Source organism: Equus caballus, chromosome 20, assembly GCF_041296265.1.
Source record: "Equus caballus isolate H_3958 breed thoroughbred chromosome 20, TB-T2T, whole genome shotgun sequence".
NCBI classification, from domain to species: domain Eukaryota; kingdom Metazoa; phylum Chordata; class Mammalia; order Perissodactyla; family Equidae; genus Equus; species Equus caballus.
In genome coordinates, this window is record NC_091703.1 from 85,318 (window position 1) to 207,213 (window position 121,896).

At 45.1% G+C, this 121,896-nt stretch overlaps 1 protein-coding gene and 1 long non-coding RNA gene across 46 annotated transcripts; one reads left to right on the forward strand and one right to left on the reverse strand.

Annotated features, from left to right (window-relative positions):
• The first annotated feature begins 28,170 nt into the window (after positions 1-28,170).
• On the forward strand, positions 28,171-121,406 carry LOC111772189 (ral guanine nucleotide dissociation stimulator-like). Of its 45 annotated transcripts, XM_070243997.1 has the most exons (15): positions 112,118-112,385; positions 112,787-112,897; positions 113,760-113,953; positions 114,555-114,662; positions 115,327-115,517; positions 115,664-115,947; positions 116,730-116,945; positions 117,291-117,394; positions 117,923-117,992; positions 118,771-118,839; positions 119,283-119,357; positions 119,944-119,976; positions 120,350-120,471; positions 120,677-120,768; positions 121,103-121,406. In XM_070243997.1, exons 1-15 carry the CDS (start codon positions 112,248-112,250, stop codon positions 121,162-121,164), a joined length of 1,869 nt encoding a protein of 622 aa, XP_070100098.1. In that variant the 5' UTR covers positions 112,118-112,247; the 3' UTR covers positions 121,165-121,406. The 45 variants fall into 45 exon arrangements, 1 of the variants encoding a protein (XP_070100098.1); XR_011429380.1 differs by lacking the exons at positions 112,118-112,385; positions 112,787-112,897; positions 113,760-113,953; ... (10 more) ...; positions 120,677-120,768; positions 121,103-121,406 and adding exons at positions 28,174-28,305; positions 29,393-29,564; positions 29,712-29,916; ... (8 more) ...; positions 92,312-92,361; positions 107,567-108,485; XR_011429389.1 differs by lacking the exons at positions 112,118-112,385; positions 112,787-112,897; positions 113,760-113,953; ... (10 more) ...; positions 120,677-120,768; positions 121,103-121,406 and adding exons at positions 28,171-28,305; positions 29,777-29,916; positions 30,470-30,525; ... (7 more) ...; positions 92,312-92,361; positions 107,567-108,485.
• On the reverse strand, positions 78,786-85,080 carry LOC138919307 (uncharacterized). The gene is made up of 4 exons (XR_011429415.1): positions 84,850-85,080; positions 84,058-84,103; positions 83,412-83,472; positions 78,786-83,133 (listed from the first exon to the last, which is right to left on the reverse strand). It is a non-coding gene; the product is annotated as an uncharacterized lncRNA (long non-coding RNA).
• Positions 121,407-121,896: the final 490 nt, after the last annotated feature.

Genomic DNA, 121,896 nt, shown 5'->3' on the forward strand with positions numbered 1-121,896 from the left:
AAAAAAAGAGAATAACCTATAAAGGAACCCCTATCAGACTGTCAGTGGATTTCTCTACAGAAAACCTACAAGCTAGGAGAGAATGGAGTGACATATTCAAAGCTTTAAAGGATAAAAATCTTCAGCCAAGAATACTCTATCCAGCAAGAATTTCCTTCAGATATGAGGGAGAAATTAAATCTTTTCCAGACAAACAAAAGTTAAGGGAATTTGTAAGTAAAAGCCCTCCATTACAAGAAATCCTCAAGAAGGCTCTCATACCTGAAAAAAGAAAAAAGGGAGAAAGGGGACACAATCCACAGACTAGGGAGACCGATGGATAGAACCAGAACAAGATAGCAAATATTCAATTATAACATTAGGGTAAAGGTAAGGAAACTACCAAAGCAGAGATGATCTTAGCACTCGAACTACAAATTAGTAAGACGAGTTGGAATAAAAAATGAAAATAATTATTTAGGAGGGGAAGAGCAAAGGGTCTAAATCAGTATTGGTCAAGTAGGTAAGAGACCACCAGAGAATAGACTATATTATACACGAGATTCTAAATACAAACTTCAAGGTAGACACTAAAATAAAGTACAGAACAGAGTCACAAATCATACATAAGGAAAAATGTAAGAAACCCAGCATAAGAAATTGCAGTATTAAATGGGTAGTCTAAAGCAAACAGGAAAAGAAACACAGGAAAACAAGATAATGAGTGACAGATTAACAGCATTAAGTCCACATGCATCAGTAATCACTCTCAATGTGAACGGATTGAACTCTCCAATAAAAAGACACAGAGTGGCAAAATGGATTAAAGAACATGATCCAACAATCTGTTGCCTCCAGGAAACACACTTCAGCCCCAAGCACAAACACAGACTCAGGGTGAAGGGGTGGAGGACAATACTTCAAGCAAATAGCAAGGAAAAAAAGGCAGGTGTTGCAATTCTCGTATCAGACCAAGTGGATTTCAAAATAAGACAGGTAAAGAGAGACACAGAGGGACAATATATAATGATCAAAGGGACACTTCATCAAGAAGAAATAACGCTTATAAATATCTTTGCGCCCAACACAGGAGCACCAAGATTCATAAAGCAACTATTAACAGACCTAAAGGAAGATGTTAAAAACAACACAATAATAGTAGGAGACCTCAACACCCCACTCACATCAATGGACAGATCATCCAGACAGAAAATCAACAGGGAAATAGTGGAGCTGAATGAAAAACTAAAACAATTGGACTTAATAGACATATATAGATCACTCCACCCTGAAAGAGCTGAATACACATTCTTCTCAAGTGCACATGGAACGTTCTCTAGGATAGACCATATGTTGGGAAACAAGGCAAGCCTCTACAAATTTAAAAAAATTGAAATAATAACAAGCATCTTCTCAGATCATAGTGCTGTAAGGCTAGAAATTAATTACAAGAAAAAAGCTGAGAAAGGCACAAAGATGTGGAGACTAAACAACACACTACTGAACAAGCAATGCATCATTGAAGAAATTAAAGAAGAAATAAAAAAATACCTGGAAACAAATGAAAATGATAGCATGCCATACCAACTCATATGGGATACAGCAAAAGCTGTGTTAAGAGGAAAATTCATTGCAATACAGGCACATCTTAACAAACAAGAAAAATCCCAAATAAGCAACCTTAAAGCACACCTAACTGAACTAGAGAAAAAAGAACAAATGAAGCCCAAAGTCAGCAAAAGGAGAGAAATAATAAAAATCAGAGCAGAAATAAATACTACTGAAACGAAAAAGGCAGTAGAAAGGATCAATGAGACAAAGAGCTGGTCTTTTGAGAAGATAAATAAAATTGACAAACCACTAGCCAGACTTACAAAGAAAAAAAGGGAGAAAGCTCAAATAAACAAATTCAGAAATGAGCGAGGAGAAATAACAACAGACTCTGCAGAAATACAACAGATTATAAGAGAATGCTACAAAAAAACTATATGCCAACAGAATGGATAACCTAGAGGAAATGGATAAATTCTTGGACTCCTACAATCTCCCAAAGCTCACTCAAGAAGAGGCAGACAATTTGAACAGATCAATCACAAGGAAAGAGATTGAAACAGCAATCAAAAACATCCCAAAGAATAAAACCCCAGGACCAGATGGCTTTCCTGGAGAATTCGACCAAACTTTCAGAGAGGATTTAATACCTATCCTTTTCAAGCTATTCCAAAAAATTAGGGAAGATGGAACACTTCCTAACACATTCGATGAGGCCAACATCACGCTGATACCAAAACCTGACAAGGTCACCACGAAAAAAGAGAACTACAGGCCAAATATCACTGATGAACATAGATGCAAAAATTCTAAACAAAATTTTGGCAACCAGCATTCAGCAATTCATCAAAAGAATCATACGTCATGATCAGGTGGGATTCATACCAGGGACACAGGGATGGTTCAACATCCGCAAATCAATCAATGTGATATACCACGTCAACAAACTGAGGAATAAAAACCACATGATCATCTCAATAGATGTAGAGAAGGCATTTGACAAGATCCAACAGCCATTTATGATAAAAACTGAACAAAATGGGCATAGAAGGAAATTACCTCAACATAATAAAGGCCATATATGACAAACCCACAGCCAACATCATACTCAATGGGCAAAAACTGAACCCCATCCCCCTGACAAGAGGAACGAGACAAGGATGCCCTCTATCACCACTCTTATTCGATATAGTACTAGAGGTCCTGGCCAGAGCAATCAGGCAAGAAAAAGGAATAAAAGGAATCCAAATAGGGAGGGAAGAAGTGAAACTCTCACTATTTGCAGACGACATGATTTTATATATAGAAAACCCCAAAGAATCCACTGGAAAACTGTTAGAAGTAATCAACAACTACAGCAAAGTTGCAGGGTATAAAATCAATTTGCATAAATCAAGCCTGACTTCTAAACAGTGATAGGAATGTCCAGGGGTCCTGTGGTCTTCACGCATCCCTCCATCCCCAGATCCCGAGGCACGGTGTTGGTGTGTGAGGAAGGACGCCATCATCTATCCTATCATAGGGCACCATCATTTTTATATCCTAATCCTTCTGGTCTCTAAGTTCATTCATTATGTATGCAAAAATGGTAATATGCTGGTACTTTAATGCTCTTAAGCATAAATATTATTAAAGCAAGTGCCGTTTTTTCATCCGTAATTGAATGGTTTGCTTTATTATTGCTTTATAGTAGTGACTTTCCATTTCCATTTTCTATAGAGTGCCTGATTTTACCAGGAGGGCACCCAGAATCAGGAGGGCTGGCTGTACTAATTGCCTTCAATATAAGAGCAGCTAGCATTCAGGCGCCAGAGCGATAATGTTCCTGGGACCAGATTGAAAACACACAAGGAGGGAGGTGGATCCCTCTGGTTCCTGGGGATCCAGTATGCCATTTCTTATCAAAACAGATCCTGGATCTGCAAAATCTTTTCCTCAGTGGTGACAGTTTGAACATTAACATGGATCGAGGGTTATTTATATCAGTTTGTACATTTAATCAGGTTTTTTTTTTGCAGTTTTCAGTGAGATGTGAACTCTATCTCTGTCCAAGGCGTTTGGTTCAAATCAGCTGAGACAGAGAATAATCAAGATTTATGAATCTCATTCTGACTCCCATCACACAGTCACTGCAATTGCTACTTGCCAGCTGCACCCTCCCCCCGCCATTCCCAGTCTGACTGACACCCACTTCACTTTCTCTCCAGGAAGTGATTTAATGTCCATCTTGAAAACTGTCAAAACACTTCTGGTGCTCCAGATAACAGCTGTGTGGTTTCTGTGGTCCCCCGACACCCCGCCTCCAATTACACCCAGCTCCCACCAATCTTCCCTTCCAAAGGCTATGGACATCTGAAGCCAGGGCATGGGGGCTTCTGAGAGGGGGTGTCAAGCCCAGAGCACACGGTGGCAGTCACCTTTGACAGGTGGTAGTGGAAACAAACAGGTGACTTGAGTCAAACCAGGATAACTTCCTCTCGCTTGATCTTGGCCTGAGTGGAGGGTAAATGTGCAAAACAGAGACATTCTAAGGCCACAGCCCCTGCTTCTATTTAAAGAAGTGCTGCTCTTCATGAGGCGTCAGGAATTATAGATACTAAGAGCTATTGGCACTCTCTGCTGTGTCTGCGCTACCCAGGCGAGAGTCAAGGTCCTAAGAGAGGGAGATCTGACACGGGTTACTTCCACAGGCAAGCTGGGCTCATCTGAAAGGGTGGGGCTGTGGGAGCCCTGTGACTGAGGCTTTGCATTTCTAAGCACTCCAGCTTGCATCAGAACCATCTGGAGGGCGTGGCAAACAGATTGCTGGGCCCCACCCCAAAACTTCAGGTCTGGGGTGGGACCTGATGAATTGCATTTCTAAGGGGCTCCCAGGGAGCAGAATCTGCCCTTAACTAGATCTTCAAATGATCCATGTCCACATTAAAGGGGGAGAGTTTCCGCTAAGAACACAAAGTCTGGACCCACGTTGCCTGGGTTCACACCCTATCTCTACACTTATGGGTTTTGTTATCTTTGGTGAATTACTTAACCTGTCTATGCATCAGTTTCCATGTCTGTACAATGGTGTTGGTGAAGATGGCCCTTGCCTCATAAAGGAATAGATGTGTTCACATATGTAAAGCTCTTACAACAGTGCCCAGCATGTGACAAGCACTCATTAAACGTAGTTGTTAATATTTATCTGAGTGTCTGGAGCTTTAATACTTTGAAGTAGACCTTGCGTAAGGACGTGAATATCCATCAGGTATTCAAATCTATGTCTGTCAGGTATACGTCTGAGACCGTTGCAAACTCACACATTTGTGAATTTAATTTTAGCAGACTTGGACAACTTTTCAGCCTACGGACCAAACTGGTCTGGCAAATTTCTATTGTTCCATGTGGTGATTTAAAAAAATAGTTGCCAACTTTTGAATATGGGGAGATTTTATGTCGCCTAATATCTGGATTTTCAGCTTCCTTAGAAACATTAAAAGATCTGGCCACTCTGGCTCTTCATTCCCACCGAGCAGTGACCAGCCGGGGGTGGGCAGCAGCCTCCGTCATTAGACGGATGGGATGGGCATTTTTTCCCATTCGCCTCTGTGTCTGTCACTGCCTGTTGTCTTACAAGCAGCCCACTTTCCTCATTTGCATGATGTGTCTAGCTCCTATAGACTTTTGAGTTAGCAGTGCCTGCACTTTATTATATGAGTTTCACTGACAGTGATATAAAGTGGCCATTCCTGAGTCTGCAGCAGAAACCCACAGAGCTGCAAGGCAGTGCTCGAGGCCTCTGAACACAACCCATGGAGGTTCTCATCTCAGTAAAACTGGGAATACACACCTGACGGGTGAATCTCGGCTGGATTCAAGAAAGCCAAATCTAAATGTGTTAGTGGGAGGTGATTTCTAACGGTACTGATTTCTACTCTTTATCTACTGTTCCCACAGGACTAATACTGAGCAATGGGCAAGGGGACATGTTTATAATTGCAGCCCTCTAAGTCTGGGGTCAGCACACGTTTTCTGGAAAGCACAGATAGTAAATATTTTTAGGCTTTAGGGGCTAAGAGGCCTCATGCTCTAAACTTTGTAGCATGAAGGCAGTGACAGAGTATACGTAAAGGAAGGCGCGTGGCTGCATTCACACGCTCTACGAAACAGGCAGCACGTCAGACCTGGCCTGTGGATCTCAGTTTGTTCATCCGCTCTAAGTCGATAAGAAGGCCCTGTTTGCAGAGTCCTTTCTAGTCTATGAAAATGCTTTCTAAATCACTGTGGTCATTTCAGTGCACATACCTCTTGGTATTTTTTCTTTTTCGTTATCTCACTTTATTTCTCAAGCATTTTCCTATGTTTTTAAAACATCTTAATGATTTTCATGGTTTATGGCTACAGATTATATCATATTGATGTAAGATTTGTGCCACGTGCTTCCCTATAAAGACAATGTATATCCATGGGTCATATGTATGCGGACCAGATATATATATGTGGGTTTTTCTCCTGCCTCAAACATTGGCACAGCTGTTTTGATAAGAGGAAAGGTATTTAAATGAACAGAAGGACAGAATTTTAAAAAACAATTTTTTTTAAGATTTTATTTTTTTTCCTTTTTCTCCCCAAAGCCCTACAGTACATAGTTGTATATTCTTCGTTGTGGGTCCTTCTAGTTGTGTCATGTGGGACGCTGCCTCAGCCTGGTTTGATGAGCAGTGGCATGTCCGTGCCCAGGATTCAAGCCAACGAAACACTGGGCTGCCTGCAGCGGAGTGCGTGAACTTAACCACTCGGCCACGGTTCCAGCCCCTAAAAAACAATTGTGATTGCATTTTAAGTCTAATATGCGTAACGAAGGAGCCATCGGACTTCCTAGTTGATATGGCTCAATAGAGCAGAATGAACATGAGGTTTGCAGCCGGACATGTAAAAGTCTGCACCCTGGCTTTGTCACTTACAAGTCGTGTGATCTCAGCCAGTTGTTCAACCTGAGTCTCCATGTCTTCATCTGAAAATGCTTTTCCTGCAAGGTCATTCTTGGTATTAGAGGCAGTGTATCGAAAACACTTGGCTCAGTGCATGGTATCCAGAAGGTGTCTATAAATGAGATCTCTGAGTATTATCATAGGTCACTCAGTGTTATATCATGACCCAATTTAATGGTCCATCTTCCCTTTAGAACTATGACACAGTCACATGTAAGAAGAGCGCCCTAGAAGTATTTTGTCTGTTTTTGTTTTTTTAAAACAAGTCTTGTTTCACATAGCGCTTCATGGTTTATAAAACACTCTCAATACCTCTTTAATTGATCTTCGTATAATCCTAGCCTTAGCCAATTGACAGAATATAATCTAGCACAGGCCGCAAGTCAAGTGCAGCATTCCCATTTTTGTGGGTAAACCAAAGGCCAGATTATCTTAGTGACCTGCTTAGAGTTGTGTGGCCAGCTAGGAGCTTATCTGTAGGATATGACTTATCTTGATTTTATGGACCCCTCCTTTCCCCTTCCATTAGTAGTAAAGTTGCTAATGGGTAAGATTCTAATTTTATTTTTTTACTTAATTCCATCCTATCCATTCCAGACCGTGGGGTTCATGTTGCTCTTTTATAGATTTGCAGAGAATAAAAGTGACACTCCTAAGCCACCTCTGATATAAGAAGCTACGTATAGTGTTGCTTTTTAACAAAAAGGTCAAATTTTTCCAACAGGAAAGTACTACCCTATCACCTGGTGTTCAGATCGACCCCACTTGTGGGTGTGGTTGGTCACCAGGTTTCTCTGATTGTCTCACTACCTGTTACTATTTCATTCTCACCCCGAGTTCCACATCTAATATCCAAAATGCTCCCCAGGACTCAAAGTGGTCTTTGGTCACCTGGCGATGTGCCATTGGGTCTTCAACTGTTAGCTAGCAAAGAGAGGGTGGTGAAGTCAACTCTTTAGCAAGAGTTTAAGGCTAGGATTGACTACTACTGCCTCTGTAGTATGGTTGGATGTCACATGCAGGATGGGCAATCACAGGGAATCAAGTTTCCTAAGTAATGAAAGGCTTAGAAACAACAGTTTTTGTTGATAAACTTCCTTATCTCTCCTTACGTTTACAGCCAGGACCAATTCTTTGATTTCAAAAGCCGCTATATTAGAGCTTCATCAGAAAGCGTGCTTTTAGCCACACGTAACAAAGAGCTTTGATTCTTTCAGGTTACACGATAAGAACAGTTCGTTACTGCACATAAGGAGAAGTTGGAAGGTAGGGTGGCACCAAGGTTGGATAATTCAGCAGCTCAATGATGTCACGGGTGATCTGGTTATTCTTGGCTTTCTCCTCTCCTGTTGTGATAGGTCAGTTTTCTGTACAAGCTAGCTTTTCTTCATGGTCGTGAAGTAGATTCAGCAATATTAGGCATCACACCCAGAATCAACACCATCCAAAAGAACAAGAACGTGAAAAACAAGATATGACACCACATTTCTGGTGCCTTTTTTTTTTTTTTTTTTTGTCAGAGAGGAAACCTTTCTCGGAAGCCACCCAGCTGATTTCTGCTCAAGTCTGTTCTCCAGAATTGAGTCACATAGCTCCCCTGCATGAATCACTGGCAATAGAAATGGGATCATCATAATTGTTTTGGATTAATCAGATGTGTCCTCTAAGGCAGATGGGGAAATGGACACTGGTGCTCAAGCCATCAAAGAAGGAGCCACGAGAACCTGCTGCCACAGGGCAAAGGGGGGAGTAGATGTCGTTATGGGTCACTTAAATGATAAATGACAAACCTTTTTATGTGCATACATCTGTGGGCTAAGCATTTAGAAAATATCCTGCGATACATGATAGAATCCTTACTCCTAAGTCATTGTCTACCCTCCTCATTCAAAGGGCCCCTGTTTATAAATTTCTACTGCCTGAGTCCCAACTATAGACCTTTGGAATATGAAAAAACACCCTTTTTAATTTCAGAAGTAAAATCTGTTTTACCTTTTCAAAAGTGAAAGTCAAACTCTGAGCTGGAGAATATTTGCATGCAGCCATGCTGTCGGGGAACTATAGAGAGGTCCATTCTTAAGAGGTAGTGTGGCTTTCATTGGCCGGTAATTGAAACACTACCTACTGAGTGCTTACTGTTCAGTCTAACAGCCCAGCTTAATATTTCCTCTTCCAAGAAGACTTCCTTAGTCCACCCAGTCTGAGATCCTGTTTCCAGTTCTCTGTGAACATTGTCTTCTCTGTAGTCTAGTTATTTAGGTCCACGTTTACCTCCTCCTTGCTGACTAGTCTGTGAGCTCCTCTGGATCTGGGCCTCAATCTCATTCTGTTTCTGCAAACTGTGGTGCAGAGCTGGACATAGGAAGTATGCAGCAATATTTCTATATGTTGATAAATGAATGAATACATGACTGAACCAGCAGAGGAGTTAGCTGAGAACAACTTAATAACACTACTGCCAATCACGCCACTACTAATTGTTAACACCCATGAAGCACGTTACCAATATGCTGGGCGCTTAAGAGTCGCAACCTCATGAACTGGGCATTCCTTTATTACATGATGAAGAAACTGAGGCTTAGGAGAAGTTTGATACTTGCTCGAGTTCACACATCTGGTAACATGAGGGGCTAGGCCTAAACTCAGTTATGGCCGACTCAACGGTCTTAAGCACTTTGCACATCTAAGGATGTGGTTGGATTATGTTCCATCACATGGGAAAGAAACGACCTGGATAACAGAGTCTTCTTAATTTTGGTCTAAATGGACTAAATAGGGTCAAAGAGTGAGTGGGTGTGAACTTGGGGTTCTGTTTTTAAACCCCCTTAAAAATTGTGATAATTGAATAGAAAACTCTGATGCCTTGAATGGATGTGTTTGGTTATCAAGGAGAGAAGCTTCTCGATCTGCTTGTTGAGTGCAGCGTGGAGGCCTGGTCCCTGGGATAGCCCAGGGATGAGGTGGCCTCGGCAGCAACAACAGTTTGTTAAGAAGTTCAGGCTACCCGGCGTCTCCACTTGGGTTTCCTCTCTAGGCTTTGGGAAGATGTTCATGGCACTGGATGGTTGTTGACATGTGTTGATTCCATCTCTCGGCACAGCCTAACTGGTCCAGGCCCTTTTTACAATCCAGGCACAAAACCGTCTGAAGTCGGGATTAGACACAGAAGCCCTGAGCTGTGGGCAGGAGGCACAGTAGCAGACTGTGTAAGAACATGGGCTTTGGCGTCAGAGGATCTCAGCTTTGAGCCCCGGGACTCCACAAATGTTATGCATTAGTTGTCATTTCATTATTATTCTGATCTTGACATGGTTACTAATTCCGAGAACTTGATCAAGTCATTCTTGGCCTTACAGATTTAATTTCGTCAGCTGGAACTTGGGCGTGACAATACTCAGTTCCCAGAATTGTCATGAAGAAAAAATGAGATAAGGGAGGTGACGTTGTAGCTCAGGGAGACCAGGGGCAGGCCTGGCTTTGTGGGCATGTGGCCTGTGCAGTTGCACAGGGCCCTGTGCTTAGGAGAGCTCCACACTTGGTTTAATGATCTACTGTCGCCATCTTGAAATTCTTAATAATTTCTGAACAGGGGTCCTCACGTTTTCATTTTGCACTGGGCTGCTCTGCCTGGAGATCCCCTGGACATGTTACAGCATCAGTCCCAGGAGGAGAAAGATGCTTCCCAGAAGGAGCTGGCCAGGGAGGGGCTCTTCCTGGTTGGGAGAGCACCGTTTCCACATCTGGTGTCAAAAGGATTGAGTGATCATCTGGCCCATTTTTTGGGGAACCAGGATGTGCTCTTCCTTACCCCTGGACCTTTGCACACCCTTTCCTCTTGCCAGTAACACTTTTCCCCTGCATGCCCATCAAGACTGAACTCTTAGTCCTCCACATCTTTTGCTCTTTATGAGAAAAGACCTTTCAAACTTGCGAGCAAGTGGCATGATAGTATAGCCCTGGGGACGTTTGGGAATCTAGGCTTCCTTTAATGCAAGATCAATTTGTATCTCATCTTTGAGGAGTGAGTAGACATAGTGGGGAGGAATTGGACCCGGCACCAGCCAGCCTGGGTTCACATCCCAGCTCTGCCCCTTCCTAGCTCCATGACTTTGGGGGAGTTTCATAAACACTCAATCCTTCAGTCTCCTCATCTATAAGAAGGAAATAATACTAAAATTACCTACATTCATAGGTCAGCTAGGAGGAGCAGATGAACCCATGCAGACACAGCAGCTGGAGCCATGCCTTTGCAGAGTGGGTACTCTTGTCCATAAGCTAGAATTTTGATGCTTTTCCACGCTCTGTGACCTGATTAACTGAAAGACCTTTAGAATTAGTAAGAACCAGTTTGCAACTGCCCCTAGGAACTTGCTAGCTGTGCAAACCCAGGCACAAGCTGTTGTATCTTGATCTTACCCCTTCAATCATAGGAATTCTGGGAGTAAGACCTGCGATCAGCTGCAAGAGGTAGGATGTAAGGGAAGGAGCATAGGTTCGGGTCTTAGAAGCCAGCGCTTACATTTCATCTCTTCTCTTTATCAGCTGTGTGAAATTCCAAGTTATGAAAACTCCCAAAACCTTATTTTTCTCTTTTAAAATGGGGGTAGCAGTATCATTTAGAGAGGTGCTCCTCCACAAAAGAACATGAGTTCCACAAGGAGAGGGGTTTGCTTGCTTTGTTCTTTGCTGCATCCCTCGGACAGTGCCTAGCACTCAGGAAATGCAAAATAAATATTTGAAGGAAGGGATTGTTGAGAGAATTAAATAGCATGATTTATGTAAAGTACCTAGCATGGAGACAGGCCGCTACATAGCAGACGCTCAGGAAAGCAATGGCTGTGGATATTTTCAAGTCAGGTGGGTGGGAACACTGTGGGTCTAGCCAAGGGCTCCATTTGGAGCAGGACTGCCTGTCCCTGCTCCTGCCCAGGTGTGCTGCTGGGATTGAGAAGAGGGATCTGCCAAAGCAAGGATGAGCAGAGTTGCTGAAGTGAAAACCAGGTGCATGGACCTCTCCAGCAGAACGAGGGGAAGGAGATGGCTGTAGGTCACGTGGCAGTTTCCACTTACGCAGCAGCAGGAAGAATGCCCCCCGACTCCCTCAGGCAGAGATGAGGCTCTCATCTCACTCTTTTCTATCAGAGTAAGCTTACAGTCGTGGTAGAGCTTAGCTTACCTGAGGAAGGTGTTTGTATTCCAGCCAGGGAGGGGCTGGGGAAGGCTGGCACCCACTGCAACACGCTGCACAAAAGCAAGCTCTGATTATCACTCCATTTGTTTTGACTAGGCAAGTGTTAGATCCTAATCAAGCAGAGAGGAGCAAATTGGTTCCAAATTTAAAAAATGAAAGAGAAGAATGATCATTTAGAAAGCGTGTCAACAAGGGGCGCTGGCCTGATTCACCGGCAGCATGGCCCAGCGGAGAGTAAGGTGTGGTTTGAGTTCTGATTTCGACTCTAAGCCAGAATATCCTCATAATACATTAGGAGAAAGTGGCTCTAGCTCAGGTGTTCTCTTTACACTCACTGGAGAGTGTGTATGAGGTGAGACCCCCTCATCAAGACCTTGAAGAGAGGCTGTGAAGTTGAGTGGAATGAACACAGGCTGTGGAATTGGGCTGGTCTCGATTTGATGCATGCTCCACTGCTTGCAGGCTGGACAATCTCAGCCTCTCTGAGCCTCAGTTCCCTAAGCAAAAGTAATAAGAACGCCAGTGTGCAGTGAGAATTAAGTGGACATTACATATAGTCTTGCTTAATAACTGTTCCCTGGGTCCATACCCCCGCAATCCAGAATCCCAGGTTCCACAAACAGATTTCAGCTCTGGCTGATTCTAGGAAAGCCAATGAGAGCTGCAATAAATGATTGAGAGAGTCTCACCCCTGATCGCCTCTTCTCTAGGACCTTCCTGGAGTCTCTGGTGTCTGACTGAATTCCACAGGTTCTTGGGAGGAGGGTAGGGTGAGGGAGGGACGGCGGGAGGCAGGCCCATGGATATCTTGCTATCAGGGGCAAGACTCTGCTGGGTTCTAAGTGCAGATGACCAACCACCGAGGCAGTACTTAAGGGTAATATATGCCAGGATGTCTGAATGACATCTTCAGCATCCTCAGCCAGGCCTCATCACTGCTCCGTATATTCATCATCTGCAGAGTTATTAACACACATTTATTGAAGCCCGCTTTGTAACAGGCCTGTCCTGGCCCAAGAACACAAGAGGTGTAAGTCATGGATCCTGCCCTTACTCTTGGGACCACATGGAATAAGTCAGATAATATCCCCAACTTACCTTGCTCCCCATCCTGCATGGCTTCCAGCCTGCTCTCTGTGCCGGACCCTTGTCCACAGGACATAAACTAGTTCATCCATTCCTGTCCTAATGCGTAATCTCCCAAACTGGAGATGCTTCATGAAGTACGGAATAGGAGGTCTGGACGCATAGAGTACAGGGTTTCAGATTCCAGATGCCTGGTGTCTTCATTTCAAGAACAAATAAAAGACAAAATAGAATTAGCCTCATCGTCTGCCCAGATCTCTTTTGCCATCTCTATGCAAGGCATTGCTAGGATTCTGCCATGAAAAATATTTAACAAAGTCAAAATACCATCTGCAGAAATTAGCACGGGGGGGAATATTGGGTTTAAGTAGGAACAAGTCATGGGCGCGTGCATTTTGAGAGGTAGAAAAACCAAGAGCATAAATGTAAGATGGAAAGAGAGAGTTGTCGGAGGGAACACAGAGGGGACAGTTATGAGGTTGGTCTCTGGCTCGCTCTTCTCCCCTCACTGATGTAATGCACGTCTTTGGCTTTCTACGTGGACTGGCAAGTTAATATCTCCAACTCAGATACATCCTCAGTGTTCCATATTTGTATATCCAATTGCCTCCTAACACTTTCTCTTAGGTGTTTCAAAATACTCCAAATTGAAGCCATGCTCTTCATGACTCCCTTCCTCGAGTCTGCTTCTCTTTCTGACTTCCCTCTATCGGTGAAGTCACCGTGATGCATTCACTTGCATAAAGCGCAAACTTAGGAATCATTTGTGACATCTCTTTCTCCCTCCATCCCCCATATCCAATTCATCACCAGCCTGTTGACTTTAATTCCTAAAAGTCACTTGAGTTGATCTACTTCTCTTCCACCTCCTGCCAATATGCTAGTCCAAACTGCCATTTCTTTCCTCAAAACTCCCCACAGTCTTCCATCTGGTCTTCTTGCATGCAGTTTCTTCCTCACCCTGCACCCAGAGGGATTCTACCCAGATGCATCTCTGATCACATCATCCTGCCATTGACTCTGTCCTCATAGGGACATACTAAAACTCTTCAGTGGCGGCTCCTTGCTCATATGATAAAGATAGGCTCTAGAGCTGCAGACAAAGTGAGCTCCCCCGAGCTGAGCAAGGAAGTGGGAGTGGAGGAAGGGTCCTTTATCAAGGCCAGATACGAAGCTGTTACACAAGGGGAAGTGGATGCTGGTCATGGAGAGACAGCAGACATCCACCCCAAGGGCAGTCTCTCAAGGGAGAGTTTTCTCAAGGAAGAACTTTGCAAGGGATTAACAGGATTTCAAGACCCTGTACAGGTGGGCTTAGATAATGGTTTCAGCAAGAGACTAAGAGACCTTATAGGCTTAGGGAAAAGCTGACTGAGTGGAATCAGGGCACGTATATCAAGTTTAGGGCAGTGTTAGTAAGACCACACTAGTGGTGAGGCCAAGGCACCTAATATGCATCTGACTGCTGAAGACTTCCAGTTCATGGAGCTATACAGGAGCAGGCTGGGGCTGACAGGACTCTGGCATGACTTGGTCATACTGAACCTCCGTTGGCTTCTCCCTGCTCAGAAACCATCTGTTCTATAATGTCTTCTAGAATTGAACTGGGATTTGATGTTGTACTGCCCGATTTCTAATTCCTGGGAGTCGGCCTTGAATCTTTGTTCTTGCCTGAAAATGAGCTCAATTGCTCATCGCCAGTCTCCCGGTGTCTCTCTCACCTACCTACCCTGAAGATTTCTTCTTTCCTTCTTGAAGTTGAACTTATATTTCATAATAGGTGCCTCTGTTTAATCCACCGTTTGAAGTGCTGGAGGAGCAAGGAAGGCCAGACAGAGTTTCTTCCCTTTCAGCCCATCTTTTGTGTCTCTCTAGAGAGATTAAAAAAAAAAAAAAGCCAGCTCTCTGTTTAAAAGCCTCCAATTTTCTGCAGACTAAAGTTCAACCACTCTAATGTGGCACATGGAATTCTTTGTAACACAGCCTGCATCTTGTGGGGTTTCTTGGTTACAGGCACAGTAACTATCTCTGAATGGTGCAAGCCTTAGAAAGCTCATGGAATGGAAGGCATAGCTGATCAAAGAAGCCTAAGAAAGGACTGGAACCAGGAGACCTCCAATAATCCAGAGAATAGGACTTAAGCAACAGTCTCTTCAAGACCCTGTGGCTGGTACAAACCAGCTCCAAGACATTTCCCTCAGCCCCTCCGTTCATGATTTAAATTCCTAAGAACCGCCTCCCACCACCATTGTGTGGCTTCTTAGAGGAAATACCAACCAAGGTGTCCCATGTCCCTTGGGTAAGCAGCAGTGACCTAAGCTCAGCCAGCTTGACTGAGGAGGGCAGCGCCATTCTTAAGCCCATGCAGAAAACATCCCTGCACTGAGTCATCCACCCTAGAAGTCTCCACTCTAGTCCTTCTCCCATCACATCTTCCCAGGGGATAAGGAGGCCACAGGCCAAGGGCACTTGCCCACCTCAACCTGCACCCTCCCTTCTGGATCATTCTCTTGGTCACAGAGACCCTGGACTTCCCTGCCCAAGTTGGCTCTTCCCTGGATCTGTCCTCCCGAGGGCACATGGCACATGAAAGCCAGAGGGGATGTAAAGACTGCTGTCCACCCATTTTCACTGTGCAGGTTATGATATACTCACACACGTACAAAAAGCCACTACAGTGATGGGCAGAGCAGGGAGTAGGAAGAGAAGTGGGGAACAGGCTGAGGGTAGGGATCCGGGAGCCATAAGCCAGGAGCCAGCTCTCCCCATGCTGCTATATTCTGGCAAGAAAACCTGAGAAGTCAGAGGATTCCAAATTTGAACTTGGTCTTCCGAGTCATTATGAAGATAGGAGGATAGTACATATTTTAAATGACACTTTAATAGATTGCTTTATAACTTTCAAATCCCTGGGCATGTGGTATATGGCCCTTCATTTGTACTCTTCCTCTGGGTCCTGCAAGGGTATAGGCAGGTCGGTCAAAGAGCATCAGGATGCTGCTACCCGAGGAAGATGCCAGTGATGTCCACGTGCTGTTGAGATTCCGTGTTCCCACCCCTGTATGTAGTGACCCAGCGCCCCGGGACTCAGCTGCCCAGGCCCTGAGCAGACCCTGCAAATGCCGGAGGCTCCCAACTGTCTCCCTGCCTCCACGTTAGACCCCTGGAGTCTTCTCAGTCAAGCATCCAGAGGTATCTTTGAAACATATAATGAATCAAGCCACTTCCCAGTTTAAAAGCCTACGGTGACCGCTCCCCACCCCCACCTACCCCGCCCAGAGGAAAAGTCAAAATCCTTTCCACATTTCACAAAGCTTTGCACGACACCTCCCAGCCTCCATCCACCGTCTCTCTGTCCTCTTGCTGACCCACTCCAGCCATGCTGTCCTTTTGGTGGTCGCTGGGACACGTCAAGCTCAGCCCTGCATGGGGTCCTCTGCACCTGCTGTCCTTGTGGCTGGAACATTCTTCCCTTGGTTGTCCCCATGGCTAGCTCTTTCAGCTCCTTCAGCTCTCTGTTTATGCTACTTCCTAGCACAATCTTCTCTGGTGACCCCAACTAAAGTAGGGGACCCCGTTCCCACCGCAGCGTCTCCCACCTCCTTTCCCTGCATTATTCTCCGCACAGCACTCCCCGTCACACTATGCGTCTTGATTGTTTCTTGCATGTTATCTATCTAGACAGACTAGAAGAGAAGCAACGTGCGGGCAGGGACCTTTGTCTGTCTGTTCCCTGCTGTCTCTCCAGCACCTGAAACACTCCTGAGCTCAGAGGTGACACTCCACAAATGTTTGTTGAGTGAATAATGGGATGAATGAATGAAAGCATACATGCCATGCCCCTGAGCCCCTGCATATGGTCCCCTCTCTTTCTGGGATGCCACCATCATCTTCTCCTTCAAGGCCTAGCTCAGCATTACCCTATCTCTGCGGCACCTCCTCCTCTCCATCCCACCCCAGCAGCATTGTTTTTGGTTCCCCCATCATACTTTACACGTACTTCTCTAATAATACTCACTACATTCAATTATTGTCTGGTGGCTTTTTTTTCTTTTAAAAGATGTACATAAGCAGTACATGAATACATTCACTTTATTAAATATTCAAACAATATAGTAAGTGAAAGATCTCCTCTAGGCTACTCTCAAAATCTACCTTTCCTTTCCAGAAGTAATCTTGTCTGGGAATTTACATACACATACATGGGTAAAAAAGTAAAGTTTTGTTTTGAGTGTGCATGTGTGTGCTTTATTATACCTATGTTCTGGCATTTTCTATGATTTGCATCTTTGACACAGAGTACTTTGTGTGATTGTCCGTTTTGTACCTGTATGCATTTAAATCACTTTAAAAAATACTTTAGCATTGAATTAGATAGAATGGAGGCATGAAGATTTAGTTGGCCATTCCCCATCTTATGGGTATTTAGATGGTTCACATTGCTGCAGCCATGCCACAGTGAAAGTTCCTATACAGGTCTGTTAGAGCATATGTGTTTCTCCAGACTACATACCTAGAAGGGAAATAGAGGATTTGAAAAGTGTGCAGATTTTAACCTGCCAATTCACCCTTTAAAAAGCCTGTAAAAATTATGCTTCTGTGAAGGTGGGATATTTTTAATATTTGCCTATTTGCTGGGAGAAAATGTCTCATTCGAGTTTTGTTTTTCATTTCCCTGATTATTGCTGAAGTTTACATGTTTGTCTATATTTATTAGAATTTAGTTTCTCTTTTGTGACTCGTTTTTCCATCTTCTTGGCCCGTTTTTCTTTTCTCTTGCTGTCACTATCTTACGTGTCTGTTTGTTTTACTTGACTGTGAGCTCCTTCAGGTGGTCATCACATCTTATTTATCAAGGTTTCCCCTTCCAGAGCACACAGACAGTGCTTAATGAATGTATATCCAATTGCATTATTGAAGCCATAGGCATTACCCTCTATCATGGTTATCATCATTATCATCCTCCTCATCACTGCCAGTACCATTTATTTAGTCTCACAGGATGCTAAGCCCTGTCTCGGGAGGTGTGCGTATATTGTCTCTCATCTTCCTAATACCTCACCCAACAAAGTGACTATTGGTAGCTCTGTTTTACAGATAAAGCAGTTGAGACTCACGCAAGTTACACGGGCTGCCCAAGGACACTCAGCTGGATTATGAAGGGAGGGATTATGGAGCAGAGTCTTTTCAGCCTGGTTCCAAAGTATGTGCAGTCTCCCTTAGAGCAATTGGCCTCTTCCTGACCACGCATTAGAATCACCTGAACAGGCTTTTAAATGATAGCTATATCCAGTCCTACCCCAGGCCAATTGATTCAGAAACTCTGGGACTAGGTCTGGGGAAGTGGTGTTATAAAAATCCCTACATGATTTTGATGTGCAGAAATGGTTGAAAACCTTTGGTCTACATTGGGAGTGAACCAGCTTGTTTTGTAAAGTGCCAGATAGTAAATATTTTAGACTTTGCCTGCCATACAGTCTCTGTGGCAACTATCCACCTTTGCTGTTGTAGGGTCAAAACAGCCAAAGACAAAAATGAACGAACATGACTGTGTTCCAATTAAAACCCATTTACAAAAACAAATGGCAGCCAAATTCGGTCCATGGGCTGTAGTTTGTGGACCCCTAGTCTATATCATAATACTTCGAAGATCTTGGAATTTCGGATTGTCCCAGTCAAACCACGACATCTGGTCACATTAATTACCTTGCTAAGTCTCAAGGACAGTGGCATGAGAATCCTTGCCCCACCTCAAGAGATTCTGCTTCAGTAGGTTGGGGCCTGGGCGTCTGCATTTCAACAAGGGATGCAGCTGATTCTGATGTAAGCAGACTTCGTGGGTCCTTACTGCAAGAATTGCTGGGCTACCGAAGCATAATGTTCTTGGCAAGTAGTGAAAGCTTGGCTGGAGAAGCAGAACTGTTTCTTATCCAAAAATTCTTTATGCTCACGGATAGACATTTTGTGCATCCCTGCCTGCCTTATGTTCCAGCATCCTGCCTCCAAGGTTCTGGAACCTTTGGTGCCCCAGCATCAAATCTTCCCAGTCTGCACATTGGCAGAGAAGGAAGCCGTCCTGCCTCTTCAACTCTGAAATTAGTAGAAGACCAAAGTCCTTGTATATTTCAAAATATTGAAGAAGAAAGTGACTGTTTAACCACCTATGTGATAAAACTGATACTGGCATTTATCAGTCTGTGTGTGTGTGTGTGTGTGTGTGTGTGTGTTTTAATAGTTCAGTAGTTAGAAAATGGAGCCTCCATTTTCCCCTCATCCGCTTTGAAGCTATGTAGCAGGTGAATGCCATCATTTCTGTTTCCGACCTCTTTAGCATCCATTATTTCTCTGTTGTCCATATCTAATAGTCTGGATCCTTTTAGTTGTTGATGGCGCAGCGATTACTGGGGCTGCTGCTTTAGGATGACATCCAAATGCCTCTGAACAGTTGAATTTACTTACTGCTTCCCTCCTGAAAGCTTTTTAGCATGATCCAGCTGGGGTGGTTTCATCGGGAAAACCATTGTTTGTGGCTCTCTTTTTTTGAGGGGTAGAAATAAATTTCCCAAAAGATGAAAGTGGACGCTGTTCATTGTGGATCTGCAATCTTACTTTTTCTTCTCTCTCCTTCTTACATTTCATTTGCACAGTTTTTCTCAGGAATGACTTCTTTCTGGGGAAATGGAATGTTCTAACTTGCACGATTGAGTCAAATCAATGTTTAGAGTGGTTTGGACTTTTAAGCCTTTTGCTGGATTTTGGCAGTATCATTTTATACTGTAAAACCCCTTTTTCCCAGGTAACCTATAATATTCATATTGAACATTATTCACAGCTTTCTAACACCCCCTCATTTCACTTACCTATCAGCTAAGCAAATAGTGCTCAAGAGTTAAAAATATGCTATTCTTCCTCTACAGCACATGCACTTTTATGTGAAAGGAGAACCGCTCTGTGTTCCTAATCTCTATATACATATCTATCTGTGCATGTAGTAGCTTTCAACACTGTAATTAGACACAGAAACCACACCGTGCCAACACAGTGCACACATGCAGGTTTATAGAGCAGCTGTGACAAATATATAATATGGTAAAACACCTTTTCACTAGCTGGGACAAATTCTAGAGTATACAAGGAGAGTTTCAAATGAAAATTAGGTAGAAGAATCTGAACTATTTCATGCAGGAGGACTGCACAGATGAAAATATCTAGGACGCCTCTCTGGAAGAGTGTATTTGAGAGGCAGTGTGCAATACTGGAAGGCTGATAGCTCAAGGAGTCCAATCCTCTTGGATTTAAATCCCAGCCAAGGTGCTGTGTGATCTTAGGCAAGTTGCTTTACCTCTCTGAGACTCAAGTACCCTGTTACGTCACAGAGATAATAGCAGCACGTTTACCTCATGGGGCTCGTGTGAGGATTAAGTGAGGTAACAAATGTCAGGCTGCAGACACACTTTCATCATCTGAGGATCGGAACCACAGTGTGGTGATGAAAATGAAAGGAGACATGTCATCATTACAACAGAACTCTGGAATATGCCCCTCCCTGCCACACACACAGCAAATATGAGTCTCTTTTGTGAACTGTCAATGTTAATAGCTTCCACATTTACTCAGCTACCCTCATAAAAAAATTAGGAGCTACACTTAAATGGTTTCTCTCTCCTCCTACCTGTCCCCTTCTTCTCGTGCCTGATCCCCCATGGTCACTTGGTACCAAATTGTGCCATTCAGCCTCCGAAATAACTTTCTAATTCGGTGTCCTCAGCTTCATCCTCCCTGTCACTGCCTCAGTTCAGACCCTTATTGTCTTTTGTCTGGATTAATGCAAGAACCTCTTAACCACTTTCAGTATCTTCGGCTTGGATCCTCCATGATCCATTAGTAGCCCCATTTTACAGATTAGAAAATTGAGACAGAGAGAGGTTCAATCAAGAGCCCCAAATCACATAGCTAGTAAGTGGTGTTATAGGGATTCCAACCTCAGCAGCCTGGCTCTAGGATCTCTGCCCTTTCCTACCTTGGAGCTTGGTGCAGTGCATTATTTGGTTGTGGAAATCGGCAGTACCTCCTACGTCTGGTAATTGCCTCGAGTGAGTCCTGTTTCCCCCTCACCAGATGTTTCCTTAGAGCTGCTCTAACTGATACATCGATCCTGCAGGAGCTCCAAGGAGCAGCCAAGCCACTCTGCAGGAAGAGAGCGGGTGAAGGAGGAACAGGCAGAAATGTACAAATGAGTTCTGGTGGGAGACCATCAGTGCTTCGTGGATGCTGTCCAGAGGCTGACGTGGGCCACGTATAAAAAGAGGAGGCTGAACTAGGGATGGAGAAAGTAGGGATTCAGGTCCATTTCAGCATTTCAGGAGTCTGGTCCAGGGGGTGGGGCCTGGCATGAAGAACTGCCAGGGGGGATGATGCTCGGATTCTGGCAGTAACAGAGGCTGCTGGTTTAGAGCAGGATCGCAGGCAGACGTGATGCTGTGGTACCACAGGGACAGATCATCCATGTTCCCGTGAAGCCACAGCCACTCTGAAGCTGGGCCAGGGCTTTCCCACGCCCTGTGGTCGTAGGCACTAGAGTGGCAGGAAAAGTAAACTGAGAAACTACAAGTTTCTCCTTGTAGAAACCTTACTCATTCTTTAAAGCTCACTTAAAAATTAATATTTATCTAAGGAATACATACTTGTGCCTTTAAAATCAAATAGTACTGAAGGCTTTATAAAGAACCGTGACAGGCCCTCCCCAACCTCACAACCCCAGTCCTTTCATCCCCCCAGTTCCATTCCCCATGGAAACCACTTTAGCCATTTCTATCATAGCTGTTCTTGTGTTTACCTCCATTTATATAACTAGTACGAATACTTGTATTTAAAAGTAATTTTAAAATATTAGATACTAACTTCTTGCCGTGGTAGATAAAATTTGAGTAGGTAAAATTGCAGGTGGATGAAATTTGGTCGACACCCCATTCCCCTCTTCACTCTTCTCAGTCTGTCCTCACTTAAATCTTTATTCATGCAAAGTTCATCTTGGCATGGAAGGTGACCCCTTTCCTGGAACGTGTTCAGAGACTGCTCCTCCCCTGCTCCCACAGAGCTGTGTATCTCTCTTAGTGCACTGTTCCCCTTGCCCTTCCATGTTGGGGTTATCTATAGAACAGGTCACACAACTGTGGTCTTTACTACTGTGTGCCCGATATTGGTAAACCCTGCTCTTCTTCCCTGTCCCTAGCCATCTCTATATCTCTCTGCTTTGCCAGACTCTGGGTGGGGGGAAACCAAAGTGGGTACTTCATGTGTGCCCTGAAAGGCTGGGACGCTGGTCGTTCACTCTACTCTCTCTTCCCCTGAGAGGAGAGCGCTTTCTAGCTGAGGAGTTCCCTCTTAGCACTGAGTAATGCCAGCTTAAAGGACGGGGTGATGCAGGCAAAATGAAGCTGCTGTTCTTTCTCTTTATGTGTGGTTATCCTCACATTTTTTGTTCTGCTATGTTGCTAAAGTTTCTTAAGAGGGCTTTAGAGCTCTCCCAGAACTCTTTTTGATCATGGGTAGGTAGCAGTCTAATTGTTGATCTTTCTGGGAGGACAGAGGCTAAGATCTCCTACTCCCCCATCTTGGTGACATCACTCACTAACACATCGTTAAGGATTTTTCATTTATATTCATGAGGGATAGTGGTCTTGTCTTTGCATGTGATGTCTTCACTTGCCATTGAAATCAAGGTAACTCTGGCCTAATAGAATGATGTGAGACCAGCTCTCTCCTTCGATATTTTCTGAAATAGATGGTGGGAGATTGGGATTATTTGCTCCATTAATAGTCAATGGAATTCACCAGTTGAGTCATCCGAATCTGGGCTTTTCTTCCCTGAAAGGGTTTTAATTACTAATTTAATTTTCTTGTTTGTTACAGATCTATGGAGATTTTCTATTTCTCTTTGAGTCAGTTTTGGAAATTTGGATCTAAGAATTTGCCAATATCTTATAAATTGTCTAATTTGTGGCATAAAGTTGTTCATAATATTCTCTTATAATCCTTTAATTTCTCTGCGGGTGGCCCTTTATAATTTCTGATTTTGGTAAATTCTATCTTCTCTCTTCCTTGGGGATGCTAGCTAAGGGATTGTCAACTTTATCTGGTAAACAGCCAATTTCTGGTTTTATTGATTTTTGTGTTTTGTATTTCACAGACATGTGTTCTAATCTTTTGTATTTCCTTTCTTTTGCTTGTTTTCAGTTTGGTTTATTTTCCTTTCTTTCCTTTCTTAGGGTAGGAACTTAAATTATTGATTTGAGACTTTCCTCTCTTCCACTATAGGTGTTTAATACTATAAATTTCTCTCTAAGTACTGCTTTAGGCACATCCCATAGACTTTGATATTCTATTTTTTAAATTTTCATTCACTTCAAAGTACTTTCAAATTTTGTTCCCAATTTATTCTTTGACTCATGTATTATTCAGATGGATGTCATTTAAGTTCCAAATGTTTGTGGATATCCCAGATATATTCCATTCTTGATAGCTCACATTCCATTGTGGTTGGAGAACATATTTTATATTATTTCATTCTTGCTAAATCTGTTGAATCTATTTTATGGCTGAGTACACGGTCTATCCTGGAGCATGTTCCATGTGCTATTGAAAAGAATGTGTATTTTGTAGTCATTGAGTGCAGTGATCTATACACGTCACTTAATTTAATTTGGTTGATAGTGCTGTTCAAGTCTTTTATAACCTTGCTGATTGTCTTTCCTCTTTTTAATCCATTATGGACAGGAGGCAGTTGAAATTTCCAAGTATTGTTGTTGAATTGTCTCTTTCTCCTTTCATTTCTGTCAAATTTTACTTCACGTATCTTGAAGCTCTGTTGTTACATTTGTAAGCATTGATAATTTTTATATCTTTCTGATGTATTGACATTTTGTCATTTGGATATGTCCCTCTTTGCTTCTAATAATATTTCTTGTTTTAAAATCTACATTGTCCAGTATTAATACAACCCTCTAGCAATCTTTTGGTAACTATTTGTATGATATGTCTTTTCCATCCTTCTAGTTTCAACTTCTGTTTGTCTTTGAATCTAAGATGTGTCTTTTGTAGATCACATATAGTTGGATCTTGCTTTATTATTCATTTTCCCAATCTCTGTCTTCTAATTGTTTTTTTAGACCATTCACATTTAGTGCAGTTATTGATAGGATCAGAGTTACATTTACCATTTTGCTATTTGTTTTCTATGTCTTCAGGCTTTTTTGTTCTCTGTCCTTCCTTTATTAACTTCTTTTGTGCTAAATAAATCTTTCAGTATATCATTTTAATTTCTCTATTGAATATTTTTTACTATTTTTGAGCTATTTTCCTAGTGTCTGTGCTAGGGATTCCAGTATGCATTTTAACTGACTATGGTCTGTTTCAAACGAATATTAACTTAATTCCTATGAAATATAGAATGTTTCCTCCAATGTAACTCTATTACTTTCCCCTCTTGTGCTATTATTTTTATATATATTATATCTATATATGTTACCAAACCAATACTACAGTGTTACAATTATTTCTTTGTACAATCTCATGTCTTTTAAAGAATTTAACAGAAGAAATGAGAAAATATATTTATAGATTCTTTTTTTTAAAACCCAGAAATTTATTACTTCTGACTCTCTTAATTTCTTCCAGCTGATTCGAGGTACTGTCTGATGTCATTTTCTTCCAGCGCAAAGAATTTCCTTTAGTATTTCTCACAATTCAGTTCTGATATCAAGAAATTCTTCCAGTCTTTTTAAATTTAAGAATGTCCTTATTTCACCTTTATAATTAGTGGATAGTCTTGCTGGATAAAAAAATTCTTCGTTACCATTTTTTCTTTCAGTATTTTGAATATGCCATTTCTCTGCCTTCTAGGGTCTATCTTCTCTGATGAGCAGTTAGATATTATTTATGTTGATGCTCTCCTGTACATGTTCAGTTGTTTTTCTCTTTCTTCTTTTAAGATTTTCTCTTTGTGTGTGGCTTCCAACAGTTTGACTATGATGTGTCTAGGTAAAACTATATCTTTGTATTTATCCTTCTTGGAGTTCAGTAAGCTTCTTGGATGTGTAAATTAACATGTTTTCATCAACTTTGGGAAGTTTTGGACATTATTTCTTCAAAAAATTACAATAGCTATTAGATCCACAATTTGTGTAGGTGTATTAGATGAGATTTGGGACATTTACTGGGAAAGTCTAGGAACCTGGAAATTGGAATGATTACATGTATTTGGATTCAGATATAGCTGAACTCATTGGGCACAATGAGTCTCCCTTGATTTCATAAGCAGTTGTCTCTCCCTGTGTGAGGCTGTTCCTTCATTGCTGGTATTCAACTATAGGATGAATCTCAAAATCATTATCCTGAGTGAAAAAAAAAGCCACACAAAAATACACTGTATGATTCCTTTTGCATGAAACCCTAAAAAGATAAAACTAATCTAATATTGACAGGCATAGAGAGAAACAGTTCCCAGATGGAGGTGTCTGAACACTTCGAAAAGTGATCCAATATACTGGGGCTCTTAATAGATTGCCTCAATTACTCACTCAGATAAGGCTTGAATACAAGAATATCTTCAAGAGGGAGATTAAGTTCCTCAATATTTTATAAAATGATCACTACCCATATGAGGGTGAATGCCAGGTAAGTACACCTCCCCCAATTACTGCTAGAATGGACTCAGTGTGAGGTCAAGATTAAGGTGAATAAATTGTATTCCTTCACTTACATGGATTTACCGAGCATCTAGGAAGCCCAAAGTTATTATCAGAGGAGAAGGATATGGTCAAACATATACTACTACTTGATCAGAACAGATATTCTATACTCTGTGCACTTTGCCTGGCAGGTGTACACTTGCCTCTGCACAGCTTTGAGGTTTATTAGACAGTTCAAGTTTGTTGTACCTGCCACACTCTCTGCAATTTTAAGGCCTTTAAGGTATACTAAAAGTCACTGCTTTGAGGAGCTTAGGAAAAGAAGTGAAGAGTAACTGAATTCTGACAGTGTCTCTCTCACTTCTCTCTCTCTCCAAATCCTAAGGGGTGATCCTAGTATAAGTTACCCCTGAAGGAGATACACACTATCCTCAGGCCCTGTCCAAACTTCCTTACTGGCTCCAGGCCCATAATGGGAATAAAAAACCAGCTATGTTCAGAGTAAAATTGCAAGAAATCCAGAAATTAAAAAACCAAAAACACAAAAGGATCTCAAGATCTTGCCCAATAAAGCAGAAACTAGGTAGCACATAAGGGGGTGGATCCTTACCATATTAGATTAGAAAGGATGAATTATGTTTGGATAGGCTCAAATTAATCAATATGAGTATACTCCCTGTGGACTCAGGAGCAGCCCATGTTGCATTTCATACCAATGAAATATGTATTTTCTCTAATGGGATACTGACAAATGTTTTTTAAAACTCTTAGAGTGTTTCTCATGTGCAGCCATCTTTTGTGGTGACATGAAGGGAGTGGTGGTGGTGGCTCTTTGATCATGAAGTTCATTGAAATGAAATAGATGGGTATTCTACTAAGATGCTTCTTGAGATATATATCTATATACATGTGAAATTCTGGATCTTGTGGGCAGAAAACGAACACAAATCACCACAACAGGGATTCAGATTCTCTTTCTAAATCCTTGATATATCCTACTTTATAGACAGGAGGCTTTGACTAAAGGGAAGGCTGGGTCCCTTTGACAAAATTCCTCATAACTTGGTCACAAGAATATACAATTAAACGTTCCCCAAAAGTCCCCAAGGGAGACCTGTGGCCACATACCCATCAACTCTCCTTCAAACTGGGTTTACAGTGTATGGTGGCATCATTGGAAATTATGGCTGCTACAATTACAGTCTCACTTAGGGGTGGTTCTGAAACGTGTGGTGAAAAAAATCTTCTCAGTGGGTAGAGTTTAAGAGGTATATTTAGTTCACTTTGTGAAGAACTGACATGTACTTGAGTTTCGATTTATACTGATTTATGTCCAGTAGCTCAGTGAGTTGACAGGTAGTAGGGGGCTAAACAAGAATAAGACTGGAAAATTGGTGACAAAAAGGTCTAGAAGAGACATATGTGGATTGAATTCTAATACTAGGTATTGAATGGGGTTTATAAATGCTTAACAGAGGATAGGATATCAGAGGGAAGAGAACAAGTGAGGTGTTGGGTATTTATTCCTTTGGCTCTCCGTGCTGAGCCATGTAATGGGCATTCACAATGTTTCTCTTCCTAAGACTACAGCTCTCATAAGGATGGCCTTTTGTGCTAAGTTCTGATAATGTTACCTACTCTCACTACAGCCCTGGGGGTGATAATAACTCTCTACCAACACTAGTTACAGGATGCTTCACTAACCCTACCCACATTTTTAGAGCCCTATTTATTAGACTCTCCTCAAGTGTCCCATGGTTTCTTGACAACGGACACCTGTTTCTTGAGGGGACCCTGACTAATAGGCCCCACAACAACCCTGATCATAAACTCCATGGGGGTAGGGAATTTACTCTCTTTTATTTGATGTTGCTATCCCAGCACCTAGAATGATGTCGATTGTACAGTCAGTTTTCAATAAATGTTTGTTAAATGACGTATGTTGTGACCACTTTCTCTCCTTCGTGATCTTTATGTTAAAGTCTATTATGATTGATTTAATATAGTTTAACCAGCATTCTTGTGCTTTTATCTGTAATTTGCTACAGAATGACAAAGAATTATAAACGTCAGCAAAAAGGAAGCAAACTTGTCATTATGTGCATGGAAATCCAAGATATTTAACACAAAAATTTATGAAACAATAAGAGAATTCAGCAAGAAGCAATGTTAATGTATAAAACCCAACAGATTTCCTATAAACATCCACCCCTGGAGCACCTGTGCAGACCCTCAGTAGAATCTGTACACTGGGCCCCAGGCGTGCCAGGATGGGGCTCAGGGGTTGGTGGGTCCCGCGGCTGTAAAGGAACAGGGTGGAGGTCCCTGTTACAGCTATATAATTTGACTACTTCAGTCATCATGTCTTTTTCTTTTTACAAAGTCAATTTTCCTACATAACTCCAAATTTTTTTCACACCATCTAAGCAATATTTTAATATTTTCCATATCCAATCCGTATTCAGATTTCCCCAATTACCTCCAAATGACTTATGAAAAAAAATGCTATTTTAATCGGGAGCCAATAGCGGATTACCCTTTGCATTTGACAGCAGAGTTCAGGCTTAACCCTTAACCTCTTCGGGCTCGGAGGACCCTGGGCAGGAGAGATTTAAGAACACCGTCCTCCCGCTTTCGCGGAAAGGCCAAGAGTGACTTGAAATGTAGACGCGGAGGCCTATGGGAAATGTAGTTTTAAATAGGTGAGGTTCACCGCCTGGACTCTGGGAAGGGGACGCCACGCTCCTTCTGCGCATGTGCAGCCGTAGCCTCCTCGTTTGTCTTCTCAGGACTCCAGAGAACCGTTGGGGAACTTTGGGGTGTGCTCGGAAAATGCAGGGTGCGCACCTAGGGCGAGGGACTAGCTGGGAAGGGTGTGCGTGTGCTTGGGGATGGGAGCAGGAAGTGTCTGGGACCCCGTCGCCCCCCGCGGCGGTGTATAAACCTGGGCGGGCCGTCAGAGTGGGTAAGGCCGATGGGGGAGACCCCGGCCCTCGGGCTCCTGGGGCGCAGGTGTTCGGGGCGGTCCAGGGTGCCCGAGGATCGTGTGACCAGCCCGCCTGCAGGCCGACCGGAGAGAAGCCCGTGTCGGCGGCGGTGGGTGCGGGAGGGAGGAGTGCGTTTATCAGGCGGACGGTGACCGTGGGTCTGCGGTGGAGCCCGAGCTCTGGAGCACTACAGGCCCGGTCAGTGCCAGCTCTGTCACCTGTAAGCAGGGGCGACAGAAGGAACCTGGGCGAGAGTCAGGGTTCTCATCTATAAATATTAATAATGATTGTTTCACGGCGGCGTTTGGAAACATAGATCACTATTTTAGACAAATTCCAGGTAGGAAGCCTTAAGTAAGTGACAACTGCTGTTATAGTTAGAGGACGCTTTGTTTTTTTTACTGGATAGTTTAATGTACCCTGACAACCACTTCACCAGAAACCGAAGCTCGGGTCGGTGGCCCGATGTGCTCGAGTCAGGAGCTCCCAGCCAGGGAATTTGGATTCTAGGGCAGGTGTGCTTCGCTTCAGTCTCAGGCTTTGTCTGATGTCACACCTGCCCAAGACTGGCATTACAGCCCTCACAGCACTTAGGAACATGGCCTGTCCCTGCGTCCCCAGGGATGTAAAGGAAAGGATGTGGATGGAATCCCACCGTGTGTCACATGTATCCTGGGATTTCTAGTGTCTCTTCAGGTCCCTTGGGTCAGACAGAGGTGCCTGGCCCCCTCTGCATTGTCAGGCTTTCTGTCCTTGAAGTCTAACGTTATAATGAATTCCAAGAGTCAGGCTTTTTGCCCCTAAAATGAATTTATTTCTCAGATCCATGTCCCAGTTGCCTTGAAACAAACCAGCCCTTGTGGGGCAGGAAGCAGGGGGCCTCTGTGAGGGAGTCTTACCTGGAAGAGAGCACCCCTCTGACCTTAGACCTCTCTCCAGAGCTTCAGAGCAGAGACAAGAGCCCAGAAAGGAGCAGATGCTAGATTTGCAAGATCAGAAGCAGGTCTTGATCCCCCTGCCCAGAATGAACCGGACTTGATGATGATGCCACCTTCAGGAGCCACCACATTGTGTGACAGTGGGGCATTTGGGCCGTCCCTGGGAAGTACAGGTGAGCTTGGGTGGCCCAGGGGCAGGCTGCTCAGGAAAGGCTGCTTTGTTGGAGAGCCGTGAGGGCAAGGTCTGGGGGTAAGGGACAACCAGGCAGAGGGAGGAAGTTCTGTCTCCAGTCCCCTTAAATGGCCCCCGCTATTTACAGATGTGCTGCTGTCACACATGTCCACCACCACATGTGACATTAGTGACGTTATCCTGATGTCACAGGATCCAAGAATGATGATCTGTGAAGAGTTTTCCGAGGTCACCTACTTCTAACTCTTTTGAAAGATTTAAAGACTTTGGGCCTGAACATTTCAGTGACTTGTCCAGGGAAACGCAGTTTGTGACAGTTCACTCTCTCACAGGTAAGTTACCAAAAGCATCTATCAAAAGGGCCTTTTGAGAAATACGTCCCAGCTGAAATGAACAATTAAAAATTCCTGCCTTAAATCCTCCCATCTCTTTTACTAGGCTTTCCGTGGATTGTGTATACCAGGGGTTAAATAATATTACTGAGAAAAATAGATAAATGATGCATACTGAGTATTTTTCTGCTAAGTTAACTTTAATGAAGGAATAGTGTCTTGTCGTTTGGCATACTTTAATTCAACTAATCAGTTGTTTTTATTTCTTTCTGTTATTCAGAAGGACGCATGCGTTTTTGTTAAATCAATCAAGTAAAGCTTATGTTCACTCAGTAAAAAACTGCAGATTTCAGCTCCGTGGTCATTTCAGAATCACTCAAAGACAGGTGTTGCTGCCTGTCCATGATCCTTCTTGTGCCTTTTCAAGGCCCAGAGGGCCCTGTGCCTATGGGGAGGATGATTCCCAACTGGGGTGCTGAGATTTGAGGAGGTGAATCTAAGAGCTGTAAGACAGCTAAATCTCAGGACCCCTGTCTTCTTTCTGTCCCCTCAGCTGAACCACAGTCCTCTGTACTCGCCCAGGAGCCACAGAAAGTGCACATCCCTCAGGTGAGCTCTTTATTCATTCCCCACTTTATATTGTAATGGATTTATAAGGTTTAGCAGGATCCATGCATTAAAGGAAAAGGAGAAGTAGAAATAGTAGAAATCAAGTCAGTCTTGAGGAAAAATATACCGTGTTTTACTATTAATTGTGATGTTGGCTGTTAGCTTTGAGTGGGTAACCTTGTCAGGGTAAGTAGTTTCCCACTAAGCTACCTGTTTCAATCTCTTTACTTGTGATTGGCCTATTCAGATTCTCTCTTTCTTCTTGATTCAGTTTTGGGAAGTTGTATGAGTCTTAGAATTTATCTGTTTCTTCTAGATTGTCCAGTTTGTTGCTATATAGTTTTTGATAGTATTCTCTTATAATCCTTTATATTTCTGTGGTATCTGTTGTAATTTCTCCTCTTTCATTTCTAATTTCATTTATTTGAGCCTTCTCTCTCTTTTTCTTAGAGAGTCAGGCTAAGGGTTTGTCAATTTTGCATATCTTCTCAAAGAACCAGTTCTTTGTTTAACTGATCTTTTCTACTATTCTTTTTTCTTTTTTGGTTTCAATTTCATTTATTTCTGCTCTGATTTTTATTATTTCCCTCCTTCGGCTGACTTTGGGCTTTGTTGGTTCTTCATTTTCTAACTGTATTTTAAGATTGCTTATGTGAGATCTTTCTTGTTTTTTAAGCTGGGCCTGTATTGCTATGAATTTCCCTCATAGGACCACTTTTTCTGCATCCCATATGAGTTGGTGTGGTGTATTTTCATTTTCATTTGTCTCCAGATATTTTTTGATTTCTCTTTTAATTTCTTCAGTGATCCATTGGTTGTTCATTAGCATGTTGTGTAGTCTCCACATATTTGTCACTTTCCCAGCTTTTTTCCTGTAGCTGATTTCTAGTCTCATAGCATTTTGGTCAGAAAAGATGCTTGATGTGATTTCAATCTTCTTAAATTTATTGAGGCCTGTCTTGTTTCAAAACATATGGTCTGTCCTTAGAATGCTCCATGTGCACTTGAGAAGAATGTGTATTCTGCTATTTTTGGATAGAATGTTCCATATATATCTAAGTCCATCTCGTCTAGTTTTTCATTTAATTCCACTATTTCCTTGTTAACTTTCTGTCTGGATGATCTATCCATCGATGTAAGTAGAGTGTTGGGGCCCCCTACTATTATTATGTTGTTGTTAATATCTCTTTTTAGGTCTGTTAATAGTTGCTTTATGTACTTTGGTACTCCTTTGTTGGGTACACGTATATTTATAAGTGTTATGTCTTCTTGTTGGAGTGTCCCTTTTATCATTATATACTGCCCCTCTTTGTCTCTCATTGCCGTTTTTATCTTGAGGTCTACTGTGTCTGACGTAAGTATTGCAATAACTGCTTTCTTTTGTTTGCCATTGGCTTAGAGTATCATCTTCTGTCCCTTCACTCTGAGCCTGTGTTTGTCTTTAGAGCTAAGAGTGTTTCCTGGAGGCAGCATATTGATGAGTCTTGTTTTTCAATCCATCCCACCACTCTGTCTTTTGATTGGAGAATTCAATCCATTTACATTTAGAGTGATTATTTATATATAAGGGCTTAATGCTGCCATTTTATCACTTGTTTTCCAGTTCTGTATTTCCCTTGTTTCTCGTCTTGTGTATTTTGGACTGCCAGTTCAGTTTGGTAGTTCTCTATGATGGTTTTCTCAGTTTTCTCTTTTTTGTGTGTGAGGAAGACTGGCCCTGAGCTAACATCTGTAAGCAATCTTCCTCTCTTTTAGCTTGAGGAAGATTGTTGCTGAGCTAACATCTGTGGCAATCTTCCTCTGTTTTTTTGTATGTGGGATGCCAGCACAGCAGGGCTTGATGAGAGATGCATAGGTCTGTGCCTGGGACCTGAAGCTGCAAACCCTGGGTGGCTGAAGCAGAGCATGCGAACTTAACCATTATGCCACTGGGACAGCCCCTCAGTTTTCTTTTTTTTTGTATCATTTGTGTCTCTGTTCTGATTATTTGTTTAGTGGTTACCATCAGGTTTGTATAAAAAATCTCATAGATGAGATATACCATTTTCTGATAGCCTCTTATTTCCTTGGTCTAAGCCAGTTCCATCCCTTTCCTCTTCCTCTGATTTGTTGGTCATAACATATTCTGTTTTGTGTTGTGATTTTGTGGTTAAAATCACAAGATTATAGTTATTTTTGATGTTTTCCTTCCCTTTATCTTTAATGTCATAATTAAGTTTTTGCTAACCTGTTCTGGTAGAGAGCTGCAATTTTCTGACTTTGGCTGCCTATTTATCTCCTTGCTCAAGGCTTTGTAAACTCTTTTTGTTCTTTTTCAGGTATGAAGGTCTTCTTGAGCATTTCCTGTTTGGGGTGTCTTGTGGCGATGAACTACCTCAGCTTTTGTTTATGTGGGAAAGTTTTTATTTCTCCACCGTATATGTAGGATCTTTTTCCCTGGATAGAGTATTCTCGGCTGAAGGTTTTTGTCTTTCAGAATTTTGAATATCTCATTCTACCTTCTCATATCCTGTAAAGATTCTGCTGAGAAATCTCCTGAAAGTCTGATATGGTCTTTGTAAGTTATTTTCTTCTGCCTTGCTGCCTTTAAAAATATTTCTTCTTTGTCACTGACTTTTGCCAGTTTTACTACTCTATGCCTTGGAGTAGGTCTTTTTACATTGATGTAATCAGAAGTTCTGTTAGCGTCTTTTACTTGTAATTCCAGCTCCTTTCCCAGGTTTGAACAGACTTTCTGCTCCTTTCTCCCTCCCTTCTCCCTCTATAATACCCATAGTTTTTATGTTGCATTTCCTAATTGAATCAGATATTTCTCAGAGAATTTCTTCGTTTCTTTTTAGTCTTAATTCTCTCTCCTCCTCCATCTGAAGCCTTTCCATATTTCGGTCCTCCAGATTGCTAATTCCGTCTTCCATAATGTCAGCTCTGTAATTCAGGGTATCCAGATTTTTCTTTATCTCACTGTGTTTTTCATCTCCAACATTCCTGATTGGTTTCTCTTTATAGGATCAATCTCTTTTGTGAAGTATTCCCTCTGTTTATTAATTTTATTCCTGATTTAATTGAACTATCTGAATTTTCTTGTAACTCGTTGAGTTTTTTAATGTTAGCTATTTTGAATTCTCTGTCGTTTACATTGTAAATTTGTGTGCCTTCAGGATTGATTTCTAGGTGCTTTTCATTTTCCTTCTGGTCTGGACTATTAATATATTTCTTCATAGTATTTGATGGGGTTGGTTTGTGCCTTCACATAGATAGTATCTGGTTTCAGATTCCACCTGCCACCACTGGAGGAGGTTCAGGAGCTGTGTATTCTGAGCCTGCTGTGATCCCTGGTGTCTGTGCTTGTCCTTTGGAATCTATGCTGACAGGACCCATCTGCGATTGCCTGCTTGTAGCTGCTGCTTTGCTAATGTACGCACGGGCACTCTAGACGGGGTCCCTTGCTCTGGCTGACTGGCTGAGCTTGTGAGCCCAGCAGGGGGAGGGGCACTTCTTTTGCATCTGCCATCCTGTGAGTGTTCTCTCTTTGCCCTCACTGTCTGTCCTCCTGGCGTGCTGGCTTCATGAAGACAACCCCACAATAGCTTAGCCTCCTTTGTGGAGCTTTCCTATGGGATGTGAGGGAACTTGGAGAGCGAAGGCATTCCCACAGAGTCTCCCCCCAGGCCCCTCTTTTCTCAGAGCTGTGCATGGTCCTGTGCCCTAGGTCATTGCTGGGGAGGGAGAGGAAATCCCCTTACTTCCTCCTTCTTCCTCCTGGGGGGTCCAGCACCTCCACCCTCAGACATATGGCTGCATGGGTCTCTCAGATGTCTTTTGTGTTGTGTGCCTGTCCTCTGTTGGTTTATGAATGTCCTTTTCATTGTTTCTTAGGGAGGAGAGTCTAAGGGAAGGGTCACTCCGCCGTGATGCTGATGTCATGCCTGGTCATTCTATTTTTAAGTTTTTGAGGAATGTCTGTACTGTTTTCCACAGTGGCTGTACCAATTTACATTCCCACCAGCAGTGTATGAGGGCTCCCTTTTCTCCACATCCTCTCCAACACTTCTGTTTTCTTTGTAAAGACTGGCACCTGAGCTAACATCTGTTGTCTATCTTTTTTTCCTTCTTGTTCTCCCAAAACCCTCCCAGTACATAGTTGTATATTCTAGTTGTATGTCCTTCTGTCTGTGCTGTGTGGGATGCCACCTCAGCATGGCTTGATGAGTGGTGCCGTGTCCAGGCCCAGGATCCAAACTGGCAAAACCCTGGGCTGCTGAAGTAGCGCACACGAACTTAACCACTCGGCCATGGCACTGGCCCCTCTCCAACACTTCTTATTTCTTGTCTTTTTAATAATAGCCATTCTGATGGTCATGAGGTGATATCTCATTGTGGTTTTGATTTGTATTTCTCTAATAATTAGTGATGTTGAACATCTTTTCATGTGCCTGTTGGCCATCTGTATATCTTTGGGAAAATGTCTGTTGAAATCCTCTGCCCATTTCTTGACTAAGTTTGTTCTTTTGTTGTTTAGTTCTTCATATATTTTGGATAGCAACCGCTTATTGGATAAATGATTTGCAGATATCTTCTTCCTATTGCTAGGTTGTCTTTTCATTTTATTGATGTTTCCTTTGCCATACAGATGCTTTTTAGTTTGATGTAGTCCCATTAGCTTATTTTTTCTTTTGTTTGCCTTTCCTGAGGAGACATATTCAAAAAGATACTGCTAAGAATGATAGCAAAGAGCTTACTGCCTACGTTTTCTTCTTTGGAGTTTTATGGTTTCAGGTCTTACATTCAAGTCTTTAATCCATTTTGAGTTAATTTTTGTGCATGGTGTAAGATAATGGTCTACTTTCATTCTTTTGTGTGCGGCTGTCCTTTTTCCCAAAAGTGTTTATTGAAGAGACTTTCCCTTCTCCATTGTATGTTCTTAGCTCCTTTGTTGAAAATTGGCTGTTCCTAAATGTATGGGTTTATTTCTTGGCTATCAATTCTGTTCCATTGATCTGTGTCTGCTTTTCTGCCAGTATCGTGCTGTTTTGATTAATACAGCTTTGTAGTATACTTTGAAATTAGGGAATGTGATGCCTCCAGCTTTGCTCTTTTTTCTCTGGAGTGCTGTGGCTCTTTGGGGACTTTTGTTGTTTCCAATAAATTTTAGAATTCTTCTTTCTATTTCTGTGAAAAATGTCATTGGGGTTTTGATAGGGACTGCATTGAATCTGTAGATGGCTTTAGGTAATATGGACTTTTTCACTATGTTAATTCTTCTAATCCATGAGCACAGAATATCCTTCTATTTCTTTATGTCTTCTTTAATTTCTTTCAACAATGTCTTATAGTCTTCAGTGTATAGGTCTTTCACCTCATTGGTTAAATTTATTCCTACCCACTTAATTCTTTTTGTTGTGATTGTAAATAGGATTATATTCTTGATTTTTTATTTCTGCTAGTTTGTTTTTAGTGTTTTGATGGGTTCTTTAGCGTTTTCTATATGTAAAATCTCATCATCCACAAGTAGTGACAGTTTTACTTCTTCCTTTCCAGTTTGAATATGTTTTATTTATTTTTCTTACTTGATTGCTCTGGCTAGGACTAAGAAGGGTGAGCCTGGGCATCCTTGTCTTGTTCCTGCTCTTAGAGGGATAGCTATCAGTTTACACCATTGAGTATAATGTTAGCTGTTGGTTTGTCATATATGGCCTTTATTATGTTGAGGTACTTTCCTTCTATAATTATTTTATTGAGAGTTATTATCATAAATATGTGGTGAATCTTGTCAAATGCTTTCTCTGCGTCTGTTGAGATGATCATGTGATTTTTATTCTTCATTTTGTTAATGTAGTTTATAACATTGATAAAGAATACTGTTGTAATCCTTTGTATTTCTGTTATATTGTTTGTGATTTCTTCTCTTTCTGATTTTATTTATTTGAGGCTTCTCTCTTTTTGTCTTATTCTACCTAAAGGTTTGTCAATTTTGTTTATATTTTCAAAGAAGTAGCTCTTAGTTTCGCTGCTCTTTTCTATTTTCTTTTTACTCTCCATGTCATTTATTTCTGCTCTGATTTCTAGTAGTTCCTTTGTTCTCCTGACTTTGGGCACTTCGTTTTTCTTCTTTTCTGATTCTTTTGGATGTATTGTTAGATTGTTTATTTGAGATTTTTCCTGTTTCTCAAGGTAGGCCTGTGTTGCTAGGAACTTCCCTCTTAGTACTGCTTTTGCTGTATCCAATAGATTTTGGTACACTGTATTTTCCTTTTCATTTGTCTCCAGATATTTTTCCATTTCTCCTTTAATTTTGTTGTTGTTCCAATAGTTAATGAATAGCACGTTGTTTAGGCTCCACATATTTGTGACTTTTCCAGCTTTCTCCTTGTGGTTGATTTCTAGTTTCATACCATTGTGGTTGGAAAAGATGCTTGATATCTTTCCAGTCTCAAGTTTATTGGGAGTTGTTTTGTTTCCCAACAAACAGTGTATCTTTGAGAATGTTTCATGTGTACTTGAGAGAAAATGTATATCCTGCTGCTTTTGGATTGAATATTATATATGTATCTATTCAATTCATCCGGTCTAGTGTTTCATTTAAGGTCAACGTTTCTCTGTTGATTTTTCTCTCTAGAAGACCTGTCCATTGATGTAAGTGGGGTAGTAAGTTCCCTACTCTTATGGTGTTGCTGTCAGTTTCTCCCTTTAGATCTGTTAATAGTTGTTTTATAGACTTTGGTGCTTCTACGTTAGGTGCATATATATTAATAAATGTTATGTCTTCTTGATGGATCATCCCCTTTATCATTATATAATGCCCATCTCTGTCTCTTGTCTTTTTTGGCTTGAAGTCTATTTTGTCTGATAGAATTATGGCTACATTCACTTTCTTTTGGTTGTCGTTTGGTTGGAGTATCATCTTCCACCCCTTCACTCTGAGCCTATGTTTTTCTTTAGAGCTGAGATGGGTCTCCTGGAGGCAGCACATTTTTGGGTCTTTTTCTTTTTTTGTTTTTTTGTGTGTTTGTCTTCATCTTTATTTTTTATTTTATTTTTTTTAAGGGGCCTTCCCCCGTGTTTTTTTTTTATTGAGTTATTGATTTGTTACAATCTGGTGAAATTTCAATTGTACATTAATGTTTGTCAGTCATGTTGTAGGTGCACCACTTCACCCTTTCTGCCCATCCCCCACCCCACCTTTCCCCTGGCATCCACTAAACTGTTCTTGGTCCATAGTTTTAAATTCCTCATATGAGTGGAGTCATACACAGATTATCTTTCTCTCGCTGGCTTATTTCACTTAACATAATTCTCTCAAGGTCCATCCATGTTATTGCAAATGGAATGATTTTGTTCTGTTTTGCAGCTGAGTAGTCTTCCATTGTAAATATGTACCACATCTTCTTTATCCATTCGTCTGTTGATGGGCACTTAGGTTGCTTCCACGTCTTGACTATTGTAAACAGTGCTGCAATAAACATTGGGGTGCACAGGACTTTTGGGATTGCTGACTTCAGGCTCTTTGGATAAATACCCAGTAGTGGGATGGCTGGATCGTATGGTAGTTCTATTTTTACTTTTTGGGGAATCTCCATACTGTTTTCCATAGTGGCTGCACCAGTTTGCATTCTCACCAGCAGTGTATGAGGGTTCCTTTTTCTCCACAACCTCTCCAACATTTGTTGCTATTAGTTTTAGATATTTTTGTCGTTCTAACGGGTGTAAGGTGATATCTTAGTGTAGTTCTGATTTGCATTTCCCTGATGATCAGCGATGATGAGCATCTTTTCATGTGCCTATTGGCCATCCGTATATCTTCTTTGGAGAAATGTCTGTTCATGTCTCCAGCCCATTTTTTGATTGGGTTGTTTGATGTTTTGTGGTTGAGTTGCGAGAGTTCTTTATATATTAGGGATATTAAGCCTTTGTCAGATATATCACTTGCAGATATCTTTTCCCAGTTAGTGGGTTGTTTTTTTGTTTCAATCCTGTTTTCATTTGCCTTGAAGAAGCTCTTTAATCTGATGAAGTCCCATTTGTTTATTCTTTCTATTGTTTCCCTTCTTTGAGAAGGCATGGTGTCCGAAACTATCCTTTTAATACTGATGTCAAAGAGTGTACTGCCTACGTTTTCTTTCAGAAGCCTTATGGTTTCAGGTCTCACCTTTAGGTCTTTAATCCATTTTGAGTTTATTTTGGTGAATGGTGAAAAAGAATGGTCAATTTTCCTTCTTTTACATGTGGCTTTCCAGTTTTCCCAGCACCATTTGTTGAAAAGACTTTCTTTTCTCCATTGTATGTCCTCAGCTCCTTTGTCAAAGATAAGCTGTCCATAGATGTGTGGTTTTATTTCTGGGCTTTCAATTCTGTTCCATTGATCTGTGAACCTGTTTTTGTACCAGTACCATGCTGTTTTGATTACTGTAGCTTTGTAGTATGTTTTGAAGTCAGGGATTGTGATGCCTCCCGTTTTGTTCTTTTTTCTCAGGATTGCTTTAGCAATTCGGGGTCTTTTGTTGCCCCCTATGAATTTTAGGATTCTTTGTTCTAATTCTGTAAAGAATGTCATTGGGATTCTGATTGGGATGGCATTGAATCTGTAGATTGCTTTAGGTAGAATGGACATTTTAACTATGTTTATTCTTCCAATCCGTGTACATGGAATGTCTTTCCATCTCCTTATGTCGTCATCCAATTCTCTCAGAAAGGCCTTGTAATTTTCATTATATAGGTCCTTCACTTCCTTAATTAAGTTTACCCCAAGGTGTTTTATTATTTTTGTTGCGATTGTGAATGGTATTGTATTCTTGAGTTCTTTTTCTGTTGGTTCATTACTGGAGTATAGAAATGCTACTGATTTATGCAAATTGATTTTATACACTGCAACTTTGCTGTAGTTGTTGATTACTTCTAACAGTTTTCCAATGGATTCTTTGGGGTTTTCTATATATAAGATCATGTCGTCTGCAAACAGTGAGAGTTTCACTTCTTCCCTCCCTATTTGGATTCCTTTTATTCCTTTTTCTTGCCTGATTGCTCTGGCCAGGACCTCCAGTACTATGTTAAATAAGAGTGGTGATAGAGGGCATCCTTGTCTCGTTCCTGTTTTCAGGGGGATGGGGTTCTGTTTTTGCCCATTGAGTATGATGTTGGCTATGGGTTTGTTGTATATGGCCTTTATTATGTTGAGGTAGTTTCCTTCTATGCCCATTTTGTTCAGAGTTTTTATCATAAATGGCTGTTGGATCTTATCAAATGCCTTCTCTGCATCTATTGAGATGATCATGTGGTTTTTATTCCTCAGTTTGTTGATGTGGTGTATCACGTTGATTGATTTGCGGATGTTGAACCATCCCTGTGTCCCTGGTATGAATCCCACCTGATCCTGATGTATGATTCTTTTGATGAGTTGCTGAATTCTGGTTGCCAAAATTTTGTTTAGAATTTTTGCATCTATGTTCATCAGTGATATTGGCCTGTAGTTCTCTTTTTTCGTGGTGTCTTGTCAGGTTTTGGTATCAGCGTGATGTTGGCCTCATAGAATGTGTTAGGAAGTGTTCTATCTTCCCTGATTTTTTGGAATAGCTTGAAAAGGATAGGTATTAAATCCTTTCTGAAAGTTTGGTCGAATTCCCCAGGAAAGCCATCTGGTCCTGGGGTTTTATTCTTTGGGATGTTTTTGATTGCTGTTTCAATGTCTTTCCTTGTGATTGGTCTGTTCAAATTGTCTGCCTCTTCTTGAGTGAGCTTTGGGAGATTGTAGGAGTCCAAGAATTTATCCATTTCCTCTAGGTTATCCATTCTGTTGGCATATAGTTTTTTGTAGTATTCTCTTATAATCTGTTGTATTTCTGCAGAGTCTGTTGTTATTTCTCCTCGCTCATTTCTGATTTTGTTTATTTGAGCTTTCTCCCTTTTTTTCTTTGTTAAGTCTGGCTGGTTTTGGGTCTTTTTCTTAACCTGTCCAGCCTCTCTGTCTTTTCATTGGTGCATTCAATCCATTTACATTTAGGATGATTATGGATATATAGGGACTTACTATTGCCATTTTATCTTTTGTTTTATGGTTGCTCTATATTTCCTTTGTTTCTGTTTCCTTGTGTTTCTCACTACAATTTCAGCTTGACGGTTTTTGGTGATGTTTTTTTCAGTTTCCTCTTTTTTTATGTTTCATGACTCTGCCTTAATTTTTGTTTTGTTGTTACCATGAGGTTTGTATAAAAGGTCTCACAGATGAGATAGTTCCTTTTCTGCTGATAGCATTTTTCCTTCATTTGACTAGGCAAGTTCTGTCTTTTTCTTCTTCCCTTGCTATTTTTGTTGTCAAAATTATTTCTTTCTTTATTGTGAATTTGTTACCAAATTGGAATGGTTAATGTTATTTTTAATGCTTTCTTTCCCTTTAACCTTTGCATCACAATTGTTTACTAACATGTTCTGATGCAGAGTTGCAGTTTTCTGATTTTATCTATTTATCAACTTGTTTAAAGCTTTGTATCCTTTGCCTTTTCATTTCAGACAGGAGAGCTCTTTTTGACATTTCTTATAAGGCAGGTCTAGTGGCGATGGACTCCCTCAGTTTTTGTTTCTTCCTCACACTTTATTTCTCAGCTGCAGCAGTGGACCCCCAGCTGTCGCAGCACCCAAGGGCACAGAACTGATTATTACAGTGTTGATTAATACAGTCCCTTATAAGTAGCTCTCAAATACTTGTACTTCCCTGCATCCTTTCTGAAACCACCCTAGTCGAAGTAAGCAACTAAGTAACTGGATGACTTTAATGACCTCATGTCTCTTCTCCTCAATTTCTTGGTTTGTGAAATGAGGCAGTTAGAAGGAACACCAAGTTTCTTCCTTCTCTATGTTCTGTGATTATCAGAATCTACAACTATGGAGAGACTCAGGGAAAAAGCAATTCCAGTGCTTTGGGAAACCATCACAGTTTCTCCATTTAAATTAACTCTTGGGGTGACTGAGATTGTGCCTCATATCCTCTCATAGCACTGCTCTTAAGGACAGTCTCAGAATCTTCAAGACAACTTAAAAGAAGGCCCTTTCTCTTAAATAGGAATCTGCCTTATGCCATGTTTTGAGCTGTAGAAAATATTTTAGAATGAGATTCTAGTGTTGGTAACAAATTTATCTACATTGTTAATTCATCTGAAAGCTCCTATTCTTGAAAATGTCCCATGTGGAGGTAGAGAAGTTCCATGCAAAGGTTTAGTCCATTTTTGTTGACAATCTCTTGAGTGTATGTTAAAAACCTGGATAACAGGATAATGTTAATGGAGATTGGGGGGGAGGGACAGTGATGAATGAGTTTGGTTGATTTTCAGCAGTAATGAGGTCAAAATGAAAGCATTATAAAAGAAGAGTAGAGATTCAGGTCAGGGCTTTCTATGAAAAAAAGTAAAAACCATAAGCAGATGGAAAAAGTTTAAGTGACACAGTATGGCAGATTCCACTGATGAGTTTAATAGGCAGCCATTTTAGTGGCAGAGAGAGTAGACTGAAAAGTGAGGAGAAGTTTGGAAAATTCAAGGGACAAGAACCAGAAAAGCAAGGGGTCCCATCCTGCCCTGAGGATTCTTTTGCTCTGAAGTGTGTTAGCCCAGCTGAGGGAAGACCTGGGGAGGATGTTGTAGATCCTCTAAAAGAGGCATCCATCAGCTGCAGGAAGATGTGCCATCTCTCCCCAAAGCTCATTAGCAGATTGGAAGTGGGATGCTGCATTACTCTGATTAGCATTAATTTTATAATTCTAGGCAGAGAACTTTCCTCCACATGAGTCAGCCTTCACACAAAAACACAGACTCACATGGTGTGGATAAAACACAAGTAAACTTACTGCTGCTTCCCATCTTCCAAGGACCCAGTGGGAAGGAAAATGTGGTTCCCTAGCAAAGAGGGGAGTTAAGGGCTGGAGTTTTCCAGCTCTCCAAGCTGGGTGCAGGTCCCACAAATCGGGGAGAAGTGCAATGCCATCTTTCTGGCAGACCAAGACTTTGGGAAAACTGGGTCCTTCTGATCTGGTTAGGGAAGACACAGTACTTCCAACAGCCACTGCAGCAGGGCAACAGCAGCATTACAAGTGAGATGAGGAACATTACCTCAGAGCCTCCCAGGGAGAGAGCATTTAGGCCCCTACCATTTATTGGGATAACTGGTTCCTGGCCCTTTGGAAAATACCCAGTCATCCCAGGGCTAGACTTCTCAGGAAAAGTAACTTGCCAGTCCCTTTTAAATTTGCAACTAAAACCTATCTACACTTTTATTTGTTACATATATTGTTGGGGCTTCATTTCAAAACGCTATATTACAAAACTGTTTCAGATACCTTTAAATCCATGGCAGTGACTTTCAAATTCTTTTGATGGCAACTCACAAAATAAATCTATAAATTATTTTTTATCATAAATCAGTATATACGCACACACACCAAAAGAATATAAAAATTTTATGAAACTGTTCTTACCTTTTTACGTGTAATACACTCTAATATTATCTATTCCATTTTGTTTCATTGTTTTTTAAGTGCTTGTCACACCCTCTAGAATTATTTCATAATCCACTAATGGGTCAGGACCTGCAGTTTGAAAAACACTATTTTAAAATTATTGCTTCCAGGTACCCTAGCCAGTAGTCTGGTATCCAGATTTTTAAAAGGCTTATTAAAATGCATCATCAAAAAGCAATATTTGCTAAAGGACCCTCAGTCTCTATAAAGAGCACTGTCTTGGGGATTCCAACCATAAGTTACCAGATAAATAACCAGCTTTCCTTTGCAGAACTGAGATGTGAGCTCAACACCAAGTAAAAATGACATAAAATCAGAACAAAGTTGGAAAAGGAGGACCACCTCCAAATGCAATATGTGGTCCTTCTGGGAAACATGCAGCAGCCTAGAGTGAGGTGAGGGGGACAAAACAGAAAAAAAACATTAATGGAGAAAAAATCAAGCTCGTAACTGCTGTCTCCAGGCTTCACAAGGTGCACTTGTACTTCCAAGCCTAAGAGACAGAGTGATGTTCAGCATGACTCCATAATCCTGTGGCCTTGAGAACTTCAGCAGACATCAGTTAAGTCATTTAAGGATAACTGCAAATTAAATTAGTTCATCCTAATTACGCAAAAGTGATAAATTCAAATAAGCAAGGTAATTCAATTCTGAATTAAAAATTTTTTCAATCACTTGACATCTCAAATCAAAGCAAATGGGTAATGTTACCAATTATATCAATTCGACTCTATATTTCAATACATAAACATATGATGAACAATTAAAATTCTTATGTGATATGCATTTAATTTGTTAACATTTATGCTACAGTAGGGAACCACACTCGAGAAACAGGGTCATGTCCTTGAAAACCAAAGAAGGTTATCACAAAAGAGTCTTTGTAAGAATCCAGCAACAGAATGAGTCCCCAAAATCTATTAAGTAAACTATCCCGCAGGAAAAGTGAGGCAGATCACACTAGTAAAGGCAACACTATGGAAGCTTATGAAATAGTTATCAAGGGAAACATTTGATACATAATAAAAATATTTAGTTTTAGGAAGCAGTATGATAGGCTCTGATATGGTTGCACTTATGAGTACAGGACTTTCATAGGAAGGAAAGAAATGGAAATTCACTGAATGTCTGTGTTTTGTCATGCATCACTAAATACCTTCGATTACATTATAGCATTGGAAACTAGGAAGCAGAAATGTTAAATAACTTGTTGTAGGCCACACAGTAATAAATGACAGAACTAGGACTTAAACTCCATCTTCTGATTACACATCCGTTATTCTTGTCACATCAATACCACTTTATCCTGAGCTAGTACTCAAAATATGATAGTGCTTAAACTATTTGCTTAAGCATTTCTTAGGATTTCTGATCAAGGTCAATTCAAATTCCAATTTCAAGGCTAATGAATAAGAAAGTGACCTTTAAAAGGAAAAAAATACGTAAAAAATATACAAGCATTCCGGGTGGCATTATGAATCTTCAGACTTTCGATATTCTCTGTGTCTCGTGTAAGGATGAAAAAAGTTATCTATTGCTGTATAACAAACCACAACAAAGTGGAGTAGCTTGAAACAGTAACTTGTCTCTTATTGTTGTGTGGATTGGCTGGGATTCGCTGGGCAGTTCTTGCTTGGGGTTTCCTAGGAAGTACAGTCAGATGTCATCTTGGGCTGAAATCCTCTTTGCCTCTATTGTGCTGGATGTCAAGATGGTTCATTTCTGTGTTTGCTGAGGATGCTGGCTGTTATCTTATTCGGGGCTGCCAACTGGAGGGCCTGCATGTGGCCTCTTCATGTGACTTGGGCATCTCTCAGAGTGGTGGCTGGGTTCCAAAAGAAAGCATCCCAAGAGGAAATATTCCAAAAGACCAGGCTTCTTACAGCCTAGCCTCAGAAGTCCCAGAAAGTCACCTCCACAGCATCCTATTGGTTGAGCCAGTCACTGAGGCCTAGGGGGAGGGATGTGGACTCCATCTTTTGATATGAGAAGCAGCAGGCAATAAGGGAGGGAGGGAGACTGCCCATGTCACCTTAGTCTTTAGCCTCCCATCTGGCATCTCTACTTTACCCAACTGAGTTAGAAGGGGAAATAGATGATACAACTACAATAACACAAATTATTGTGTGGTGTTTCTCTATCTCTTTGGCACTCTCTCTTTCTCTGGAAACACAGCACTTCTTGAATGAATGGATAAATGAATCTCTCCCTTTTCCTCTCTACTCTTTTTTTGCCTCCTCACCTTTCTTTTCTTCTTTTTAACTGCAGATGAAAGGTTAAAAAAAATGTTTTAAGCAGCAACATACTCTAATTAGTAAATCTTATAGTTAGTTTCTACTCAGATCTCCCATTTGATGTCTACCTGCCTGATTCAGTCATCGTCCTATCAGGGAAGGTGATAAGAATGCAAGCAAAGGAGAGAAGAGAGGGAAAAATGGGAAAGCAAAAGTAGATTATCAAAGGAAGAAGGAAAATATAAATGGGAATGGAAATAAATCAGGAGCACTGAACACCATTAAGCCCAAATGGCTGAAAAGACAAAGGGAAAGAAGCAAATTTTTCCCTTATGATGCTGCATCCATCCTTCCTTCCTTTCCAATCTATGGCCGCCATCACCAGCCTTGTCTAACCTTATTTCTTAATGCCTGAATTTTTGCTATATCATCTTACCTAATCTCCCTGCCTAGTTTTTACACCTTAGAAATCACCAAAAATGGGACCAGCCCGGTGGTGTAGAGGTTAAGTTTGTGTGCTCCTCTTTGGCGGCCTGGGGTTTGTAGGTTCCCATTCTGGCACAGACCTATACACTGCTTATCAGGCCATGCTGTGGCAGGCGAGCCACGGATGAAATGGAGGAAGATGGGCACGGATCTTCCTCCAAGAAAAGAGAAAGAAATAAAATAAAATAGATCATCAAAAACACTCCTTTCCTCCTGGTGCTCTCAATTACAAAAAAAGAAAAGAGAACACTAAATGACTTCTGAAGGATTAAGTCCAATATAAACATTTTAAGAATTTTCATAATCTGACCTAACTTTCCTTGCCACTCTTGTTTCTCAAGTCTCCCATATGTGAAACTCTTTACTCAGCCAGAGCACTCTACTCAATGTATCCAAATACACAGAAAAATGAGACTAGATCTCACTATTACATCATGAAAAATACAAAACCTGAATCAAGGAAAATAACAGACAACAAAAATATTACATTACAGAAAGCAGTGTGGTGACATTATAAGCTTATAATTATAGCGGTTATGGTCCAGCTCACTTCTCACGAATACAGCCTTCTCCTTTTGTCTTCTGTCCTTTGCCCTAAGGATCCTATCACCAGGAGCATTCCCTGCCGCTCTCTGCCTTCCTAAATCCTGTCTCATCAGGACCCACAATATTAACTGACTAATTTGGAAGAAGTGTGATTAACAGAATTATTCTGGACCTGAAGTCCCTTATTAACACTACAGCATCAGATTTGATTCTCGATGGACACCAAGTCACTCAAATTCCATCTCAGTTTTTACTCTGTAGATTTGTTCAGTATACGGTTGATTAAAGGACCATTCACCCCAGTTTGGTAGATAATTCAACCAGCCTCCAATCCAAAGTTTGTATAACTTTGATTTGTAGTAATTACAAACAGTAATTACAGAAACAGTTAAAACATTCATTGCTAATATTGTAACTCTTTGGGAACCTCATATAAATGCAGTTTTAAAAAAACAGGATATTTGAAGATAGTAACATACACCGTGATTAACAAGATTTTGTGGTGAGAGTAGTTTATTGTCAGGTATAATTAAAGCTGTAGATGCTATTCTGAAAGTACAGACTTTAGGGGGCAAGGGAAGAGAGTTTTTGAAGCAAAGTACAAATTAGGAATAATTACAATGATGGTTATGGAATGTCAACATCCATTTCATCATGATGAGCTCAATCTCCTTCAAAATTCACTTGAGTCCGGGAAAGCATTAGTGTAAGACAAAAGGCAGCTTTGGGAAAAATACCTTTGAAGTATTAAGGAGTAGAGTGATTGGCAGTCAGCAAACATAAAAATGGACGAAAGAGTAAATGTCTTGATCACCTACGGAAAGTGTACACTTCAAGTATCTTATTAAAAAACCAGTTTTCTTTTTCATGTCCAATGTTGAATGCACCTGCAATTGTTGTTTTTTAATCTATTTTGATCCCCAAACTGGATATAACTAAATGTTTTATGGGAGTTTATAAAGGTGATGAAATTATAAAGAAAAGTAAGTGAAAGATTATCAGACAGGAGAGTGGAGGCTTCTGGGGTGATATCAACATTGTATGATGTGACATGAGTGGTGGATCTGTGGGTGCTCACTTCATTCTCCTTGCTTATGGTTTATGTGTGTTGCTGTTTACAAAGCAGTTATGTAGAAAATCCGCTGACACTAATACCTTCGACAGTTCATTAGCCCAAGGGTGTCTGTTATGCTTTAACCAGGGCTTTGCTCACGTTCCCTTTTGCCCACATGAAGCCAGTTGTGCATTAAGAGATGACACAAACATCTCTTGAAACAAGAGATTTCTTCTTGTTTTCTAGAAGAAATAGCGAAGCTGGTCTAGCGCTTGGTGATATTTCCAAACAGTCCTTTTGTGAATGGCCGTGAGAAGATGTCCTTCTTCAGCCAAGGATGAAGTCTTATACTTTGTATTATTTAAAGTACCTGATGCCATGCTACACAACTAGTGTGTGTGCATCCGTTCATCTGACAGATATTTATTGACTCACCTACCAGCTGACTCCCTGGGAAGCCAGAGCAGTTTGCCAACTAATATGGTTAATTGGGATTTGATAAGTGCTATAAAGACACCAGAGATTCAGCAGTTTCTCCCAGCTATTGAACTTATTTTGGCTAATGGATATCACTCTCACTCCCATTTCAATCTTACAAAGGGATGCTAGAAGAGGATTGACCAGTCAGAAGGTGGAAACTTAATAAAAATTGAAAGTCAGAGACGGGAGGGAATGAAAGCAGCAGAGGAAGAAGGAGGCAGAGACTGGACAGCCAGCAAGGCCTCAGTGCCCTGCACAGTTTAAGCTGAGCCAGATATTCTTCCTGTTTCCTTGCTTGATCTTTGCTTGATCCTCCCTCTTGCCGACGCCCTCACCTGGAGGAGTCAAGCCCAGCACAGATGCCGCTGAGACAGGTCAAAGCCAGGGAAAGGTCCTGGGATCAAAACTTGGCTAAGTATGATCCAAACTTCCAAGCAGTCAGAAGTAGAAAGAGCCAGAAGATAAACCTAACCCATTTTTGAAGGGGTGCCAAAGGTGAAAAGCAGGAAAACCAAAATTACTCATCAAGTCTAAAGGGGGAGCACAGAGCCAGAAGCTGAGAGGAGAAGAGGAGTCAAGCAAGTCAGTGCCAGGTAAAAACAGAAATAGAGAGTTGAAAAGAAAAAAACAAAGCAATGCGAAATGAAGGGTCCAAGACAATAATTGGGAGCATTCCTTGGGGTTTGATAATGGATTTTATGGGTTAGCTTAAGTTAAAAGCAAAAGATGTGAGCGGGTACCTTCCTTCCTTCTGACATTATCTCCCACCTTATCAACAGTCCATTGTTACCAAGGCATTAACAACACTTACCAAACAAAGTCTAGAAGCCCTTTGGGCAGTCTTGCTAAAAACCATCTTAGTCTAGACTGATTTGGCCTTGAGGATGACCACATCTCCTCAGGACAGTTCTCCCTGGATTCCTTCATTGGCTGTTTTGGGAAATGACGCACTTGGACAAATGGTCTACCTAAATGAATGATTCAGGTCTGAGCAGCATGAGACACTGGCAGATAGGAATGCCTCCCTTAGCAGCAGAAAATTCAGCACTTACCACGTCCCATGTGGCATGCTCTCCCAGAATACTTTTAATATGATATCCCAGTGTATTTAACATTTTAAAATTACTCCATTTGGTTAAAATCAATTAGATTTTTTTGAGGATCTTGGTCTTTCTCCAGCCCAGTTTAAACCATAATTTCCTGAAGACTAGGATTATCTCGCCATGTTCTTTTTCACGTCCCCGTCGTTTCTAGTCAAGCCTCAAAACATGAAGTCTGCACTGTGGGTTCATAGCACCTCAGAGATCATCTCGATTCTCCCCATCCCACAGTGGGAAAGTGACCTCAGTCAACGTGGAGTAGAGTGTTTAGTCTCAGCCTTAAAATAAGTGTTTTCTTTTTTATTGTCTTTTCTTCCTGTCTGCTTTTCAGAGTAGAAGCAACAGTAATTTAAACTTTTCTGCTATGTGACCTACACTCCACAGGTACCTTATAATAGCTGAGCCAGGGCTTAACAAAGGAATTGGGTGTGTGTGGTATTTGTGTGAGCATGTGCTTGGGTGTATGTGGTATTTGTGTGAGCATGTGCTTGTGTGTGTGTGTCACAATCTGATTGCCGATGTGGGATGGGAGATGGGGAAGAATGTTTAGGCACTTGTGTATTTATATCAAAGAGATGGTAGGACCCACAAAAAAGAATTCATTTTTTGTGATGTTAATGTTATATTTTGGGGGAGGTTTTGGGGGAGGAAGATTTGCTTCTAAGGGGTGGACTCATATCTCTGTGTGGGGAGGCTCAGTTATAACGACAACTGAAGTCTCTCCTGGCGTTGGGATATTTCATTCTCATAGGGAGAAATGCAATGCTCATCCCTCCTCCCTCACACCCCCCCACCACTTCCTTGGTGCCCTTCCAAGGTAGGGCCCTTGGTGCTGGCTGCTCAGTCCTCCCCCAGGGGTGGCTTTCCAAGGCCAAGAGGGCCAGAGAGGGCTGCTGCCAGAGATGCTTCTGTTCTGGCTCCTTCTCACTCCCCTTCCTGTCTGCTGGGGCTTTTGGTGGCAGCACCTAGTCCTGATGGGGTTAGAGTACCACCCTGGAGTGGATGGTGTGTGCACCAGCAAGCATCCAGTCAATTCATGAGTTATCCTCTGCGTGAGCTGGGCTGTGATGTGCCGTTATCTTCCTGCTCCCATTGTACACTTCACACACCAGCTTTCTCTCCAGACAGTTGTTTGATCACTAACTACTTCGAATATCATGACCATAGGCTCATTTATTTTTTTCTGTTTTAAAGGATGGTGCTGGTGTGCACAGGGAGCAGCCACGTCAATTCACACATTTGCCAAGGTATCCGATTGTGAGCTGCCTATCAAGGTGCTGACTTTAATAAAAGCTTATTACCGTGAGCATTATTTAGCATTTATGTGGCTCCTCACAATTGTTTACCCATTATTTCTCAGCGCTCCCCTGTCCAGGTGATCAGTGTTAGCAACTCACATTGTAGAGGCAATAAATCCGGGGTCCTGGAGAGGTTTTAGTAATATCCCCAAAAGGACACAAAGTGAATAACCACAGAACAGTGACTTTCCTGGAACCCCTTGAAACTGGCCTGGACCCCTCTCCCTCTAGCATACTTGGCGAGTTCACTCCTTCCATCATCTGGTTTGCAGACCTGCACAGGGTGGGCTCTTCTCGCAGATTGCAGCTCAGATACCCTGAGGCCTTCCCTGGTGACCTTATCTACAACAGCATCCCCTCCCCAAGGCTCTATCACATTCCTGTGTTTATGGACTCCACAGAGCTTAGTGCCACCTGAAGTTATCTGTTTATGTGAAGTTGTGTGTCTTTGTGTTTGTTGTCTGTCTGCACCATTCAGGAAGGTCATCACTATGAAAATAGCAGTCTTGCCTGGGTTGTTCATTGCTGTGTCCATCCTCTTTGTTGAAAGCACCTGTCATTACAGTAGGCACTCAATAATGCTTGTTGAGAGAATGACAAAGACAGACCCTGTAAATACTGTTACTCACACGTCATTTTCTTTGCCTTTTCATCTCTTTCTGGATTTTCTGGCCATAGTCACACATACAGTCAGTTATTCTCAATTACGCTGGAGCTAATGATCCAGGCTGTGGATGGCCCAGGTCCTTGGCTTCCTTCCCTCTCTGGCTTCCTCTCCTCTGGAGATTCCTCCAGATCTTTCGGTCTTTTCTGGCCTTAGTTGAGAGGGGTCGAGAGGAGAGTAGGGCAATGAAAGTCCTCTTAGACAATTTTGCAAGTTCTAATAGCTTTTGACAGGTACAAAGTTGAAATTATTGATCTTAAGATTTATTTTTTACCTTATTTGTGGATTTAAAAAAATGCCTCTGTTTTATATATGCAGTACAGTGAAAAGTGCTTTGAAGAAGTTAAAAGCACTGTATAAATGTAAGAGAGAATTATGTATGCATGTAGTCCCATTAACCTTGGTAATTGAGACTTGGTTGTAGATTTAAAATATAATTAGTTTTGATAGAACAGTAGCTCACACTTTTCTAATGGGTAGAGCCAGACAAGGCTTAGAAAACGTGCCTTTGGTAGATTTTATTTTTGAGCCATCAAATCAAGACAAAGCTTACAATCCCTTCAGAGGCTAAAAGGGTGGCAGTAGTGGTGATTTCTCATCAACAAGTCAGAATAGGCAAATGGTCTTAAATGATTGCATTTTCTTGCTTCAAATTTCAGGACAATGAGAATACAGTTTCCTCCGAAAAAATCTTAGGCTGATCTTGGAAGAAAGACCCCCTGGATCATCTAAAAATAAAGTTTTCTATTAAAGGTTGGTTTTAATGCTCGTTATAGCCCTATGTGCTACCAGAAAATGGTTTGCCTTTTTGTTTTAAACATAAGGAATCAATGTAATGCCTTATACCTGATAACCTGTGCTGTTGTATTTGGTCCTCCCTACAACTCTGTCCATAGATATTATTGTTGCCACTTTATAGATGAAAAGACGGAAGCAAAACCATTAAGTGCCTTCCCCAAGGTCTTAAAAGAAGTCACCAAGAAGGTGGTGTGGCTCAAGTCTCCTGACTCCAGTTTACTATTCCCCACAATAATGTTGGAAAACCACATTGGAACGGGAAGACTCATTCCAAGTACTGCTGTCACACCAGCAAGCTTCAAAGGTCAGGCAGATATTTTACTTTACGGTTAAATTGGCCACGTTTGCTCAGTGTGTACTATATCCCAGGCCCTGTGCTTTGCCCTGGGAGGATTCAGAGAAAGTAAAAGACGGATTAGACTTTCCTGGCTCTTACAAGCTGGTGGGAATGGGAGACACATACATACAAACGTGAAAGGGCAAGGGGGACAGTGCACTAAGAGAGATACACAGCTCTGTGGGAGCAGGGGAGGAGCAGTCTCTGAACACGTTCCAGGAAAGGGGTCACCTTCCATGCCAAGATGAACTTTGCATGAATAAAGATTTAAGTGAGGACAGATTGAGAAGAGTGAAGAGGGGAATGGGGTGTCGACCAAATTTCATCCACCTGCAATTTTACCTACTCAAATTTTATCTACCACGGCAAGAAGTTAGTGTCTAATATTTTAAAATTACTTTTAAATACAAGTATTTGCGTATTAGTTATATAAATGGAGGTAAACACCAGAACAACTATGATGGAAACGGCTCAAGTGGTTTCCATGGGGAATGGAACTGGGGGGATAGGAAGGATTGGGGTTGTGAGGTGGGGGAGGGCCTGCCATGGTTCTTTATAAAGCCTTCAGTACTATTTGGTTTTAAAGGCACAGGTATGGATTCCTTAGATAAATATTAATTTTTAAGTGAGCCTTAAAGAATGAGTAAGGTTTCTCCAAGGAGAGGGAGGAGGTGGGTATTTCTAGCAGAGGACCCAACATTAACAGAGAGAGGCGGCAGGAGAGCAGAGGGAAGAGCAGGTAACCCATTAGGATAACTGTGGAACACACCTCCCTGCGTGGGGACACATGAGCTGGTGCTTGATTGCAGAAGGCCTTGGATAGAAGGGCGCGCACAGACACACACACACACTCATGTGGTTGTCGGCAGGAAAGCTTTACGTACAGCAGTGGTTCTCACCTTGGAGATTACCTTGCTTGTTAAAATTGCTGGGCCCCACATCAAAGTTTCTTCTTGAGTAGGTCCAGAGTGAGGCCCAAGAATCTGCATTTCTAATAAGTTCCCAGGCAATGCTAATGCTGCTGGTCTGGGAACCACAATGTGAGAAGCAATAATAGAGTAATCTAGCAACAAGGAGAAGTCGAGACTAGAGTAGTGGGAGAATGAAGGTCAAGGGACTGTTCCACTAGGACACAGCAGAAGGAATGGGGCCCTGATGGGGAGTGACGGTGAGAAAGTCCAGAACAGCAATCAAGAGAACAGACTGACTGCTTCAGAGGACCACTGGGCCATGTTCTGGGTCACACCAAATCACAAATCACTGTTAAATCTCCAGTGCTTGGGCCAAGTATGCCAAGAAGCACCTGAAATTCATTTTTAAAGCAGCAATCCTGTCTAGAAATTAAGCTGTGAGTTTTACCTTACTTTCCCTTTCTTCCCCATCTCTAACCTCATTCTAGTGCAATTTAGGTTACAAAAGCATCTTCCAGGGAGAGCATTCATATCTGCACGTGGTCAGAAAGTGTATCTGTCTGTATATATAAAATCGTATTAAAGCTGGTTTCCTTATTATTTCATTTTAGAACATCCCTGTAGCTAAATGGTGTTCAAAGTAAACATGGAGAACAGAAAGCATCCATCTCTACCTAGTGGGGCAAAAAATGACTGAATTCCCATACCATATAAATACCCCCTGAAAACACAGAGGAATCCTTGATCCACCCAGCATTCACTGAGTATCTGCCTCGTGGCAAGCACTGCGGATGTGCTTGGATACAAAGGTAAATAAAACGTGGGCCCACTCCCAGCAGTTCAACATCTAGCAGTCTTTGTCCCATGCTCTTAAATCTTGCTAAGGATTGGGTTTTGTTTGTAATAGAAATTCTAAAGCAGGGACAGAAGAAGTTATCTTTCCTAAATTGCCCACCTCTGTTGTCTAACTATTCCACTGAGGAAAACACTTGGTCCTGGTCTTGGTCCTTCGCTGAGCTCAGATATGTTTTGCTGACACACAGAGTCTGGGCAGCATCCAGCCCCCCGTTTACTCCCTGGTCTTTAAGTCTAGTAAGTATTTTATCATTTACACCTTTCGATGTCCAAAGAGAGTGCCGCTCGGGGTTTAAAACATGCAATTTCCTTTACTACCTCCCCAAATAATGGGGTCATTTCAGGACCAGGACAGTTTGGCACTGGGACGTGTTTCCCAGAAGTACTAATAGTTCGAGAGAGGAGCAAGTGTCTTCACATCTGCAGGTCTGGGTGCCGAACTTTCTACTGTCAGTGAGAATCATGTCCCAGTGAAAATGTAGAAGTGAACCAACCCTCAAAGGGATAAGGTGACAGGGAGTGGTGTTTACTTGAGTCAGAGAGTAACTGAAAATGACTTCTGCAGCTGGAATAAAACAAAGGGTTGAAGGTCAACTTCCTCTTTGATTTTGGCTAGTCAGCAGTTCAAGCAGCCTTTTCAAATGTTTCGTGTCTGCTGACTTGTCCAACTCTATAAAAGACCCCACATCTTGCACCAACCTGTACCTCTTGGGCACTGGAGCGAAACAAAAGGAAAAATGTTCCGACTTATTAGAATTAATGAAGTCATGCCACTCACATCCGTCCACGTTACTCCACTTTGGTCACCACCATTGTGGTCCATGCTGATATCATTTCTCTTGTAGATTACTGCAGTGGCCTTCTCACTGGTCTCTCACATCCTGTTTACCCCATCCAAAGCATTCTTCACATTAAATCACTGTAATTCATTAATTCACAGTATTAATTCACAGTAATCTTTTGGAAACTCAAATAATACAACTAAAATCTGAATACCCTACACATATAAATAAATCCTAACTTAAAAATTTCCCCTGGCTCCCCATTGCTCCAAAGACTTAACTAGTTGATTTGGCCCAGAGAACTCCGCTTAATCTGTGCCTCCCACGCTTTTCCCTCTTCTTGTTGCATCACATTCCTCCCTCCTCACTCTCTCTGCTCTCATCACCCAGATTCCTCTGCCTGGAACACTTCTCCCTCCCTGCTTTGCCAAGTTGTCTCCTACTCACCTGTTACCTCTTAAGCCTTATCAGCTCCTGAGGGGTGGGTGAGGAAGACCCTCTTCTCCTTGGTTAGGCCCAATCCCCATGTTTTAAACTCCCTTGGCACCGACAACCAGCTCATGAACCCTTCATAGAATGTAACATGGGACATTTACACAATCTTGTATGATTAATTTCTGCCTGATCTCCCCTCTAGACTGTAAGATCCATGAAGGCAGAGACTCTACCCTTTTGCTTACCATTGTATTCCAGAGCCTGGCATAGTGTCTGGCACATGTTAGGTACTAAATAAATTCATTCTGAAGGAAGGAAGAATGAATGAGTGGTAAATTGATACTTCTAAAATAATGAGGAGGCCTAGCATTTTAAATGAGTGATAATAATGGGTAGCACATATTAAACTTCTAGTGTTGGGTAAACACTGTTCAAAACTCTTTACTCATTCATTCCAGTTCCGAGGACCAACCCTATCAGTACACATCAGTATCTGCGCATAATAGATGAGATATGAGACTCAGGCTACTTGTGCACGGCCAGGCAGCCAGTGTAAGGTGAAGCCTTAACAGTTGTCAATATTGTTACTCTATTTATTACTATTCTCACCTTGGTGGAGTTCCTAAGAGTGCCATCGTCAAAGGGGGTGGTGTTGGGCAGGCAGAGCCCTGCCCCCAGGCCTCTGAGCGCCTTCTAAGGCTGGGCCTGGAGTGAGAGTTTGGGGGGCCAGGGGCTGTGAGGGCCTGCCCACCGTAATGGAAATGGCACATGGAGGAAAGGATCCTTCAGGCTGGGCAGTGGGGAAGGTCACTCAGGCATCCAGAAACCTTCCTCAGAACCTGTCTTTGAATTAAATCTCAACTCATATCTTCCAGAAGCCTGAGGTGAGATGTCTGGCCATGTTGCTCGTGCCGTCGCCCTCAAGAAGCCAAACAGGCTCTCAGAGTCTCTCAGGCCCTGCCCCCAGACGTGGCCCCGCCCCAGAGCATGCTGGGCAGGACCTCCCCATAGATCCCTCCCATTGCCAATGTATTCCTCCAGAGGATTCTGAGCTCTGCTTGGTGTTTCCAGCTGTGATGAGGTAAATGTAGTCTTGGTCCTCTGGAAAAGTAGATAATTAAGGCAGATAGTCCACACATGTGAAAGTGTTGTGACTTGGAAAGGGCGGGCAGATCCCAGGTTGGGAGGATTAAGGAAAGCATTGAGGGAAACCTTTCAGTATGGTGGGAAGGAAGGAGGAAAGAAGAGATGGAGGATCTCATTTTGGTTTTGGTTTTGTTTTGTTTTGAAGTTTTTATGAAGAAAAGTTCCCATCTGATGACTTCTCTGTTTCCCTCTGGTGGTCCAGCACATATGATCAATGAGCGAGGAGTGTGGACAAGGTGTAGGAAAGTGGAATTGTTTTGAGAACTTAGGCAAGCGAGTTGACTGAGAAAACAATCACAGAAGCTCCCCCGAGACAGGGCCTCTGTTTGTTGCCTCCACTGGGTGTCCCAAGTGCTTGGAAGAGCGTCTGGCACATGGTAACACAGGAGGAATGACTGGATTCTGAGGCAGTGGTGGAGCTGAGCAACAAATGTAGAACAGAAGTTTATGGGGCACAAACACACTTGTGTGATTTTATCCAAAAGGAAGCAGGCCCTTATTTGAAGGCAGTTCTAAAACAGGCAGAGTTGGATTTTGCTAGACAGGACGAATGAAAGAAGGGGGTAGGCTGTTTAGAGCAGAGCAGTATATTTAGGTTTAGGATTAAGTGATGCCCCATGAAGTTTTGCTTGGAGAGGGAGGAAATGAAGACAAAGGTTGTCAGGTGAGCAGGGGAAAGTATAGAGTGGCTTGTAGTTCCTGAATAGGTTGAGGAATTAGCATGCTGAGGGCATAAGCTGAGTGGATAAAGGGAGGAATGTCAGACTGTATTTTTTCAGAACACACAAGTGTTGCTGGTGATAAGTTCTAGGATATGGCCGTAACTGAACTGGAATGAAAGTAAAGGACTCTAAGATGAGAAGGAGCAGACAGTGAGAGATCAGATCATTGGATGGTCTATCCGGATGGATGTTGGGGCCTCTGATTGATTCCTTCCACTTTGAGTTCCTTTCCTGTCCTCCACAGAATTGGCATTTCCTCTAACTCTAACCTTCAGTCCATGGCATGACTCTGGACAAGAAGGCAGAAATGGGGTGGTGAGAGAGAGGGCTGAAGTAGACATCCGTTTTGTTTTTGTTTTTATTTTGACACTCAGCATTCACTCACCTTCTAAAAATAGTCCTTCTTTTGCCCTCTGGGGATCTAACCCCATTGTCAGTTTCAGTCCATGTCAAGTGGAGTTGTTTATCACTAACGCTCTTACTTTAAAGGAGGGCATTGAAGTCAGGCTTGGCCAAAAAGATTTGTCCATGCTTTTGGCAACAGCGTTTGGTCAGGGATGGGCATGTGACCCAACTGGAGACAATAAGGCACAGTGGGACTTTTGAAGGGACTAGTGGGAGAAACAACCCATTTTTGGCTGTGCTTTTAGTTTGGAAGATGTAGCTACAAACTTGCCAGACAGACTTACAAGGTAGCCAGTCCAGAATCTAGAGCAGAGAAATGGATAGAAACTGAAACTTGATGACATCAGCTGAGCCCCAATATGAATCCTCCTGCCTGAGGGCAGCCTTACTCCCAGACCTTTTTCAGGTGCCTGAGTCAACAGATCCTGTTTTTAAAGTCAGTTGAATTGTACTTGCCATCATTTACATCCAAAGAATCCCTCACAGCGTAAGGGGGCTCTCCATCCCTGGCTCCCTCTTCTGTGCTAGCACTCTGAATATATATTACCTTCTCTGTCCTTCAGGTCGTGCCCTTCTATAAAAGAGGGTAAAGAAACCTACTTCAAAGCATTGTAAAGTTTAAATGGGATAATATACATAAAAAGCATAAATTTGTTTCACAAGATTGAAGTACAATAAGCAGTACTTAATTTTTCTAAATTAAATTAAATCTGGCTCAAAGACCCCATTTTAAAGGGTAGGAAGATATACAATAGTAGTCATTAATGGGAGCTTTTTGCCTATTTAGTTAAGTATTCACCATCAAATATGTAGGTAAGAGCCTGTGATCTTGAGTCCATCTCGGTTGCCCCTGGGATTTTCATTGCCCAAGCCCTTCAGGCCCATTGAAAGGCCAGTGGCTGCACAGCCTCTGTGCTAAGTGTGAGCAATGCCGTGTCTTGCGACAGCTCTCAAGATGATGGGGCTTGATGATTAGTCATCTCAGCATCATCACTTCATCCCTTAAAACATTGTGCTGTCTCCTAGAGGACTTCCACACAGAACCCGTCCACCTAAGGGACTCGTGTCTACATCCTGATTCTCAGGGTCTTGGAGCCACTGCTACCTTTAGGCAACTCTCCTTCTCTCACCCCAGCACTTGTGTCAACCCCTATCTCCTCTCTCCTTGGAGCAGCCAGCTAAAGTCTCCTCCCACATGAGGGTGTGGACAGGACTGTACAACAGGTGTCTCACTACTTCTCCTTGGGTTCAGGAAACATGAAAGCCATTAATAACTCCTGAACCCAGAAGCCCAGAACTTCCTGTAAGACAAATGAGGAAAGGTAACTTTTATTCCTTCTGGAGTCCCCTCAGGTGGAGGGTAGAAACAGCATTATCCTGCTTCAAATGAAGGTTGCCTCAAGCTGGGCAAGAATCCCTGCAAAGGAAAATTACCTACTCTTGTCAGCCCAACCCCCTCCCACAGTGAAGCATTGCTAAACTTGCATAATACTCAGTTCCTTCTCTACCTCCTGGCCCCCATAGAAGGAAGGAACAGACCCCGAGTCTCCTGGGAGAGATAGGGAGGCAGCCTCCACAAATCTCTGAGCTTCCACTTGGCCTCCCTAAGGAAGACCAAACGTGTCCTTGTGACCCCAGGAAAATAGCCTGATTTAGGCTCTGATCCAGGGCCAGTGGAAGTTCCAGAGGAAAGGCCTCAAGAGGAGCCCCGGGGCCAGCCCCATGGCCAAGTGGTTAAGTTCGCATGCTCCGCATTGGCGGCCCAGGGTTTCACTGGTTCGGATTCTGGGTGTGGACATGGCACTGCTCATCAGGCCACGTTGAGGCGGCATCCCACATGCCACAACTAGAGGGACCCACAACTGAAATATACAACTATGTACTGAGGGGATTTGGGGAGAAAAAAAGAAGAAGAAGATTGGCAACAGTTGTTAGCTCAGGTGCCAATCTTTAAAAAAAAAAGAGAGAGAGAGAGAGAAGAGCCCCTTCTCGTAGCCTTGGCCCCTTCATTGTGGCTGCAGATTAGGGCACAGTTCTGAGTGTTAATCCATGTGAAGGCTGCCTCAAGAAAGCTGATTCCCTTAGGCAGCACCTGGTACCAGAGAAATTCACAGTACCTGAAGCTGGGATCTGGGGTTCCCATACCCAAGCCACATCAAGGTACCAGTCAATTCATGCATTTTATTGGCCCTGACATTAGGTTTGGAGTGTGGGCTTGAGGGTATAAAAATTCAGGTAACCCATTCCCATCACATTCTATGTCACTGAAAATTCTTCAGGCGCCACAGAATATCGTGTAAATGAGACCCCCACCCCCCACGTCCCCCAAGCTGCACAGCACTGATCTCTGGGTATAAGCAGCAAGCCCATGAAATCTGTTTGTAGAGAAATTCATCCTCATCTCTCCAGTCACTGTTCAGCTAATACGTTTTCCTTCTTTTGGTAAGAGTCCTGCTTTCCCATAGGAACTGGAATCTGGGAAAAAGGAAAACAGTACTAGAAGCAGAACAAGAGTGTGGGATCACTCCTGGGTGGTACTGTCACCTCATTTGGACAGTTCACTACCTAGATGTGCTGAGTGTGCAAATTCTGTCTCATTGCCTCATCCAGTGTTTCTCTGAATAGAAGCAAATATCTGGGCACCAGGTATGACTTGTTTTGTGACCCCAGCCAGTAAGTCAGCCCTTATGAGCCACCACCTCTCCCTTGGTTAGAAGCTGTTTGGCAATGGGTTCATGGAAGACATCCCAGAATGGGAGCTACATGCTGAATTCCCTAGTACTGGCTTTGCCATCGATTGTGTGATTCATCCTCTCTGATGTTCAAGCTGTGAGAAGCAAATTTGAAATGATGGATGTGCTATATTAAATATATCAATAAGAGCAGAAGTTAAACCTTGCAAGCTGTAGGGTTTGCTTCCTCTATAAGCCTGGCTATCTCTATGGGAACTGAAGGTTGCTTCTTTAGGCCTGTAGTCGGGGAGCTAGAGCAGAGTGGAGATACGGTGGCGGAGTGAGGATGAGCCGTCTTGCACCTAATTTTTCCTCCCCTCTAAGTCTGAATACTGGCAGTGGCGAGGCAGGTGGTTCTAAGGGCTCCTTTCACTTTACCGTTCATGATGACCCCACACCGCCTTTACCTCCATGCCACCTTTCCCTCCTTCTTTGGATGCTTCAATCTCTTTGATGTTTTTCTTACCAGACGTTACTCCGCTTAGCCATTAAACAGCTTTAACTTTGATGACGTGGATATGGATGAGCACAAGGATCCACTTGGTCCCTTTGGTCACTTTTGCTTCAGTAAACTCAGTGGGATGTCCAAGAAGAAACCCTTGTGTTAGGAAGAGTTCTAAGAAGGTTCCAAAGATCCCTTCTTTTGCTAGTCACACCCTTGTATAAACTGCTCCCCTTGAGTGTAAGCTGGACCTCATGATTTGCTTCTGACTAATAGGATAAGGGAAAGGTGATGGGATATCATTTCCCTCATTAGTTTACAAGATTGTGACTTGTGTCTTGCTAGCAGACTCTCTCCTGGCTTTGATGAAGCAAGCTGCCATGTTGGAGAGGCCTACATGACAAGGAACTGAAGGTTGCCTCCGGCCAACTCCAGCCAACAGCCATCCAGGAATTGAGGCTCTCAGTCCAACAGGCCTTGAGGAACTGCATCCAGCCAGCAGCTATAGAAGTGAGCAAAGAAGTGTGTATTTCCCCAGTCAAGCCTTCAGCTGAGACCCCAGCCCCAGCTGACACCTTAATTGCAGCCTTGTGAGAGACCTTGGAGCAGAGAACCCAGGTAGGCCTTGCCTACATTCCTCACCAACAGAAACTATGAATTAATAAATACTTGGTTTTTTAAGCCACTAACTTTTGGGGTATTTGTTATATAGTAACTAACACACCCCTAAATTACTGTAACCTTGGTGTAAGATGCAGCATGGCTGGGAAGGCAGGCACCAAATGAGAGGACAACCTCCTTGACAACATTCCTGGAGATACTGTCTTCAATCTCGAAGACTATCCCCAATTCTCTTAGCTGCAGTGGTATCATTGTGCTCCCCCCAGCCCTGATTAGTCTCCAGGAGGTGAGGCCTAGGTAAGGTAGTGCTGGGTGGAGTGGATGGCCAGGATGTGGGGTGTTAATCTGTCTGGAAGGGACATTGTGAGCTCGAAGTGACCCTCAGGGATCATGAGGAGTGATGATAAGGTCATTCTTCCCCTCCTCATTTTTTCCTTCCTTTTCCACTCACTCCACCATTCCTTTTTCCCTACTTGTTTTCTCCTTTTGCCCCAAATTCTGGGTGGCTGCCCGACGACCATTCCTACAAATGATAGCCAGGTGATCTCTTGGTCTTGCAATAATTCTACCAAGCTGGGCCTCCTGAGGAAGTTTCCCTCGGGAGCGGCTCCTCCCATTCCTTGAGGTGTCCTCACATGCAGGGAGACCTCATTGTTGAGATCAGAATGTGTCTTCCAGACAGATTAACACCCCACATATAACAGATTCTTCAGCGGGACCCACCCAGTTCCTGGACCCTGCCCTGGCCACTCCAGTGTCCACAATCGCAAAACCCATCCATACACACACCTGCACTGACTGCTCACCTGTGAGATACTCAGGAATCAGCAACTTTTTCTAAATGAAGGTAAGTTACCGTTTTCAGGAAAAGATTCATATCTCTGGTCCTTTTCAGAGCTGCGAGTTCTCTCCTCCCTTCTGCTCCAGGAAGGGTAGAGGAAGGGGAAGGGTGAACTGCTCCCCATTTCCGTTAGGGTCAGCTGAGGCGTGGGGACGTGGCCCACCACCCAGACCTCCTGAGGGAGAGAAAGGCTCTTAGGAGCAGGTGACATTCATTCCTCACCAAGAGATCCAAGAGCAACATTTCCCCCTGCCACTCACCTCAGGGCCTAAACACCCCCACACTTCCAATTCCAAAACTTTCTGAGGCAACAAGGGGAAATTCTGGCTGTATCCTTCCAGAGGAACGCATCCCACCCCGCAGCTGTGTATAGTTCAGGATAGTGAGGGAGCAGATGGAAAGACAAGTTGAGCCAAGTTCTGGACTTGAAGGGTTTTTCTCATTTTGAAAAGGCCCGGAAGTTTTTAGAGTAAACTTTTTGTACTTTTTATGAAAAAGTAAAGTGTTTTAAGTACAGGACATCTGAATAAGGTCAAATACAGGACCCAAGATAAAACTGAGAAAGCCACTGTCAGGCCCCCTACAAGGGACTGGTCATCTTGCAGAAACCGAAAGAGGAAATCAGTCAGAGCTGACTTCCCTCCTTCCTTTCCCTGAGCATAAGCGCTGGGAACCCCAAATCCACTCCCCCAAAGCACCACACAGAGAACACTACTCTCTCCTAGCAGAAACATTTCTTGAGGACGATCAGTATCCTTGGTTGTGCTAACCATGGTTCTCATCAGAGGATGTGTTCTCGTGAAAACTGCAATGCTTTCTCACAAGGACTGAATGATTTCTTTGGGGATATTTTTCCTCCCTGGAAGTGTTGGAGAAGCATTTCCTGTTTGAATAGAAGAGTCAGATCTCTGAACACAGTGCTTTCATTAGAGGTGAGGGTGGCCGGAGGGACGTGGCATACATCATGCATGCAGGTGGGTCTTGGATAGGGCACAGACTCCCTGTAGGGTGAGGAAGGGGGTTGACTCTGGCATAAATGCTGGTCCTTGAAGGCCACAACTTTCCAGGGCTGTCTGATCCTGTCTCTTTTCTGTCTAACCCTTGTACGAAAACTCTTGTCAGGAGGGACAGCATCTTGGCTGCAGGATGTGGTCCTTGCCCATTCCCCTGGCTGTGGGTCAGAGAGCCCCGTAGTTGGAGGGATGCCCCTCGTCAGGCTGTACCTGGGCCTGCAGTTCCCCCTTCTGCTGACTTAACTCTGCATCCTCAGGTTCGTAGCTACATGCCAGTTTCTCCTCTAGGATCTTCCCGATGGCTGCCATGAGCTCATGAGCTTCAGGAGGCCCACAGCTCACGAGAGCTTCACTTTGAGCTGGGTCTCAGAGCGCTGCAAAGGTTGACGTGAACTTGGCTTTTTGCTGGGGACTTTCCTGCCCTGTGATTTTTTTCTTGGAATTAATCCACTGAAAAAACTGCCTCATTATTTTTCTGAAGTAACTTTCAGGAGGAAACTGTTCATTCTGTGACAGATACGGGGAAGTGCCCTCTAATTCTCTGTCCTCAATAGAGTGGCTCTTCTTTCTGGCTTTAGACGTCCCAACTCCTGAATCCTCGCTTCCACATTCTCCTGCTCTGGAGTCCAGAGGTCTCACTGTCTTTGCAGCTGGTGGGAAATTCCTATCCTGGCATTTCCATGAGACATGCTTAGAGGCCCAGGGTTCCCGCTAATCTCCATTGTCCTCCAAGTGGACTTGCAGCACCTGGGAAGCTCCCATGTCCCCACTGGAGATGCTCTGGGACTGAGTCAGTGAGGAGTCGAAGGCAAGCTATCTGAAGTAAGGGATATGTCAGCGGGAGAGCCTTTAGGCTGGCTATGTTCCTTGCTCTTCAATTGAAACTTCAACTCGGTAGGGAGCTGTTTTTTAATGTCTGATGGTTTGGAATCTTGGGGAACTGGTATTTTTGATGAGGGACGTTCACTGGTCAGGGTAGTTTCTACTTTGCTCACATTGATATTTACCATTTGGGAGCTTCCCAACTTGTTGGTTGTCAAGATGTCACAAGATTGTGATGTAAGAACGCACAGCTCCTCAGCCTTGAATATCTCCCTGAAGTTCATGGTGGACGTGGAAAAATGTTTTGAATTCTTCTCCACTATCTTTTGGCCCTGAATCATGTCCTCTCTATCACTGGAACTCACATTCTCATCCCTTGGCACATGTCCAGCCCCAGCTTGCCTTGTGGGCACCTCTCAGCTGCATCTGTTATTGTCTAGTGCAGTCTTACTGTGACTCACTTTGTCTATAAAGCTGTGTGTGAGGATCTCTGAAGTCTGTCTGCCATGCTCGATTGCCTGGATGTCCTTGGCAAGCTCCCGGTCGATATCAGAGTGGGATGGTTTTAGGGCCCCCTGTCCTTCGTTGCCCACAGATGAGGTAGCAGGGAGTGGAAGATCCAGGATGGGGACTGAATTCGTTGTTTTCACCTTATTTCCCTGAAAACTTTTAGAGCTTCCCTCAGGGGGCTTGGAAACCTCAGCTTTGGAATCCACCCCAGAAATATAGGTGGCTGAGGAGAGAAAGTCAAATTGGGGAAGAGGCCATGTTTTGGCTTCTCTCAACTTATAGGATTTTATGGATTCAAGAACTTTGAGGGGTAGGCCCCACCTCTGACTCACACGAAACCTTATAATATGGGCTTCTAGCACTTGTCGGGTGTTGGGATCCAGAAAAGAAAGCTCTGGAGTGGTCATCTGGGGGTGGACCCCACCTACTGTTATGTTTTTCAAATTTCTGTTTTCCATATTGTTCTGGGAACTCCCAGAAGGAGGGGATGGGTTGTCCTCAGCCAGCCATGAATGACACACCCCAAGGGGGCTCCTCCCCGCAGTGATCTGCCAAAACTTCTGGCTTAGATGTAATCTAAGAATGGTTTTCATTTCATTCTGGTCTGTGTCCTTCCTTGAGACATTTAAGAGTTCATTCCCTGAGTAATTCCTTGAGTGACACACACAGCTACTTTTTGTCTCTGAGGCAGCCCTCAGACTCTTCAGTAGGTAGCATTCTGAGACCCTTGGAGGACTATCTTCTGGGCTCTTCTCTAGGATATATCCAAGATTCCTCTTCATGTCCTGCCTTAGTTGAAACTTTGTTGAGATCGTCTCATGGAAGCTTCCTGGGAAACTCAATTCAGTCTCTGCTCGATCCTTGCTACTCTGGCCCTGAAGCTGACGGAGCTGTGAGTGAGCATGTCTGCCTTTTTGCTGAGATGTTTCTGTGCATTTACACAGAGACTCTAGATTCCTACTGGCATGGAGGCAGCAGTGTGAGAATAGCCTCCTTGGAATGTGGAGCTCCATTTTATCCTGGGGTTCACTGGTGATATGAAAATGGCCAGAAAGGACAGAGACTGGCACATAGGCATGTGAGGACTGGCTGACCAAAGGAGGGGTGAGAGCTTGAGGACAAGTGGCTTCTTGAGATTTTTGGAATGCAGGGACTAAACCCCACAGACTTTCTTGTTGCTTCTGCAACATGTGCCATTTCAGGTGTTGATTTTCAGTTGAGATATGAGAGTCTGACTCAATCTGGGATCTATGGAAAGACACTCCATGGTCCCTAATCTGGGATGGAGAAGAAGATGGTAGGATTGAGAGTGGGGATTGAAGGTGGGCATGGGGCTGGACCTGAGTGAAAGGTGGGGGCTGGGATTGGGGGTTGGTCTGAGAGAAGGGTTGCAGATGTACATCGGGGAGGGGAGGAGGGTGAGAATGGGGAAGTGGTGGAGATTCTTGATCTTGACTGCAGAAGCATTACAGATTCCATTGAATAAGACAAAATGAGACCCTAGTGGGGCACTACTACTAGAAACCAGGAGAGTGGCCAGCAGGGACTCACTGTGCAGAGAGGGAAGACCCCAAAAGAGCTGGGTATATTTCTGCTGCAAGTTTTCTCCCAAAGTCTTGACATACAGTAGCTGTTGACAAATGCTCAGCTGCTCTGGTTTGCCTGTGATGTCCCAGCCAGTTTAGGGGGCTGTGGTGTCTTGTACGTCAAGTGGCTGCAGTGAATTCCCTGAAGACATCCGTTGGTTTTCTGAGCACATTTGTTTTGATAATAGTCCTTCCTCCTTTTCTTTCTTCTCTAATATCTGGAAATCCATTCTCTTTTTTATTTGTCTTGCCAAGAATGCCTGGCCGTTAAGGCCAAGGAAAGAATGGCTGCTGGCCTCCATGTGATTGGTAGCAGAGTCTCCCCAGAGACAGGTCTCTGGTAGACGGAGGGAAACTTGCTCTCGTTGAAAATCAGAGTGTGATAATGTGGGGAGGAACATGTTCTTGGCAGGAGCCTGACAACAAGAGAATTCTGAAATTGACAGACTTGAATGGTCAGTGCCTCTGACTGTTGGGACATAAGTGGACAACCCACCAGGGCTATCTGGAGATGAGTTCTCTGGAACAGACTTCAATAAGATGGAAACCGATTTAGATTGAGTCACAGTTAAAGGGTGGTCTGTCGGTGGTGAGACAGACAGGCTTGGTGCTGTGTGATGACAAACCAGTGAATCATTGGGATTGATTATCTGGGACAAATTTGGTAAGGCGTTAATATCTTGGGAAAGGGTGCGGTCAAGAGAGAAGATCGTATTCAGAGACAGAGTGGCCTCTGGTTGGAGAATAGGCCCCGTTGCCTGGGTGTCATGTGGTGGGAGAGGGGGAAGGGCAAGGGGTTGGGGTGGGGAATGGTCTGCTGGGAAGTTGGACTCCAAGGGAGGAAAAGGCTCTGGTGGCATAGAGTGACCCGGTGGTGAGGGTGAAAGAAAGTCAGCTAAGGGTGTCGTTGGGTTAGGTGAGAGGACGGAGGGGTGCGGTGGGGAAGGGTCAGGTGGAGGGGATGGTGTTAGGTCTCCTGGAGGGACTTCTGAGAAGGCAGAGGACAGAGTGAATGATGACTCAGTCCCAGAAGCTGTGGAAGCCAGAGAGGACACAGAGGCAGTATCATCTTCCAGGTCCTCCAGGAACAGCAGCCGATTGACCTCCATGGTTGTGTTATTACACACCTCACAGGATGGGTCTGGACATAGCAGTTGACGAAAGCAGGTGGTATCGTGATACTGGCCCCGGGGACTGAAGGAGACAGGATATACATAGCTGCAGCCAGGACCAGAACAAATATATGGGGCCCTGGTCTGACAGAGTTAGGGGCACCCATTGCATAGTGTCCTTTCACATCCCCCCACTTCCTTGAGCTCACAATCTATGTTGTTTCCTTCTCCCTAAGACTTTCACAATCTGGATTTCAAAATCTGAGGATTTTCCCTCCCTTATCAATCTCACGTTTCACTGAGGCCCTAGAAATTCTTAGACCCTGCTAAGAAGCGGGATACAGGAAAGAAGGATTGTGTTTAGTCACCTTTGCAGCAGAGAAAGCACCTTCCTTGCCTCCTCTGCTTCACTCTGGCAAGCTCTCCAAACTGGGAAACCAGGAAAGCGATGAAGACAGAAGCAAAGAGATCTTTTAGGAGGCAGAGTAGAATGTCCTGTATGGTACCCTTGGTAGATTGGACTTGGAGAGCTCTAAGAATTAGGATTCAAGATCGCACGGTTAATGATAATAATAAAGCTCACATATGTATGTTGCTTTATCATTCACAAAGGGCTTTCATTCATATATGTATGTCATCCCATGTGAGGCTCAAAAACACCATGTGAGGAACATAGGTCACTGGTTACTTCAAGGAAGAATCTGATCATCCAGGAAGTCAAAGTACTTTCACAAGGTCAGGAGACAGAAGTTCTGACTCTTGACATCTCATATGGCCACGTATTGGGCAACGCACATTGCCCAGGACCATCACTGCTTCATGCCCAGATGTGGGCAGAGCAGGAATCTGAGAAATGTTTCAGGTTCTGACTGCTTTCCCATGAGCCTCTCCTCTGAGGGCTCTGTTTTCTGAGAGGGACTGTATCTAGTGATTGACATCCTCAGAGACCATGGACCTGGGACCTCACGGAAAGGACAGGAAGGGTTACCCTTGGAGAGCTCAGGTGGGATAGATAGAACTTTACCACTCGGTGTTCCACCTTTTCTTCTCCTCTTGGCTCTGCCCTGACACTGAGAACAAAAAGAAAAGAATGAGGGGCTGGGACTCATTGGTCTCACTTCTCTGTTTAGGATAGTCAGATATTTGTTATCCAAAAATAATATGACTCTCTATTTTAATTCCTATAATTTTGCGTTCCTTCCTTTTATTAATTTTTAAAGGTGATAAAATACTTTCAGTTTTTCCTTCTTTGAAAACCTCGAAGGAGGATTTTTGGCTAGAGTCCACACTTGATATTCTCAGTCAGAAGTCCTCTGCTCAAGGAGGGCATAGACTCTGAGGCCCACAGTCACATCTGTGCTTCCTCAGATAGGCCCCTGTATCCTGGGACAGAGCTCTTGCTCCAGCATCTGCTCAGAGACTCAGCTCTGTTCTCCTGATCTGCCCAACACGAAGGAAGGCTTGGCAAGTGGCGCCTGACATGGCAAGATGACTCATGATCAAGTGCTGGGAACGGTGTTCTCCTACACAGATCTGAAACGCTAAATAACTGAATCAAGGACTACAGAATCACTGTTTGGGATTTTATTTGGGAACCTACCAGCACACCCAGATAGTCTGTGAGCTTTAAATGGAATCCTTAGTCCTCCCTGAAGCCCTAGTTCTGCCTGTTCTCTTCCCCTAAGAGAACAATGGTCTGTCCTCTCCTCAGACTTCCCATTTTAGGTGTCTCTCTGGCCCAGCCAAAGTCATTTAAAAATGTGAGAAAGGGAACAGGAAAATAAAGAATTATCCTTTGAGGAGTGCCTTTTGGTTCCAGCTCCAACACTTAAAGATCTTGGGAGTCTTTACTACGGTCCTTAGGAGAAGCAAAAGCTGAGCAAACTGAAAATCAATGGCTTTTCTTGAAGTCACCAGAGAATTGAGGTTGCAGGGCAAACTACTACCCAAAATCTTCAGAGAGGGTGAATGCAGAGAATCACAGTTAAGATCAGCTTACCTGGAGCAGAAGCCACTAGAGCCATAAACTGGTAGAAACACGTAAAAGACACTGACAAACTGCTGAGGATGCATGTGGGCTAGCATGAAAGTGAGAAACTCCTGGAGGACCATTTAAGGGGAGGGCCCACCTACTCATGAGTTTTACTTCCAGGAACCCTACTAAGTTCTCACAGTGAAGAACCATGAAGAAACTCTGATGTTTCTGGCACGGGAGGGTGGGGAAGAAAGGTTACCATTTTGAAAGGATTTTGAAATATCCCCTGAGTGTGCTCCATAATAAAAGCCTCCTCAGCAGGGGAAAAGAGTACCAAGCCTTATCCCACGTGGGTGAAGGGCAATTACCCAACTGCAGCCCCCTGTAGCCTTCCGGTCTCATCTAAAGAGTTCAAAGAAAAGAAAAAAAAAGCTCAGAAACACTTGTGAACGTCACAACCCAGGGACACAGGCCCACTAAAAGATTTAATTATATCCCCTCCGTTAACACCTTCCCACCGCATCCCCAGGGCTGCAGTATAGTGATGGGATCATAGCTGAAAGAGTTGCAAGGCATAGGCTCTGTTTAAGGAGGAGATTTAGGGGAACCTAAAGACACAAGAAACACAAAAACAAGGACACTAGAGGAAATTGAGGCCTCTGACATGCACAGCTACGGTAAATATTAAACACAGCCCAACACCTAGCCAGATGAGCATAAAACTTCACACTAAAGGTTTATTTATTTCAGTTCCTATTTCCTAATACAGCATGTCTGGCTTTCAACCAAAAATTACAAGGCATGCTAAAAGGCAAGAAAAAACAGTCTAAACAGACAAAGCAAGCATCAGATCCACATTCACATTGACACAGGTTTTGGAATTATCACACATAGAATCCAAAATAACCATGATTAGTATGTTAAGGGCTCTGATGGAAAAAGTAGATGGCACACAAGAACAGATGAGGAATGTCAACAGACAGAGGGAAATTCTAAGAAAGACTCAAAAGGAATGTTAGAAACCAAATACACTACAAGAAATGGAGAGGGCCTGTGATTGGCTCATCTGTAGACTGCATACGGCCAAGGAAGGAATATGTGAATTTGAATATATGTCAATAGAAACTTTGCAAACTAAAATGCACAGAGAAAAAGAAAAAAAAAATTAAAGCCCAGACTATCCAAGAACTGTGAGACAGTTTCAAAATATGTAGCATGTGTAATTGGCATACCAGAAGGAGAAAAGAGAAAGAACAGAGTAGAAAAATATTTGAAGTAATAATGGCCAAGGATTTTCCAAATTAATGACAGGTTAACCATAGATTGTAGAAGCTCAGAAAAGACCCCAACAAGATAAATACTAAAAAAGTCTATACTTGGACATATCATTTTCAAACTGTAGGAAACCAAAAGATAAATCTTGAAAGAATCCAGAGGAAAATAAACACCCTACATCTAGAGGAACAAGGATGAGAGTTGTGGGATTCTCATCATAAACCATGCAAGCAAGAAGAGAGTGGAGTGAAATATTTAAAGTGTTGAAAGAAGAAAAAACACCACCCACCTAGAATTTTATATCTAGTGAGATTATCATTAAAAAGTGAAGGAGAAATAAAACCTTTTTCAGATAAACAAAAACTGAGGGAATTCATCAGCAGCAGACCTGCTCTGCAATAAATATTTTTTAAAAGTTCCTCAGGGAGAAGGAAAATGATAACTTGGATCTTCATTAAAAAGAGGAAGAGAAGGAATAAATTAAGGTAAAATGAAACTTTTATTTTTCTTATTCTCAATTGAGCTAATAATAATAGTGACAATGTATTGGGTGATTATAGTATATGGATAAGTGAAAGGAATGAAAACAATGTTACAGAGGACTTACATTACTTATAAACGTATATTACAAACTCTACAGCAACCACTGAAATTTTTTTTAAAGAACAATTGATATAGTAAGAGATGAGAGAAAATGGAATCATAGAAAATGCTTGTCTAAAACCAGAAAACGCAGAAAAAGAGAAGAAAAAAGAATAGATGTAATGAATAGTAAACAGTTATACACATTGTAGATATGAGTCCTACCGTATTTTTAAAAAATCGCTAAATATAAATTGTGTAAATTCACCAATTAAAAAACAGAGACTGTCAGTGGATAAAAAAACAAGACCCAATTAAATGTTGTATACAAAATGCCCACTTTAAAAATAAAGATACGGATAGATTACAAATAAAGACAGAGAAAAATGTACCCTGCTAACACTAACCAAAAGAAAACAGGAGTAACTATATTAATTTCAGACAAAGCAGACTTCAGAACAAGGAAAACTATCAGGGATAAAGAGGGGTATTACATAACCATAAAGGGTCCATGCTCCAACAAGACACACAGTCCTCAACATGTATACATCGAACAACATAGTCTCAAAATATGAGGCAAAAACTGGTAGAACTGCAAAGAGAAATAGTTGAATCCATTGTTATGTTTGGAGATTTCACCCTCTCTCTCAGAAATGGACAGATTCAGCAGGCAGAAAATCAGTATAGATGCAGTTGACCTGAACAGCACCATCAGTCAAGGTGATCTAATTGACATTTTGTAGAGTACTTCATCCGATAATACACATTCTTCTCAAACTCTCATGGAACATTCACCAAGATAGACCACGTTCTTGGCCACAAAACACACTTTAACAAAAATAAATAGAGATTGTACAAAGTATGTTTTCAGACCACAATGGAATTAAACTAGGAATCAATTACAGAAGGATAGCTGGAAATCCTAAAATGTTTGGAGATTAAACAACACGCTACTAAACACATTGGTCAAGGAAGAAGTCTCAAAGTATTTTAAACTAAATGAAAATTAAAATAGAACTTATTAAAATTTATAAGGTATAGCAAAAGCAGTACATAGGGGGAAACTGATAGCATTGAATGCATCTATTTGAAAAGAAAGATTTGATATTTCTGAGGGACCTGATTTACTTACCTGATTGATGTCTCTCTCTTTCCGAAATATTGGGAAACATGGACTCCTCTTTAGGTAGCAGCGTGACAGAAGAAGGAGCCCCACCCCACACAGGAAGGCAGGGATGGGAATACCTAGGAGCTCAAGCTGTAGCTCAGCCGTGGTGCATTAACATTCCTCAGACAAAGAGGGTGATCTGCATCACCAGAAGTGCACTGCCACCTCAGGCAGCTGGGCGTTAAGAGTGCACATTCTAGACTAGAGTTCCAGGCCCGCATCACAGAGCTTTAGCATAGACACCAAAGGTTCTTGATGGTCGGGGAGGGGAAAACACAGAAGTGATGAACCCACAACCCTTCCCCCACCATCCAGGCCAGCAAATCAGTCCACCCCTCTGAGGCCCTTTAGATCCTTCCAACTTACCTTCCAACTCCACATATTCACCATAGCGTATATTTCACCTTGGTGAAATTTTCTATTTATTCTGTTACCCAGCTATTACCTAAGAGCCTTTTATTGCTTGGTGATCTCCTTTTGGACCCCCACGTCATCTTTGAAAGTCGGTCCTGTGCCCAGGGATTTACATCCCCAAGATCTACTCGGCCTTCAACTAAAACTTCCCCTCATACATAATGTGTTTTTACCTGTATGAAACCAGAAATACACTCAGCAGCAGCCCCACCTCCCGTTATCTCCTCAAAAGAATCCCCTATCACCAAAAAGCATGAGAGAACAGAGTAGCCTGTATCAACCAACAGAAAGCATGAGAAAGAGGGCCACAAGGGCGTGGCACATCCGTGGACCCAGGGCCAACAACTTGAAAATGTTTGGTAGTTCTTCTTTTCCCCGAATCCCTCTTAGGCTAGTCAGCCTCTAAAGGTTCTCAAATCTGGCCCCCTCCACCCATACGGTGTCTCACCCTGCTGCTCCCTCTTTTTCTCTGCCAAATCCCCTCCTCCCAGCAAAATTTTAAACTTTTCCATTATTTTACAGAGCAATTGTGCTGGACCATGACCTACAGGGTCAAACTCATCTTGATTTAGGGACTAGGCTTCTCTTTAGCATAACTTCTAGTGAGCACAGTTGTAATCATATTTGACAGTACCTTTAGATTTTTTTTGAATCACACCTATGGTTACTTCTTCCATGAAAGGTTTTATGATTTTTTCCCCATCTACTTTCTATCTTTTCCCCAAAATTCCCATTGACATCTCTGTACCTTTTTAAACAATAATGTCATTTTTGTTGATGGTGTATATATGATTATTTCATCTCCCCCCACGCTAGCTAGTCATTTAATAGGTATAACTTTTACAGCTTCATTGTTCAGTGCTAAACTGCTGGAATGAAGCCCTGTGTCATGTCCTCCCTTTGCCTGCCCGCATTCCCTCGCTGAGTCTGATGAATCTATCTTAGCCGCAGACACCCAATCCTTTCCCTCCCATGTGAGAGGGTTTACCAGTAATGACAGCTCCTTTCTTTCCCTGTCTTCTCCCTCATCCACAGCTTCACCATCGTCTCTACCCAAAAGGAAGGTACACTTCAAGCCCACCCCTCTCATGTACCCTCCCTCGACTGCAGGAGGTCTCTGTTCAGACAAATCCCTCTATGTATCTTTGCTTCTCTGGCATTGTTTTTTTTATAGTAAGTCTGGTCCTGACTGCCCCTAAGGTCCCCAGGACTCATGATTGTCAAATCATCCTTTAAAGTCTGAGCAAGATAAGCTCCACCAACAATAGTTTCAGGTGGGGCCGGCCCCATGGTCGAGTGGTTAAGTTTGCACACTCCGCTTTGGTGGCCCAGCATTTCGCCGGTTTGGATCCCGGGCGCGGACATGGCACATTCATGGACATCCATGTGTGTGTGTGTGTGTGTGCTGATATAGAGAGAAAGGGGAGGGAGGGAGCGGAGACAGAGACAAAGTGGAGAGATATCGAAAATGGGTCAAAATACTAATGGGTACACCTGGATAAAGGGTATATGGTTGTTTACCATCCATGCAACTTTTCCACAAGTTTATCTTTAAATAAATACATTTTAAAAATGGACCGTTGGCTGTTGTCCCAAATTTTGCCTAACCTTTGAAATTTCTGGCTTTGATTCCCGTACCTGCCAGCGCTAGCCTACCCAGACCCCAGAAGTGTGCAATGGTGACTTTAAAACAGTTGTCGCAGGTTCTGTCCCAGGCAAGAAACCCTGGATCCTCTTTGCACATTTAAAGTGTGCTAACATTTCAACAGGGTTTCGCAAAATACTGGAAAAGAGCATCCCACCCAAAATTTTTTTTAAAAAAATTACACATAATATAAAACAAGAACCAAAGGAAAGAACAAAATATTCAACATGTGTACAGCATGAAACCCTTAATTTCTTCCTTATCTGGTGCCACTGGGTCGTCCGTCTTCTGGGGTTTTGTGGTGTGAGGTGGTTTGCCGGCACTTCCTCTGCTCTGCTACTCAGTTACCACTCCTGCACCGGATTTCCGTCTTCAAAAATTGTGTTGACATCTTTTGTCATATCTTCTCCCCTTCTTGTCATCCTCAAGGGCCTTATTCTTTTTAAATCCTTTACTTGTTTTGGCAGCTTTATTGAAATATAGTTCACATACTATACAACTTACCCATTTAAAGTGTATAATTCCATGATTTTTAGTATATTCACAGATGGGTGACCATCACCACAGTCAATTTTAAAGCATTTTCATGACTTCTAAAAGAAACTTCATAACCTTTAGCTGTCATGCCCCTGTCCTCTCATCCTCCCAGCCCTAAGCGACCACTAGTCTACTTCCTCTCTCTCTAGATTTCCCTGTTCTGGACATTTCGTATGAATGGAATCATATGAGGTTATTTGTGACTGGCCTCTTTCACTTCTGCATAATGTTGTCAGGGTTTGTGCATATTGTAGCATGTATCAGTACTTTTTATTGCCAAAAAATATTACATTGTGTGGATATACCGTAATTTATTTACCCATTCGTCAGTTGATGGACGTTTAGGTTGTTTCCGTCTTTTGACCGTTATGAATAATACTGCTATGGACATTTGTGTACAAGTTCTTGTGTGGACATATGTTTTCATTTCTCTTGAGTGTATAGCTAGAAGTGGAATTTCTAGGTAATATGGTAATTCTGTGTTTAACTTTTGAGGAACTGCCAGACGGTTTTCCAAAACAGCTGCACCATTTTTCATACCCACCAGCAGCATAGAAGGGTTTCAGTTTCTCGGCCTTCTAACACTTGCTATTATCTAACTTTTTGATTCTAGCCATCCTGTGTGTGAAGTGCTATCTCACAGTGGTTTTGATTTGCATTTCCCTGGTGACTAATGATGTGGAGCATCTTTTCATGTAATATTTTACTTTTGGGGAAGGAGAGGAGATAAAAAAGTGTTTGATCTCCTGTGTTTAACTCATCATACAGTAGCTCGTTTTAAATGTATTACAGGAAAGAAACTTTCTTCTAAATCTTTGAAAACACTTGCATGGTGATGTGAAGTCCTTATCACATGTACAGTTTTCTCCTTCTGTGCTCTCTACGTGCTGCAGTCACTGTGTGACTGAGGGACTGCAACACCGTGCACTGCATTTGCTTAGGAAGATTCCTTTCTGCGTGGGGTGGAGGGAGGAGTTAACTCAGTGACTTCTCAGGCTTGACTACAGGGCTGAGCAGAACTGATGGCCAGAGCATCTGAAGCTCAGTGCATTTCCTCCCCATGGCTCTGTCCATCTGTTTTGGGTCAGTGAGCTCCACAGGTAGTAAATGTCAAAGAAACGTGAGAGCTGTGACATGGGCACAAAGCATACACCTGAGAGACGGATGGCAGGATGTTCCCATGGGCTTTTGCCCCTTAACCGTAGTGTAGGAGACGGGCCGTATCACACGTGCCAGATGATGACTGTGAAAGTGGGGTAAGGGCTACATGGGAAGTTCCACTGCTCTTGTGCATGTTCAAACATTTCTGTAATAGAAAGCTTAAAATAATGAAAGAAGCTGGGTGCCTCCTAAAGAGAGGGAGGGGACGAGAGGAGACCTGGCAAGGGGGCTCAGTCCATCAAGACGAGGGTTTAGCTCTCTCAATAAGGACATTTCAGGAAGTGTAATCATTGAGGTTAGGAAGGAAACCTCTTTTCATATAACAGGAAAGAAGGAAAGGAGAAACGGGAAAAGGTTTTTGTGAAGGTTTATTGACGGAAAGTTCCTGTCTCCTGACTTCTAGTTCCTCTGTGATCAGTGGTCCAGCACATCTACTGAGCAAATGGAGACAGCCTAAATTTGAGGAAAGTGAAGGAGATTTGAAATAAATTTGAGTGTCCCTGGAGAGAGAATGGAATAAGGAAACAGAGACCTAAGCTCCATTTGTCTTGTTCTCATGTTAGTAAGCATGGGATAATTCTTTGTGGAATGAGTGAGTGATTTCCAGCTAGTGCTGGGGCTGAATTTACTGTGGCATCGGTAGACTCCATTGTGAGATTTAATCCAATAGTGCTCAATTAGTTATAGGAAGGCATTTCTGGGAAAGGCAGAGAGATGGGATTTTGCCAGACAGGAAGGATTAAAAGGGATTGGATGGGGCCCATTAGTAGCAGAGCTTTTTAAATGTTGGTTAGCTGACAGACCATCAAGTCTACCCCGGAGAGGGAGGAAATGTAAACAAGAGCTTGACCGACAGACAAGGAGTAAGTGGAAAAATGAAGGGCCTGGAGTTGAAAAGTTAACAAGGGGCATATGAATCAGAAGAATGAGAGACGAGGCCAAGGGGTGGAATGTCCGACTGTAATAATCTGGATGGCTGAAGTGTTCCTGGTGATAAGCTCTGGAGTGTGGCAGTAACTACACTGGAATGGAAGTAAAGGACCCTAAGATGAGATGATGTAGAATCTGAGAGGCTGGTCTTTGGCTGGTCTATCCACATCGATGGTAGAGCCCTCCATGGCCTCCTCACCTCTTCAAGTCTCCTGCCCTGGGCCCCATCCCCCTCCCAGGACCTCCACAGAATCTGCATTCTTTCTTTGACCTCAAGTTTCAGACATTGTGGGTTCAATGGCATAACTCTGGACAAGAAGATACAAGTGTGGAGTGAGAGAGGCTGTAGTGGACACCGGTTTTGTTTTTGGTTTTCGTTTTAACACCTAGCATTCACAAGCCTTTCTGGGAAAACTACCTCCAGTGCCCTCTGGGATACTCACCCCATTTGTGTAGTGTGTGTGTGTGCACGCGCGTGCGTGTTCGGTTTTGTTACAATAGTTACCATTATACTTGTATCTTTTCTAATGTCCTCAGATTCCTTTCCCTTACTCGGAGTCTTATTTCGTTTGTCACCTATATCTTGACCCCCTCTTATTACTTATAGAACAATCATTTTATTCTATTTTTCCCTTTTTCTCCTCCCTTCCATTTTTAAAATCATGTTGTTTTTAGAAAACAAAATTGGTATTTTATTTTTCCACCCTTGTAGCCATCTTTATTTTACTTAGACGTCTACAACTTAATGTATTTAACGCTCACCATCATAATGCTTTTTGAATTTTGCCCCAGTTGACACTCAGCCAATTTTTGAGTCCCAGTCTGTCTAAGTGCAGTTGCCTTTCCTCCAAACCCCTATTGTAAGGTGGGGTATGTGTGCAGTCCATGGTGAGACCCCCATATATCTGTAACCTGGTGCATAGTCTGGGACTCACCTCTGGTTCATGAGCTGCAGGTGTTCTGGGGGAGACCAGCCATGGCTCCACCAAGGCCGTGAATATCAGAGGCGGCACTTCCATCCTGATAGGTGAACTGTACACACTAAGGGCAAGATCTTGTATATTCCTATTAAGCATAGATGGAAGGAAGGCAGCAAGATTACCTTCCCCAAAGAGGGGGATGCCATGCCTGATGACCTCCCTGCAGATGTTTAGTATTCAAAGAACAGCCCAGTGCCTTTTTGGAATAAGGCATCAGTGTGCTGTGCAGTGCCTGGATCAGCCTCAAGGTGGTGATGCCTGGATCAGATTGAGGAGGGGGCGGGGGGAACAGGACAGGGTCACCATATGGATGATGAGGCATAAAGCTTTGTTCTACCAGCAAGGTCCTTCTTTCCCCTCTTCATTTTTTCTTCCCTCCTCGCTTACTCCAAGTCATCTTTTCCTTACTCTCAGCTTTATTTTATCCTGGGAGGTAGGTGGCTACCTGGTCAACATTGTTACTACTGGCAGCTGAGTGATGCTTTTGCTCTGCAACAAAATATCATTTGGCAGTCTGAAGAAATACCTACAGAGGGGAACCACTTCCCCCAGGTGCCTTTCCAGTAGGGAAACCTCAATGTAAAGTTTAAAGTATTCTTCCCTAACACATTAATATGACTCGCATGACAGATTCTTAAGGCGCGTCTGTGCTGTTCCTAGCCCATCCCCCACCAGCCCAGGATCCACTGCAGCAATACCCTCCCCCACCCCCCAAATCCCATTCAGGGTTCACCCACCTGTGGGGTCCTCTGGTCACTGACCTCTAAATCATGATGAAGCCACTGTTCTTTCTTCATTGTTGTTTTATGAATTGCATACCTATTCTTGACCCTCTTCGGATAGAGAACACCTGTCTTCCCTACTCTCTGAAGGATGTAAAACATTCAGTGAGCGGAAGGTGTGAGCTGCTCTACACTTTCGTTAAGGCTAAGCGAAGAGGCAGGAGGCAGAGCCCACCTCCTCAAACTTCATCAGGGAGGAAATGGGCTTTTGGGGGCACGTGATATCTCTTTGTCAACAAGAGCTCCAGAGCACTGGTGACCTTTTAGAAGCCAGAGGAAGCAATCAGTAAGAGCTGAACTCACTCCTCCTTTTCCCTAAGCACAAGCCCTGAGTTACCTGAAACCCATGCCCCCAACACAGGACACAGAAAAGACATCACTATTATTAGAGAATCATTTATTGGGGAGAATTAATATTCTCCACAAGAAGGAATTATTTTGCGGTGGGAAATTTTCCGCTCTCGAAATGCTGGAAAAGCGTTTTCTGTTGACATACAGACGGATCCCTAAACATAGTGCCTTTAGCAGTGGTGAGAACAGCTGGAGGCCCCTGGGCCGGCTTGACGCCTGCAGGTGGAGCTCGGATGGGGCACATGCTCCCTGCGGGGCACAGATAAGGGACGCTTCTGATCCAATAGCTGATCTTTAAACGCCATGACTTTCTGAGGGTGTCTGTTCTGGTCTCTGATCCGTCTAGAACATGTAGGATAATTCTGGCCAGCAAAGACAACTTCTTGGTGGCAGGACTTGGTGCTTGGCACTTTACAGGAGGGAGCCCTGTAGTTGGAAGGATGCCCCTGGACGGGCTCTGCCTGGGCCTGCTCTTCTGCCTTCTGGTCAGTTTTCACAAACTTCCTCAGGGAAGGAAGGGGCTCTTGAGGGCGGGTGACCTCTGCTGCACACCGCTGCCCCAGTTTCTCCACTGGGAACTTCCCAGGGACCGTCCTGGTCTTCTGAGCCGTGGTGGTCCCAGTAACGGCAGCTCTCCCTTTAACCAGGCCTCTGCTCTGTGCAGATGATATGGGGCTGCCCTTTTCCTGGGGATGTTCTTGGTTTTTGCCTTTTGTCCCAGGACGAAGCCATTGAAAAATGTGGTTCATCTTTTTTCTGAACAGACTTTCAGGAGGAGACTGTGCCTTCTGTGATGAGGTCTGGGAAGACTTGCTCCCAAGCGTCTCCTCTGATGCTGTGATCTGAGTAGGGAAACTCTTTCTTGTAGGTTGGGATGTCCCCAACCCTGCATCCCCTCCACCAAGCTCTTCTTTGTTGGTGCCCGGAGGGCTCACTCTCGTTGTAGCTGGTGGGAATTTCTTATCCTCGTACCTCTTTCGGTCTTTCTTAGGGACCCAAGGCTCCTGCCGCTGCTGCCTGCTGATCCCAGTGTCCTCCAGATGGACATGCAGCACCTGGGAAGCTCCCATGTCCCCACTGGAGACACCGTGGGCATGAGTCAGTGAGGCCTTGCAAGTCAAGCTCTCTGAGGCAGGGGACCTGTCAGTGTGTTGGCCTTGGACCTGGCTCTGGTTCCTCTTCTCTAGTTTCGACTTTAATTCCCTAAACAGATGTTCCTTAAGATCCGATGACTTCGGGTCTTGGGGAACTTGTCTTTTTGGTGCAGGGCTTTCAATGGTCCCAGAAATTTCTATTTTACTGTGATTCTCACGTATCCTTTGGGAGCTTCCTGGCTTGCTGGTTGTCAACACATTACCAGTTTTTGACTGCAGAGCGTTGAGCTCCTTGGCCCTGAATATGTCCCTGGCCGTGCTGTGCACGGAAAAGGGTTCCGACTTCATCTTTTTGTCCTGTCGCCCTTCTCTTCTATCACTGGGACTCACTCTCTCATCCTTTGTCTCATGTTTGGCACCAGCTTGCCTTGCAGGCAGCTCTGGGGGGCATCTGTTGCCTAGCTGAGTAAATTTCTGACTCGCTTTGCCTGTGATGCCACATGTGACAGGCAGATGAGTCTGCCTGGCACCCTTACTCCTCTGAACAACCTCTGCAATCTCTTGGTTGATACCAGAGGGTGATTGTCTCGGCACCCCTTGTCCTTGCCTGCCCATAGGTGAAGTAGCAGGGCAAAGACGATCCAGGACCACGGCTGAATTTGTTGTTTCCGCTTTTTCTTGAAGAACAGATTTAGAGCTTCCTCTATGGGGCTCGAAGCCCTCGGATTTGGAGTCCACTTCCAAAGTTGGGTTATTTGAGGGGGGACAGTAGAAATAGGTCAAGGACTGGGATGCAGCATCTTCCAATTTAAACGCCTGTATGGATTCAAGGACCCTGCAGGGAAGGCCCCACTCCATTCTCATACGAAAGCTTTTAATATGGGTTTCCATCATCTGTTGTGCACTGGAATCAATGAAGCAAAGCTCCTGGAAGGTATTCAGGGAGGAGTCCCCACCCACTGAAGGTGGCAAACTCCTCTGTGTTATTTGGGTGCGGGATTTGTCAGAAAGCAGCAATGTCTGCTTGCTGGCATGCCATGAACTGCGCACCATCCCAGGGAGCCGAGCCTCACTGATTTCCTCAAACTTCTTGCTCAAATGTGCTTTCAGGACATTTTCAAGTTGTTTCTGATCTAGACTTTCCTCCAAGGCCCTTGAATTTTTCCCTGACAGACTTGCCACGTGACTATTTAGGTCTTTCTCAGAGTCATATGCCGGATCCTTATCTGAAGAGCTCTCTGGGTCACTCAACAGATGAGCTTTTGGGCCATTCTCTGGGCTGTGCCCCCGATCCTTCCGCATCTCCTTCTCTACCTGAAGCAGTTCTGAACCCCTCTCATGGAAGCTTTTGGATTGGCTCAATCCAACATTTAGATCTTTGTTCACCGAGATCCGTGAGAGTCCACGATTGCTCTCTGACTTAGCTATCTCTGAGAAATCTCTTGGAGGCATCATCAGTGACAGACACTCACAGATCCTGCGGGGCAGGCCCCACCGGTGTTGGATGAGCCTCTTTCGAAGGTGATGTTCCAGTTTCTTCCTCAGCTCATCACTGAGAGGAAACTCTACGGGAAGGATGGAAATGGAGGCATGGGCCTGGGAGGCCTGATGGTAAGGAAAGTTGGGAGCTGAAGAACAAAATTCTTCCTGAGATCTTTGGACTACAGAGGGGGAACCCCACAAACTTTCCTGTTGCTTCTGCAACACTTTCCATTCCAGTTGTTGAATTTCAGATGAGGTGAGAGACTCTGATTCATCCTGGGGTCTATGGTGACACACTCCACAGATCCTTATCTGGGGTAGAGGACCAGATGGTAGGATTGGGAGTGGGGATTTAAGGTGGGCCTGGGACTTGACCTGAGTGAGAGGTAGGGGCTGGGATTGGGGCAGGGTTTGAGGCAAGGGTTGGGGCTGGATCTCAGGCAAGGATGGAGGTGGGCGATGGAGAGGTACTGGGGATTCTTGGCCCATGGAGGCATTTGAGATGGTATTGAAAAGGAAGATTGTGGTGCAGTCACTTGAGTCACAGATAGCAGAGGGCAAGGACTCGCTGTGCAGAGATGGGAGACCCCAGAAGTGCTGCATACATTTTTCCTGTAAATGGTCCTCCAAGATTTTAGGATATGGGGGCTGCTCATGCATGTGCAGCTCCTTTGGTTTGCCTGCACTGCTCCAAGAAGGAAGGGAGAATGCTGAGTCACACTCATCAGCATTTGACTCTAACGTTTTCCCCGAAGGATTTAGTTGGTGGCCTGGCCTACGTATTTTTGGAAAAGAACCCTTCTCCTTCTCCTTTTCCTTCCACATCAGGAAATCACTCCTCTTTCGGACTTGTCTCTCCAGGAGTGCCAGGACATGAGGGCTGAGAAATGAGAGGTTACCAGGCTCTATAAGGTTAGCTGTAGGGTGTCTCTCCAGAGAGGACTCTGAAGAATGGAGGGCAAGAAACTCTCGATTAAAATCACATGGTGCCAACGTGGAAGGTGCTGAGAACAAGTCTTTGGCACAAGCTTGCCACCAGGATAATTCTGAAATTGACAGGCTTGAATGGTCAGTGCCTCTGACTGTTGGGACATAAGTGGACAACCCACCAGGGCTATCTGGAGATGAGTTCTCTGGAACAGACTTCAGTAAGATGGAAACCAATTTAGACTGAGTCACAGTTAAAGGGTGGTCTGTCGGTGGTGAGACAGACAGGCTTGGTGCTGTGTGATGACAAACCAGTGAATCAGTGGGATTGATTATCTGGGACAAATTTGGTAAGGGGTTAATATCTTGGGAAAGGGTGCGGTCAAGAGAGAAGATCGTATTCAGAGACAGAGTGGCCTCTGGTTGGAGAATAGGCCCCGTTGCCTGGGTGTCATGTGGTGGGAGAGGGGGAAGGGCAAGGGGTTGGGGTGGGGAACGGTCTGCTGGGAATTTGGACTCCAAGGGAGGAAAAGGTTCTGGTGGCATAGAGTGACCCAGTGGTGAGGGTGAAAGAAAGTCAGCTAAGGGTGTCATTGGGTTAGGTGAGAGGACGGAGGGGGGCAGTGGGGAAGGGTCAGGTGGAGGGGATGGTGTTAGGTCTCCTGGAGGGACTTCTGAGAAGGCAGAGGACAGAGTGAATGATGACTCAGTCCCAGAAGCTGTGGAAGCCATAGAGGACACAGAGGCGGTATCATCTTCCAGGTCCTCCAGGAGCCGATTGATCTCAGCAGTTGTTCTATTACACACCTCACAGGAGGGGTCTGGGCATAATAGTTGACGAAAGCGGGTGGTATCAAGAGGCCGGCCTACGGGCCTGCGGGAGACAGGAAGTAGAAAACTGTAGCCAGGACCAGAAAAAGGAAAGGAGGACCTGCTGGCCTGTCAGGGGAGGGGCCACCTGAAGCCTGCTGCCCCTTCACAATGCCCCACGTCTATGACTTCACCATACACTCAGCAGCCCTCACCCCAAGGCCTTCATTCACATACCCGTTCCTATGGCAAACCCCTCCCATGACTACTGCAGGCTGTACTGAATCCCTGGAATTGCAGAGAACATGTTAAAGAGGGATAAGGAAAGAAAAGACTAGTCACCTTTTCAGAATAGAAATTAGCCTCCTTTTCTCCTCTGTTTCCCTCTGGTAATTTCTCCAACCTGGGAAACCAGAAGAGTGAATTACATGTAATAAAGGTAGAAGCATAGGTGTTACACAGGAGTCCCTTTATGGGAGACCCTTGGGATATTAACTCTGAAAGCCCCAAGAATCAGTAGATGTGGTCAAACAGTCAATGATAATATTAATAAGGTTCACATGTGTTTGTTGCTTCATTTATAAAGTACTGTCACATACGTTATCCCATGGGATGTTCAAAACCCCCATGTGAGGAACATAGGTCAATGGTTACCTCGAGGAGTCTGATCATCCAGGAAGTCAACGTAGTTTCTACAAGGTCAGGAGACAGAAGTTCTGACTCTTGACGTCTCCCACGGCCACCCACTGGGCAACACCCATTGTCCAGGCCCATCACTGCTTCATGCCCAGAGCTGGGCAGAGCAGGAATCTGAGAAATGTCTCGGGTTCTGACTACCTTCCCATGAGCCTTTCCTCTAAGGCCTCTATCTTCTGAGAGGGACTCTATCTAGCGACTGACATCCTCAGAGACCATGGACCTGGGACCTCATGGAGAGGACAGGAAGGGTCACCCTTAGAGAGCTCAGGTGGGATAGGTGGAACCCTACCACTTGATGTTCCACCTCTTCTTCTCCTCTTGGCTCTGCCCTGACGCTGAGAACAAAAAGAAAAGAATGAGGAGCGAGGACTTAGTTGGCTTGCTCCTCTCTCTAGGAAACTCAGATATTCATCCAAGATTAATGTCACTCTCCATTTTTATTACTAGCACTTTGTGTTCTTTCCCTTTCTGAATTTCTAAAGGTGATAAGATACTTTCAATTTTTCCTTCTTTGAAAAACTCGAAGGAGGATTTTTGGCTAGAGTCCACACTTGATATTCTCAGTCAGAAGTCCTCTGCTCAAGCAGGCCATAGACTCTGAGGCCCACAGTCACATCTGTGCTTCCTCAGATGGGACCCTGTATCCTGGGACAGAGCTCACACTCCAGTGTCTGCTCAGAGGCTCAGCCCTGCTCTCCTGATCTGCCCAATACAAAGGACGGTTTGGTCGAATGACGCCCGACATGGGAATGTGACTCATGATCCAGTGTTGGGAACGGTGTTCTCCTACACAGATCCCAAACTCTCTAAATAACCTAATGCAGGGCCGTGAAATCAGTCATGGGATTTTATCCAGGAATCCTCCACCACACCCAGATGGTCTGTGAGTTTTAAATGGGAAACAGTCCCAGCTGAACCCCTAGTCCTGCCTCTCCTATTCCCCTAGAAGGATGATGTTCTATCCTCTATTCAGACTTGCCATCTTAGGAGTCTCTCTGGACCAACTCATTTAAAAATGTGGGACTAGAAATGGAAACAACAATAAAAAATCCCTGTTGGTGGCTTGCCCAGGGATCCTTACCTTTTGGTAGATTTTGGTTTTCCAGAAGGTTGGTAAAGATGGAATCCCCACCAGGAAGCACAGGAACAGAAGAAGCAACCACAACCCACACACGATGGTGAGGTTGTGGTCACTATCTAAGAATGTTGAGCAGATGCTCAAAAACAACTCAATATGGCTATTCAGAAATGAGAGAACATTCCATTGACTGAACTCCATTTTCTGAATCGCAAGGCTGCCTGAGGCAGCTGAGCTCTGAGAGTGTCCACACTTGCCTATAATCCCAGGCCTGCATCACAGAGCACTGAAGAGTCACAAAGGGTTTCAGAGGGTGGGGGAGGGGACATGAAGAGGGTGTGCCCATGGCCCCTTCCCCCCACCAGCCCAGCTGATCTCTCCATCCATCCTGGGCCCTCCAGGTCCCTCTGCCCTACCCTGCCATCCTATTTTCCAACTCTGTCCGTTCATCATATCATACAATTACATTAATGGAATTTTCTGCCTGTTCCACCTGTACTCCAGATATTACCTGGGCCCCCTTTACTGTTTGGAGAGCTTGACTTTGGTTTCACCAATTCCACTGCCTCGAAAGTCTGAAATGCTCCCTGGAATTTTTGCTTGTACCCAGACATTTACACTCAGAATCATATATGTCCTCAAATCCATCTTTCCTTTAGAATGTTTTTGCCTTACATGAACCCTGATATAGAACTTAAAGTTCTTTACTCATTTGGTTTTGTGAATGTTGAATAACAAATTTTAGTTTTTTGCTTCAGTCAGCCTTTACCGTCTTCAGCCAGTGGGGCTGACTCAAATAATTGAAATGAATAATTCATTATTCAACATTCACAAGACTAAAATCAGTACGGGCATACCTCACTTAATGAAAGGGACATGTTTTGAGAAATGCATCATTAGGCACTTTCACTGTTGTGTGAACATCACACAATGTACTTACACAAACCTAAGTGGTAGAGCCTACTACACACCCAGGCTATGTGGTGCTACCCGTATGGGACCACTGTCATATATGTGGTCCATTAGTGACCGAAACATCGTTAATATTGTTACATGGTGCGTGACTGTGGTGGATGACAATGACAAAATGGAGTACCATTTTCAAGGCTTCTAAAATGGAGCTGGGAGGCCATTAAGGAAGTGGGGCTTATGCTTGTACACCACATCCACCACCAGATGTTAACTGAACTTTTGAGCTTTACCTGACAGCAGAGGTCACATCTTGAAGTGTTTCCTCATTCCAAGAAGGGGCAGTCTGCCTAGGACCAACTATGTTCTGGCAAGTCAGCTCACCCCATGCCAGAACCAGTCATTAACTGTTCACTGTAGACCTTTGTAAGCCTGTGTCCTTTCCTTTTATCTACCCCTGCCTCCTTTGTCTTCCTAGGAGCACATTTGAGCTTCTACTCGAATCTACATCTCCTGAATTGCAGTTCTTGAGACCCCAAATAAACTTTTTGGTTCTTTTGCAGTTTATGCCTCTTATTTGCTGACTTTACATGGTGACAGAAGTGGGATCCCTAGCTACTGACCTTCAATTCTGGTGCCACTTCACAGACACAAGCAAGGTGCCTGCAAAGAATCTTTTGTGCTCTGTCGTCTCCTCCTGGTGGCTCTGGTTCCTGGTGGTAAGTCCTCCTGGGCCTGGACCTCCCATTTTTGGTAGAGGTCCAGACTCTTTATGTAGGCGTCCTTTGATAGTGGTTCTGGCCATCCTTCCATTGTCAGCTTTGTTAGAAACTTCTGTTTCTTTCACTCCTTTTTTGGGCCTTTGATCCTTTGGTAAGTTCATACAAATGAGAAATCCATTTTCTAAGAGGACCACCAAAGAACAGCCCCACTCTGGGACTCCTGCTGGTTTTGTCTTTAAAGAATACAGACCTTCTACATGTAGATTTTTGTCCCACTGGGCTCAGATTACTCAGGGTGATTTAAAGCTTCACTGGCCTAAATGGAGCTCCTTTGAAATTCCTAAATTGGTTTATCTGTGCACTCAATTGGAAAAAGCCTATCAAACCAAACAAATAAAATGGGAAACTTTTTAAAATTGGTATCTTGAGGCCTCTAAATGAAACACTGAAAAGGACACTTCCTTGCAAGCCATAACAATGTCATAACTAAGAATTTCAAATGATTAAATGTAAATGCCATCGATAAAAGAATATTAACTCCTCCTGTATTTGTCAGGGTTCTCTGGAGAACCAAGGAGATTATCTATATATATATAATATATATTAATATTGATATATAATAGAATATATACTCCATTGTATCTATATTTAAATTCATTTATTTAGTTCTATAAATTACATATATACACATAAAATTTATATATAAAAGAAACTTTGGCCTCGCCCCTAACTGCTTAAAAGAATTTAAGACAGAAGGCCTGTTCCAGGAAGGAGCTGTCAACGTAGGGAACTCTAGATGTGGTAGAGAAGAAGGTACCTAGCCGGGCCCATTTTACACAAGTTCTCTCTCATTTGTTTAGAGATGGCCCAGCAAACATTTGGTTTTCTGTCTCCTTGTGAATTGGCTTCCTCCTCTTTGAAGTCCCAAACCATGACCCCCAACCCCGCGCCTTTGTAAAATATCTAAACCCTAACCATAGACCTGGCAGACACGCTGTAGACTGAGCAGCAGCATGAAGACCAGGGTCAACCTGATGACATTGTGGGTGGGACTACTGGCTGTTTGTCCACATCCTTGTCCTGGGTGCCCAGGAAGGCAGTCACCCAGCAACTTGCAGTGAGGTGTGGCATGTGACTATGTTTCAGCCAATGCAATGGGAGTGGAAGTGGTGTGTGCCATTTCCAGGTTGGAACTTTTGAAAGCAGGTGTGTCTTCTCCGTGTTTCTTCTTTCTCCTTGTGCAGATTGGTTGCAGACAATGATACAGGCGTCAGGAATGGCAGAGCCAAGAGACGGGAATTCATGGGTGACTGACACACCCTGTGGAAGAGAACCACCTGCCCAACACGAAACCCACCTTGGCCTGTAAGGTAATCACACATAAATTTCTACTCTCTGGTTATTCTTTTTCGGGATCTGCTTGTTATTTTCTTAACTATTATGGAAATATTTCAAATATGCAGAAGAGTACATAGTATGGCCTCTATCTCCGGCCCCAATACCCAGAAAGAATAGACGTTAAATTCTGCCCTATTTGCTTCCGATGTTGCATTCATTTGCTGGGGCTGCCATGAGAAAATACCACACGTAGGATGGCTTAAACAATAGAAATTTATTTTCTCACGGTTCTGGAGGCTGAAGTTCAAGATCAAGGCATTGGCCGGTATAGTCTCTTCTGAGGCCTCTCTCCCCGGCCGCTTCTCCCTGTGTCCTCACACGGTCTTCCCTCTGTGTGTGTCTGAGTTCTAATCTTCTCTTCTTACGTGACTATCAGTCACATTGGATTGGAGCCTACCCATGTGACCTCACTTTACCTTAATTACCTCTTTAGAGGCCCTCTCTCCAAATGCAGCCCTATTTTGAGGTCCTGGAGTTAGGACTTCAACATATGAATTTTCAGGGACATGATTCAGCCCACAACGATATCTCTGTTTTTAAGAAGCAAAATGTTGCCGTCACACCTAAAATTCACATTTCCATCCCGTTCTCCTCCCTCCCTCATCATAGGTATCAATATCCTAAAATTAATTACATTCTTTATGATTCCAAGAATATCCATGTGCATGGCTCCATTAACAACAGATTACATTTTTATGCATAGTCAAGATATACATGTGTATGTCTCCGTTAACAAATTCTTACATTGTTATGCACTTAAAAAATGTACAGGAACAGCATCACACTGCACATGTCCTTCTTTGATTGGCTTTGGGCTATAAATGGGGAAGGAAAAACAGCAGCTGAGGGTAAGAGAATAAATAAACGGCTTATGCATAAAAACCCAAAAGGACAGATTTCCAAGAGCATCCAGGTTGGTGACCATGTGCAGGTTCTGGGAGAGTGGTTACCTGGAGAGGACGTGGAAGCTCAGTGCCCTTTCCCCATGTCTTGCCCTATGCGTCTGTTCCATCGAGCTATTCCCGAGTCATATCCTTTTCTAATAAACAGGTAATCTAGTAAGTAAAAGGTTTCTCTGAGTTCTGGGAGCCGCCCTAGCAAATTCGTCAAACCGGAGTAGAGAGTCTTGAGAACCTCCTACTGACAGCCAGTTGCTCAGAAGCATAGGCGACAACCTAGACTTGCTCTTGGCACCTGCAGTGGGGGCAGTCTTGGGGACTGAACCCTTAACCTGTGGGATGTGATGCTGTCTCTGGGTGCATAGTGTCAGAATCGAGTTGAATTGTAGGACACCCAGCTGGTGTCCCAAGAATTGCTTGTTGGTGGGGGGGACTCCCCTGACCCACAACCCCACACACATTGGAATTGGTACCAGAACCTAGGAACAAACTGTGAAAGATAAGCGTCTTAGCTTGGGTTCCCATAACAAAATGCCATAGCGTGGGTGACTTAAACAACAGAAATTTATTTTCTCACCATTCTGGGGGCTGGAAGCCTGAGCTCAGGATGCCAGCATGGTCAGGTTCTGGCGAGGGCTCTCTCCTCAGCTTGCATAAGGTCCCCTTCTCACTGAGTCCTCAGATGGCGGGGTGTGTGTATGCGTGTGAAGAAACAGAAAGAGAGATCTCTTCCACTTCTGATGAGGCCACAGTCCTATCTCATTTAGGTTCCACCGTTATGACTTCATTTTCACCATAATTACTTCCTAAAGACCTTGTGTCTGGACATGGTCACAAGGGGGGGTCAGGGCTTCCATATATGAATGGTGGGGAGAGAGAATTCAGTCCATAGCAATAAATAAAGAGCAAATAAATAGAAACAAAGATTTGGCGTTTCTCTTCCGCATTTCCTTTCTTCCTGACTTTACTGTCTTGCTCTTTGTCTAGCTTCTTGAACAAGTAGCTCATTGGTTTCTAATTTTTCTTTTTAGATACATATGTTGAAGGTATCTTTCTTCTAAGTATTGTTTAATTCCATCCACCAGATTTTGCCATGTAGTGCTTTCGGCTATAAATATTTCCTGAGTTCCATATGAGATCCCTTTCAATGCAAGGTTGTATAGGTTCCCAGCCATTATTATTATTTTCTCATCTGTCGCTCCTTTTACAAGTATGTAATGTTCCTCCTTGTCACCATGTTGGTTTTGTCTGGAGCTTTACCTCCAGATTTCTATAGATATACTTTTTTATTGACAGGTAAAGGACAAAATGAGGAAATATTTTTGCTATATATAAGCATGGTATCTGTCTACACTCCTGGGACAGTGTAGACTTCTAATCTGTCACTTATCCACCTTTGTGAAAAGGAATTCTAATATTGGCTCACTGAAGTCATTTTGGTCAACAGCACAGGAAATTGGTAATATGTATGTGTGGGGACCTGGAAATGGCCACCCCAAGATATGTCTCTTTGGCATCAGGATTATTTGAGGCTGATTGCTTTTGATAAACTGGGACAGGGAAGGAGGAATGGAACTTGCCCTTTGTTAGGGCACATTTACATTTGTAAGGTAAATCTCTATCTGTAAAAGTTGCCTCCCTCTCTGTACCAGGAAGAAGAAAGGAGATGACCTTCTCTCTAAAAACTCTTAATCAATACCAAAGGCAAGGACTTAAATCTGCATTTTATTGTGCTAGTCTGGTAACCTCCTGTAACTGACTTTCCTCCCCCTCCCAACGTTGGCATTTCTTAAGGATTAAGCATCTTTCCTTAGGCTAGGAACTGATTGCTGAGCTCACCTGTGACCGCCCAGCTCCAGACAATCGACTTGAGTCCTGCTATGCCCACTGAGATAGAAGACCCACTACCTGCTGTGTCCATCAAGTGCCGACAGGGCAATCTTGTGACTATTGTGGGAGGGACATTTCAATCACATGTAAAACACCCCATTTGGCGGTATATAACCACTATGTGCACCCCACTTCTTTGGTGCCCTTCAGGAAGAAAGGCACCAGGCCACGGTTCCTCATAAAGCTTTGTTTAATTTTCTCTTGCTTTTCTGTCTCATGTGAATTTAATTCGTTCTCCAGCCAGACGAACCCACATTTGGGAAGAGGAAATGTCTTCCTCCCCTACATATGTTTTCATCAGTCAGATAGTCCATGTTGTGCTGTATTCACAACAAACTCCTAAGTCTCAGCTAAAAATAACCAAGGTTTATTTCTCGAACATGCTCCATGTCATCAGAGGCTGGCTCTGTATTATCCTTGCTCAGTCTGGAGGATTGAGTAGATGGCAGCTAAAAGATGCTCGATCCAACTTCTTGCACAACTGCCAGGCAGGAAAAACACACTCCTACTGTTTGCCAAAGGTTTGTCTGGAAGAGACAGCCTCATTTTTGCTCAAGTTTCATTTGCCAAAGGCTCACAAAGTCACATTTGACTTTAAGGGGCCAAGAAGATACATCCCTTCTGTGTGCCAGAGAAGAGCCGACAATATTTGATGAACGGCAGTAATAATAACTATACACTGTGCTCTATTGTGTCTTCCAAAGCTTATTTTTGCTTTTTGTTTGCTGATTTTTTCAAAAATTCCCTTCAGTTATGTGAGTTACCGTAAATCCTTCTAGTCAATTTCTTCAGTAAGAAAACTGAAGTTAGCCAGAGTTAGCTTCTTTTGCTTAAAAAAAAAACCGATCTAACGCATTAGACTTTGCGTTATAAATGTTACTGAGCAGCTTAGGAAAATGAACTTCAGTTTACACCTTGGGCTAGTTTTCAAGAAAGGGTACACACCGATTTTTGAAGGATAAGGTTTTAATAGGAAAAGAAGCAGGGCATGGCATGAGCCAATATTTAGATCCGAATAATTATTGGTGACTGCAGCATGTCAGGCAGGGAGCCAGCTGTTTTTGCATATGCTCTCTAAGTCAATTTTAATTCTTTATAAGAGCAATATGAGGTGAATCTTACTATTCATCACTTATATATGCAGAAACTGAGGGTCAGGGAAGTGAAATGACCTGTGCAAAAGTCACTTAACTAGCAAATGATGGCTTTGTTTCAAGTCCATCATCTGATCAGGCAGAGGTGAAAGAGAAGAATGCAATGTGTGTTTTTGGGTAGTGGGTACTGTTCGGTTTGGCAGGACTGTGGGATACATGAAAGGCGGAGGGGCCCTTGAGTGCTAAGGCAGAGAGTTGGAGTCTATCAGGTAGGCAGTGAGAGGAAGGTTTCCACATCCGAGAGGGCACTGGTGGAGCCATGCCTCAGAAACATTGATCTGCTATTGTCCTCTACGATGAAGAGAAATGAGGCACGCTGGAGGTTTGGAGACCAGTTGGAGGAGCATTGTAAAAACTCACATAGGCCTGAATGGGCATGGGTGTTGGCAATGGAAAAAGAAAAAAGTATTCTATCGAGTCTCCAGATGCCCAGGGAATTGCTGAACGAAGTCTGAGTTCTCCCTATGTAGATAGCTCATACTTTTCATTATAGGTTTCTCAAGAACTTGCTCCCAGAAAAAACCTGGATGGAGAACAAAACAGGTAAGTGCCCAAGTGAGAAATCTACAAAGCTCCTCTCCCCCAAAATCACCTCTTCCCCATCTGGCATGTCTGGTTCTGGCATGTCTTGCAGGTGGTCAGTCATGTCCATCACCTGGTTTCGGTGTGTGCGACACCTGTATCTGGTGTATCCGGCAGGTGGTTCTCACAAGACTTGTAGGTGGTTCAGACGTGTCCAGAAGGTGGTTCTGGCGTGTTGGGCACCTGGTTCCAGTGTGCCTGGCATGTGGTTCAGGATTCTCCATCTAGTGGTTCAGGCTGGTCTAACAGGTGGTTCAGGTGTGTCCAGCCGCTGTTTCAGCTGTTTCTGGAACCTGGTTCTGGCCTGTGCTGGACCTGTTTCTGGTGTATCCATCATATGGACCTGGCATGTCCAGCACAGTGTTTGGGCATGTTCAGCAGGTGGCTTCAGCGTACTGGGCACCTGGTTCCATCATATCTGACCATTGGTTCCGTGGTGTCTGGCAGGTAGCTCCTGTGTGTCTGGCATATGGTTCCAGTATGTTCTGAAGGTGGTTCCGGCGTGTCCGACTGGTGGCTACCGTGTGTCCTCAACCTGATTCCTTCGTGTGTGGTTGGTGCGTTCAGTGTGTCCAGGTGTTGGTTCCGGCGTGTTTGACAGTTGGTTCCCGCATGCCTGACGGGGGATTCCAGGCTGTCTGGCGGGTTGCTCTGGCCTTTTCTGGAAATTGGTTCTGGCGTATCCAGGACCTGGTTCCGGTTTATCCAGCAGGTGATTTTGGCATGTCCGGCAGGTTGTGCTGGCGTGTTAGGCTGGTGGTTCTGGCTTGTCTGGCAGGTGTTTGTGGCATGGCCAGCACCTGGTTCTGGTGTATTCGGGAGGTGGTTTCAGTGTATCTGGCACGTGGTCTCGGCATATCCAACAGGTGGTTGCGAAGTGTCTGGCAGGTGGTTCCTGTGTGTCTGGCATGTGGTTCTGGTACGTTCGGAAGATGGTTCCAGCATGTCCTTTGGGTGCTTCTGGCATGTCTGCAAGGTGGTTCTGGCGTCTCAGTGTCATGGTTCCAGTGTGTCCGGCGGGTGGTTCCAGGTGGTTCTGGCGTGTCTGGTGGGTGCTTCTGGTGTGTATGGCAGGTCATTCAGGCATGTCTGTATGGTGGTTCCAGAGTGTGCGGCAGGTGCTTCTGGCATGTCTGTTGGCTTTTTCCGGCTTCTAAGTGGCCTGGTTCCAGTGTATCCGGCAGGTGATTTTCGCTTGTCCAGAAGGTGGTTCTGGCGAGTGAAGCAGATGGTTCAGGAGTGTCCAGCAGGTGGTTCATGTCTGTCAGTGATGTGGTTCTGGCATTTCCAGCACATGGTTCTGGCACTCTGAGAGATGGTTCTTTCATGCCTGGCATGTGATTCTGGAGTGTCCATCAAGTGGTTCTTGTGTATCCAGCAGGTGATTTTGGCGTTTGAGTCAGATGGTTCTGGTGTGTCCTGCAGGTGATTCTGGCACGTTTTGGACCTGATTCTCACATCTGCGGTGGGTGGTTCCACCGTTTCCAGATAATGCTTCTGAAGTGTCCAACAGTTGGTTCCAGCATTTAAGGCAGGTGGGTCACACAAGTCCCGCCCGAATCATTCGGCTGAGGCACGAATCATTGTCGTTCCACCTGCTTAGGAGGAGAGAGACAATAGGATTTTAACCAACCACTCTTTGGAAGTTAAGAAAAACTCGCTTTCCACAGTGCTCTTACAGCATACTGGCAACCTCTCATGCCGCCCTTGTGCATGGGTGGAGAGAGTGTTCAGAAAGCAGCTATGGAAGAAAGGCCAAGTTTGCTCAGCAGAGTCCTACATTGCCCTAAAATTGCAAGGCACAAAACACTGCCTCCAACCCTCAAGGGGAGATGAGCAATAATCCATCTTGCTTCCAGCTCTTTGGGAAGCTGAGAAAGAACTCACTTGCCACACTGTTCTTATAGTGTACCTTGAACATCTCATACAAAGGCACCTGAAATGCTGTTTATTTGGAGCCCTTAACTCATTGCTTTAGAACTTCTGCTTTTGGGGCATTTCCATCTTGCCAGCCCGGCTCAGACAAAATGCCTACATCTTCTCCTTAAGCAAGGAGGCTGAGGCCCGAATGATTGTGCATCCACATGCTTAGGAGGAGAGAGACAATAGGCTTTTAACCAACCGCTTTTGTGCACTGGAGGAGAGAGTGTCAGAAAGCACCTATGGAAGAAAGGCCCCTTTGCTCTCAGCCGTGCCCTACATTGCTCTAGAGGTGGAAGGCACAAAGCACTGCCTCCATCCCTCCAGGGGAGACAAGACACAAACCATCTTGCTTCCAGCTCTTTAGGAAGCTGAGAAAGAAGTCGCTTTCCACAGTGCTCTTACAGCATATTGGGAACCTCTCATACACAGGCAGCTGAACGCCATTTCCTCCCAGCCCTTCACTCGCTGCTTTAGAACTTCTGCTTCTGCCACATTTCCCTCTTGCCAACCCAGCTCAGGGGTAATGGCTACATCTTCCCCTTAAGCAATGAGGCCAAGGCCTGAATGATTGTGATTCCACAAGCTTAGGAGGATAGAGACAAGAGGCTTTTAACCAACTGTCCTTGTGCATTCGTGGAGAGAGTGTCAGAAAGCCCCTATGTCAGAAAGGCCCATTTGCTCTCAACCATGCCCTATATTGCTCGAGAGGTGGATGGCACAAAGCACTGCCTCCGTCCCTCAAGCGGAGACAAGCCACAAACTGTCTTGCTTCCAGCTCTTTAGGAAGCTGAGAAAGAACTCACCTGCTGGATATGCTTGAGCCAGGCACCTTAGAGGCTGGAAAAACCCGACAGACATGCCGAAAGCACCCGCCGAACACTCTGGAACCACCACACAGACATCCCATAACGACCCAGCAGACTCACCGGAAGCACCCACCGGACACACCAGATCCACCTGGAACCACCCACTGGACACACTGGAAACATGAGTCTGACACGCCAGAACCAACTTCCAGACATGCTGGAAGCACCTAACGGACAGGCCGGAACCATCTTCTGAACCTACCAGAACCACATGCCACACACTTCAGAACCACCTGTTGGATATCCCAGAACCAAGTACCAGATACACTGAAACCACCTCCCAAATATGCCAGAACCAGGTGCCAGACACGCCACAAACACCTTCCACACAAGCTGGAACCACCATCCTAACACGCCAGAACAACCTGCTGGATACGCCAAAATCACCTGCCAGATACACCGGAACCAGGTCCTGGATACGCCAGTACCAATTTCTGGAAAAGGCTGGAAAATCTTCCAGACACGCCAGAATCACCCACCGGACATGTGGGAACTAATTGCAAGACAGGCCGGAACCAAAGCCAGGACACTCTGAAAGCATCAACCGGACAGGATGGAATCAGGTCCCAGACACACTGTTGCAACCTGCTGGACATGCCGGAACCACCTTTCGAATGTACCAGAACCATATGCCAGACACACAGGAACCACCTGCCAGACACCATGGAACCAACTGTCAGATACACCGGAACCAGGCTCCCAGTATGCTGAAGCCACCTACCGAATATGCCAGAACCATGTGCCAGACACGCTGGAACCATGTGACGGATACACCAGAAACAGGTCCAGCACAGGCCAGAACCAGGTGCCGGACACGCCTGAAACAGCTGCTGGACACACCTGAAACACCTGCTAGACCAGCTTGAACCACTTGACAGACAGTCTAGAACCACATGCTGGGCACACCAGAATCAGGTGCCCGACATGCCAGAACCACCTGCTGGACACGCCTGAAGCACCTGCCAGCCTTGTGAGAACCACCTGCCAAGAACTCCAGAAACAGGTGTTGCACACGCCAAAACCAGGTGCTGGAGATGAATGAACCACCTTAAAGAAATGCCAGAACCAAGTCCCAGACACGAGTGAGTCACCTGCAAGACATGCTAGAACCAGGTGCCTGACATGCTGGAACCACCTGCCGCTCACGTTGAAATCACCTGCCGGATACGCCGGAACCATGTGCTGCACAGGCGGGAATCACGTACCAGACATGCCGGGACCACCTGTTGGATATGCCAGAACCAGGTGCCTGATTCACTGAAACTACCTGCCGGGCACACAAGAACCAGGTGTCAGACAGGCCCCGACAACCGACAGGGCACGTTGAAATCACCTGCATGATACCCCGTAACCATGTGCCAGACAGAACGGGACCACCTGCCGGACACACCGGAGCCACCTCTCAGATATGCCAGAACCACATGTTGGACACGCCGGAACCATCTCCCGGACAGACCTGAACCACCTGCTGGACACGCCAAAATCACCTACCTGATATGCTGGAACCAGGCACCTTGGATGCTGGAAAAACCTGGTAGACATGCCGTAACCACCCGCCACACACTCTGGAACCACCACACAGACATGCCAGAACGACCCGCCAGACACACTGGAAGCACCCACCAGACAAGCCAGAACCACCTGGAACCAGCTGACGGACATGCTGGGACCATGACTCTGACACGCCAGAACCAACTCCCGCACATGCCTGAATCACCCAACGGTCACGCCTGAGCCATCTTCCGAACGTACTAGAACCACATGCTAGACACTTCGGAACCACCTGCCAGACACTTCGGAACCACCTGTTGGATGTGCCACACCCAGGTACCAGATACTCTGAAACCACCTGCCGTATACGCCAGAATCAGGTGCCAGACATGCCACAAACACCTGCCACGGAGGCCGGAACCACCAGCGTAACACATTGGAACAACCTGCTGGACACGCCAAAATCACCTGCCGGATACACCAGAACCAGGTCCTGGGTACACCAGAAGCAATTTCTGGAAAAGGCTGGAACAACCTGCCGGACACACCGGAATCACCCCTGGACATGCGGGAACCAACGGCCAGACATGCTGGAACCAACACCTGGACACTCTGAAAGTACCAACCGCACACGATGGAATCAGGTCCTGGACACATGGTAGCCACCTGACGGACACGCTGGAACCACATTCAGAGCATACCAGAACCACATGCCAGACACGCAGGAACCACCTGCCAGAAACCATGGAACCCACTGTCAGATACGCCGGAACCAGGCACCCAATACGCTGAAGCCACCTGCCGAATATGCCAGAACCATGTGCCAGCCACGCTGGAACCATGTGATGGATACACCAGAAACAGGTACAGCAGTGGCCAGAACCAGGTGCCTGAAATGCCAGAACCACCTGCTTGACACACCTGAACCACCTGTCAGTCTTGTGAGAACCACTTGCCGGATACACCAGACGCAGGTGTCGCACATGCCAAAACCAGGTGCCAGACACATCTGAACCACCTGCCAGTCTTGTGAGTACCACCTGCCAGATACACCAGACACAGGTGTCGCACATGCCAAAACCAGGTGCCGACATGACGGAACCACCTGCAAAACATGCCAGAACCAGGTGCTGGACATGCTGGAACCACCTGCCGGACACGTCGAAATCCCCTGCTGGATACACCGGAACCACATGTCACATGTGCTGGAATCGCCTACCAGACATGCCGGGACCACCTGTTGGATACGCCGGAATCAGGTGCCTGATTCACTGAAACTCTCTGCCGGACACGCCAGAATCAGGTGTCGGACACGCATGGAAAACACACAGGATATGTCGAAATCACCTGCATGATATCCCATAACAATGTCCCAGAAAATAAAGTACCTAGGATGTGTGAAATCCTATTGAGGCATATTCATATAATGCATTTATTATCATCTTTCTCGCTTTTTCTGTTTTATTGTTATAATTTTTTTTTTTTTTGAGGAAGATTAGCACTGACTAACATCTACCACCAATCCTCCTCTTTTTGCTGAGGAAGACTGGCCCTGTGCTAACATCCATGCCCACCTTCCTCTACATGGGACTACTGCTACAAAATGGCTTGATGAGTGGTGCATAGGTCTGCACCCAGGATCTGAACTGGCGAACCTTGGGCCACTGAAGGAGAACATGCAAACCTAACCACTGTGCCACCAGGCCAGCCCCAAGTTTTCTGTTTTTTTAAAGCAATTTCAATTCTTGCATTTGTTTCACCAGCAGTGGTATCATCATCTTGGACAGTTTCCTCCAGAGTCACAGTATCTAAAATTTGGAGCATTTTTGTTGCTTGTTTGGATAAGTGATGTCAGAATGTCTAGTAAATCTTCCCTAGGAGAACTGTCTAAAAGACATCTCAATTTAGCAACTACAGGGACATGTATATTCAACATTTCAATCAATAGTAGTTCATTTTTGTAGAACTCTTCTGATAATTCTCCCAGCTTCTCTTTAGTTTTACAGGTGTTGAAAAATCCCTCAAGTCAGTCCAACAGTTCCACTTTAACAGCAGGATATGACTTCTCTTTTAAATCTGTACCATCTGCAAACAGCACAGGCATGTGGTCAACAAAAGTGAGTGGTAATTGGGCTGGATACTGCCCACAATCTGAACCATCAGTGCCGCGGCCCCAATCCTGTGCAGTGGTGGCAGATCCTGAGCATTGCTGGCCAGGTAGGTCATGCTGGGGATGAGACTTAGGATGGTGCTCTGCAGCCCTCAAGCAGGCAGCTCCACACCAGCTGCCAGTTGCAAGTCCAGTCCACACTGGGTGCACATGGGGGAGCTTGGAAGCAGGAAGCCATCTGGGTGAACAGCAGCAGGAAGTGGCTGAAGAAAGATTATGGGAAGATGAGGGGAAAAAATGTATAATAAATAAAGCTTGCCTTGTTATGCAGATAAATCTCTCAGTTAAAAAAATTCTCTAGGGGTTGGCCTGGTTCACTGGTTAAGTGCGCACGTTCCGCTTCGGTGGCCTGGGGTTCACCGGTTTTGATCCCGGGTGCAGACATGGCACTACTTGGCATGCCATGCTGTGGCAGGTGTCCCACATATAAAGCAGAGGAAGATGGGCATGGATGCTAGCTCAGGGCCAGTCTTCCTCAGCAAAAAGAGGAGGATTGGCAGCAGTTATCTCAGGGCTAGTCTTCCTCAAAAAAAAAAAAAATTCTCTAGGGGCTGGCCTGGTGGCACACGGGTTAAATTCACACATTCTGCTTTGATGGCCTGGGGTTCACCAGTTCAGATCCCAGGTGCGGACCTACACACCACTTATCAAGCCATGCTGTGGCAGGCATCCCACGTATAAAGTAGAGGAGGATGAGCATGGATGTTAGCTCAGGGCCAATCTTTTTAAGCAAAAAGAGGAGGGTTGGTGGGGAATGTTAGCTCAGGGCTAATCTTCCTCAAAAAAAAATTCTTTAAGAGTCATTATCTTTCTGGTGCAGATGCTTTTACTATGGAAATTTCCTTTATAAACATAAATTTCCTTTCCAAAGAGGAAGTCTATCCTTCATTTAAAGCTGTCAAGGTGGAGATCAAGAGTTTTTCTGCATCTGCTGGCTCTCGATTGCTTTTGGCTCCAAATAATTTGTATGTCAAAGTACCATACTTTGGGCATCTTCAGCATTCCTTCAAGAAGAAACAACTTGTTCTTGGAAGTCTCTGTCTCCTCCCCAACCCAGATGCACTCAAGCTGTTAGGGGCCAACAGGAAACAGGGTTCTGCCACAAGAAGCTTTGGGGAAGCCTCTTCACCCTCAAAGCCCTGATGCACACTAGAGGGATAGATCACTGCAGGTTCTTCAGCCATTGAAAATAATATAAACAGCTCCATTCTCATAAATTTAACAACTTGAAAACAAGGAACTATTTACCAAAAATTTCAAACTAACAAAACTCAACCAAGATGATAGTATTTTCCTCGATTGGGCGCTGCCAGCCAAGCTTTTTGCCACAAAACTCAAGACTTGGATTCATGCGACACACCTAAAGAAAGCACAAAACCCTGGGGGACTGCACATCATTTGGTGACTTAAAAATAAAGATTTCTCCAAAGGGAAGCAGACAGTATCTGATGTGAAGGTTTCCAAGGTGTCTGGACCAGGTCTGTTGGAAGTTTCTCTGCCAAACCTTTGAGGATGACATGACACTTCAGATCATCTCCAATGCCTCTGATCTTGAAAACATACAAACTTCAGGTAAAAAAGTGCCAGAGAGTTCTCCCTCCTCTCACTCCGTGTTCCTCAAATGTGGCCACGATAGGTTTCCAATCTGTGTGTTTTTCCTCCAACATGGGACATGACTCCCAGAGAAGGTCCTTCCTGGCATCGAGGGACGAGAGGCTACTGAAACTGGAAAAATCTGACTGCAGATCAACAATGCTTTCAGAGAAAGATCGCAATCAAAATGGGGACATGTGAAAGTTAATAAACAGAAATGTAGTTGAAATAGTGTTGGAAGGCTAATAGAGGGAGTTCTCATGCCCTATGTCAAAAGCGCAGTGCAACAGGAAGAATAAAGACTTTCTCTTCCTGACCAGTCAGAAACTAAGCCAAGGAGAGACTGTCACAACTCTATCGATGAAAAGCCACTGCCCTCAAGACTGTGTCCAATAGCCCCCCAATTTTCCCCACTCTGAGATGAAAGACCTTCTCCTCTCTTTCTTGCTGGGTGCTCCTGCATCGCTCGCCATGGTTGCACACTCCAAATGGCTATTCTTTGCTAATCCCAGATAAACCAATTTTTGCCAGAGAAATAACTGGCTGTTTGTTTAAGGTCAAGACTTGTTAATAAGCCAGAGATGTAGAGAAAACATTTGATAAAATCGAACTCCTGTTTGTCATAAAATTTTCTAGCAAGTTTGAAATAGATGGAAACTACTTTCACTTGTTGAAGGTCATCTACAGAAAATGCACAGTTGACTTCATGCTTAACAGGGAAAGACTAAATGATTCTCCCCATAATAAGGAACAAGGAAAGGAATACCACTTTGACTATTCTTATTCAACAAAATACTGAAGCTCCTGGCAATAAGAGAAGTAAAGGAAATAAATCCATAGAGTTTAGAAAGGAAAAAATATAACCATTCCTAGTTTCATTGTTGTCTGTGTAAAAAATCTCTGGGAACCTACAAAAAAAAAAAAAATCAGAACTAACACATGAGTACAAAAAGTTCACCAAGTACAAGATCAACACACAAAAGACAATTTTATTTCTACAACTAATGATGAACCTGCAGGTGATAAACTTGAAAATGCTGTATTATTGAAAACCACTCCGAAGAACATGAAATATTCAGGCATATATTCAAGAACATGTGTACAGGATCTGATGCTGAAAATTATAAAATACCGATTATGGTAATGAAAGAAGTTGCAAATAAATTGAGAACATTACTATTGTCAAAGACAAATGCAGCAGAAATTAGTTAAAGTGGTGAAAGCAGATTTTATTCAATAATGGCTGACAGAAGCTGAGCTGTGCTCAGATTTGTACGGAGGTGAATTTAGAATTTTAAAGAGGGAATGAAGGAGGAGGGTTCAGGGGCTCAGTGGAGTCAAAGAAGTGAAAAAGGACAAAGGTTGGTCAGTGTAACTGTGATTAGACCCACCATGTTTGTTACTTTGCAGTTATCAAAGTTAGGATTCTATCCTCACTCAGAAGTTGAGAGAAAGAGTCTCTATCTGTCTTAATGAAATATTTCAAAGGAGTGGCTCTTAGGTCCTTTAGAGAATTGTGAGAGATGCATATCGACAGTTGTAAGCCCTCTTTAGTAAATACTCTAAGAAGGGGGATCAGAGGCCTATAATTGGGTGTTGACTAAAATAAATAGCAAATTTTTCTGTCAGCTTTGAGCTCTCAGGAAGGCATTTTAATGGTGGGCTGGAGTCATTCCAGTTACACAGACTTATGCTGCTAGAAGCCACGCCAGAGTTTGGTTGAGTCTCCTCCTGGTGTGGGGGTTTGGAAGGAGTTGTTATGTGCTGAGACTTCTGCAGTCCTCACCATGTTACTGGATAGAATAATGAGTACAGGTCTCAATTATCCCCAAATTGATCTATAGGTCTAATATTATTCTAATAAAAATTCCACCACAGTTTGTAGACAGAGACACCTTTTTCTAAAATTTATATAAAAAGGCACATAGCTGAGAGTAGCTAAAACAATCATGACAGGAAGAATAATGCGGCAGTAAACACTTTAACAATATTTAGTATTGCCTTGTACATACTGTAATCACAGCATCATCATTTTCATTGTAGGACAGCTACATAAATCAATGGAACAGAGTAGAGAATCCAGAAATGGACCACAGAGTTATACCCTAGTAATCTCTGACACCAAGAGTGAACCTTAATGTAAATTATGGACTTTGAGTGATAATGGTGTGCCTATGTATGTTCATCAATTGTGAAAAGTATACTACTCTGACGAGGGATATTGACAATAGAAAGGTTATGCATATGTGGGGGCAGGGACCATATGAGAACACTGTATATTTCATTAAATTTTGCTGTAAACGTAAAACTCTAAAAAATAACATCTGTTTATTTTTTAATAGGCAATACAAAAATACCTTGTGGTGATAAAACTAGTCATTATTTTAGCTGTGATGGATACACAAACTTGCACATCTGATAAAATTGTACAGAACTAAATACACAGGAACAAATTAGTACAAGTAAAACTGGAGAAATCTGAATAAGATAGTGGATTGTATCAATGCCAACAAGCTGGCTGTGGTATCGTCCTATAGTTTTGCAGAATGTTATCATCGTAAGGAACTGGGTAAAGTGTACACTGGAACTTTTGGAGTTATTCCTTACAGCAGTGTGGAATCTACAATGATCTCACTATAAATTTCAATTAAAAATAGTTGACAAATGGAAAGTCAGTCTATGTTCTAAGTTAGGAAGTTTCATTAAACGGTCAGTCCCATTACTTTATAAATTGAATACAATGCCAATAAAATTTTAACGAGCTTTTCTGTTGAGTTAGATAAATGATCCTACATGGAAAAAATAAACGCATAAGCTAAGCTAGGAAAATATGGACCAGGAAGAACTCTGAGGGAGGAGCTGCTCTATCACAAGTTAAAAATATTCAGAGACTGTAATGCGACAGGAGAGGATTGTTGCATGCACAAGAAGAGGAGAGAAGGGAAAGGGAGGGGAGAGGGTGGCAGAGGTCAGGGGAGTGGGGGTGGGATGGCCTGATTGGAAGTTGTTGACATGGGGAAGCTGTAGGTCACTAAGTAGAAGGCAGGCATCCTATGCGATGGTTTAGGGAGCATACGTGGCTTTCTCTGGCAGTCCTGTGTTGAAAGCAGAACGAGAGTTTTGGAAACTGGCAGTTACTGACCAAGTGCTGACTGTTCTGTGCTGAATGCTGCAGGGGCTGTGATTTGGCTTCTTGGGATGTTTGCTTCCCACGTTGGGAGTCAGAGTTATACTGTCATATATGATCTGGCGTTTGTCCATTTGTATATTCACTCTCAAATATACAGTCGGTGCACAAATTCATCAGTTAGCTCGTCATTAAAAAATCGTCTCTTGGAAAGTTAAACCTTTGAAAGTTAAAAAGATGAAAATATTAAAAAGATGAAAGATGCTAAATAAGTTTTATAGATGAATATGAAAAAATTGAATAAGAATCTCAAAATTATCCTTCAACAGATTAGGGTGTCATGAAACAGGTTTCTCAAACTTAAAGTCCTATATTAACATTATTTTCTAAAAAAGAAATTTGGCAAAATGAATTAAAGGTCTTAAAACGTCCTTAGCGTTGACTTCATGTTTACACTTCTAGTAATTTACAATCAGGAAGTAATTCTAAATAGCAATACGTTTTATCTCCTAAATTGATTTTTTTGTGTAAATTATTGATTAAAAAAAGAAAAAAGAAATCAAATGTCCAGCAGTTAAGTACATTTACTTGAGAATATATCATGCAAACTATGTTTAAGTAGAGTGTCATTTTTATTATCAGCATAGGAGAAAAGATGAGTTATGGGAGGGATTCTGCTCATGCTCAGTTATTTCCTTACTTAACATTAAATCTTGAATAAAGTATAATGTCAAGCTGACTCATTTACTCCTTCATTTTAAAAGCTGAAGACTATTTCCTTGGTTTTTAAATAATGAGGTGTAAAGAAGGGGGTGAGGTGTTGAAAATAACTTCCACTGAGATTGACAGTAGCAACTGCTCTTGATTTTTTTGAGAGTTGTGGGGTCACCCATCAAAGCAGGAATGCTATTTATGTTCAGAAATTAACAATCTGAACTTTATTAGAAATTTTGACTTTTATACACCCTCAAAAAGTAAACTTAGGAATTTATTTGAATTTTTAGCTCTGTTGAGGTATGAGTAATAGACAAAAAATGCACACGTTTTCTATATGTGTATTGGTTAGTTTGGACATATGCATACACCCATCATATCATCCCCACAACCAAGTGCTGAACACATCCATGACCTCCAAAACTTTCCTTGTGATTTTTGTGTGTGTTTTTTAAGCTTAGGAATTTCGTGGATTTTAACCTTATGCTCAGATAAAAGAGGGAGAAGATGAGGTGTACATTGTTTCATTATGGTACCTTAAGACATAGACTTTCAACATACACATGACTTCTGAAAAGCAATATTTATTACTCTCACAACGAAATATTTTCTCCTATTTCCTTCAAATATATGGCCTTCTTATTCTACCCCCCACCCACTTCCTTTTTGAGTAGGGACTCAGGAGAAATTTCCAATGGTACTAACAAACAGGGTCCAAGGGGTGGCTGCCCCTCAGCCCTGCAGGCTTTTCCCCTGTGAGAAGCGGCCACTTTGCACGTGTGTGAGCCAGTGTGGAACAGGACAGAGTATGCCTGCAGACTGGTTCAGCCTGCTGAGCCCCTTTGCTGCTTCTAACCTATGGCCACGAAAAAGGCTAAATGGAGGGAAATTAAACTTTGATGTGCTGATGATTGAAAAGGAAAGTGCCTTGCTCTCTAAGGGATAAAGCCATTTGGAGGAAAATCAAATAACTATCATAGTTATTTTTTCCTATCTTATTTTTCCACTGAAGCCACTAGACATTTCAATCTTTCTGACTTCCTAACAGAATCCAGTAGTACTTTCCTTTTCTAAGGCCAATGAACTGTTATGTAAGGGGCTTCTCTTGCTTTTTCCAAACCCTCCCGGGATTCTGTTTATCTACTGTTCGTTTTTCACCCCCTGCTTTTCAGATTGCTTTGTTCACTGTCCTTGTAAAATAAATGTGGCTCATTAAAATAACCAGCATGAATATGTATCTCTTTCACTGCATTTTATCTAATAAATATGCTGAAGATTTTCTGTATGCTGCATGTGAATCCTTTGCTGAATATTGGAAGTGGGACAATCTCTTCGCTTCCTGTGACTTGCCAATTCCCTTTTGTAATGTGTCTTATGATGAACCGAAAGCCTAAATTTTAATGAATCCCAGTTTACCGATATTTCTTTTATGGAGCGTGTGTGTGTGTGTGTCTTCTTTGAGAAGTTTTTTCTACCCTGTGGTCCCGAGGATGTTTTCTTATGTTGTCTTCTAGAAGTTTCATTATTTTACCTTTCCCCTTTAGGTCAAAGTGTCCAGAAATTGAGTTTTGTGTATTGTGAGGGTAGGGCTCAAGGTTTCTTTTACATCCATATGCTCATCTCTACGAGTAATAACAGGCAGCATTGGGACAGGTGGACACAAGCCTGGGAGTTAGGGGTCCTGTATTCTCAGCCTTAACCTCCCTTTAAAGCACTCTCTGAACGTGGGCAGGTGACTTTCCCAGTTCTCCCTCCTCTCAGACTCCTTTCTTCCTCTCTTCCTTCTATCCTTCATTCCTCCCTCCCTCCCTCCCTCCATTCTTTCCTTCCTTCCTTCCATCTATCCACCCAAGCATCTGTGCAGGTATCAATCTGTCCAACTGTCCTCCTACCTGTTCGCCGGTTTGTCCTTCTTCTCTCCTTCCATCCTCTTTCCTCCCATCTCTCAACTTCTCTTCCTTGTCTTTGTTCTTCCTGCTTTCCCTGTGACCCTCCATTTGTCCGCTCTTCCTCTGTCCATCCAGGTATCCCCTCTGTCTGTGCCTCTACCTATCTCTTTGTTGCGTCTCTCTCTTCTTCAAGCACACTGTCTCTCTTGGGTTCATCTCACTCACAGGCTCGAACATCCCTCTACTCACACAATCCCTCCTTCTGTCACTCACATTTATGGCTCACCTGTGAATGGTTGTCCTGGGACAGCCCCTGTTGGAGTGCAGATGAGCCTGTGGGGCTTCACCCACTGTGTGGGGTCTCTGTCTCTCCCAGACGACAGCCCTTTCCACAGCTCCTGAGCCGGGCAGCATGTTCCTGCCTACTTCCTCATTGCTTGAGCAACCAGAAGACACCACAGGCCTAGGGGGCCCCTCTTCCTTCCCCAGAGGAGCTCTCCAGCCCCACACCTCAACTGACCAATTATAACTGGGCAGCTGGGAAGCCGAGGTGTGCAATTCTGCTTTGAGGGCAAGCATGTTGATCACAAGGATTATACCAATATTTCAATCTGATGCAGCCCTCAGAGAGCCCCTGGTCTTGTGAAAGTCACGGAAAATTCTAATACAGGGTGGGATGTTTTGAGGAGAAGCACCTGGCATCCTTTGGGTGGGAAGGGCTCTCTGGAGGGAGTTTTGCCCAATTGGGGTCTTTAAGAAGGAGTAGGAGTTATATAGGGAAATAGGGTGTGGAGCGTGTTCCTGGCAGAGGAAATTGCATGAGCAATAGCCCTGTAGGCAAAAACAGCATAGTGTACGGGAGAATTGACAGGAATTTGGTTTGCCTGAAGCACAAAGCACTCAGAGTGAATGCATCAATGAGGCTGAAGAGTCAGCAGGAGCCAGATGTACAAGGGCTTTGAGTGCCAGGTCAAGAAGTTTGAACTTAACCCTGAAGGCCTTAGGGAGCCGTGGGTGATGCCAGAGCAGGAGTGTTCTAGTGAGATCTTCATTTCAGAAAAATGCTTCTAATGTTCAAGGCAGAGAACATCCTTTAGACAATGCATCCAGTGAGCATGTTAGGGTGTTGGTTTCGGTGAGAAAAGATAAGACCTACCTGGGACGTGAATGAACAGAAGGAACGCATTGAGGAGCAATCTGTAAGTGCAATTGGTGTTACTGGCAGGGGAGGGAGGAGGAGCTGAGAGATATGCTGGCTTCGACTTGGATGAGCACAGCATTGGGTGGTGGTTCCACTGGGAGCAAAGGCAACAGATGATACTGAGTTCAGGCTTCTGATCTGGTCTCAGCCCAGCTCTCAGTGATGGCCATCTCTCTCCTTCTCTTCTTGCAGCCAAGGGGCACGACCTGAAGGCCCTCACACTCAACTCCACCATCTCCAACATCCAGTATTTGACAGACATGAGCAAGAGCTCAGCCACATTGAACTCCACTGAGAGAGTCCTGCAGCACCTGATGAGACCCTGGTGCCAGCAGCTCCTGGTAGGATGAGTCCCAGCCAGCCGCACCCCACCTGCTGTCTCTCCTGCTCGTCCTCCTCCTGCCTCCTCCCCTGCTTGGATCCTTGTTCACGAAGAGCAGCCTGGGCCCCTTGTCTTGGGCTGTAGACTGATCTCCCTCAGGGAAGTCCCTTTTCTGAGCATTTGAGAGTCATGAACACTTTCAGTGACCACCCCAGTTTTCACTCTTCCCACTGACTGCCAATTTGCTCCTCCCTCCCTCTGGCCCCCATTATCAGAGGATTCAGGACATCTCTCTAAAGTCCCCACATTCTTCTCTCCCCGGGCCTGTGGAGGATGGTGCAGTCTCCAGCATGGAAGCTGTCTGCACCTACCACCCTGACCCCATGGCTCATGATGGAGAGTGTGACAGAGACCCCATGTGACAGAGAGCAGCATTCCTGGGTGCTGAACCAGCTGGTCCACCATGTGACCCCGAGGAACCTCTACTCCCTGCTCAGGGACAGCCTTTTTGTCAGTTGTGAGTGTTTGTGCTGAGCTGGATTGACAGTGATCGTTACTTATGCCTGTTCTGCTTTATTTCCTCTCTAACAAGTCAGCCTAGGTTCTGCTTGGGGGACACAGAAACCACATATGTAAAAAATTTCAACTTACAAACGGAGACTATGTAAATGAATTTGTTGATCCCAATGAAAAAAAATGTGAACTATCTCACTATTAATTTTTGTATAGATTGCCTGGACAAATGGTAATATCTTGGTTATAATGGGTTTAAATATACCATTAAAATTAGTTTCACTTGTTTATTTTTACTTTTTTAAATGTCAGTATTTTAAAAAAGTTTAAATTTCATAAGATAGAGTGTGAAATTCTACTGTTGGACAGCACTGTTCAAGACATGAAAATACAGCCCAGAGAAAGTGGTTAGGGACAATTTTTCCAAGGAAAGGAGTCAATCTGACCCACGTGGCAAGATGCAGAAAACAGTCTCATACACACATACATACACACAGACACACTTAGAAAGCAAGACCAACATCATCATAGAGTTGAACCACTACTTCTCAAGTGGCAAGAGGTTGCAGTCCTACATTGTTCTAAGTGGACGAACCTCAGGAAAGGAGCCAGGAGTCAAGAAAATTTACCAACCAGGAAGATCTAAAACCAGAGAGTAAAGGTCAGGATCTTTGGTGAAGTTCCCAGCGGCGGATTCTGTTAGAAACTCAATACGTTAGTGAGAACTTTGCAAGAAGGGTTGTTACAGAACTCACCTATCCTTTCCTATGTAAAAATACACAAGTTTTGTAAAGAATACTAGCTCCTGCCAATCAACGAAAAGATGGTAGAACACGAATATCCCCCTTGTAAATCACTCCTGGATTAGTGAGCCAGTCAGGGAACAGATGACAGTGGATTGAGCTGGACCTCATTAGGCTGATTCTGACTTCATGACCATCCTGTGGATTGTCTCATGCCAGGAACTCTAAAACATGCTGTCCCCACCACTCTTTTGCCACCAAGGTCCACCAACCAGACCTTGCTGACAAATGCCCTAGCTGGGCCCCTTCTGACCACACCTGGAGGACTCTCCCCAAATCCTACTCCGTCACGGCGCTCTTCCACCCGCCACTGGCCAGGGAGGCATTTCCTCCAAGGCTGACACTCTGTGTGCCCAGCTCTGGGAATGACACATCTCCCTCAAGTGAAGAAAAGGATCTGAGTTCAGAGCCTGTGGGCTGCAGCCATTAGGACAAGGCCTGCGGTTTGCTGCCAGACAGAAGAGAACCTGTGGTGGGTGTGGGTCCCAGGGTTCAAGAAGCCCCCGTGATTCCTGGATAGAATCCCAGAAGACGATGCAGGACAGAGCAGGGATGCTTGGGTGTGATTGTCCTTGGGAATGTCCATAGGGAGGCGGATCTGCCATTGGTAATGCCTTCAACAGTGTTGTTGATTCATCGATTAGTCCTGTCTCAGGGAGTGCTGTCTACATCCTTCCAGCCCCTACTCTCCCGTCTGGAGCAAACAGACAGCGTCACAAGAACATTTACATTTCATTTATAATGTATGCGTACAGGGCATGCAATGTGCTGGATGTTGCAAGTGTTTTGAAACATTAACTCCTTTAGCACTCTCCATATCCTCACAAATTAGGTACGCTTATCCTTCTTGCCAACAACAGATGAAGAAACTGAGGCACCAATGAGGTAAGTACTTTGCCTTCTACCAATATCTAGGAAGTGATTGAGGTGGAATTTGAACATAAGTTGTGGCTCCATATTCTCTGCTCTTAACCATGTTCTTTGCTCCCTATGACTTCACACCATGAAGACGTTGGCTCAGTGTATCCATTTTCTTGTTACACCCGGTAGCCCCACTCTTTGATCTCTGTCTGAAAAAGATGCTATTCGCATCAAAACTGTTGCACATACACAACCAAAATGACTTCTCCCCATATCCCATGTCCTGGAAAATACATAGAGAACGTTTCAAAACATTTCTTGCCCAGGCTGAGAGTGCTTCTGGGAAATCCCACTGTTCCTGTAAGAAGCCAAGGGCAGGCTGGGAGCTGTGTCTTAGGGGAAAGGTGAGATCAGGAGATACTATGGGGTTACAAAATGGATGGGGGACCTCAGCAGGAATTGACTTCAGGATCTGGGGGTGTTTCAAGCTGGGTGCTAATTTTCTGGCTTTGGGTGTAGGGGCTGGTGCCGCATTCCAGGGAGAGGCCAGTCTCCCTGTGTTCTTGGGGAAACCAGACCCTTGAAAGCAAGGGAATGAGAATTTCCTTTCACAATGGACTTGGGAGGGGAAACATTCAGCCCAGAAGAGACAGTCATGACCCTGAGGAAACCAGAAGAAGCTGCCTCCTCGTCCGCCAAGCAGAAAGCCCTCCTTCATGGACTCACTTTATCCAGATGAGACCAAGAAGGAGGACATCATGAGATGCCCTTGCAGGTGGGAGACCTGTGACAGTGGAGCCTGTGCCTGGGAGGCTCTGAAAGGCATCATAGGGGTGACATTTGCTGTCAGCAGGGTGCCAGATGAGAGGCACGCCTGCCTGTGTCTGGGAACAGTTTGAGTGTCAGGGAGAAGGCACCGCTGGCGCAGAGGCTCTCAGGAAGAAGTGGGTCTGACCAGACAATGTCCGAAAGAGGGCAGTGTAGCTGGAAGGAGCCTGAGAAGAGAGAGGAGGGTAGATGGGGACAGGCAGGGCCAGAGGGCAGGAACTGGCAGACTGTGCTTTTCCCGTCGCTCTCTGATGACACTGCTCTAAGACATTGCACCTAGAAAATACAAATCCTTAACATCTCACAAATTCTGTGTGCCAGGAATGGGGCACAGCTTAGCTGGGTGCCTCCGCCTCAAGGTCTCTGTGAAGCAGGGGCTGCGGCTATATTGCGGCTCGACTCGTGGAGGGTTTGCTCCCAAGTTCACTCACATGCATGTTGACGGGGTTTGTTTGGACTGAAAGTCTGAGTTCCTGCCTGTCTGTTGGCCAATCATTCCCTCCGTTCTCTCCTATGGAACATCTTCATAGGACAACTGAAAACATGCACACTTGCTCCCCCAGTTCCAGAGATATAAGATGCAGAGAGAGAGAGAGATGGAAACAGAAGGAGGGAAAGAGGGAGGGGACTAAAGCCAATGAGTAAGAAGGAAGGGCCAGGCTTTTTGTTCTTAACCCTGGGTTGCAGGCCATCCCATCACCTTGGCTGCATTCTATTCAGAAGGCAGTTCCTGACCACTTGTGGTTCCACAAGGACGTGCACAGCAGAAGACAGTGAGCACCAGGAGCCATGGTGGAGGCTGCCCACTACATAGGCCGACACGAGGCACTTGGGTCTGATTCTAAGTCAAACAGGAGACCTTGCAAGGTTTCATGCCAGTGAATGGAAGTATCTGAATTTCCCCTAATTTCCATCTCTTAGAGGTGCAGACCTGGAAATGAGCCCCAGAGGGGCAGTGACTTTATCAAGGTCACAGAGCTGGAACCCAGGCCTGTTTTGAGGGGTACTCCACACTACATCCCACCCCTTCTTGTCATTCTTTCATCTCTAAGTGTGTGCATCAGACACATGGAAACCAGACCACAGGTGTTGTCGCTATTGTCTGTTCTACACTTGAGGATGTCCCAAGGGAGATATTTCTGGCCTCGTCCCCATCGTGCAGGTTGGGTGATTGAGGAGGCCCTGGGAGGCCCATTGGCATTTCCAGGACACAGAGCTTGTAGGAGAAAAGAGGTCGGAACTCAGCTGCATGTCCTCAAGCTGGAACCCTGGTTCCATCTCAAGGTCCTGTGTTGGGATCTATGCTGGCTATTTGTGTACAGTTCTGGAGGTGACATGGGCAAGGAGGGTGAGCAGCCAAGATCCCAGAGAGGTTTTCGGTGGGTGTGATTGAAGAAGGCGCCCAGGTAAGGGAAACTTGAGGAAGTGATCTCACTTCCTTGGAGACAGACCCCAACAGAACTTAGCACACTGGTCTCCAGGCACCCACATTCTAGACATAGCATCCTATTGAGCCCACTTGAGTGGCGACACTGAAGACAGGAGGATGTTCTCCTGCTGTCTCCCGAGTTGTGGAGGCGCTGGCTTCAGGAAAGCCAAGAAAAAGAGCCTTTTCAGTCACTATAGACACTGGCTTGGCCCTCACCTGCACCGCCTCTGTCCAATTGGTAGGAGGAGCACTCAGGTAACATAGGGAAAGCCAACAGGGTTAGGCCACAACTGGATGCCACCCGCACACCAATTTGAGCCTCCTTGTGTGTCGGAGGGGAGTGAGAGATGGACGGCGGTGCTGAGCGGGGACCCACCCTGGGCAGGAGCCATTTGCTCGGTGTTGGAAGCCTGGCAGTGTGTCGTGTTCCCAGCCTAGGTGGTGGCTAGCAGGATGGGAGAGTGGGTGCTGGGAACCAAGCTCCTCTACCCATAGGTTAGTCCCGAGCCCTCCAGGTGTCATCTCATTCCCTCCCTGGCTAGAGGTCTATGCAGATGCTGCTCGGTACCTGATCTGTGCTGGGGTTTCCTCCTGTGGCCAAGTCGAGGCATGCCCCTCAGACCTCCCGGCCCGGCTCTCGGGCACTGTCTTTGCAGAGCTGCACGCAGGAGGTGGTGGAAGAGCTGACGGATGGCTTCAGGTACTCCATCTCCCTGGACAGGGACCAGCTGCACCGCGCCACCATCAATAACCAGGGCTGCTCTGAGGTGAGAGTGGGCACGGAGGGGTCTTCCCACCCAGGCCCCTGAGATGACCAGGGCAGGCCCAGAATCCAACCTCAAACTGCCGTTCTCCTGGGACCCTAACAGGGCTGTCCCCCATGAGTGTCCCACAGTCCCAAAGGAATCTGGACTTCCGCTCCTCCCCACCAGCTGCATAGGACGGTAGGAGGGCACTCTTTGCATTTCCCTAGGAAGATTAGAGAAAATGTTGTTGTCGTTGTCACTTCCCAATAGGCCCTGAGTATCTTTGAATTTTGCCTTTTTTGGAAAATGAAACCACGATAACAAGGGTCTCCAAACTCCCTTTAATGTAAAAGAAATAACCATCAGCGCGTTTGAAAGTCAAAGGGATTCTCAGAACGTGTCACTGCCCTGTACACTGTTTCCAGACCTGGGAGGGGTGGGGTGGCCACATAACATTTCCCTCCAGGTCAGGGTCTGATGAAGCCTCAGGCAGTTAGAGGGGATGTCCCTCAGCCCTCACTTTGGGCGGTTCTCAGTTCTGACCCACAGGACATAGAGAAGCCACTGGGCATGGCTAAGCCTCTGTTCTCCTCTCTAGAGAGGGGTGTCTGTTGAGGATTCACTGAGCTGGTGCTCTTCACAAAGGGAGCTTTGTTGTCCCTCAGCGAGCAAATGGCCTCGAGGGAGCTCAGTGTGGAATCCTTCGCAGGACCAAAGTCAGATTGTACTTTGAGAGCCCAGAACTTTGCTGAGTTGGGACCCCTGTCTCTCCTGTCGCACACGTCTGGGAGGGGCTAGGAGTTCCTGGGTCAGCTGCAGACCCCGATAACGCTGGTGGTTTGCAGTGGTGGCCCTGACCCTCTGTCCTCCTCATCCCACCCAGAGTGAAGATGAGTCCACTCTGTCTGTCACTGAGGCCTGCAGGATGCATGCCCTCCAGGCAGGCATGATGCAGAGGCTCTCAGAGTCTGTGCTGCCAGCCTTCCCCAGCAGAGTCCTCTGCAGTGTCACCACCTCCCTCTGCAGCTACTCAGGCTCCAGCACAGCCCACCAGGTGCTGGACCAGCTGTTTCCCAGGTGACTGCCCACCTCCTCCTCAGCACAGTGGTGACTCTGCCCACTGCCAGCTGTGTGTCTTGCCTTGGGAATGTCACCGCATCTCTCTGAGCCTGAGTTGGCTCCTCTGAAACGTGGAGTGGGAGAGGATGAACTTGCTAGGCTTCTCCCAGGGATGAATGGGATCAGCCCTCCAGGTGCTGCCCTGGTGCCCGGCTCTGCAGAGAGGGTGGTGGGCCATGCTGTGGTTGCTGGTGGTGATTATTTCTCTGTCCCCCACGGAAAGTAGTCTTCGTCTCCATTCACTGGCTTGTGGCTTTTTGAGTTTGGAAAAGCACCTGGAGAGCACCCTGTCAAGGAGTTTGAGATGCCATCCAGCTGGTCCTGGTGCTTGTCCTTGGTGTAGCCACTTAGGGACCTCTAGGGCCACAGAGGGGCCACAGGCCCACTCAGACACCCGGGGTGGTTCTGGTTGGAGGTCATTCAACAATGTCTGTGAAGGACCTACTCTGAGCAGGACTTCTGGACACACTAAGTGTCACTCAGTGGCTGAAGCAGACAGCCTCCCTGGCCCTCCCCTCTAATCTGAGAGTCAGACAGTCACACTTGACATCATTCACAGGTCCCATCTACCCTCCATCCCGGGCGATGCCCTCATCCCCTTTGGGACACATGGAGGCAGCTTGGCCCATTGCGTGCGGGATGCTGGAGGACAGGACCACCTCCCAAAGTGAGTGGTCTTTGGGTCGAGAAGGACGGCCTCCTGTCTCTAGCAAACAGGGTGCGGGGAGAGGATGGAGGCTGTGGCCGGGTCAGGCCTGGGAGAACCCTGCATCTCACCCATCTTGTGATTCCCATGGGAGGGCTGAGTTCTGGTGGCTTCCACTCCGGCAGGACTGGACTCAAAGAGAGCTGTGCATGGGTCCCAGGCCCCTTGAGAATTGGAAGGGAGGCTGGGCTGCGTTGTCCCCTAGAGACCCACTCCCAGCAGAGTCCCAGCCCCTCCTGCCTCCCTTTCTCCACATCCACACCTTGTGAGCACCACCGCCAGGTCCATAGTAGGAGGTGTGTGAGCAAGCTGCTCCCAAATCTGCTGGAGTCTTCATTCCAGTGGCCCACATTCATGCAGGGCTTGGGTGGGCTGTGTCCAGACCCTTGGGGAGGAGAGTATCGGTGGGAACAAGAGACTCTCACAGACTCTGTGTTCAGCCTGCTGGATGAGCAGGCCTGCCACAGCCAGGACAGCCAGCCAGGGCTCAGGGCTAGGATGGGGCCCTCCTCTGGAGGGGGAGGGTCTGGCACAGGGGCGCAGATGCTAACACGAGTGCCTTGGGAGGGCGGTGTTTAAGGAAAGGCCAGGCCACTGACTCTCTGGCCCATCTGCCTCCACGCAGTGCTATCTATTTCCTGCTGGGAACCTGGCTGGGCCAAGGGCAGGATTGCAGCGAGCCCCTGCGGTTTCCCTCTTGGACCCTGCAGCTGGCCACTCTGCACGTCAGCTTTGGTGGCTCCCACGTGGAGGGCCATGCCTACCTTCGGCCAGGCCACCTGGAGCATCTCAAGGCCATTGAGGCCGAACGGAAAGGTGAGGGGACTGGAGTCTGGGAAGACTGTCTGTGTTGAGGTTCATGGGCTAGCGTTCCCTTAGAGGCAGTGGAGCCCTTCCTATCTTTGGAAAGGCACAGGAACTGTCAGGTGTGTGGGTGAGACTTTCTCTTTATCCTGCTCCAGAGCCAGCTCCAAAGCTCCTGCCACTTCCAGAGCCACCAGAGCCAGTGCCAGACCCCGGGCTGGAGCCAGCTGCACCTCCAGTCTCACCACGTGTGGTAGAGCTGGAGCCAGCAGCCCCTGAGTCAGCCACTCCAGGACCAGAGCAAGGGCCACCATTAGAGGCAGCCCCAGAGTCCAGCTGCCCCCGGGCCGTGACCACCGAGGACCAGCTGCGGGAGGAGAAGCCGAACATCTTGGACTTCCCTCCCCAGCTGGTGGCAGAGCAGCTGACGAGGATGGCTGCGGTGAGCAGAGGAGCTCGCGGGGCAGGTGGCCCCTGCCTTCCCGGTGCCATGAGCCACCCCACACCTGCCATTCCCTGCTCAGGATTCCGATGATCTGGGTCCAAATCCCTGCTCCCTCCCTTATCAACACTGTGACCTGGGCAGCTTTCTTTCTCCCCAAGCCTTCGCTGTCCCCTAGCGAACAGGGGACAGTAGAGACGGACACTCCGAGCACCTGCTGTACAGGGTGGCTGTGCCGATGAATGAGGTGGGAGAGGGTGGAAGGTGGGCAGAGTCTGGCCCTTTGGTGGGGGATGGGCACTCACTGAAGTGCTGCCAGGTCCTTGGGTGGATCCCCCATCTGGGCAGGTGGCCCGGACAGCCTCAGCACTTATCAGGAAGGTGATGTGTATTGACTCCAGTGGAGACAAACAAAGCTGGGGGTTGTCCCTGCCTCAGGGGGAATGTGCATGGGAATGGGGAGTGGGACCCGAGGGGCACTGGGATGGGTGGATGATGGCCCTTCTGGTGGGCATGTGTGGGCTGCCTTCTGGAGCTTGGAGGAAGTGAGACGGGGCTGGGAGCAAATGTCCCCTCCCTTCCCCACAGTACTGTGTCCGGGGTCATCCTGGACTGGGTGCATTCAGTGGACACAGACAAAACCCAGGGACTCCCACAAGCCTCAGGCCACATGCTCTGCTTCCTGAGCTCCAGTTCTGATCTCACCCTGCTGGGCCTATGGGGGACTGTGGACGCCGAGCTGGGGTGCGGCAGGACCGGGTGACACTCCGAATCTTCTGCAGGAGCTGTTCAAGACGTTGGTGCCCGCCCACTGCCTCGGCTCCATCTGGTCGGAGCGCGATAACAGGGAACGCGAGTCCCTGGCACCCACCGTCCGTGACACTGTGATGCACGACAACACCGTGGCCAATTGCATCGTCGTCACCTGCCTTGGGGACGCGAGCATGACAGCACAGGACAGGGCCAGGGTGGTTGAGCTGTGGATCAGGGTGGCTGAGGTAAGCCTTGGCACGCCCTGTCTGGATGCGTGGGAATTGCCTCTTGTTTCTCAGCTCTCAGGATTGAAGTCTGGGGTCTTAGTCCCTGGACTGTCCCTTGACCCTCATGCCAGGGCCACGTTGACCTTGACTTGAGGTCCCAGTGGGGACAAGCTCACTTCCTTCCTTGTGTTGAGCTACAAATCCTTGTGCCTGGCAGTGTTACTCGTCGGGTGGCAGGTGTGCCCTCCCTGGCTTCCCTGGGCATGTGTCTCCTCCAGGACAGGGGAAGTCCGTGAGGGGACAGAAACCAGAGGCAGCAGAGCTTCAGCTCCCCCTCACGGCTCCATCTCTTTGCTTCCCCAGGAGTGTCGAGGCCTCGGGAACTTCTGTTCCCTCCACACAATCCTTTCTGCCCTGCAGAGCCCTGCCATTGCCCATCTCCAAGACACCTGGGGACAAGTTTCCAGGTGGGTAGTGGGTGGTCTGCTCTCCAGCCAAGCACCATGAGGGTGAGGTGGCCCAGGCAGCCTGATTTGGGCCGGCATGTCCCCCAAAGTCAGCTGAGACCACCTGGGAGACAGCGAACGCCGGGCACAGGGACTGACCTGGGTGCTGGGTCTCTGAGTCTCTCAGCGCCCTTAGGCCAGCAGTTCTGTCCCAGGGATTCATTTCCTTCCAGACCAGATCCTGGCTTGAGCCCAGGTGGAGATTCTCAGGTGTTTCCTTTGCTGCAACAGAAGCCTCTATGGAGCTGAAACCAACACTGTTCCAAAGAGATCTGTTTGGGACATCTGGGAATGGAGGCCCCAAGGGACAAGAGGAGAGGCCCCTCCGCAGTCCCATGGGGACCTTAGAGCTCAGAACACCCCAGTGAAATCCCTCATCCAGGCCCCAGGCAGTTTGGATCTGCTGGGTTCTCGAATAAATGGGATTTGCCTTCAAGCATCCCACAGTTTTTCTTGCTTGCTTTCTTTCTTTCTTTCCCCACCCTGCAGGGAGAGTTCTCGAACCTGGAAGAAGTGGGTCAGGAGAGAGAAACGCGTGAGCAGAGAGCTGCTAGTGCAGGTAACCTGGAGGCTGGAGATGTGGAAGGAGGCCAGAAGGAGAGGGGAGGGGAGCATCCTGAGGGGATCCTAGGAGGTGAGGCTATGGCAAGGCTCGGCCCAGGCTGGGGGTCAGAGAGCCCTGTGAGGGTGGGGCAGGCCGGGGCCACTCGGCCAGGTCCCCCAAGACACCCTGCCCTCCCCCTCCCTGTCTGTTCAGCTGGGGTCTGGACGCACCCCTGGAGTCCAGAGGTCGGGGCCTTGGTCAGATTTGGAGCCAGGGCTGGGGTGAAGGCAGCGGGGACAGGGCCTGTAGCTGGCGCGGGGAGCAGCCTCTCCCAGTGGGTCCTTGAGCCAGTCACTGCCCCTCTGGGGGCCTCCGTCTCCTCCTCTGGGAAGTGGAGGGAAATGATCAGTGGTGCAGGCCTCCCAGCGGGGTGCTACCATCCAAGGGAGGACAGGAACGCAAGGAGATTTGTGCCGGCTCCTCCTCGAGAGGTGAGGGGAGAGCAGTGATGACACGCAGATGACTCTGAGTGCTCAGGAGACTCCTGGAAGCAGGTGACGTTGTCCTCACACTTTTCAGCTGAGGAAAGAGGGCCAGGGAGGCCTGGGCAGGCCCAAGGTCACACAGGACTGAGTCTTGGAGCTGGGACTGGTCTAGAATCAGAGCACCCTGCAGTTTGGAGCAGCAGAGGCAGGAGGGGACTGGAGCCGATGGCCAGGGTCTGAGATCAGGGGCCTTGGGGGACATGCGGAGGGGAGTATGGGCGCACTGACCCTGTCCTCGGCCCCGACAGGAGGCGACCTCCGTGTTAAAGACTGCAGAGAGGGCCCGCCAGGGAGCCCAGGAGAGGCAGCGGCAGCAGGTGAGGGTGACTGTGGGGGAGGGGCCTAGGAGTCACAGGAGAGGGGGCTCCCCCTCCCAGCTGGAGACCTCCTTCAGGAGAGGGGCCTTCCTCCTCAGGCGAATCTGCTGTGGCTGCCAAGCATGACGGGCCTGCAGTAGCAGTGAGCAGGAGGAGGCCTGGAAGGGCTGGCAGCAGGGCAGATTTGGGGTGGGGAAGGGCAGGGGCCACTGCCCCTGGGAGGGGCCAACAGCCAGCCCTGGGACTTGACTGATGGAGTTTGGTGCTCCTGGAGGGGAGCTGGGGAGGGAATTGTGTGTGTTGGGGTGTCCCGAGGATCCTAGGCTGCTCAGTGTGGGAGCGTGGGGTGGGCAGGAGGCTGGGCTGAGGGGTTTCAGGGGAAGGTTCATGGGGGCACCTGAGAGCGGGAGCTCATCACCATGCCCATCCCGATGGCCTCACAGGGTGTCGTCCCCTCCCTGGTGACGTTCTTCCGTTTCCTGGAGCTGCTGGACGCTACGATGGAGGATTATGTGGAGGTGAGTGAGCCCGGAGGTGGGTCCGGGGGCTCAGGCTCCTGAGGGTGGGGAGGAGAGAGTCCTGTCCTGAGCCCTGAGCTCTCTGCATTTGGCAAAGGTCCTCTCAGCAGGGCCTCCAGCCTCGTGTGGGAGTTGGGGTGTCAGGCCCATCTCCCCAGTGGGTGATGCAGGCTCTGCATAAGCCACCGTCCAGGTTCCCTGGGCTGCTGAGGCTCAGAGCTGCCTGACTGTGTGGCCGCAGGAGGTGGTGTCTGAGCTGGACTCAGCCTCTCCCTCTGGCCCTGCCAGTGAGGGAAGAGAAGTCGGGCCCCTCCCAGTCAGGAAGCACATCAGAGGCTGAGCTGTCCCTTCCTGCCTGAGGCCTGAGTCTCCCCACGTGTCATCAGAGAGGGTTGGGTCACAAGGTCTGTTGCCTCAGTTGCTCTGCACCCCCTGCTCTGGAGCCCAGAGACTGGCCCAGGTCCAAGTCCGGGCTCTGGATGGGCCTGCCCACTGGCAGTAGTGCAACATTGCAAGAGGTGTGGACGGGGGCTAGTGCTGGCCCAAGGGGGCTGTTTCTGATGGACTGCGGCTGTCTGCCTTCCAGGGCAATGTGCTCAACTGTCGGAAATGGAATGAGGTAAGCGGCTGCGGCCTCCCGGTGGGGAGCGTGGGGGTTGGAAATCAGAGACACCCCCGCAGTGGGCAGGACCCCCTCTGGCCCAATCCCCAGGGTGGAACATTTATTTGCACAGTTCGATATACAGAGCTAGGGATCCTATGGCATTGGCGGGTGGGGGAAGGGCTGGCATCAAAGACTCCTTCCTGGAGGAGGAGCTATTTTGGGCCAAGTGTGAGAGCAGGCAAGCCCTGACTGGAATCGCAGGGAGGGAGGGTTCCCAAGTGGGCAAAGGCCCCAGACTGGCCCCTTGCCCCCTTCCTCAGCCCCTCCACGAGCCCTGCAGGGTCCCCCACTCAGGCCCTGTGGGCATCCTGTGCTTGCTCTCTCCTAGCAATTCAAACTGATGGAGGAGATCGAGCTGCTCCAGGAGGCTGCAAATCTGTACACCGTGCAGCCCGACGAGCACTTTGGGGCCTGGTTCCAGGCCATGGAGCCCCTGAACAAGGAGGAGAGGTGAGTCGGGTCAGGAGTTGGGGGCGGGCAGGGCAGCCTCTCTCTGCTTACCAGCTCCAGAGCCCATGGCCGTTGCTCCATGGTCAGCCCCTGATCTGATTGCATGGCGACCCCTGGGGCCCTTCGACCCCAGCTGCTGGCAGGCTCCAGGACGCACATGTGGTGTGTGGCTCCTGAGAGCTCCCAGCTCCACTCTGTCCTGTAGCTACAGCCTGTCCTGCCAGCTGGAGCCCCGATACCACTGGGTCAGAAAGATTCGACTCTTCTTCAAAGGCAAGAAGAACCGCTCAGGCCAGAGTGAGTGTCCAGACCGGCAGTGGCTGAAACCATGGGCTCAGGAAACATTCAGGCTGAGCATGGGCCTGGGGAGGCAGGCAGCTGGCCCTGGGTTCCAGCTCCACTGCTGAGCAGTCCCGTCCTGGGCGATTGCACTCACGTTTCTGGGACTGATTTCCTCTTCTGTGAAGTGGGTGACGCTAAATATCAGCCCCTGTGTCAGGGACAGATGGGGTGCTGTTGGCTGACTGAGCACTGAGCACAGGGCTGGAGCACAGAGCGCAGTGGGGGCCGGGATGGGGTGTGCACTGTGGTTCCAGGGCAGGCCGCTCAGGAAATGCCTCTCTTTCTCCAGACACCAGACCCCCAACCAAGGGCCCAGTGGTGGTGGTCGATGACCCTCCTGAGACCAGCTGAGCTACAGCGGGGACACAGCGTTGACACTCAGGGTGCACAGGGCCACCTCCCCTGATTCTGATGAGGAGAACTTTGTGATCCGTTTCTTGGGGTCCCCTGTTGGCCACGAGGGAAGGCACCAACCCCTCTTCCCCCTCCCCCCTTTTCCCCAGCACCTATTTCCCTATTTGGCGGGGCCATATTTTATTGTCAATGGTAAATGCTCCATTTGAGTATTATATTAAATTGTTGCTTCTTTCTAATCCTGGGAGTGGAGGTGTGAGTCTTTCGCTCGCAGCGCTCATGGAAACCAGATCCAGAAACTCACATTCCTCCTCAAATTTAGAAATCTCCCAGAGTGAGCAGCTCAGTTTATGTGGAGAAGGGAGAAGTGCCAGTCCCCTCCCTGGCTACTGAAGGACATGCCCAAGTGCCCCTCCCGCCAAGGACAGGATCATTGCAGTGTGGTTCACCCTGTCCAGGAGCAGAGATGGCCCCTCCGACCTCTTGGGACTAAGTGGTTGGAGGCGTTTTCTCAGGCAGAGCCACAACCACTAAGCTGGACGTGTCTGTCAAACTAGCACGTGCCTGTCCCTAGCACACGTCCTGCCCAGGACAGTGGCTGCCTTTCGACACTCTGCCGGAAGAGGGAACATTTTCCCGGTTTCTCTTGCACACAGATTAGGACCTTGTTTTCTGATTCAGTCTCCGCAATGGCTTCAGCTCTAAGTGGGGAAAATACCGTCAAAAGCT

Excerpts from the sequence above, each read along its gene's own strand:
- LOC111772189 (XM_070243997.1), top strand. The coding sequence starts at position 112,248 with ATGTTCTCCTGCTGTCTCCCGAGTTGTGGAGGCGCTGGCTTCAGGAAA. Across the intron at positions 116,946-117,290 it reads TGTGGATCAGGGTGGCTGAG|GAGTGTCGAGGCCTCGGGAA; the intron begins GTAAGCCTTGGC and ends TTGCTTCCCCAG. Across the intron at positions 119,358-119,943 it reads CGATGGAGGATTATGTGGAG|GGCAATGTGCTCAACTGTCG; the intron begins GTGAGTGAGCCC and ends TCTGCCTTCCAG.